This window comes from Scleropages formosus, chromosome 9 (genome assembly GCF_900964775.1).
Source record: "Scleropages formosus chromosome 9, fSclFor1.1, whole genome shotgun sequence".
NCBI classification, from domain to species: Eukaryota; Metazoa; Chordata; class Actinopteri; order Osteoglossiformes; family Osteoglossidae; genus Scleropages; species Scleropages formosus.
In genome coordinates, this window is record NC_041814.1 from 14,086,354 (window position 1) to 14,199,353 (window position 113,000).

At 42.6% G+C, this 113,000-nt stretch overlaps 6 protein-coding genes and 2 pseudogenes across 8 annotated transcripts; all 8 read left to right on the forward strand.

The window, feature by feature from the left end:
- The window catches only part of LOC114911256 (cytochrome P450 2J2-like), an 8,456-nt pseudogene extending 4,694 nt beyond the window's left edge, over window positions 1-3,762 (forward strand).
- Window positions 3,763-11,784: 8,022 nt separating this feature from the next.
- Window positions 11,785-16,959, forward strand: LOC114911279 (cytochrome P450 2J2-like; annotated as a pseudogene).
- Window positions 16,960-19,506: 2,547 nt separating this feature from the next.
- LOC114911252 (cytochrome P450 2J2-like) lies at window positions 19,507-26,330 on the forward strand. Its single transcript, XM_029254653.1, has 9 exons — window positions 19,507-19,781; window positions 21,868-22,027; window positions 22,558-22,707; window positions 22,811-22,971; window positions 23,113-23,289; window positions 23,442-23,583; window positions 23,990-24,177; window positions 24,615-24,756; window positions 25,619-26,330. The coding sequence occupies exons 1-9, from the start codon at window positions 19,587-19,589 to the stop codon at window positions 25,792-25,794; spliced, it is 1,491 nt and encodes a 496-aa protein (XP_029110486.1). The 5' UTR covers window positions 19,507-19,586; the 3' UTR covers window positions 25,795-26,330.
- A 3,410-nt stretch (window positions 26,331-29,740) lies between these two features.
- LOC114911250 (cytochrome P450 2J2-like) lies at window positions 29,741-36,081 on the forward strand. The gene is made up of 9 exons (XM_029254651.1): window positions 29,741-29,998; window positions 31,862-32,021; window positions 32,317-32,466; window positions 32,678-32,838; window positions 32,980-33,156; window positions 33,292-33,433; window positions 33,842-34,029; window positions 34,668-34,809; window positions 35,138-36,081. The coding sequence occupies exons 1-9, from the start codon at window positions 29,804-29,806 to the stop codon at window positions 35,311-35,313; spliced, it is 1,491 nt and encodes a 496-aa protein (XP_029110484.1). The 5' UTR covers window positions 29,741-29,803; the 3' UTR covers window positions 35,314-36,081.
- An 8,135-nt stretch (window positions 36,082-44,216) lies between these two features.
- LOC114911248 (cytochrome P450 2J2-like) lies at window positions 44,217-58,644 on the forward strand. Of its 2 annotated transcripts, none has more exons than XM_029254646.1 (9): window positions 44,217-44,511; window positions 48,240-48,399; window positions 48,932-49,081; window positions 52,558-52,718; window positions 52,860-53,036; window positions 53,202-53,343; window positions 55,908-56,095; window positions 56,299-56,440; window positions 58,404-58,644. In XM_029254646.1, the coding sequence occupies exons 1-9, from the start codon at window positions 44,305-44,307 to the stop codon at window positions 58,577-58,579; spliced, it is 1,503 nt and encodes a 500-aa protein (XP_029110479.1). In that variant the 5' UTR covers window positions 44,217-44,304; the 3' UTR covers window positions 58,580-58,644. The 2 variants fall into 2 exon arrangements, with proteins under 2 accessions (XP_029110479.1, XP_029110480.1); XM_029254647.1 differs by lacking the exon at window positions 58,404-58,644 and adding an exon at window positions 56,806-56,873.
- A 2,047-nt stretch (window positions 58,645-60,691) lies between these two features.
- LOC114909092 (cytochrome P450 2J2-like) lies at window positions 60,692-77,473 on the forward strand. Of its 2 annotated transcripts, none has more exons than XM_029254642.1 (9): window positions 60,692-61,034; window positions 73,344-73,503; window positions 73,797-73,946; window positions 74,154-74,314; window positions 74,456-74,632; window positions 74,766-74,907; window positions 75,328-75,515; window positions 76,169-76,310; window positions 76,639-77,473. In XM_029254642.1, the coding sequence occupies exons 1-9, from the start codon at window positions 60,828-60,830 to the stop codon at window positions 76,812-76,814; spliced, it is 1,503 nt and encodes a 500-aa protein (XP_029110475.1). In that variant the 5' UTR covers window positions 60,692-60,827; the 3' UTR covers window positions 76,815-77,473. The 2 variants fall into 2 exon arrangements, with proteins under 2 accessions (XP_029110475.1, XP_029110476.1); XM_029254643.1 differs by lacking the exon at window positions 60,692-61,034 and adding an exon at window positions 71,190-71,472.
- Window positions 77,474-85,538: 8,065 nt separating this feature from the next.
- LOC108927875 (cytochrome P450 2J2-like) lies at window positions 85,539-100,532 on the forward strand. Its single transcript, XM_029254658.1, has 9 exons — window positions 85,539-85,831; window positions 91,028-91,187; window positions 91,712-91,861; window positions 95,542-95,702; window positions 95,843-96,019; window positions 96,187-96,328; window positions 99,480-99,667; window positions 99,870-100,011; window positions 100,311-100,532. Exons 1-9 carry the CDS (start codon window positions 85,637-85,639, stop codon window positions 100,484-100,486), a joined length of 1,491 nt encoding a protein of 496 aa, XP_029110491.1. The 5' UTR covers window positions 85,539-85,636; the 3' UTR covers window positions 100,487-100,532.
- Window positions 100,533-110,345: 9,813 nt separating this feature from the next.
- On the forward strand, window positions 110,346-112,168 carry LOC108927874 (cytochrome P450 2J2-like). Its single transcript, XM_029254839.1, has 5 exons — window positions 110,346-110,570; window positions 110,705-110,846; window positions 111,195-111,382; window positions 111,523-111,664; window positions 111,993-112,168. Exons 1-5 carry the CDS (start codon window positions 110,346-110,348, stop codon window positions 112,166-112,168), a joined length of 873 nt encoding a protein of 290 aa, XP_029110672.1.
- Window positions 112,169-113,000: the final 832 nt, after the last annotated feature.

Here is a 113,000-nt window from a genome sequence, read left to right on the forward strand (position 1 = left end):
GCTTGTCTTAATACAGAGATTTGATGAGAATTACCAGATTGTGGGTATTTGTCACAAAATTTGCACACTGCCAGCAGAATATTCCTGGCACACCCACTTTCGATCCCTTACAGAAACAGCAAAACCACACTCACAGTCAGGTACCAGGGAACACGTGAACTTTGGTGATTGTAGGATGTTGTCCTGACAGGAGGTTGGAACTTAGAATCATGTACCATTCACACAGAGCTGCCAGTTGTCTACCCTTTTCACTTGTACACTTTTTCACTTGTTCCGATTTTGTATGAACATTACAATATTTCTGTATATGAAGGGGGGGACACGGCGGCGCAGCGGGTTTGGCTAGGGCCTGCGCTCTGGTGGGTCTAGGGTTTGAGTCCTGCTTGGGGTGCCTTGAGGCAGACTGGCGTTCCGTCCTGGGTGTGTCCCCTCCCACTCCAGCCTTATGCCCAGTGTTGCCGGGTTGTGCTCTGGTTCGCCGTGACCCCAGCTTGGAACAAGCGGTTTCAGACTGTGTGTATGTATTCGAAGAAGCCCATATAACTCACTGACATTTTTCAGTGAACATATAGTTCATCAGTAATTACTGTGTTAATTGAGTTTTTGTTTTGCTTTTTCTAGTTTGCCAAGCAATATGGAAATATTTTTAGTATTCGACTGGGACAAAGGATGGTTTTTGTAAATGGTCTAAAGCCTGTGAAGGAAGGCCCTGGTTGAACACGGTGAAAACTTTGTTGACCGTCCCCATTACCAATATTTACTGATATTATCCAGAAAAAGGTAATATTGTTTCTCCTGATGTTGACTCATATGAACAAGCATATCCTTAAGCAATTTAATGTAAAAGCTTGGGATCTTTGTATAAGTAACGCTAACTGCGTCTCTAATTGGTCCATTTTTTCATTCACATTCATTTTTATTCACATTCGTTTTCCATTCAAAGGCTCGAATAATAAGATTAAAAATTTTTAAACCTGTTCCATCCACTAACCGGACTATAAATGGATGCCAGATTTTAACAATGATACTGAAATGCTAACTTGAAACCACGAATTTAATACAAATGTTTTAAAGGTTTGATTGTCTCCAGTGGGTATCAGTGGAAACAACAAAGAAGGTTTGCCCTCCATACTCTGAGAAACTTTGGACTGGGAAGAAAAGTCTTGAGTCGCAGATCCAAGTGGAATGTAGGTTCCTAAATGAAGTCATAGGGAACACTCAAGGTATGACTAAGACCTGGAAACAGGTACTGCTCTTTTAATTTGATTTTTTTAATTGTTGTCGATTATCACTGACTGCTTCTACTTTGATCATAAAAACTGCTGCACTGGTTTTCAGAACCTTGTTTTCAGTGCCATTATAAGCATTTACTTTAATATAAAAACTGAGTAAGGCTTCCAGCTTATGTTGTTTTTCAATTAAAATTCTGTAGGCCAGCCATTTGAACCTCTTTCCGTTGTTAACAATGCTGTTGCCAACATAATCAGTTGTCTGGTGTTTGGCGACCGGTTTGACTACAACGACAGCTACTTCCAAACACTGCTGAATTAATGAATGAAGCAGTTTATTTGGAGGAAGTATCTGGCTAAGGTAACACACCTTACTTTATTTGTGTGTAATTTTTCATTTGATTTTAAAGATTTTACTTGTTGACTCTTAATCCTGTTTCAAGTAATTTATAGAAATAAAAATTTTCTGAGGAATTCATTGTTTTTGTTTTCAGTTGTACAACATGTTTCCATGGCTGATGCGCAGATTACCTGGTCCACACAAAAAAATATTATCCCACTGGGCAACTGTGATCGACTTTATAAAGCTAAAAATTAAGGAGCACAAGGAGGATTGGGACCCTTCAACTCCGAGAGACTACATTGACAGCTTCTTTTCTGAGATGGAAAAGGTAATATTAGAGAAGTACCCAGTTGAATTGCAAATTTTTTTGCATGAAGTGAAATGCAGTTACTTATCTGTTCTGCTGGTATCTGTTCCAATATAGAAACAGAACATAATTTTAGTCTTTTTTTTGTCCCTGGAGTGGAAAGATGATGCTGAAGCAGGTTTCGATGAGGAAAACTTGTGTTACTGCACTCTGGACCTGTTTGCTGCTGGGACAGAAACAACATCAACTACACTGATCTGGGTTTGCTGTATATGATTAAATACCCAGAAATACAAGGTTGGTTTTCATGTTGCAGATAAGTTTACTGAAAGCTTGGCAGTTATAAAGTTCTGTTAAGCATGGTCTACAAGACAAGAATATGCATGTATTAACTTACTTTTTCATATTATATTTAATCAGTGACTAATAGAAATTATAGAGAATTTACAACCATAACTTTTCATATTATTGAATCGTGTTGTTCATTCGAGATAAAACTGGATCAAGGCTGATAAATTTTAAGTTTAATTTACCAAAGACATATACAAGTGGTGTCATGAATGGGTTTTAAAACTCATTAATGTTATGATGTTGTACAAGCAAATGATCAAGATGTCCCAGCTGTGAAGTTTACACTCTCAAGATACAGGTACCTTTTAAGTTTCCTTATTAAAATCCTATTTACTCTGCTACACATTTAGAGAAGGTACAAGCAGAAATAGACCAAGTACTTGGACCCTCACGTCTGGCAACCATGGCAGACAGAGCCAATATGCCCTACACGGATGCTGTTATTCATGAGATACAGAGGATGGGTAACATCGTACCCTGAATGTGGTGCGTCTGACGACAAAAGACACCACACTGAGAGGATACACAATTCAAAGGTAAGGTTTTTTTTTTTTAACATATCAAGATATTTTTCAGACTTTATATCCTGTACATTATAAACAAGTTATAGAACAGTGTTATTTTTTAATTTTAAATCTATTTAGACACTTCCATTTATTTTTTTCCAGGTACTATGATGGCGGCAACATTACACTCTGTGCTTTTTGATGAGACTGAGTGGGAGACTCCTTTCACAGTTAATCCTGGCCATTTCCTGGATGCAGAGGGGAAGTTCAGAAGACGAGATGCCTTCTTGCCTTTCTCAGCTGGTAGCATATTACATGTGCAATGCCTTACTGATGAAATCTGCCTTTCCTTTTCTATATTTTACTGTGAGAAAGTTCGAAATACTGTATACAACTTCAATTCTCAGATGTCCTGCTATGCTTGAAAACGACATCAATGATGATGACTTGGCTTCACAAATACATTAATATTAATATTGTTCAATATACTTGCTCAGTGGGGGGTGCGGTGGCGCAGTGGGTTGTGCTGGGTCCTGCTCTCCAGTGGGTCTAGGTTCGAGTCCCGCTTGGGGTGCCTTGCGACGGACTGGTGTCCCGTCCTGGGTGTGTCCCCTCCCCCTCCAGCCTTACACCCTGAGCTGCCGGGTTAGGCTCCGGTTCCCCGCAACCCATATGGGACAAGCGGGTCAGAAGATGTGTGTGTGTGTGTGTGTGTGTGTGTGTGTGTACTTGCTCCGTAAACACTAAAAATTACGTGACATGGAAATAGAAGTATAGTTCTCAAATGTCATGTTGTCTTTGTTTCCTCAGGCAAGAGGGTGTGTCTTGGGGAGCAGCTGGCACGGATGGAGTTGTTCCTGTTCTTCACCTCCCTTCTCCAGCGGTTCACATTCTCTCCACCCCCTGGTGTGGAGCCCACCCTGGAGTCCAAAGTGGGGAGGTCACCCACAGCCCTAAGCCATATAAGTTGTGTGCTGTACCCCGCTGAACACAGCAATGGCCTAAGGAAGGGTTTTTGCTGGAAATTTGAAAAATGTTCAGATGCCACATTGAACTAATTTCCTGACAGTGTACGATAAAGAATAGAATGGTGTAGGCATATGTATCCCATGGAGGTGCATAAGGTGGAGTTGTAACTTAAGTTACAATGTCATGTTACCCACTTCTATAACGGGTGTTTCGGGCGTTAGCTTTTCTCATTGGGGGAGGGGGTGTGAAAATTTAAGTTGCTATTATCACAAGAACCAAAACTGAACACATTTTAACGAATCATCTAATTTTTCTTGGAGATGTATGATAACAACATATCTCATAAGTGTGAGTTGATAACTTATCATGCAAATTTTTAGGCACAAATTACATTTGCTACTAACACAGAACTCTTGTAAATGGAGCTTCAGTTGTATGAAGGAAACTGTATTCCTCTATTCTAATTTATGGAACTGCTTTGGACTCAAGGCGATACTTTTAAATGGCTGAGTAACCACTTGAATTTTGAAATTACCACACAGGTGGAACAGAATTATAAAATTTGGCAATTTACTGAGTACATTCGTGTCTGAAAACATAATGCAGTCATAGGACATCAAGTTGAGTTGCACACAGGTTATGTTACGATGTTGATTTAAAATTATAATGAAAATAAAAAATTGTTTATGTGGTGGAGTCAGTTGTCTACATCTTGTAGTTTATAAACAGTACTCAGTGTTAGTACTGACATCTCTGAGATGGGTGTGCATGCCTTCAAAGATGTGGAGATGTGTTTGTGTTGAAGCTACAGATTTCTGTAGCATTTTTCTCTAATAAAGTAGCAGAAAAGTAGTTGTGTGAGCGAGATACATGCAGGCAGGCTAACAGAAATGAGTAAAATGACCCATTAATCACCGACATTGTTTAGTCTTTAAAGTTGTTTCAGTATCTAAGAAATCTTAAGTATACAGCATACAGTAGTTATGGCTGAATGTAGAAAATTATTTTTCATGGCACATCTTTTTTCTTTAGTCTTAGCATTAGGCTCTTAGCCTTTCTTCCTTAGTCTGTTATGACCCCACGGTTGTGTAAGGCTGTAACATAGAGGTTTTGTATGAAGTTATGAATTGACAGTAATAGAGTGCACAAACAGGGATGTGTGTTAATTTTTTTGTGAAAGGGCAGTTAATCAAATTACAACATTGAAGAGCTAACAGGCAAACTTCACAACATAGACAGAATGTAAAGGGTAATCAACAAGCAAAGAAATATGCCCAACCCACTACCCTTGTAGACAAAGCCACTTCAAACTCCAACCTGGGAAACAAAAATGGGTCAAAATGCAAAACAAAGTTTTCTGCCACCTTTCTACCTACACTACTTTTACACTGTCTAAAGAAAGAAAAACGAGCAAACAACCAGACAAGTGTACAAGCAGTATAGAGGTGATACAAAAGGAAGGAGCAAGAATATCAAATTGCCGTCATGAAGGAAAACAGAAAGACCAGGAGCACTATGAAAATCACACTAGAAGAGTTGTTAATCCATGAATGAGCTCCCCAATGGCTTTCAGGAAGTGTTTTTTCAATATTTGGGAAGTCCTGCCTTTCTTGGTCCAGCAAATCAGGGCCCACCTCTTCTTGGACAGATACTGCTGGACACTTGTGACTGTAAATCCAAGTCAGAGGAAGGGAAACAAAACAAGGAAACTAAATGGACACCCATTGGACCTAACAACGACTATGAAATCATGCCAGTTTGTTCCCTTCTTTTCTTAATGTACTCCCCATAGATGAAAAAAGTGCTGAGAATGCAAAGCATGAAATAATAACCCAAACCGTATCAGTTATTCTGCACCTGAGATTAATTTATGCTGTGGCAGATTTAAAATGAAAAACATACCATTATAAGATTGTGTACATTAGTAAATATGTAATGTTTATCTTCATATGACACTTGCACTTTGGTGTACTGTATTGAAAAGTTTTTTCCTCAGAATTGAAGAGATGCAGAAAGCTAAAGGCACCTACTGTTTGTTATTGTAAGTTTCACAGCAGGGTTTTAAATCTAACTTTTTAATTCTTTCTTACCCGCCATTCTTTCTTACCTTCCTAGTTATTGTGGTTCAGCTGTTTTATGAGTCATTCTGAACTGCTGTTTCTGTTGCTTATTAATGGGAAACTTTGAACAGTACAAAGTACAGCAGTTCACCAGCACCAGAAGATTCCTATCAACATTATGTCCTTGCACTGAATACTGATGAAAAAATAGGATGAATCCATTTAACTCATGATTGAAAGATTTAGTTTTGAACTTCCTGTGCCTGACGTTCTCTAAGAAGATTTGTTTTAAACTCACTTGACCATTAACTGACCAAGTGGAAATGCTATTTTTTTCCTGACCCGTGGAGCAGTCTGTAAAGCTGTAAATCTCTCCTATGTAATGCTGTGAAGCAGTGAAACTAGGCCTGAACTTGTATTCAGTGTAGATAGTCTCACCACTTCGACTAGATGTATTTAGTTAAAAGAATTAGTCTTTTCAGTGGGGGGGGGGGGGGGGGGGGCGTGGTGCCGCAGCAGATTTGACCGGGTCCCGCTCTCTGGTGGGTCTGAGGTCGAGTGCTGCTTGGGTGCCTTGTGACGGACTGGCGTCCCGCCCTGGGTGTGTCCTTTCCCCCTCCAGCCCTGCACCCTGTGTTGCCGGGTTAGGCTCCGTTCACCGCAACTCTGCTCAGGACAGGATGGTTTCAGACAATGTGTGTGTGTGACTTCAACATAAGTTGTATTATTGATCCCAATCTCAAAATGCAAATGTCTGTAACCTGCACGGTCATCCTGTTGCCAAGAGTGTTCAATGTCTTGTCCAGCAATATTCTCTTTAAATCAGTACAGTTGCTAACCAACCACTCAGATGACTGGGGAAGGACAAATTAATTTTCTGTTACACAGAGTCAACTGCGAGGTAAACATGAAATGCTTATCGCTTGCACTCTCACATAATCAGACAGGTGTGGTTCACGGAAGTGCAATGAACAGGTCACATTACCACACATAGTGAGATTAGATAGTAGTGTTAAAAATGCTTCTAGTAGACAATTTTATTTAAAAAAAATATCAGTCCAATGTATTCTCCAAGAAACCCATACATTTATACACGTACAATACTGTGCAAAAGTTTTAGTCACTTGAGGAAAAAAGCTGTGAAGCGAGAATGCTTCCAAAAATAATTCTCTTAATTAATAAACTTCCTACAAAGTTTAGTAAACCATCCATCGTCAACAACCACTTGTCCCGAGCAGGGTCACGGCGGGGTTGGCCGGGTCCTGCTCTCTGGCAGGTCTAGGGTTCGAGTCCTGCTTGGGGTGCCTTGCGATGGACTGGCGTCCCATCCTGGGTTTGTCCCCTCTCCCTCCAGCCTTGCGCCCTGTGTTACAGGGTTAGGCTCTGGTTTGCCGTGACTCCGTTTGGGATAGGCGGTTTCACACTGTGTGTGTGTGTGTGTGTGTGTGTGTGTATAATTTCTTTCTTTAACGACATACAAAACCTTTACAGTAAAACTGTAACTCTTTGGAAAAGAAATGTTTGGAGGTCTAAATATATGCTCTTTCCCATTGTCACTATGCAGATGACATTCAATAACTGTCTAAACAAATATTTTTGTGAAAACATCTCATGCCTGAGACTTTTGCACAGTTGTCATGGTTGCGCGTAGCAAGGACGGACTCAAGTGCAGAGTTCCCGTACACCGATGTTTAATGAAGTCGAATCAGAATCCAAAAAGCAAAGTCGAGGGGGCAGGCGTGGGTCAGGCGATCAGCAAACATAGTACAGAGGGCTAGGCAAAAGACGTGGTCAGGAATACACAGGCAAAAGGTCGTAGTTGGAGTAGAGTTCTCTGAAACACGGCTCGCAGGGAAACAAGGAGGCAAAACAAGGTTCCGCGTCTGGCCTTCCTCGGCTTCCCTCTTTATTGCCGTTCCCATTAGGAAATGGCAGGTGTCGCCTATGTGCAGGCTGCGAGGGACGTGACAACAGTACTGTACATTATGAGCATACATGTTGTGACAATCTTTCAGCAATTTCCAAATTGCAATGTAATAGAAAAATTTATCTTCTTCCAAATTCATGTGTAAACGTTCCTGAAGTGTATCAAGGAAAATTGAACAACAGTATTGTCATGCTGGGGACAGGCAGGCTGGAGACAGGTAAGTAGTGGATCCAATCGCGGGTTGGTTTAATCTATCAACGAGGTTCGTAGGACTGGACACAATTGCAGTCAGGGACAAGTGAAGGCCTTTCAAGGCGTTAACATTGCAGCACAGGCAATCCAGAGTCAGTAGTTGAGGAGAACGGGCGAGAGTCAAAAACCAGGAACAAGGGAACAAGCAAGACGAAGACGCTGAGACTGCAAAACCATGAAGGTGTCTGCGAGAATCCGTGTCGACGGGTGGACAGGGATCTCCTTTTATTCATGTCCTGTTAATTGAGCGCAGGTTTTGCCACTCCGTTCGTTCCCGGGGGCACAACCAGTACTCCCCCTTCCACGGGAGGCACTTGCCACCCTCCGAGGCCGAGGAGGATGTCCCTTAGGCTGAGGCGCCAGGCAATCTGGGTGGTCCCTGTGGAAGGAGGCAATCGGGTCCAGATCCAGGATATCCTTCACCGACATCCAGCTGCGCTCCTTCGGAACGTATCCTTCGCAGTCAACCAGATACTGCAGTCGGTTGCGATGCCGTCGGGAATCCAGGAGCTCCTGAACCAGGTACGCTGGGGATCCATCCACCTGTACCGGCGAGGGCGGCTCTGAAGCCCGCGGGACCTGGAGGTGCGACACTCGATACGGCTTCGGAAGGGAGACATACAATGACGGATGGACCTGAGAGAGGGGTTCAGATGCAAGCGGTAAGTGACCAGAGTGACATGGCGGATGATCTGGTATGGCCTATAAAGCGGGGGCTGAGTTTTCAGGATGGGAGACACATCTCTGGTGGACAGCCAGACCACTGGCTGGGACGAAAGGAGACGGGCCGCCGGTGACGATCTGCCTGGCACTTGTACTGTTGCACGCTGCGGTGTAGCCAGGCGGTGGCTGTTCTCCAGATCTCCACACTATTCCTGTACCAGATGTCGACAGACACCAAGAAGTCTATGGACACGTGCGACCAGGGCCGAGCTGGGACAGAGAGAGGCTCTAACAGACCTGCAGGCTTTTGAGTTGGGGTCCAGGCCTGGGCACATGTCTCACAGGCCTCTATGTACTCTTGCACATCTTCCCTCATGGATGGCCACTAATAACGGTGTTTGGAAAAGGGACAGGGTCCGTCAGTGGCCCGAGGGTCCATCCGTCGGGGAGTCGTGAGCCCACTGCAGGAGGGAAGGTCGGAGTCTGACTGGCACGTATTCCTTACCTTCTGGGCAGTCTAGACAGCCAGGATCCTCTTCCTTGGCTGCCTGGAGCTCCTGCTGGAAGCGCCACCTGATCGGAGCCACGACCCATTGTTCCAGCAAGATGAGGGCGGGCTCCGCCGGGCCCGGTTCCCTGCCACACATCTTCGACAGGGCGTCGGCCTTGGTGTTCTTTGACCTTGGCTGGTAGGTCACCGTGAATCTGAACCTGGTGAAAAACAAGGCCCAGCATAGCCTGCCGAGGGTTCAGACGCCACGCTTTCTGCAGATTTTCTAGATTTCGATGGTCAGTTAGAACCAGGAACAGGTCCGCAGCTCCCTCCAGCCAATGTCACCATTCCTCTAAAGCTAGTTTTGATTGCCAGAAGTGCTCGCTTCCCAATATCGTAATTCCGCTCAGCAGGTGTTAGGTTTCGTGAAAGAACATGCAAGGGTGGAGCTTTGGGGGAGTGCCCTGTCTCTGGGACGGGACTGCACTGACCCTGACCTCCAAGGCATCCACCTCTACAATGAAAGGTAACAAGTGGTCGGGGGTGTTTGTGGTGAATCTGTCCTTAAGGGTCTGAAAACGCTGTCTGGGCCTTCTCGGTCCACTCCAACTTCTTCCCCTCACCCTGCAAGAGGGCTGTAAGGGGAGCCTCCACCGAGCTGAAACCTCTTATGAATCTCTGGTAAAAGTTTGCAAAACCCAGAAACCTCTGCAGGGCCTTGACTGACGTGGGCCGGGGCCAGTCTAACACTGCCTGCACCTTCTTCGGGTCCATAGCCACCCCATCAGCGCTCAGGATAAAGCCAAGGAAGGAGATCTGTGTCTGGTGGAATAAACATTTCTCATCCGTGACATACAGTCGGTTCTCTCGCAGGCCCCCCAAAAAATTGCCGTACCAGGCTGACAGCTTGCGAATAGATCAAGATATTGTTGAGGTAAACGATGACTCCCTTGGTCACCAGATCTCTGAGACATGGTTTACAAAGGCCTGAAACACGCACGGAGCATTTACCAGGCCGAATGGCATGACTACGTATTCATAATGGCCCAATGAGGTGCTAAACGCGGTCTTCCACTCATTCCCCTCCCGGATCCGAATGAGATTGTGTGCGCTGCGCAGGCCCAGTTTAGTAAACATGAGAAACCCCATGGACCTGCTCCAGCACCAAGGTGATGAGTGGCAAGGGATGGGGGTATTTACTGTGACTGTATTTAGCCCTAGCTAGTCGATACATGGTCAGAGTTCCCCGTCTTTCTTCGCTATGAAGAAGAACCCGGCGGATGCCGGTGAGGTGGACGGCCAAATGATCCCGGAGGCTAAGGCCTCTTTGATGTACTCCTGAAGCGCCTGTTGTTCGGGTCGAGACAAGGGATATATCTGACCCCGAGATGGAGATGCACCCAGCACTAAATCTACGGCGCAAACCCAGGGTCTGTGGTGGAAGCAGGTCCGCTGCCCTGCTCTTACTGAACACACTCTCTGCTAGGCCCTGATGCTCTCTGGGGATGATGAAGGCCTCAGGCACGTCCGGGCTCTCTACCGAGGTGGCTCGACAGGGTAAGGCCAAACATGTGGTGGTACACTGTGCCCCCCCCCCCCCCATGCCACTAATTCCACTTTGCTCCATGAAAACACCGGGTTTATGCTTAGTCAGCCATGTGAACCCCAATATCGCCGACATCTCCAGGGAGCGGATGATATAAAATGCAAGGTCCTCTGTGTGGCACACCCCGACCTGGACCCGCAATAGCACTGTGTTTTTCTCTATTAACCCCCGTGGCCAGCGGCTGCCAGTCTAGGACCTTAATCCGGCGGATGACCGCGCACTTCGCGTATCGAGACGTCGTGTTGCTGCGCGATGAACATGTCCATAAAACAGCTTGCAGCCCGCAAATCGAGCAGTGTGCGAGTCTGTATCCGGGAGGACCCCAGCACACCTCCAGTGGTATCATCAGCTGTGATTCGGTGCAGAGGGCGGGACTCACCTCGTTTCCCGTATTGGGTCTTGCTGAGTGCTTTCACTGGGCAGTCAGTTCGGTAATGCCCCAGCCCTACACAGTACAAGCATAGCTGGCCCCGAAGTCGGCGATGTCGCTCCTCGGTTCCTGGGCCTCCGACGGTGTCGCTGTCTCCAGCGGGGGTGGCCAGGAATGGGGTAGATGCTTCCGAGCGAGGTTATCCATGACAATGCCGCTTTATACGAAGCGGTCCAGGGTCAAGTTCTCCCTGCGATACGCCAACTTGGTCTGAATACGAGGGTGCAGCCCGTGGTGGAAGGAGGCCAAGAGAGCAGCCTGGTTCCAGCCACTCGGCCAGGGTCTGGAGCTCGAGGGAGTAGGCGGCTACGGTCCGGTTCCCTTGCTGGATAACCATCAAGCAGTTGCTGGCTGCGGGCGCCAACAGCGGGTGGTTGAACACAGCTCGAAACTGCTCGAGGAAGCACGCATATGTGGTGCTATCCCTCTTATATCACAATGCCGTAGCCCAGTCTAGCGCGGGTCCTATCAGCAGGGAAATCGTATAAGTGATCGGCTCATTTCAGACCGATGTATCTGAGGTTGGCTCGCGAACACTAGCTCGCACTGCAACATAAATCCCCGGCATTTTTCGGGCAGCCCATCATACCTTTCAGGCGTGGCCAGTCGGGGGGGGTCTGTCGCAGGCGGGAGCGGGGCGACTGTAAAATGACAGGCGGTGTGGCGGAAGTGACCACTGGCATTCTCCTGGTGGCCGGTTCCAGCGTCACTGCGGGTACAGAGACCGGCGGCCTTCATACCACCTTTCGGAGGTCCTCTAGTATCTGCTGCAGGAACAGCTCGTGCGTGTTTAACACGGCTTCTTGTGCGGAGATCGCTTCCTGCAGGGACTCCAACTTCGCTGGGTCCACGGTAAAGGGAGATTTTTCTGTCATGCTGGGGACTGGCAGGCTGGAAACAGGTAAGTAGCGGACCCAGTTGCAGGTTGGTTTTAATCTTTCAACAAGGTTCGTAGGACTGGACACAATCGAAGTCAGGGACAGGCGAAGGTCTTTCAAGGCATGAACGTTGCAGCACAGGCAATCTAGAGTCAGTAGTCAAGGAGAATGGGCGAGAATCAAAAACCAGGAACAAGGGAACAAGCAAGACGCAGCCGCTGAAACTGCAAAACCTCAAAGGTGTTTGTGAGAATCTGCATCGACGAATGGTCTACAGCTTGTGAAAGAGGCTCTGCTTGAACATGGTGAAAATTTTGCTGTTCGTCCAGCAGTACCACTATCTGAAGATATTATGTTGAACAAGGGTAATTTGTGTTTGTCCTGGCATTGACTCATATGGAAGACCATATCCTTATTAATTTCAGTGCAGAAAACGAGGAGAATGTAGTATGCATGAATACTACATGTCTTATTGATCCATGTTTTATGTTTCCTGATGACTGCTTAATAGAACTGTAGCATGAAGCTAGGATTAATAGTTAATTCTGGCTTGTCCACATGAATTTAAAAAACTTAAAATTCATGTGGACAAGCCAAAATACATCAGTTTGGAAATTCATAATTAGGTTTTTGTTTTTGCAGTTTCAAGTAATGTAAATGAGCAGTCTGGGTTAATTCACAGTGGCTGAGAAGACTATTTCCTTATATGTATACTTTATAAAGTCTGTAATGCCACAAGGATTTTCTGATCCTTTTTGGACAAGTAAAATTACATGTATCAGTTGCTGAACCCAGAATGTTGAATGGATTAGTAAAATAACAAAAATGCATACCAAATGGTAATAATATTACTAACGACCCTGCAAGAAATACTTTTACACATTGCTTTTCAAAGGTTTGTTTGTCTCCAACGGATATCAATGGAAGCAACAAAGAAGGTTTGCTCTCTCTACTCTGAGAAACTTTGGACTGGGGAAGAGAAGTCTTGAGTCACAGATCCAAGTGGAGTGTAGGTTCCTAAATGACATCATAGACAAGAGTCAAGGTGTGACTCAAAGAAACTTCTACCCTGATTTAGATTTTTCTTACAGTCTCTGATTTCTTCTACTTTGACCCTTAAGCATCAGTTTTTGCCAGAATGTTTGCACATATCCATGTCTTCATATCTTAATTATAAGCCTTTACTTTAATATAAAAACTGAGTCAGGCTTCCAGTTCACGTTCTTTTTTCAATTAAAATCCCGTAGGCCAGCCATTTGAACCTATTTCCGTTGTTAACAATGCTGTTGCCAACATTATCAGTTTTGTGGTGTTTGGTGACCAGTTTGACTACAGCGACAGCTACTTCCAAACACTGCTAAAAATAATCAATGAAGCAGTTTATTTGGAGGGAAGCATTTGGGCTCAGGTAAAGCACCTCATTTTACTTGTGTGTAATTCTTCATTGATTTTAGGGATTTTACTTGTGTTGACACTTAATCCTGTCTCATTTATAAGTAATTATAGAAATAAGAGTTTTCTGAGGAATTTACTGTTCTTGCTCTTCAGTTGTACAACATGTTCCCATGGCTGATGCGCAGATTACCTGGTCCACACAAAAAAATATTATTTCACTGGGCAATTGTAATCGACTTTGAAAAACTAAAAATTAAGGAGCACAAGGAGGATTGGGATCCTTCAACTCCGAGAGATTACATTGACAGCTTCCTTTCTGAGATGGAAAAGGTAATATTAGAGAAGTAATCAAAAGGTTGAATTTGAGAAAATGTTCCTAAGTGTCGTATAGTCATTTATTTATTCAGCTATATGGAAGATGATACCCAATTATAGCCACAGTGGGTGTGAAAAGGAATCGCTGGTGTCTGTTTCAACACTTGCTATTGTTTTCAGAGGAAAGATGATGCTGAAGCAGGTTTCAATGAAGACAACTTGTGTTCTTGCACTCTGGACCTGTTTTTAGCTGGGACTGAAACAACTTCAGCTACTCTGAACTGGGCTTTACTGTATATGATTAAATACCCAGAAATACAAGGTTGGTTTTCATTTTGCACATATAAATCTTTTTTAAAGCTAGGCACACTTATGACATTCCCAGTCTTAGTTCTTGCAGCCCCTTGATATTTTTCTTCCAATCAAAGTAACAGTTTTAAGTGTTTCTTTAATGCAGGTGGCACAATGGTGCTGCGGGTAGTGCCATCCAGCTCTTTGGTTATGGATTTAGTTGTGGGGTGAAAACTCATTCAGTTTGTGAGAGTTTCCTGTATGTGAGTGTGTGTATGAGATGGCCCCACAATAAGCTGGCACCCTCTCCAAGGTGTAACCTGCCTTATCTCAGGTTTCCCTGGGAAAGGCTCTGGCTTACCAGGACCCTGCGACAGATCAAGTTCAAGTTTAGTTTATTGTCATAGGTACAAGAACCACGTACAACTATCATGAAATTCTTCCTGAATGCTTCTTCACAGGCTATGGATAACGACAGAGACAATAGAAATACTGCACAAACAAAACAATGACAATGACAGTGAGTAGTGCAACAGCAATAGCAATAAATAATGCTAACAGTAATAACCATAATACCAGTTGACAGCCAGAGAACTCAGAACAAGAGAATGAGAATGCTTGAAGTGGCTATGTAATTTACCAATGTGCTTGAGAGGAGCAGTCTAATTCTAGTAACTAAAGGTGGCACATTGGTTAGTGTTGTATACTCTTACAGCAGTGGGGTAAAAGCTGTTCCTGTACCTAGCAGTGCGGGTTCGGATAGACCTGAACCGCTTTGCAGATGGCAGAGAAGAGAAAAGTGCCTGTGCGGGGTGACTGTGATCTTTTATGATGCGCATCGTCTTTCTGAGGCAGCATGTGGTGTAGGTGTCCTCAGCTGCTGGTAGCTGTGTGCCGATGATTTCCTGAGCTGTTTTGACCACCCTCTGTAGGGCTTTCTTGTCCTGTATGGAGCAGCTGCCACCCCAGAATGTAAAACACCCTGTGAGGACAGACTCCGCAGCACACCTGTAGAAAGTGGTGAGGACTGTAGTAGACATCCGGGCTAAGGAGATATTTATGATGAATGAATCTTTTAGTAAGTCACACAATTCAGATTGTGTTCAACTTAACAGAAAACTCACTCATTTCTGAATTATGTTTAATTTTTTGCAGTTGAATTAATGTCCATTTTATATTTCTTTGTTTATCAGAAGCTCCTCCAAAGGAATATACAACTCAGAGAAACACACACTGTGCTAAAACTGTCAGTAAATAGCTATTCATAGATTTTTTTGCTGTATCGTAATAAAGCAGAGAGGGGCGCGGTGGCTCAGTGGATTGGCACAGGTCCTGCTCTCCGCTGGGTCTGGGGTTCGAGTCCTGCTTGGGGTGCCTTGCGGTGGAGTGGTGTCCCGTCCAGGGTGTGTCCCCTCCCTCTTCAGCTCTGCACCCTGTGGTGCTGGGCTAGGCTCTGGTTTGCCACGACCCTGCTCGGGTCAAGCAGTTGGAGACATTGTCTGTGTGCAAAAAAAGTGAGTGTTTTGGTTGTGCAGGAGAAGAGTGGAAGAATTAATGAAAGGTAATATTTGAATTCAGCATGAAACTATAATTATTTACTCTATTTGAAATGGAAATGTGTGATATTAGTGAGAAAAATATAACAAGGTCTTCCTATATTCATACTTTTCAATTGTCTATGTATCCCTGAGGCCACTGGAATTGAATCATGTTGTATGCCAAGGACCACCTATTGTCCATCCCATCAGCTTTTGGGGGGTAATTTTTTTTACTTATTTATTTTCCAGACCCTGACTTGTGACTAAAGTGAGCATTCAGGTTGTGTAGGTATCGGGTTCAAGATCTGTCAATGGTCTTGTAGGTCATAGCCAGAGTCTTGATCTTGATACAGGCAGAGGAGAGATGCATGTTGAAAGCTTTGTGAATTCCCATCTGTCCTGCTCTTCCCCTAGAGAAGGTACAAGCGGAAATAGACAAAGTACTTGGACCCTCACATCCAGCCACCATGGCAGACAGAGCCAATATGCCCTACACCGACGCTGTTATTCATGAAATACAGAGGATGGGCAACATTATACCACTGAATGTGCCACGTATGGCTGTAAAGGACACTACAATTGGAGGATACACAATTCCAAAGGTGAGGCTTTTCATGCTAAGATATTTGTCATAATTAGATATTTTTGTCAAGATATTAGATTTTTTAAGGTACAAGTGTGTCCCAGCTTTGATTTCTTTTTATTTGACTTGACACATGAAGGGAACCTACCCGTTATTCCATAGTAACAGCTGTCTTGCTCTGTAGATGATGTCAGGATTGAGGCCTCGGATATCTGTTGCAGGGTACTATGGTGATGGGAACTTTACAGTCTGTTTGTTTGATGAGTCTGAGTGGGAGGCTCCTTTCACATTTAATCCTGGCCATTTCCTGGATGAGGAGGGCAAGTTCAAAAGAAGAGATGCCTTCTTGCCTTTCTCAGCTGGTATGTGTGCGGGTATAATGCTATGTCAATTAAATCTATAGTTCTATGCAAAAGTTTGGGCACCGCTGCTGAAATTATGTTTTCTTGTTTTTTTCTAAGAGAAAAGAAGTTAAAACATCCTGTTCAGGCAACAAACTTTAACATGGTTTGCATGCACCTCTGTAATAAGTTTTTAATGAAATTTGGAAACAAAATTCATAGTTTATTCAGTTAACATTAATAAAATAACAAGGAATTTGAATGTGATTGTAGCTTTCAAACTTCCATGTGTCTTTGTTTCCTCAGGGAGCAGGATGGGTCTTGGGGAACCACTGGCTCGAATGGAGTTGTTTCTATTCTTCACCTCCCTTCTCCAGCAGTTCACATTCTCTTCACCCCCAGGTGTGGAGCCCACCCTGGAATTCAAAATTGGATTCACTCTTCAACCAAAGGGATACAAGTTATGTGCTGTACCCCGCTGAGCATAGTAATGTAACGATTAACTTCTGGAGATTTTCAACTGGAAGTCAGCACATGTTCAGCTCTGAACTGCAAAAATAAACCTATTTTTCGGAAGTGTCTGCTGAAAAAAAAATCAGTATTCTGCGAAAAAGCTTAAGTTTAAGATGTAAGCTACAACATTACATATTTGTAAGTCAGTAATAGTGAAAACAAATTTTTGGAATGTTCTCTAGACTACAGCTACTTTTACTGTAGTTTATTGAGCTATATTTATTTTACATTTGCAAACACCCATTCCTCACACATACATTCCATACATACAATACATTCCATGAACTCACCCTGTAAGGTGGGTTCCCATTGTAAGGGAATCAACTGACAATTACACACACACAGACACACACACACACACAGACACACACACACACTGTCTGAAGCTGTTTGTCCCACACGGGGTCGCAGCGAACTGGAGCCTAACCTGGCAACACAGGGCGTGGGGAGGGGACACACCCAAGGTGGGACGCCAGTCCGTCACAAGGCACCCCCAGCGGGACTCAAAACTCAGACCCACCGGAGAGCAGGACCCAGTCAAACTGACTGCACCACCTGACAATTAAAAAATAAATAAATCACATCCTGGATGAAAAAAAATTACATTTTCAACTTTTATTTTTTCTAGTCAGTTTTTGTTTCTCTTCTTTTATAAGTGCTTTTTACTCTTTCTCAATCTTTTCAGGAGACATTTTGATAACTTGAGATAGGGATGCTCCTAAGAATTAAAGTTCAGTGCATTACAACCTACATCTGTCACTCAACAAAACATTTGGGTAATGCCATTAGAAGCACTGTGTAATGGGGCTGTAGAGCGTTTTACTCTAGATTATAAGTATCAACTGTCTGAACCTCTTGTCCCATTTGGGGTTGCAGGGAGCCAGAGCCTAACCCAGCAGCACAGGGCGTAGGGCTGGAGGGGACACACCTAGGGCGGGACACCAGTCTGAGACCCAAGCAGGACTCGAACCCTAGGCCCACCGGAAAGCAGGACCTGGTCCAACCCACTGCGCCACCGCACCCCCCACTATTATTTAAAATCACACACACACACACACACACACACACACACACTTTCTGAACCGCTTGTCCCATACGGGGTTGCGGGGAGCCAGAGCCCACCTGACAACACAGGGCATAAGGCCAGAGGGGGAGGGGACACACCCAGGACGGGACACCAGTCTGCCGCAAGGCACCCCAAGCGGGACTCGAACCCCCGACCCACTGGAGAGCAGGATCCGGTCCAACCCACTGCACCACCGCGCCCCCCGATTTACGCAACCTTTATGAAAAAATAAACAGTTCTTTCCTCCACAATGAGCTTGCAGAAAAAAAAATCTGGACAATTTTGACAGTTGCCATCATTCTTCATGTTACAACCCCAGGTGTCTAGGGGTAGCAAGAGTGGAACATCAACTGAATGGTAACCAGTAGTAACAAGGGCCCAGCAAAATGACACATATAAGAACCAAGTGCTCAGTGTAGTTTCCTTTACAGTAGAAACTGAGGCAGATGTTCAAGTGACTTTGTACAATATTTACAAAAGACCCTTTCCAGAGGGAAAAGGAACTACAACAGTTACAAAGCAAAGAACGTAGAAAAACTATTTTTTATCTAGTAATACTACCCAAGCTATGGAAAGAAAAACAAAGGGCTCTTGAGCATCTGTGACACCCTAACTAAGGTATTGTATCCAACAACAGCCAAAAGTACAAGGGGTGGCACCTAACTCTTCCCAACCAGACAGTGGCACAACCTGTGTGTTGGACATGCAAGGCACGTAACATTCTTACCAGTTCTTTTTGCCAACAACACCACCAAGATAAACTAATCACAGTCAACCAGGGTACAATAACTGAACAGAAGCCATGAGTAACACTTCCATTGAAAACAAGGCGAAGTTATGCCCTGAAACATAAATCTGAGCATCAGTGGGCAAATAGGAGGGTTTTAAAGTGGCGGGACCTGGAGGTGATTGGTGCAGATGGAGGAAGTGGCAGCAGGACTGACGATGATCGACAGGGAATACAACCAATGGTAGAGAAAAGAACCTGTACGAGGCAAAAAAAAACCTCATAAACAGAGAAAGGAAAAACACAAGCTTGTACAGGGAGGCAATGCTCTGGTCTTATGAAAAGGGCGTTCTATATTTCAGTTTCTGTGATATAAGCAGATCAAGAACGAAGTCAGTATCATAATGATTATAACCATCGGCATCGGCTAAAGTCCAAGCCGAAAGAGACCGCGGTTCAAATTCGCTGCCCTAGTATCCGCAATCAAAGTAATCACCCTAAATTGCTCCCGTAAAAATATTCACCTAATTAAACCGGAAAGTAATTACGAGTAGGTTAATAAACAAACCCGAGAATGAACGTAAATAAGCGCAACTGACATAAACCACAGTTTTTCTCGCCGTGGAGTTGACCTGCCAGTGGGCGGGACTCAGACTCTGATTGGTCACTCAAGTGTCCATCAAAGGTGTCCTCGAGCTCCAGTCTTGCGGAACATTTCTCAAAGTTAAATTACAGTGCGGTTCTGGAGGCAGAGAGGGAGCAGAACTGGTTTGACCTGTAAATACGCAGCAATAACAGCAACCATGTCCGTCCTCTCCTTGTCAGGATGGTTAGACCTCAGCAGTGTTTTAATCTTTCTCTTTGTGCTTTTGATACTTGTGGACCTAATTAAAAACAAGGCTCCGAAAAACTTTCCTCCTGGACCACCGTGGTCCCTGCCTTTTGTGGGAGATCTTTTCCGTATCGATTCAAATAGAATTCATCTCCAGGTAGCAGAGGTACGTGCGTTTTGTCTCTAAATGAATTAATGCAGCCGTTAAAACCAACAGATTCACAAGGCAGGAGGAGGAGGTGAATTGAGCGGATCGTCGTTTTGCTGTGAGATTCTGTTGCGGCTCCTTTCGCTTCTAGTTCTGAGGACAGAACGAACACGGCGTGTTGCTGTTTTTCCTTCGATTTCTGCTGTTGCGCTATTTCTATTTTTCAAACTTCGTAAAAAGAATAATAAAGTCCGACTAGTACGAGGAACGGCTCAAGGTTAGAGCTGCTGCCTAAGTTAGACCCACAGGTTTGAGGTTCGAATCCCACCTGGCCTGTACATTCGAAGTACTTACTTGTCATTAGTGTTTTTGTAAAATTACCTAGATGTATAAATGAGTAAATAAATCAATTATTAATACTTACAATTAGGGGGTGCGGTGGCGCAGTTGGTTGGACCACAGTCCTGCTCCCCGGTGGGTCTGGGGTTCGAGTCCCGCTTGGGGTGCCTTGCGACGCACTGGCGTCCCGTCCTGGGTGTGTCCCCTCCCCCTCCAGCCTTACGCCCTGTGTTACCGAGTAGGCTCCGGTTCCCCGCGGCCCCATAATATGGGACAAGCGGTTCTGAAAGTCTGTGTGTGTGTACTTGCAATTATTAATTGTAACTTACTGGGAGAAAAGTACAAGTTTAATTAATAATTGTGGCTATTGGAAAGTATCCTACCCATGTTTTTATTTATCAGTAAAATATATTCATTTTGCTGTGTGTCACTCATTCCCTCCTCGATGTAAAAAGGCATTATAAATGTTAATGTCTTTATTATTACAAAGATATCAGTGGAATAAAACAGGTACAATATATGTTGATCGCAAACAGCTGTTGCCTTCATTGTTTCTCCTTATTATTCTTTAATTTTTAACAGCTATATGCTGGATGTGATTAATTTTTTACTTTAAAATAGAGGTATAAAACATAGGACTGTATAAAAATCAGTGAAACAATGTATAATACTGGACACATTAAGTCAAAATGAGTTGAACTTTGAAGTAACTAAATAAATAATATCACAGACCATTAGATTTAAAGATGAGTACCATTACGTTTTATTGTGAAAGGGGTTTGTGCTCGACTTGTTAAAAGAGGGAACAAATAGCAGATACTGTAATATACTGAATGTAAAATGATTTTTATTACATGTAAGGGACAGCTGGTAATGAAGTGGGTGGAGCTGTTGCCTTTGAACCCAAAGGTTGCAGGTTTGAATCCCACCCCCAGCTGTAGTACCCTTGAGCAATGCACTTACCCTAAATTGCTGTAGTATAATTACCCCGCTGAATAAATAGATGTGACTGTCAGTTGCTTTCAAAAAAGTCTTGGTTGAATGTGATGTCATATCAAGGGAAGCATCTCATACATTTTTTCTTTGAAAAAATTGGAGATGACTCATGTAGCACACTAGCAAAGGATTTTGTGCCTGCCTTCTGCTTGTCTTAATACAGAGATTTGATGAGAATTACCAGATTGTGGGTATTTGTCACAAAATTTACACACCGCCAGCAGAATATTCCTGGCACACCCACTTTCGATCCCTTACAGAAACAGCAAAACCACACTCACAGTCAGGTACCAGGGAACACGTGAACTTTGGTGATTGTAGGATGTTGTCCTGACAGGAGGTTGGAACTTAGAATCATGTACCATTCACACAGAGCTGCCAATTGTCTACCCTTTTCACTTGTACACTTTTTCACTTGTTCCGATTTTGTATGAACATTACAATATTTCTGTATATGAAGGGGGGGACACGGCAGCGCAGCGGGTTTGGCTAGGGCCTGCGCTCTGGTGGGTCTAGGGTTTGAGTCCTGCTTGGGGTGCCTTGCGCCAGACTGGCGTTCCGTCCTGGGTGTGTCCCCTCCCACTCCAGCCTTATGCCCAGTGTTGCCGGGTTGTGCTCTGGTTCGCCGTGACCCCCGCTTGGAACAAGTGGTTTCAGACTGTGTGTATGTATTCGAAGAAGCCCACATAACTCACTGACATAATTTTTCAGTAAACATATATAGTTCATCAGTAATTACTGTGTTGAGTTTTTGTTTTGCTTTTTCTAGTTTGCCAAGCAATATGGAAATATTTTTAGTATTCGACTGGGACAAAGGATGGTTTTCGTAAATGGTCTGAAGCCTGTGAAGGAAGCCCTGGTTGAACACGGTGAAAACTTTGTTGATCGTCCATCATTACCAATATTTACTGATATTATCCAGAACAAAGGTAATATTGTTTCTCCTGATGTTGACTCATATGAACAAGCATATAGTTAAGCAATTCTTATGTAAAGCTTGGGAAACTTAGTATATGTAATGCTGACTGCGTCTCTTATTGAGCCATTTGTCATTCACATTCATTTTCATTCAAAAGGCTAGAACACACACACACACACACACACACACACACACACACACACACACTTTCTGAACCGCTTGTCCCATTCGGGGTCGCGGGGAACCAGAGCCTACCCGGCAACACAGCGCGTAAGGCCGGAGGGGGAGGGGACACACCCAGGACGGGACGCCAGTCTGCCGCAAGGCACCCCAAGCGGGACTTGAACCCCAGACCCACTGGAGAGCAGGACCCGGTCCAACCCACTGCGCCACCGCGCCCCCCACTAAGGCTAGAACAGTAATATTAAAAATCTCTGAACCTGTTCCATCCACTAACGGACTATAAATGGATGCCAGATTTTAACAATGATACTGAAATGCTAACTTGAAAAACACTAAATTAATACAAATGTTTTAAAGGTTTGGCTGCCACCAATGGGTATCAGTGGAAACAGCAAAGAAGGTTTGCTCTCCATACTCTGAGAAACTTTGGACTGGGGAAGAAAAGTCTTGAGTCACAGATCCAAGTGGAATGTAGGTTCCTAAATGAAGTCATAGGGAACACTCAAGGTATGACTAAGACCTGGAAACAGGTACTGCTCTTTTAATTTAGATTTTTTTAATTTGTTGTTATCACTGACTGCTTATACTTTGATCATAAAAACTCCCATAGGTCAGCCATTTGAACCTCTTTCCGTTGTTAACAATGCTGTTGCCAACATCATCAGCTGTGTGGTGTTTGGCGATCGGTTTGACTACAGCGACAGCTACTTCCAAACACTGCTGAAATTAATCAATGAAGTAGTTTATCTGGAGGGAAGCATTTGGGCTCAGGTAAAGTACCTCATTTTACTTGTGTGTAGTTTTTCATTGATTTTAGGAATTTTATTTGTGTTGACACTTAATCCTGTCTCATTTATAAGTAATTTATAGAAATAAAAGTTTTCTGAGGAATTTACTGTTTTTGTTCTTTAGTTGTACAACATGTTTCCATGGCTGATGCGAAGAGTACCTGGTCCACACAAAAAAATATTTTCCCACTTGAGAATTTTGACTGACTTTGTAAAGCTAAAAATTAAGGAGCACAAGGAGGACTGGGACCCTTCAACTCCGAGAGACTACATTGACAGCTTCTTTTCTGAGATGGAAAAGGTAATATTAGAGAAGTAACCAGTTGAATTGCAGAATTTTTTTGCATGAAGTGAAATACAGTTACTTATCTGTTCTGCTGGTATCTGTTCTAATACAGAACAGAACAGAACATAATTTGTCTTTTTTTTTTTTTTTTTTTTTTGTCCCTGAAGTGGAAAGATGATGCTGAAGCAGGTTTCAATGAGGACAACTTGTGTTACTGCACTCTGGACCTGTTTGCTGCTGGGACAGAAACAACATCAACTACACTGAACTGGGCTTTGCTGTATATGATTAAATACCCAGAAATACAAGGTTGGTTTTCATGTTGCAGATAAGTCTACTGAAAGCTTGGCACAGTTATAAAGTTCTGTTAAGCATGGTCTACAAGATGAGAAATATCCATGTATTAACCTACTTTTTCATATTATATTTAATCAGTGACTAATAGAAATTATAGAGAATTTACGACGATAACTTTTCATATTATTTGAATGGTGTTGTTCATTCGAGATAAAACTGGATCAAGGCTGATAATTTTAAGTTTAATTTACCAGACATATACAAGTGGTGTCAAAGAATGGGTTTTAAAACTCATTAATGTTATGCTGTAATACGAACAAATGATCAAGATGTCCCAGCTGTGAAGTTTATACTCTCAAGATACAGGTACCTTTTCAGTTTCCTTATTAAAATTCTATTTACTCTGCTACACATTTAGAGAAGGTACAAGCAGAAATAGACCAAGTACTTGGACCCTCACGTCTGGCAACCATGGCAGACAGAGCCAATATGCCCTACACTGATGCTGTTATTCATGAGATACAGAGGATGGGTAACATTTTACCACTGAATGTGGTGCGTTTGACGACAAAAGACACCACACTGAGAGGATACACAATTCCAAAGGTAAGGTTTTTTTTTTTTTTTTGTTTCTTACATGTCAAGATCTTTTTCAGACTTTATATCCTGTACATTATAAACAATGTTAGAACAGTGTTAATTTTTTTTTAAATTTTAAATCTAAATTGATACTTTAATGGGTTTGGGGCAGCTGCTAAAGTAGTGGTTATCACTACTGCTTTTCACCTAATGAATGGTTGCTGGTTCAAATCCTATCTTTCGTTGTAGTACCTTTGAGCAAGGTTTTACCCTAAATTGGTCCGGTAAAATTACCCAGCTGCAGAAATGGGTGATAACTGTAATTACCTTAACACTATAAGTTCCTTTGGTGAACCGCGTCAGCTAAATGGATAAATGTAGAGCAGCAGTAGTAAATGTGTGAGGTTTCTTGCACTCTATATAATGTCATAATTGAGGCTTGAGAGACCTTTTATTTTTTCCAGGGTACTATGGTGGCGGCAACATTACACTCTGTGCTTTTTGATGAGACTGAGTGGGAGACTCCTTTCACATTTAATCCTGGCCATTTCCTGGATTCAGAGGGGAAGTTCAGAAGACGAGATGCCTTCTTGCCTTTCTCAGCTGGTAGTATATTACATGTGCAATGCCTTACTGATGAAATCTGCCTTTCCTGTTCTATATTTTACTGTGAGAAAGTTTGAAATACAGACATGGGCCGCTTATCGACGGGGATAAGTTCTGAGAAATGCGTTGTTAGGAGATTTCGTCATTGTGCGATCATCATAGAGTGTACTTACACGAGCCTAGGTAGTATAGCCTCGATCATAGAGTTTACTTATAGAAGCCTCAATGGCATATCCTCGATGCAGTCAAGAGAGGCGGTAAACACAAGATTTGTGACGCTGCTTCCAGCGTAACACAGCATAGTGTTTTACAGGAAACTTTTTCTAAGTAGGAAGAGTACACTGTTAAATAACGAAGAAGTACAGTATAGTAAATACATAAACCAGTAACATAGATGTTTATTATCATTATCACTGTACATAATTGTATGTGCTATACTTTTATACAACTGGCAGCGCAGCAGATTTGTTTGCACCAGCAGCACCACGAACACGTGAGTAACACATTGCGCTACGACGTCGCTAGTCAACAATTTTCAGTTCCATTATAATCTATTGGGACCACTGTCGTAAATGCGGTCAGCCATTCAGTGAAACGTCGTTTAGTGGCGCATGACTTTATACAACTCACTTCTCAGATGTCCTACTGTGCTTGAAAACAACATCAGTGATGATGACTTGGCTTCACAAATGGAAAGTACATTCAGAAGAATCTATGTCCCTGTGACAGCACAATTTAATAAAATTTTAAAACTCAGTTTTTATAGTATTGTTCAATATACTTGCTCAGTAAACAGTAAAAATTACGTGGCATGGAAATAGGAGTATAGTTCTCAAATGTCATGTTGTCTTTGTTTCCTTAGGCAAGAGGGTGTGTCTTGGGGAGCAGCTGGCACGAATGGAGTTGTTCCTGTTCTTCACCTCCCTTCTTCAGCGGTTCACATTCTCTCCACCCCCTGGTGTGGAGCCCACCCTGGAGTCCAAAGTGGGAGTCACCCACAGCCCTATACCATACAAGTTGTGTGCTGTACCCCGTTGAACACAGCAATGGCCTAAGGAAGGGTTTTTGCTGGAAATTTGAAAATGTTCCGATGCCACATTGAACTAATTTCCCGAAAGTGTACGATAAAAAAAGGAATAGAGTGGTGTAGGCATATGTATCCCATGGAAGTGCATAAGGTGGAGTTGTAACTTAAGTTACAATGTCATGTTACCTACTTCAGTAACAGGTGTTTTGGGTGTTTGCTTTTCTCATTGGGGGCAGGGGTGTGAAAATTAAGTTGCTATTATCACAAGGACCAAAACTGAATACATTTTAACAAATGTTCTAATTTTTCTAGGAGATGTATGATAACATATCTCATCAGTGTGAGTTGATAACTTATGCAAATTTTCAGGCACAAATTACATTTGCTACTAACTCAGAACTCTTGTAAATGGAGCTTCAGTTATACAAACCCCATTTCCAGGAAAGTTGGGACACTTTCTAAAACTGCAACAGAAACTCAAAAACTGTGATTTGTTCGATCACTTGAGTTTTTATGTAACTGATAAAAGTATAGAGAAGACATTTTCAGTGTTTTCACTTACAACACTAATTATATTTTGTAAATATAAAAAAAAACAAAAAAATGTTATGCCTGCAACACTCAAAAAAGTTGGGACAGAGCCAAAATAAGACTGAAAAGGTTACAGGTAACACTGTTCTGGAAGGTTCCACAATTAGCAGTTTAACCAGTAACAGGTGAGGTTATCAAGATTGACTATAAAAGAATGCGTGTGACCATCGAGCAGTCAGGTGGTATTGTTTGAGAAACAGTCATGCTACCGTGATGGACACAGCCCTATGGGCTCGGGAGTACTTTGAAAAATCATTGTCACTCATCACAGTCTGCTGCTGCATCAAGAAATGCAACTTGAAATTGTATTATGCAAAGAGGAAGCCATTTAGTAATTTTGCGCACAAACGCCGCCGAGTTCTCTGGGCCCGAAGTCATCCGAGATGGACCGAAAGACTGTGGAAACGTGTTATGTGGTCAGATGAGTCTCCGTTTCAGCTTGTTTTTGGGAAGAACAGATATCAGATTCTACGTGCCAAAGATGGAAAAAGACCATCCAGACTGTTACCAACAAAAAGTGCAAAAACCAGCCTCTGTGATGGCATGGGTGATCTGCCTATACGTGAAGATAACATTGATTTGGAGGCTTATATTGGAGTTTTGGAGAGACGTATGCTGCGGTCAAGATGACGTCATTTCCCAGGAACTCCATGTCTATTGCAGGAGGACAATGCTAGGCCTCACTCTGCATGAGTTACAACAGCGTGGCTTTGGAGGCATAGAGTGCGTGTGCTTGACTGGCCTGCCTGCAGTCCAGATCTGTCTCCTATTGAAAATGTGTGGCACACCACTAACTGTTGAGCAGCTCAAGTCTTGCATACAGCAAGAATGGGCAAAATTCCACCTGAAAAATGCAACAATTGATTTCTTCAGTTCCCAAACGATTACAAAGCGTAATTAAAAGAAAAGGTGATGTGACCCAGTGGTAAACATGCCTCTGTCCCAACTTTTGAGTGTGTTGCAGGCATCAATTTCTACATTTGTTTATATTTAACAAACTGAATTAAGTTCATCAGTGAAAACACTGAAAATATTTTCTTTGTCCTTTTGTCTGTTAAACAAAGGTTCAAGTGAATGAACAGATTACAGTTTTTGTTGCATTTTTAGAAAGTGTCCCAACTTTTCTGGAAATGGGGTTTGTAAAATGTGAAAACACAGACTGCTATAATATTTATGTGGAATTGTTTTACTATACAATTCAAAACATTTATCGGAGATAAAATGAACAGCCTGTGTCCTTACTGACAGCAATTCCTGCTAATTCTTAATTCACATTTCTAGCTTTTAAATTCAAATTAATGACTACATATAAAATGTATGTTTAGCCAGGTAGATTCTTCTTGCGAACATTTGTTGTTGGGAAATATACAACCCATGATGTTTAAGTCTGTAGAAGAATATAAGATAAAAATCCTCAAATAGGGTTTATGTAACATTTATGAAAACTATACAGTTCTTTCCTCCACAATGATCTCACAGAAAAAAATGTGGATAATTTTGACAGTCACCATAATATGGTGTTTCATCTGTAATATGAATACATGGAACAAAACACAGACTTCTAGAATATTTATTGTACATTTGATTTTCCACTGGCTGCATTAATCTTTGTATAAAATGACAAAAGTGAAAAGAGTATGATTATGTCACAAATAAACATGTATGAACAATACACTTCCAGTGGAATGTTTAAAAGAAATAACCTAGCAGCAACTCTCAGTAATATGCCATTTTGTAGTCTGGACATTGAACTCGACATTTGACAAAGATTAACCTAACCTGGTGGCTGTGACAACCCAGAGTACCTGATCTAATATGGTGTTTCATCAGTAATATGAATACATGGAACAAAACACAGACTGCTATAATATTTATGTGGAATTGTTTTACTATACAATTCAAAACATTTATGAGAGATAAAATGAACAGCCTATGTCCTTACTGACAGCAATTCCTGCTAATTCTTAATTGAGATTTATAGCTTTTAAATTCAGATTAATGACTACATATAAAATTATGTTTAGCCAGGTAGATTCTTCTTGGGAATGTTTTTTTTGGGGGAAATACACAACCCATGGGGTTTTAGTCTGTAGAAGAATACAAGATAAAAATACTCAAATAGGGTTTATGTAACATTTATGAAAAATACACAGTTCCGTCATCCACAATGATCTCACAGAAAAAATGTGGATAATTTTGACAGTCACCATCATCCTCCATGTTACAACACCAGGTGTCTAGGGGTAGCAAGAGTGGAACATCAACTGAATGGTAACCAGTAGTAACAAGGGCCCAGCAAAATGACACATATAAGAACCAAGTGCTCAGTGTAGTTTCCTTTACAGTAGAAACTGAGGCAGATGTTCAAGTGACTTTGTACAATATTTACAAAGACACTTTCCAGAGGGAAACGGAATTACAACAGTTAGAAAGCAACGAACGTAGAAAAACTATTTATCTAGTAATACTACCCAAGCTATGGAAAGAAAAACAAAGGGCTCTTGAGCATCTGTGACACCCTAACTAAGGTATTGTATTTTTGGCTGTTGTTGGATACAACGGGTGGCACCTAACTCTTCCCAACCAGACAGTAGCACAACCTGTGTTGGACATGCAAGGCACGTGACAGATTCTCACAAGTTCTTCTTCCCCAAGGCAACAACACCAAGATAAAGTAATTGAAGTCAAGCAGGGTCTGGGGTACAATAAGTGAACAGAAGCCATAAGCAACACTGCCACTGAAAACAAGGCAAAGTCACGCTCTGAGACATAAATCTGAGCATCAGTGGGCAAATAGGAGGGTTTTAAAGTGGCGGGACCTGGAGGTGATTGGTGCAGATGGAGGAAGTGGCAGCAGGACTGACGATGATCGACAGGGAATACAACCAATGGTAGAGAAAAGAACCTGTACGAGGCAAAAAAACCTCATAAACAGAGAAAGGAAAAACACAAGCTTGTACAGGGAGGCAATGCTCTGGTTTTATGGAAAAAGGGCGTTCTATATTTCAGTTTCTGTGATATAAGCAGATCAAGAACGAAGTCAGTATCATAATGATTATAACCATCGGCATCGGCTAAAGTCCAAGCCGAAAGAGACCGCGGTTCAAAACCGCTGCCCTAGTATCCGCAATCAAAGTAATCACCCTAAATTGCTCCCGTAAAAAATATTCACCTAATTAAACCGGAAAGTAATTACGAGTAGGTTAATAAACAAACCCGAGCTTGAACGTAGACAAGCGCAACTGACATAAACCACTTTTGCCAGTGGGCGGGACTCAGACTCTGATTGGTCACTCAAGTGTCCATCAAACGTGTCCTCGAGCTCCAGTCTTGCGGAACATTTCTCAAAGTTCAATTACAGTACGGTTCTGGAGGCAGAGAGGGAGCAGAACTGGTTTGACCTGTAAATACGCAGCAATAACAGCAACCATGTCCGTCCTCTCCTTGTCAGGATGGTTAGACCTCAGCAGTGTTTTAATCTTTCTCTTTGTGCTTTTGATACTTGTGGACCTAATTAAAAACAAGGCTCCGAAAAACTTTCCTCCTGGACCACCGTGGTCCCTGCCTTTTGTGGGAGATCTTTTCCGTATCGATTCAAATAGAATTCATCTCCAGGTAGCAGAGGTACGTGCGTTTTGTCTCTAAATGAATTAATGCAGCCGTTAAAACCAACAGATTCACAAGGCAGGAGGAGGAGGTGAATTGAGCGGATCGTCGTTTTGCTGTGAGATTCTCATTCTGTTGCGGCTCCTTTCGCTTCTAGTTCTGAGGACAGAACGAACACGAACGGCGTGTTGTTGCTGTTTTTCCTTCGATTTATACTTTTAATGCGCTATTTCGTTGTCAAACTTCGTAAAAAGAATAATAAAGTACGACTAGTACGAAGAACGGCTCAAGGTTAGAGCTGCTGCCTAAGTTAGACCCACAGGTTTGAGGTTCGAATCCCACCTCCTGGCCTGCACAACACTTGAATGTCTTTATTATTACAGTGTGTCAAAGATATCAGTGGAATAAAACAGGTACAATATGTTGATTGCAAACAGCTGTTGCCTTCATTGTTTCTTCTTATTATTCTTTAATTTTTAACAGCTATATGCTGGATGTGATTAATTTTTTACTTTAAATACAGGCATAAAACATAGGACTGTATAAAAATCAGTGAAACAATGTATAATACTAGACACATTAAGTCAAAATGAGTTGAACTTTGAAGTAACTAAATAAATAGTATCATAGACCTTAAAGATGAGTACCATTACGTTTTATTGTGAAAGGGGTTTGTGCTTGACTTGGTAAAAGAGTGAACAAATAGCAGATACTGTAATATATACACACACATTTTCTGAACTACTTATCCCATACGGGGTCGCGGGGAACTGGAGCCTAACCCGGCAACACAGGACGTAAGGCCAGAATTGGAGGGGACACACCCAGGACGGGACGCCAGTCCGTCGCAAGGCACCGCAACCGGGACTCGAACCCCAGACCCACCGGAGAGCAGGACCCGGTCCAACCCACTGCGCCACCGCACCCCCCGTTACTGTAATATACTGAATGTAAAATGATTTTTATTACATGTAAGGGACAGCTGATGACGAAGTGGGTAGAGCTGCTGCCTTTGAACCCAAAGGTTGCAGGTTTGAATCCCACCCCCAGCTGTAGTACCCTTGAGCAATGCACTTACCCTAAATTGCTGTAGTAAAATTACCCCGCTGAATAAATAGATGTGACTGTCAGTTGCTTTCAAAAAAGTCTTGGTTGAATGTGATGTCATATCAAGGGAAGCATCTCATACATTTTTTTCTTTGAAAAAAATTGGAGATGACTCATGTAGCACACTAGCAGAGGATTTTGTGCCTGCCTTCTGCTTCTCTTAATACAGAGATTCAATGAGAATTCTTGGATTGTGGGTATTTGTCACAAAATTTACACACCGCCAGCAGAATATTCCTGCCACACCCACTTTCGATCCCTTACAGAAACAGCAAAACCACACTCACAGTCAGGTACCAGGGAACATGTGAACTTTGGTGATTGTAGGATGTTGTCCTGACAGGAGGTTGGAACTTAGAATCATGTACCATTCACACAAAGCTGCCAATTGTCTACCCTTTTCACTTGTACACTTTTTCACTGGTTCCGATTTTGTATGAACATTACAATATTTTTGTATATGAAGGGGGGGACACGGCGGCGCAGCGGGTTTGGCTAGGGCCTGCGCTCTGGTGGGTCTAGGGTTTGAGTCCTGCTTGGGGTGCCTTGCGCCAGACTGGCGTTCCGTCCTGGGTGTGTCCCCTCCCACTCCAGCCTTATGCCGGGTTAGGCTCCGGTTCGCCGTGACCCCTGCTTGGGACAAGCCGTTTCAGACTGATTGTGTGTATTCGAAGAAGCCCACATAACTCACTGACATAATTTTTCAGCGAACGTAACGTATATAGTTCATCAGTAATTACTGTGTTAATTGAGTTTTTGTTTTGCCTTTTCTAGTTTGCCAAGCAATATGGAAATATTTTTAGTATTCGACTGGGACAAAGGATGGTTTTTGTAAATGGTCTGAAGCCTGTGAAGGAAGCCCTGGTTGAACACGGTGAAAACTTTGTTGATCGTCCATCATTACCACTATTTACTGATATTTTTCAGAACAAAGGTAATATTGTTTCTCCTGATGTTGACTCATATGAACAAGCATATCCTTAAGCAATTTTAATGCAAAAGCTTGGGAATCCTAGTATAAGTAACTCTAACTGTGTCTCTAATTGGTCCATTTTTCATTCACATTCATTTTTATTCACATTCATCTTCATTCAAAAGGCTCGAATAATAAGATTAAAAATTTTTTAACCTGTTCCATCCACTAACAGACTATAAATGGATGCCAGATTTTAACAATGATACTGAAATGCTAACTTGAAAACCACTAATTTAATACAAATGTTTTAAAGGTTTGGCTGTCTCCAATGGGTATCAGTGGAAACAGCAAAGAAGGTTTGCTCTCCATACTCTGAGAAACTTTGGACTGGGGAAGAAAAGTCTTGAGTCGCAGATCCAAGTGGAATGTAGGTTCCTAAGTGAAGTTATAGGGAACACTCAAGGTATGACTAAGACCTGGAAACAGGTACTGCTCTTTTAATTTAGATTTTTTTAATTTGTTGTTGATTATCACTGACTGCTTCTACTTTGATCATAAAAACTGCTGCACTGGTTTTCAGAACCTTGTTTTCAGTGCCATTATAAGCATTTACTTTAATATAAAAACTGAGTAAGGCTTCCAGCTTATGTTGTTTTTCAATTAAAATCCCGTAGGCCAGCCATTTGAACCTATTTTTGTTATCAACAATGCTGCTGCCAACATCATCAGTTGTCTGGTGTTTGGCGACCGGTTTGACTACAGCGACAGCTACTTCCAAACGCTGCTAAAAATAATCAATGAAACAGTTTATTTGGAGGGGAGCATTTGGGCTCAGGTAAAGTACCTCATTTTACTTGCGTGTAATTTTTCATTGATTTTAGGGATTTTATTTGTGTTGACACTTAATCCTGTCTCATTTATAAGTAATTTATAGAAATAAAAGTTTTCTGAGGAATTTACTGTTTTTGTTCTTCAGTTGTACAACATGTTCCCATGGCTGATGCGCAGATTACCTGGTCCACACAAAAAAATATTTTCCCACTTGAGAATTTTGGCTGACTTTGTAAAGCTGAAAATTAAGGAGCACAAGGAGGACTGGGACCCTTCAACTCCGAGAGACTACATTGACAGCTTCCTTTCTGAGATGGAAAAGGTAATATTAGAGAAGTAACCAGCTGAATTGCAGAATTTTTTTGCATGACGTAAAATGCAGTTACTTATCTGTTCTGCTGGTATCTGTTCCAATATAGAACAGAACATAATTTTAGTCTTTTTTTTGTCCCTGAAGTGGAAAGATGATGCTGAAGCAGGTTTCGATGAGGAAAACTTGTGTTACTGCACTCTGGACCTGTTTGCTGCTGGGACAGAAACAACATCAACTACACTGATCTGGGCTTTGCTGTATATGATTAAATACCCAGAAATACAAGGTTGGTTTTCATGTTGCAGATAAGTTTACTGAAAGCTTGGCACAGTTATAAAGTTCTCAGTTGAGCATGGTCTACAAGACAAGAAATATCCATGTATCAACTTAATTTTTCATATTATATTTAATCAGTGACTAATAGAAATTATAGAGAATTTACGACCTTAACTTTTCATATTATTTGAATGGTGTTGTTCATTCGAGATAAAACTGGATCAAGGCTGATAATTTTAAGTTTAATTTACCAGACATATACAAGTGGTGTCAAAGAATGGGTTTTAAAACTCATTAATGTTATGCTGTAATACGAACAAATGATCAAGATGTCCCAGCTGTAAAGTTTATACTCTCAAGATATAGGTACCTTTTCAGTTTCCTTATTAAAATCCTATTTACTCTGCTACACATTTAGAGAAGGTACAAGCAGAAATAGACCAAGTACTTGGACCCTCACGTCTGGCAACCATGGCAGACAGAGCCAATATGCCCTACACTGATGCTGTTATTCATGAGATACAGAGGATGGGTAACATTGTACCACTGAATGGGATGCGTTTGACGACAAAAGAAACCACACTGAGAGGATACACAATTCCAAAGGTAAGTTTTTTTTTTTTTTTTTTTTTTTTTTCCCCTCCCACATGTCAAGATATTTTTCGGACTTTATATCCTGCACATCATAAACAATGTTAGAGCAGTGTTAATTTTTTTTTATTTTAAATCTAAATGGACACTTTAATTTCAATGGGTTTGGGGCAGCTGCTAAAGTAGTGGTTACCACTACTGCTTTTCACTTACATTTACATTTATATTTACATTTATTCACTTTCCAGACCCTTTTCTCCAAAGCGACTTATAATGGATTCTACGTAGTGTTACTTGCCCACACACCTTATTCACTAAGGTGATTTACACTGTTAGATACACTACTTAGAATGGGTCACTCATTGATATGTCAGTGAAACACTTAATGAATGGTTGCAGGTTCAAATCCCACCTTTAGTTGTAGTACCTTTAAGCAATGTCTTACCCTAAATTGCTCCTGTGTAAATTACCCAGCTGCTGAAATGGGTGATAATTGTAATTAGCTTAACACTGTAAGTTGCTTTGGAGAACAGCGTCAGCTAAATGGATAAGTGTAGAAGATTTAACGTATTCAGCAGTAGTAAGTCTGCGAGGTTTCTTGCTCTCTAGATGATGTCATAATTGAGGCTTCAGAGACCTTTTATTTTTTCCAGGGTACTATGGTGATGGCAACATTACACTCTGTGCTTTTTGATGAGACTGAGTGGGAGACTCCTTTCACATTTAATCCTGGCCATTTCCTGGATGCAGAGGGGAAGTTCAGAAGACGAGATGCCTTCTTGCCTTTCTCAGCTGGTAGCATATTACATGTGCAATGCCTTACTGATGAAATCTGTCTTTCCTGTTCTATATTTTACTGTGAGAAAGTTAGAAATACTGTATACAACTCAATTCTCAGATGGCCTGCTATGCTTGAAAACGACATCAATGATGATGACTTGGCTTCACAAATGGAAAGTACATTCAGAAGGATCTATGTCCTTGTGACAGCACAATTTAATAAAATTTTGAAACTCAGTTTTTATAATATTGTTCAATATACTTGCTCAGTAAACAGTAAAAATTACTTGACATGGAAATAGAAGTATAGTTCTCAAATGTCATGTTGTCTTTGTTCCCTCAGGCAAGAGGGTGTGTCTTGGGGAGCAGCTGGCACGAATGGAGTTGTTCCTGTTCTTTACCTCCCTTCTCCAGCGGTTCACATTCTCTCCACCCCCTGGTGTGGAGCCCACCCTGGAGTCCAAAGTGGGAGCTACCCACAGCCCTAAGCCATATAAGTTGTGTGCTGTACCCCGCTGAACACAGCAATGTCATAAGGAAGATTTTTTTGCTGGAAATTTGAAAATGTTCAGATGCCACAGTGAACTAATTTCCCGAAAGTGTACGATAAAAAAGGAATAGAGTGGTGTAGGCATATGTATCCCATGGAAGTGCATAAGGTGGAGTTGTAACTTAAGTTACAATGTCATGTTACCCACTTCAATTATGGGTGTTTTGGACGTTTGCTTTTCTCTCTGGAGGTGAGAGTGCAAAAATAAAGTTGCTATTATCACAAAGACAAAAACTGAACACATTTTAACAAATCTTCTCATTGGTCTGGGAGATACCTCATCAGTGTGAGTTGACAGCTTGTTATGCAAATTTTTAGGCACAAATTACATTTGCTACTAACCCAGAATTCTTGTAAATGGAGCTTCAGTCGTATGAGGGAAACTGTATTCCTCTATTCTAATTTATGAAACTGCTTTGGATTTAAGGCGATACTGTTAAATGCCCGAGTAACCACCTGAGTTTTGAAATTACCACACAGGTGGAACAGAATTATAAAATCTGGCAGTTTGCTGAGTACATTCGTGTCTGAAAACATAATGCACTCATAGGACATAAAGTTGAGTTGCACATAGGTTATGTTACGATGTTGATTTAAAATTACAATGAAAATAAAAAATTGTTTATGTGGTGGAGTCAGTTGTCTACATCTTGTTGTTTATAAACAGTCTTCAGTATTACTACTGAAATCTCTGAGATGGGTGTACATGCCTTCAAAGCTGCTTCAGTAACGGGTTGAAATGAACTGGAGTCTAACTCAGCAACACAGGGCATAAGGCTGGAGGGGGAGGGAACACACCCAGGATGGGACACCACTCCATTGCAAGGCACCCTAAGCAGAACTCGAACCCCAGACCTGCCACAGAGCAGGACCCAGCCAAACCCGCTGCACCACCACAACCCCATGAGATGTGTTTGTGTTGAAGCTGCAGATTTTTGTAGCATTTTTCTCTAATAAAGTAGCAGGAAAAGTATTTGTGTGAGTGAGATACATGCAGGCAGGCTAACAGAAATGAGTAAAATGACCCATTAATCACTGACATTGTTTAGTCTTTAAGTTGTTTCAGTGTCTAAGAAATCTTAAGTATACAGCATACAATAGTTAAGGCTGAATGTAGAAAATGATTTTTCATGCCTCATCTTTCTTCTTTAGTTTTAGCATTAGCCTCTTAGCCTTTCTTCCTTAGTCTGTTATGACCCCACGGTTGTGTAAGGCTGTAACATAGAGGTTTTGTATGAAGTTATGAACTGACAATAAATAGAGTGCACAAACAGGGATGTGTGTTTAATTTTTTTGTGAAAGGGCAGTTAATCAAATTACAACATTGAAGAGCTAACAGGCAAACTTCATAAACATAGACAGAATGTAAAGGGTAATCAACAAGCAAAGAAATATGCCCAACCCACTACCCTTGTAGACAAGCCACTTTCAAACTCCAACCTGGAAACAAAAAGGGGTCAACAAAATGCAAAACAAAGTTTTCTGCCACCTTTCTAACTACACTACTTTTACACTGTCTAAAGAAAGAAAACGAGCAAACAACCAGACAAGTGTACAAGCAGTATAGAGGTGATACAAAGAAAGAAGCAGAAATATCAAAATGCCGTCATGAAGGAAAACAGAAAGACCAGGAGCACTATGAAAATCACACTAGAAGAGTTTGTTAATCCATGAATGAGCTCCCCAATGGCTTTCAGGAAGTGTTTTTTCAATATTTGGGAAGTCCTGCCTTTCTTGGTCCAGCGAATCAGGCCCACCTCTCCTTGACAGATACTGCTGGACACTTGTGACTGTAATCCAAGTCAGAGGAAGGGAAAGCAAAACAAGAACACTAAATGGACACCCATTGGACCTAACAACGACTATGAAATCATGCCATTTGTTCCTTCTTTTCTTTAACGTACTTCCCATAGATGAAAAAAGTGCTGAGATGCAAAGCATGAAATAAATAACCCAAACCGTATCAGTTATTCTGCACTTGAGATTAATTTATGCTGTGGCAGATTTAAAATGAAAAACATACCATTATAAGATTGTGTACATTAGTAAATATGTAATGTTTATCTTTATCTGACACTTGCATTTTGGTGTATTGAAAAGTTTTTTCCCTCAGAATTGAAGAGATGCAGAAAGCTAAAGGCACCTACCGTTTGTAATTGTAATTTTCACGGCAGGGTTTTAAATCTAACTGTTTAATTCTTTCTTACCTTCCTAGTTATTGTGGTTCAGCTGTTTTATGAGTCATTCTGAACTGCTGTTTCTGTTGCTTATTAATGGGAAACTTTGAACAGTGGAAAGTACAGCAGACAGGGGGGCACAGTGGTGTGGTAGTGGAGTGGGTTGGACCGGATCCTGCTCTCCAGTAGTCCTGGGGTTCAAGTCCTGCTTGAGGTGCCATGTGATGGACTGGCGTCCCTTCCTGGGTGTGTCCCCTCCCCCTCTGGCCTTATACCCTGTGTTGCCGGGCCAGGCTCTGGCTCCCTGCGACCCTGTAGGGGATGAGCGGTGCACACAATGTGTGTGAAAATACAGCAGTTCACAGCACCAGAAGATTCCTATCAATATTATGTCCTTGCACTGAATACTGATGAAAAAATAGGATGAATCCATTTAACTCATGATTGAAAGATTTAGTTTTGAACTTCCTGTGCCTGATGTTCTCTATGAAGATTTTGTTTTAAACTTACTTGACCATTAACTGACTAAGTGGAAATGCTATTTTTTCCTGACCGGTGGAACAGTCTATGAAGCTGTAAATCTCCAGTATGTAATGATGTGAAGCAGTGAAACTAGGCCCGAACTTGTATTCGGTGTAGATATTCTCATCACTTAGGCTAGATGTATTTAGTTAAAAGACTTTAGTTTTTTCAGTGGGGGAGCGTTATGGAGCAGCGGATTTGACCGGGTCCCGCTCTCTGGTGGGTCTGAGGTCCAAGTCCTGCTTGGGGTGCCTTGCGACAGACTGGCGTCCCGCCCTGGGTGTGTCCTTTCCCCCTCCAGCCCTGCACCCTGTGTTGCTGGGTTAGGCTCCGGTTTGCCGCGACTCCACTCAGGACAGGTGGTTTCAGACAATGTGTGTGTGTGAGTGTGTGTGAGTGTGTGTGTGTGTGTGTGTGTGTGTAACTTTAACATACAGTTGTATTATTGATCCCAATCTCAAAATGCAAAGTTCCAAAACTGCACAGTCATACTGTTGCCCAGTGTGTTTGATGTCTTGTCAGCGATATTCTCTTTAAATCGGTACAGCTGCAAACCAACCACTCACGATAACTGGGGAGGGACAAAGTAATTTTCTGTTACACAGAGTCAACTGGCTGGAACGATTATAGGTAAACGTGAAATGCTTATCGCTTGCACTCTCACATAGTCAGACAGGTGCGGTTCATGGAAGCGCAATGAACAGGTCACATTTACCACAAATAGTGAGATTAGATACTGTTAAAAATGCTTCTAGTAGACAATTTTATTTAAAAAAAAATCAAGTCCAATGTATTCTCCAAGAAACCCATACATTTTATACACATACAATACTGTACAAAAGTTTTAGTCACTTGAGGAAAAAAGCTCTAAAGTAAGAATGCTTCCATAAATAATGCTCTTAATAAACTTCCTACAAAGCTTCGTACCCATCCATCACCAACAATCGCTTCTCTTGAGTGGGGTCACGGCGGGCTTGGTCGGGTCCTGGTCTGGATTTTGAGTCTAAGACTTTTGCACAGTACTGTACCTTATGAGCATACATGTTATGACAATCTTTCAGCAATTTCCAAATTGCAATGTAATAGAAAAATTAATCTTCTTTCTAATTCATGTGTAAACATTCCTGAAGTGTATCAAGGAAAACTGAACAGCAGTATTGTCATGTTGGGGACAGATAGGCTGGAAACAGGTAAGTAATGGACCCAATTGCAGGTTGGTTTCAATCTTTCAAAGAGGTTCATAGGACTGGACACAATCAAAGTCAGGGACAGGCAAAGGTCTTTCAAGGCATGAACATCACAGCACAGCACAGGCAATCCAGAGTCAGTAGTCAAGCAGAACAGTCAAGAGTCAGAACCCAGAAACAAGCAAGCCACTGAGACTGAGACTGCAAAACCATGAAGGTGTTTGTAAGAATCCACACCAACAGATGGACATGGATCTCCTTTTATTCGTGTCTTGTATACTGAGCGCAGGTGTTGCCGCAAGCTCATTCCCAGGGGCGTGACAAGTATATAGGTTTTAATGTATTCCATCAGCAGTTAAAGCTAATTCAAAGAATTTTTTTAAAAATTACAAGTATTATCTCAGTCATGTGCAATTAGCTTTGTTAAATGTACTCTTTGTCAGCATTAAATGGCTTTAGAAAACAACACCCACAGATACAAAAATAACTTGTATGATTCCAAACCCATGAGAATATGAACAAGATATGCCCAATTATGCTCTGGGTCACAGAGTAGATCTATCGTTTGCATAAAGGTGTCTGAATCAATTTGAACTTTGACTCACTAACACAGTACTGAGAAAAAAGTAACACTCGTTTCAATAAATGCTGTGCAGTTACGTTCATTAATCTACATATCTGTCACGCCCGCTGGTCCATCAGCGCCACCTGTGGCTCATAAAGGGATCACAGGATAAAACGGTGCCCCAAAAGCCCTTCCATGTGGAACCTCTTCCAGAGCATCTGTTGTCCTCTGTGGCACTTTGTGGACTGTTTGTTTTTCTGGTTTCTTGCTCTCTTGCCTGGCTTTCCTGACTAGGGTTTTGATTACTCCTATTGATTATGTTTGTCCCTTGCCTGCCCACTGGTTACTCTTTTGTCCAATACTTTTGAGTACTGTTCTTAAGTCTGTTGCTCTTCCTTATCCAACAACATCAAATATTCATGTTACCAGGGTGGTTAAATCAGACTGCACTACTAAATAAGGGTACAAATGCACATCTGGTCAAGAAACACATGGGGGGAAAAAAGACCAGCAAGAAACATCTGTCATGCCTTCATCCACTGGCCGATTGACAACACGTGCAGCAAAGCGATGGGACATGGCATGAAAGGTTGTCAGTGCAGAATCTCTGAAGAGAAACTGCAGCGCTTGTCTCTTCATTGCTTCCTTGCCCCAGTGTTGTAGATTTCCCGGTTTGGTCTCTGTGTTATCAGTCTGACCATAATTCTTGTGTTTCTCTCCTGGATAACACTTGCTGAGTGATTGACCCTCGCCTGAAGTGTAACCCCTCTTTTGGCTTGCCCTTCTGAAATAAAAAGACAAGCCCACATCTGAGGGTGTCGCTCATTCCCGACCACCAGCATGACAGCATCATTCAACAATCACTTTCTGAGCTCAGTTTGTGAAAGTGTCTATATACTAGAAATTTTTGTTTTTTTGTGATAATAAAAAAGAAAATAAATCAAAATAACTAAAATAAAAACATGGGGTTACTGAAATGATACTCACTGTTGTGACAAAGACGTTCTGCAGCCTCCATGTGTCCAGTTTTGAAAAACGTCAGTGACAGAAATTGAACTTCAGAATTGTACAGGTATTGTTTCTTGCAATTGTGTATCAGTGTGCCTATAGAATTGGGCTGTGAGTGAGTGTTATGTGTTTAAAGTAATTAAAATAAGCCTTCATAAAACTACATTTTATGAATTACAATGTATAAGGCTGAAAGTAGATCAGTTGTTGTTGATCAAAACAAGTAGGATAAAAAAATGGAAGCATGTTAGGACCTGCCATTTATTGACAGATTTCAACTGTATTGGCTAATTCTCCACAATATTCGACTACTGACAAAATTGAATTATACAGAAGTCATTATTTGTTAAATGCGAGATACAGCACAGATTTTAAATGGCTTTGGGCCACAAGTGATGCAAACTTGGATCCTCTCCTTCAGATACACGGAAGGTAAACCTCTGTAACAGGGAGGTGAAAAAGAGGAACAATTCCACGAGAGCCAGTTTTTCACCTGGGCACATCTGTTTCCCTGCAACAGAAAAAGAAACACCTTCCATGTAATACTGAGTACCAGTTCTGTACGAAGCATGTCTAATCTGGTTTGATCAATTCTCTTTGAGCCAATAGTAAGTTTCTTCTTCTCCTCAACTTACGATGGTTCGACTTAGATTTTTCCAATTTATGATGGTGCGCTAGTGATAGATATTCAATAGACATTCAACTGCACTTTGAATTTTGAATTTTGATTTTTTTCCTGGACAAGAGATATGCGGTACGATACTATCTCGTCATGCTGAGCAGCAGCAGCGATCTGCATCTCCCAGTCTGCCACACAGTCTCTAGTTTATACAACCGATTCTCTACATTGGTCTGTGTTGCTAGCATTTTTTTTTGATACCCCTCGTATCTGCATTCTGTTTTGTGCATCCATCATGTCTGTGAAACGCCCACCTGTGTCTCCTGCTACTGGCGACAAGAAGAAGAGGAAGGCAGTTACTCTTGAGGAGAAACTCAAGATAATTGCCCAGCATGAAGGTGGCAAGCCCGTAATGGCCATTGGACGTGAACTTGAACTTTCGCGTTCAACAATGTCGACCATCGAAAAAGATAAGAGGCGATAATGTTTGGTATAGGTTAGGTGTATTAAATACATTTTCGACTTACGATATTTTTGGCTTACGATGGGTTTATCCGAACGTAACACCATAGTAAGTCGGGGACCGTCTGTATGTCTATTGGATGAAATTAGACGTATTCCGACAACATCACTACATCAGCAAAGTGCATTTTCATCACCAGTATCTTCAGAAGCAATTGTCCTTGTTATGCAGCAGGAAAGGTCAAATGTAACTCTACAGTGTACATGAAAGTCAGGCTATCAATGTTAAAGCATAAGTGTGCACAGAATATTAATTTCAGGGTTTTGCTAGATATTAATCATCAGGATTTAATAAAATTCATGAAAATACAACCAGAGTTCAGTAGCAGCGTAATAATTTACAAGTTCTATGAATGAGACATCTGCCACAAGAGATACTTACCCAGACCTTTGCAAAGTCTTTGACTCAGCGGGTAGGAGGGACGTTCTACAAATGCTTCAGCCTGCTCCATGAAAAGCTCTTTAAAATTTTTGATTCCAGACAGAACTACACATCGGACTGGTCTCATGTCAGTGCTGGACACACTGCCATACCTATCTATAAGCTGAAAGACATGATTAAAGCCTTAGCCATAGCTGCAGTCATGTGACTCAAGTAAACCTAGTTTGTTGCCTACCACTTGCTGCACCGAGGTTCATCGTTCAAGTAGGTGCATAAAATACAGGATAGACAAATCCTGATACCCTCTTACCAATTTTTTTTTTAAATATAATATTATAAGATAGGGGGGCGCGGTGGCGCAGTGGGTTGGACCGTAGTCCTGCTCTCCGGTGGGTCTGCGGTTCGAGTCCCGCTTGGGGTGCCTTGCGGCGGACTGGCGTCCCGTCCTGGGTGTGTCCCCTCCCCCTCCAGCCTTACGCCCTGAGTTGCCGGGTTAGGCTCCGGTTCCCCGTGACCCCGTATGGGACAAGCGGTTCTGAAAATGTGTGTGTGTGTGTATTATAAGATACACAAGCAAACAAAAACAATGCAGGAGTAATGACTGAATAAAGGCTTTATCTGGTGATGCTCATGAAGTTACGGTGCATGAACATTTACACCGTACATGAGCTGGAGAGATCTTGGGCGAAATGTGTCCAGAAAAGGTGAGTTTTCAGACCCTTCTTGAATGTAGACAGAGTTTCTGCAGTTCTGAGCGAGAGGGGAAGGTCGTTCCGCCACAATGGAGCCAGAACCGAGAACCTCCGTGCTTTACCTTTCGTGCGTGGGACCAGCAAGAGAGCAGAAATAGACGAGCGAAAGGATCTAGTTGGGGTGGAGTGATTGATCAAGACCTGTAAATAGCTGGGAGCAGTTCTGTTGATGTATCTGTAGACAATAACCAGAGTCTTGAATTTGACTCTGGTAGCTATAGGAATCCAGTGCAGAGAAATGAGAAGAGGAGATATGTGGGAACGTTTTGGCAATTCAAACACAACTTGTGCAGCAGCATTTTGTAGAAGCTGCAGAAGTTTGATGGCAGTAGCAGGAAGGCCACACAGGAGAGAGTTGCAGTAGTCCAGACGGGAAGTCACCATGGCCTGGGCAGAGTCAATTGTGAGGTAGGGACAGATCCTACGAATATTATTACCGGGTTGTGGCTTCGATGTACTGAGAGAAAGACAGAATCGCGTCAATCGTTACTCCAGGACTCTTAGCCAAGGAGGTAGGCAAGATGAGTGAATTGTCCAGTTTTGTTAAGGATGACTGCTTCAAGGTCAACCTGACTTTCAGAATGCACAACGTTTACCCCTGGGTGTACTGAGATCTATATTACATGAGTTATCCATTACATCAACATGATGTAACACTGCTTATGAAAGCCAGGAATTGAATTCTTTTAAAACAATATATCAAAGCAATTCTCTGAACAGGCTACAGGTAGAGAATGTCAACAGGATTTGAATCTGTACCTCAGTAGCTAAGGCACTGTGAGGCAACAGCCCCACAGTGTTTTGCCCTAAAGACACACCACAGATCAGATGTAATAACACATTTACAATTACAATAATAGGATTCATTTTCTAATTTTATTATAAATGATAGCACATTAACATGCATTTGTGGTCTTCATGTTGGAAAGTCACTGTTTTATAAGAAGTGAATTTAAATGTAAAAATGAAGATGTTGTCTCGTCCAGTCATTTCCTGTCGTTATTGTGCCTAATGAGCGTAAACAAGCGCGACTGACATGAACCACCGTCTTATTCGCTGTGGAGTTGAGCTGCCAGTGGGCGGGACTCAGACTCTGATTGGTCACTCAAGTGTCCATCAAAGGTGTCCTCGAGCTCCAGTCTTGCGGAACATTTCTCAAAGTTCAATACGGTACATTTCTGGAGGCAGAGAGGGAGCAGAACTGGTTTCACCTGTAATACGCAGCAATGACAGCAACCATGTCCGTCCTCTTCTTCTCAGGATGGTTAGACCTCAGCAGTGTTTTAATCTTTCTCTTTGTGTTTTTGATACTTGTGGACCTAATTAAAAACAAGGCTCCGAAAAACTTTCCTCCTGGACCACCGTGGTCCCTGCCTTTTGTGGGAGATCTTTTCCGTATCGATTCAAATAGAATTCATCTCCAGATGGCAGAGGTACGTGCGTTTTCTCTCTCTATGTATTCATGCGTTAACACCAGATTTCATATTCACACAGAACTGAGAGTCATTCATGCCCCGCTCGTAGCGTACAATCATTGTACGTCAGAAACCCGTCAGTTATTGAATGTCATAAAGGGAACGGTGTGGAAGTTTAAGAAGAAGGAGCTGTGAGACGCTGCATGTCACTGACACCGATCGATCCATCGATCGATCACTGATCACACTGACTGAGATCTAAGTTTTAATATTTCCTGCAAGTATAAGACTGAATTCTTTCCTCTGCTACTGCAATGTGAGACGCTCTGAAATCCAATGAAATTTTATTCCTAATCTAAATAAATCTGTCCTTCAGTGTTTTTAACCAGATGAGTTATATATTAGGTTGCTTTTCTTTTTCCCATAATTTTGTGGCAACTGACCTGGTGTGAACCTTGATTTGTTTTGTTCAAATGATACTACTGAAGCCCCTGTTTAAACCTACATTGCTCTTCATAGGTGCTGCCTTTTACACTGGTTGCTGTGTCATCTTCTGATTTATTTGGTTTGCTTCTATTTGTTTTTTGTATTTGTCTTTTTTTTTTTATTGGACTTAGCTCTGCACCACTAGGCTTGGTGATTTTGTATTTTGCATTTTATCTTGTAGTGTATTGCTGTATCTTTACCTGGATTGGAGAGGATGTGGACTGAACTTGCAGATTTTAATTTTGTTTTGATCGCCTGCTAAGCCTAAGGTGCCGGATTTGGTTGGCTGTACTTGCAGGGCGATGCAGAGACTTTATTTGTAGCGCTTTATTCCGGATAGATCAGCTTAGGGTCCCTTTTGAAGACACTGAAAGCTCCCCGGGAAGGCAAGAGGATGGCCACCATAGCAAGCATAGTAGCTTGGTGTTCCTCAGGGTCTGCATTCCCCATGTGCTTTTGGTGAAGTAGCTGGGAGGATATGGGTGGATATCCTGAACAGGTCCCCTTTACTCGAGAGATCATCACTGCACTCCTTGGACTACCACTTGAGAGCATCATCTGTGTCCAACGGAACAGGCCGTCATCCTTCTTTGACGTCACTCTGCTGACCGAAGAGTGTTACTGGAGGGGTCTGCAGGCATGTGTGCTCTCCCGCTTTGTAGAAGCTTTGCAGAGGACCAAGAGGATGGCCACCATAGCAAGCATAGTAGCTTAGTGTTCCTCATGGTCTGCATTCCCCATGTGCTTTTGGTGAAGTAGTTGGGTGGATATTGGTGGATATCCTGAACACTTGAGAGATCATCACTGCACCCCTTGGACTACCACTTGAGAACATCATTTGTATCCAACGGAATGGGCCCTCATCCTTCTTTGACGTCACTCTGCTGATCGAAGAGTGTTAAATTTAGCATTTATTGATTGTGACATAGGGGGTGCGGTGGCGCAGTGGGTTGGACCGCAGTCCTGCTCTCCGGTGGGTCTGGGGTTCGAGTCCCGCTTGGGGTGCCTTGCGACGGACTGGCGTCCCGTCCTGGGTGTGTCCCCTGCCCCTCCAGCCTTACGCCCTGTGTTACCGGGTAGGCTCCGGTTCCCCCGTGACCCCGTATGGGATGAGCGGTTCTGAGACTGTGTGTGTGTGTGTGATTGTGACATTTACATTTATTCATTCAGCAGATGCTTTTCTCCAAAGCAACTTAGAGTGTTAAGCTACTTAGAGTTATTTACCCATCTTTACAGCTGGGTAATTTTACTGGAGCAATTTAGGGTAAGTACCTTGATCAAGGGTACTGCAGACAGAGGTGAGAACTAAACCTACAACCTTTTCCAGTAGTTCTAACCACTACGCTGCTTGCTGTCTGGTTGGATTTATTTACAAACAAATGGTCCGAATTGGGTTGATGAGCTGAAGCTGAGTATACTCCATTGGTTTAAATCAAATCATTAAACAAAGATTGATTTAAATTGCTTTCAGATTTTTTTTTTTCTGATATATTTGTTTTTCATCATGTTTTAGATGGTTTATTTAGTAATGTAGCTAAGTGTTTCCAAGTGCTTCCAGATATCAGCACAAAGTACTTAAGTAAGATGAAATACTTAAATGAATAACAAGGACTCTGAGATAATTAAACCAGTGTTTAATACACCAGCCAGCTTTAAGTGGCATACAATAACACATCAAAAATTAAGTTACACTGCAACTTTTGAAAATGTTGATATTATAGCCCTTCTGAGGGGGTGCGGTGGTGCAGTGGGTTGGACCACAGTCCTGCTCTCCGGTGGGTCTGGGGTTCGAGTCCTGCTTGGGGTGCCTTGCGATGGATTGGCGTCCCGTCCTGGGTGTGTCCCCTCCCCCTCCAGCCTTGCACCCTGTGTTACTGGGTAGGCTCCGTGACCCCGTATGGGACAAACGGTTCTGAAAATGTGTGTGTGTATAGCCCTTCTTTCAAAGGTACCAACATTTTTACAAGAAGTATTTGTTACTTATGGCTCACCCAGTTCAATGTTCTTGTTTAGGGTCTTGGACAGAAACAAATATTGCTGCATTTTCTGTGCGAAGCCTGTTCCTAAATTGACTGGACAAGTCCATATGTACTTCAGACATGCTCTACACCTGCAGAGGATGCAGTGAGAGATGGCTGACAGGCACCATGGATTTTGCATCAATGACATCACTGTTGGAGGGCCACCATTCACATGGAGTCATCCTTTCAACAAACTCTTGCTGAAATTTGAAGCTCTGAAAAGGTTTTGATTTTGCCTGAATTTCAATTAGAGAATTCAAGAATTGCCACTGCTGATGTGCAACTACATGGCTGCATTTTTTTCTTCTTTGCTCAAGTTTTTCACATGTAAACTGGGATGAAGAAGGTTGGCTAGGAAATGTGCTGGGGTCGTGACCTGGTCATACCTCACTTGGAACAACTTCCTGACTTGCTGGGAACTCTACTGAAGCTTCTTTCTAACTACTTTCCACATTTCCACAGTTTTGGTGAAAATAAAAATATTTAAAGAAAAAATCAGATTTAAATGGAAAAAAAATCTTTTTTCCCCCAATTTTCCTTTAAAAATAAAAGAAATCACCAACCCTTTATACCGTATTTGCACTCTTTATGCTTCCTGGATGGACTCTGGGTCTCTGCAGTCCTCCATTATACACGTGGTTATTAAAAATGAAATGAAATTAAGAAAAACAATAGTAGAAGAGACACTAATATTTGTTTGTTATAAATTTTGCAAAATATGTTGGTATTATAATTGTTATGCATTAAAAAACTGGTCTTATTATAAATAATAGTAATTCAACTCCGGAAGAATTTGTGTATTGGAGTGATATCTCAAAACAAATGAAGCTTGTTATGGGAGGAACAGGTGTGCCGGGTGTTTGCAGTGAATCTGAAGTAACTTACTGCCCTCTTCATTGGCAACAGTTAAGGGTCTAGACTGCACCAAATAATTAGCATAGTTTGTTAGCAATTGGGGGGGTGCGGTGGCGCAGTGGGTTAGACTAGGTCCTGCTCTCCAGTGGGTCTGGGGTTCGAGTCCTGCTTGGGGTGCCTTACGATGGACTGGCGTCCTGTCCTGGGTGTGTCCTCTCCCCCTCCGGCCTTACGCCCTGTGTTGCCGGGTTAGGCTCCGGTTCCCCGCGGCCCCATATGGGACAAGCGGTTCTGAAAATGTGTGTTGTGTGTGTGTGTGTGTGTGTGTGTGTGTGTTAGCAATTATCTGTGCTAATAATGGACTTTTCATTTTGCTTTTTCTAGTTTGCCAAACAATATGGAAATATTTTCAGTATTCGAATTGGGCAAAGGATAGTTGTCCTGAATGGTCTACAGCTTGTAAAAGAGGCTCTGGTTGAACATGGTGAAAACTTTGCTGTTCGTCCAACAGTACCACTCTCTGAAGATATTACGTTGGACAAAGGTAATTTGTGTTTCTCCTGGCATTAACTCATATGAAAGACCATATCCTTATTAATTTCAGTGTAGAAAACTAGGAGAACGTAGTATGCATGAATACTACATGTCTTATTGAGCCATTTTTTTAGGTTTACTGATGACTGCATAATCGAACCGTATCATGATGCTAGGATTAAAAATAGTTAATTCTGGCTTGTCCACATGAATTTGAAATTTTTTAAATTCATGTGGACAAGCCAAAAACAACAGTTTGGAAATTCATAATTAGGTTTTTGTTATTGCAGTTTCAAGTAATGTAAGTGAGCAGTTTCAGTTAATTCACAGTTGCTGAGAAGGCTGTTTTCTTATAAGTGTGCTTTAAAAAGTGTCTAATGCCACAAGGATTTTCTGGTACTTTTTGGATAAGTAACAGTACATGTATCAGTTGTTGAACCCAGAATGTAGAATGGATTAGTAAAATAGCAGAAATATATACCAAATGGTAGTCACTTACTATAGATTATGTAAGAAATACTTTTATACGTTGTTTTTCAAAGGTTTGGTTGCCTCCGGTGGATATCAATGGAAGCAACAAAGAAGGTTTGCTCTCTCTACTCTGAGAAACTTTGGACTGGGGAAGAAAAGTCTTGAGTCACAGATCCAAGTGGAGTGTAGGTTCTTAAATGATGTTATAGACAAGAGTCAAGGTATGACTGAAACAAATGCTTCTACTCTCCATACATCCATCCATCCATCCATCCATCTTCTTTCCTGCTTTTCCTAGCAGGGTCGTGGTGGCAACAGGGAGAGGAGAGAGGCCCAGCCCTCCCTGTCTCCCGCAACTTCCTCCAGCTTAGCCTGGGGGATCCCCAATCATTCCCAGGCCAACTGTGAGATATAATTCCTCCAGCGGGTCCTGGGCCGACCTCAGGGCCTCGTCCCAGTTGGCCATGCCTGGTATACCTCCAAAGGGAGGCGCCCAGGGGGCATCTTTATCAGATGCCCGAACCACCTCAGCTGGCTCCTCTCAATGAGAAGGAGTAGCAGCTCTACTTTGAGTTCCTTCCGGATGTCCAAATTCCTCACCCTGTCACGGAGAGTGAGTCTCAACACCCTGCGGAGAAAACTAATTTCAGCCGCTTATATCCGCGATTTTATTCTTTCGGTCATTACCCAAAGTTCATGACCATAGGTGAGGGTAGGGACGTAGATCAACCGGTAAATGGAGAACTTTGCCTTATGGCTCAGATCCCCCTTCACCATTACAGTCTGATAAAGTGACCGCATTATTGCTGCCGGTGCTCCCAGTCTACATCCGATCTCACGCTCCCTTCTCCCCTCACTCGTGAACAAGACCCCAAGATGCTTAAACTCCTCCTCCTGGGGCAAATTCTCTCCCCTTTCCTGGAGGGGGCATGCCATCCTTTTCTGTGAGAGAACCATGGACTCAGACTTTGAGGTGCTGATCCTCATCCCAACCGCCTCACACTCGGCTGCAAACTGTTCCAGTACGTGTTGGAGGCAACTATGTGACAGTGCCAAAAGGATAACATCATCCACAAAAAGCAGAGGCGTTACCTTCCGACTCCCACACAAAATGCCCGCCTGACCTCGACTGCACCTTGATATCCTGTCCATGAAGACCACAAACAGGAGTGGAGACAAGGCACAACCTTAGAGGAGTCCAACACCCATACTGAACGGGCTTGACTTAATGCCGAGTATGCCGACACAGCTTTTGCTCTGTGTGTGCAGAAACTGAATGGCCCGCAGTAGTGGCCCCGGTACCCCATACTCCCTAAGCACCTCCCACAGAATTTCCCGAGGAACACGGTCATAGGCCCTCTCCAAGTCCACAAAACACATGTCGACTAGATTAGCAAACTCCCATGCCCCTTCAGTTATTTGTGAGAGGGTAAAAAGCTGTCCACTGTTCCACAGCCAGGACGGAATCCCCATTGTTCCTCTTCAATCCGAGGTTCAGCTGTCAGCTGGAGCCTCCTTTCCAGCACCCCAGCATAGACTTTCCCAGGGAGGCTGAAAAGTGTGATACCCTGATAGTTGGCACATACTCTCCGGTCCCCTTTCTTAAAGACAGGGACCACCACCCCAGTTTGCCAATCCAAATGCACTGTCCTTGAGGTCTATGCAACATTGCAGAGGCATGTCAGCCATAACAGCCATACAACATCCAGGGCTTTAAGCAGTTCCAGGAAAATCGCATCCACCCCTGGTGTTTTGCCACTGTGGAGCTTACCAACTACCTCACTGACTTCCACCAGGGAAATGGACTCTGACAACCCAGAAGCCTTTGACCCTGACTCCTGTAAGGGAGGTTGTAAGAGACGAGGCAGGAGACAACAGGTGCAGTGCCTGTCTGTGAGGGGTTTTATTTGCTCTCGGTGCAGAGAGAAGGAAGGGGATGGAAAAGGGGGGCCAGGGAACAGGTAGGACGGGACTTCGTGCGGGTCAGAGTCGCTGGGAGCCTCGGGTTGGTCCGGACGCCGGCGTCGTCTCCGGGTTTGTGTTCGTCTCTTGGGATTCGCTTGCCTCCCCCATCTTTCTCCCCTACTGCCAAGTGCTGGGGAAGAAATAGGGAAGGTAATTAGCCCCAGCCGTGGCTGCTTTGCCCCCGTCTCCACCCCTGTTTCCGCCCCCTTCCCGGGCCACCTTGGCGTGCTACAGAGGCGTATCTCTCGGGTTTAAGAGTTCCTCAAAGTGCTCATTCCATCTCCCGACAATGTCCACAGAAGTCAGAGTTTCTCCACCCTTGCTGAGCACAGCCTGAGTGAAGCTCCTCTGACCCCTCTTGAGCCACCAGATGGTTCTCCAGAACCTCTTTGAAGCCGACCGATAGTCATTTTCCATAGCCTCTCCAAACTCCTCCTATGCCCTGGATTTTGTTTCTGCAACTGTAGCCGCTGCTACCTTTTTTGCCTGCTGCCAGTACCTGTCTGCTGAGTCAGGAGTCTCCAGAGCCAATTAGGCCCTAAAGGCCTCCTTCTTCAGCTTGACGGCTTCCCTCACCACCCGTGTCCACCAGCGGGTTCTCGGGTTGCCGCCATGACTGGCATCAACAAACTTTTGGTCACAGCTGTGCCTGGCTGCATCCACAATGGAGGTTCTGAACAGGGTCCATTCAGACTCCATGTCCCCTACCTCCTCTAGGACGTGGGAGAAACTCTCCCGGAGGTAAGTTAAAATCATTCCAGACAGGGTCCTCCAACAGTCGTTCCCAGCACACCCACACTATATGCTTGGGCCTACCGGGTCTGTCCATCAGTTTTCCCTGCCATCTGATCCAACTCACCACCAGATGGTGATCGGTTGACAGCTCAGCACCTCTCTTCACCCGAGTGTCCAGAACATGTGGCTTCAAGTCAGATGAAACGACTACAAAGTCGATCATTGACCTTTGGCCCAAGGAGCTCTGGTATCAAGTACACTTATGAGCATCCTTGTGTTCGAACATGGTGTTTGTTACGGACAAACCATGACTAGCACAGAAGTCCAATAACATTTCACCACTTGGGTTCAGATTTGGCAAGCCGTTCTTCCCAGTCACTCCCCGCCAGATTTCCCAGAGGAAGGGCTTGCGTGATCTAGGGATCTCCAGAGCTATGTTGCCTGGAGCAGTATACTCCTGGTAGGGTCTCCCAAGGTGAACAGGTCTGGAGTGAAGATTCAGACTAACATAATCCAAAAACCTCCATGGAAAAAGTAAGCAGGAGAATGTTTACCCTGCCTGGAATAGGGTCACCGGGACCTACCCCTGGAGCCAGGCCCGGGGGTAGTGTTCCTAGGCGAACGCCTGGTGGCCGGGCAGCCCACGTAACCCGGCCGAGCTCAGCCGGAAGAGGCGACGTGGGGGGGCCATGTGGGCCCACCACCCGCAAGGTCCAACAGGTGGTTGGGTGCAATGTATACCAGGCATTAGGAGCAGGCAGGGTGGCGCGTGGCATCGCGGCCCCTTGCAACAGAAACTGGCTCTTGGCACGATTCTACCCTGATTTAGATTTTTCTGAAAGCCCCTGATTTCTTCTACTTTGACCCTTAAACATCAGTTTCTGCTGGAGTGTTTGCATATATCCATGTCTTCATATCTTAATTATAATCTTTTACTTTAATATAACAACTGAGTAAGGCTTTCAGCTCACGTTGTTTTTCAATTAAAATCCCGTAGGCCAGCCATTTGAACCTATTTCCGTTGTTAACAATGCTGTTGCCAACATCATCAGTTGTCTGGTGTTTGGCGATCGGTTTGACTACAGCAACAGCTACTTCCAAAGACTGCTGAAATTAATGAATGAAGCAATTTATTTGGAGGGAAGCATTTGGGCTCAGGTAAAGCACCTCATTTTACTTGTGTGTAATTCTTCATTGATTTTAGGGATTTTACTTGTGTTGACACTTAATCCTGTCTCTTTTATAAGTAATTTATAGAAATAAAAGTTTTCTGAGGAATTTACTGTTTTTGTTTTTCAGTTGTACAACATGTTTCCGTGGCTGATGCGCAGATTACCTGGTCCACACAAAAAAATATTTTCCCACTGGGCAATTGTGATCGACTTTGTAAAACTAAAAATTAAGGAGCACAAGGAGGACTGGGACCCTTCAACTCCGAGAGACTACATTGACAGCTTCCTTTCTGAGATGGAAAAGGTAATATTAGAGAAGTAATCAAAAGGTGGAATATGAGAAAATGTTCCTAACTGTCGTATAGTCATTTATTTATTCAGCTATATAAAAGATTATACACAATTATAACCCACAGTGGGTGTGAAAAGGAATCGCTGGTGTCTGTTTCAACACTTGTTATTTTTTTAGAGGAAAGATGATGCTGAAGCAGGTTTCAATGAAGACAACTTGTGTTCTTGCACTTTGGACCTGTTTGCAGCTGGGACTGAAACAACATCAGCTACTCTGAACTGGGCTTTACTGTATATGATTAAATACCCAGAAATACAAGGTTGGTTTTCATTTTGCACATATGATTCTTTTTAAAGTTTGGCACACTTATGATGTCCCCAGTCTTAGTTCTTGCAGCCCCTTGATATTTTTCTTCCAGTCAAAGTAATAGTTTTAAGTGTTCCTTTAATGCAGGTGGCACAATGGTGCTGCGGGTAGAGCCATCCAGCTCTTTGGTTATGGATTTAGTTGTGGGGTGAAAACTCATTCAGTTTGTGAGAGTTTCCTGTATGTGAGTGTGTGTATGAGATGGCCGCACAACAAGCTGGCACCCTCTCCAAGGTGTAACCTGCCTTATCTCAGATTGCCCTGGGAAAGGTTCTGGCTTACCAGGACCCTGCAATAGATAAGGAGATATTTATGATGAATGAATCTTTTAGTAAATCACACAATTCAAATAGTGTTCAACTTAACAGAAAACTCACTCATTTCTGAATTATGTTTAATTTTTTGCAGTGGAATAAATGTCCATTTTATATTTATTCATTTATCAGAGATTGGTCACATACACAGTTATACACACATAAAACCTGCAGTGAAATGTTAATCTAGTCAGCTCTGTAGACTGCAAACAAGACAATATGTTAAAGGAGAAAAAATATTTTAAAAATAGGAGAGAATACCCACACACACACACACACACACACTTTCAGAACCGCTTGTCCCATACAGGGTCACAGGGAACCGGAGCCAACCCAGTAACACAGGGCGTAAGGCCGGAGGGGGAGGGGACACACCCAGGACAGGACGCCAGTCCGTCGCAAGGCACCCCACGCAGGACTCAAACCCCAAACCCACCGGAGAGGAGGACCCGGTCCAACCCACTGCGCCACTGCACCCCCGAAAGAGAATACCCACACACACACACACTTTCAGAACCGCTTGTCCCATACAGGGTCACGGGGAACCGGAGCCTACCCGGTAACACAGGGCATAAGGCCAGAGGGGGAGGGGACACACCCAGGACGGGACGCCAGTCTGTCGCAAGGCACCCCACGCGGGACTCGAACCCCAGACCCACCAGAGAGCAGGACTGTGGTCCAACCCACTGCACCACCGCACCCCCAAAAGAGAATACAATTAAAGTTAAATTTAGAAAATATACAGGGAACTGAATTAAAGCTAAAATGTAAAAAAACTAAAATTGAGATTTAGGAAACAAAAAAATGTGCGGATATTGAATATGCGATATGCAACATGCAATATGCAATGGTAAAGTGCAAAGGACACACAGTCATATGTGTAGAGAGAGTAAAGCAGAGGACTCAAAACACAACCCTGTGGCACTCCTGTACTCACAGTGATGACATTGGACGTGGCCTGGCCCACTCTCACGACCTGGGGCCTGCCCGAGAGGAAGTCCAGGACCCAGTCACAGAAGCTCCTCCAAAGGAATGTACAACTCAGAGAAACACACGCTGTGCTAAAACTGTCAGTAAATAGTTGTTCCTAGATTTTTTTGATCTATTGTAATAAAGTGGGATTGTTTAAAAGGCTTACTCAACATTCAGTGTATCAAACAGAATTTCTGAGTGGTGCATGGGTTGGTTGAGGAATGAGATATAGGTTCAAGGAAGGATGCCGAAAATGGAAAACTTCTTGGATTCGGGAGTAAGTGTCTGAGGAATTCAACCCATTTCCTGATAGAAATACTTCTCGATTGATGATACTAGTGACTTACGACCACCCAGACTTATCTTTGAGTCCCGATATTTTGTCGTGACACTCAATGATGACCACTGCATCTGCTATATGATAACTGTGGTTGGCCTGGCTACTGCAAGGTACTTCTTGTAATTGTTTGGGACTGAGGGTGTTTTGGTGTCTTGCAGCAATTGCATTTTATTTACAAATCTTTTTGTCTGTGATTCCCTTGTTGCATTTTGTTTTATAATGCTAGTAAACCAAAAAAATGGGGGGGAGAGTGGTGCTGTGGCGAAGCAGGTTTTGGCCGGAGCTTAGTCTGTGTTGAGTCTGGGGTTTGAGTTCTGCTTGGGGTGCCTTGCGGTGGACTGGCATCCTGTCCAGGGTGTGTCCCCTCCCTCTCCAGCTCTGCACCCTGTGCTGCCGGGCTAGGCTCTGGTTTGCCACGACCCTGCTCGGGTCAAGCAGTTGGAGACATTGTGTGTGTGTCTGTGTGCAAAAACAGTGAGTATTCTGGTCGCGCAGGAGAAAACTGGAAGAATTTGAATGCAGCATGAAACTATAATGATTTACTGTATTTGAAATGGAAATGTGTGATATTATTGAAACAAATATAACAAGGTTTTCATATAATCATACTTTTCAATTGTCTATGTATCCCTGAGGCCACTGGAATGGAACCATGTTGTATGCCAAGGACCACCTATTGTCCATCCCACCAGCTTTTGGAGGGTTATTTATTTATTTATTTTCCAGACCCTGACTTGTGACCATAATGAGCATTCAGGTTGTGTAGGTATCGGGCTGCAGATCTGTCGATGGTCTTGTAGGTCATAGCCAGAGTCTTGATCTTGATACAGGCAGAGGAGAGATGCATGTTGAAAGCTTTGTGAATTCCCATCTGTCCTACTCTTCCCCTAGAGAAGGTACAAGCGGAAATAGACAAAGTACTTGGACCCTCACATCCGGCCACCATGGCAGACAGAGCCAATATGCCCTACACCGACGCTGTTATTCATGAAATACAGAGGATGGGCAACATTATACCACTGAATGTGCCACGTATGGCTGTAAAGGACACTACAATTGGAGGATACACAATTCCAAAGGTGAGGATTTTCATGCTAAGATATTCGTCATAATTAGATATTTTTATCAAGATATTAGGTTTTTTAAGGTACAAGTGTGTCCCAGCTTTGATTTCTTTTTTATATGACTTGACACATGAAGGGAATTTACCTGGTATTCCATAGTAACAGCTGTCTTGCTCTGTAGATGATGTCAGGATTGAGGCCTCGGATATCTGTTGCAGGGTACTATGGTGATGGGAACTTTACAGTCTGTTTTGTTTGATGAGTCTGAGTGGGAGGCTCCTTTCACATTTAATCCTGGCCATTTCCTGGATGAGGAGGGCAAGTTCAAAAGAAGAGATGCCTTCTTGCCTTTTTCAGCTGGTATGTGTGCGGGTATAATGCTATGTCAATTAAATCTAAAATTCTGTGCAGAAGTTTGGGCACCCCTGCTGAAATTATGTTTTCTTATTTTTTCTAAGAGAAAAGAAGTTAAAACATCCTGTTCAGGCAACAAACTTTAACATGGTTTCTACAAATTTTAATTTGCAAATTTTTTTTGCTGAATTTTTTAAATTAGAAAAAAAATAAATATGAATGTAGCATCCCCAAAAGTTTAGGCACCTTTCCAGTTGATTCATTAGTGTTGTTTTTTTAAGGTCTTGGAAATTAATTGACACGTTAGGCATTATTCCAAGTCAAGTGAAGGGAATTGAAGAGCTTATGCTCTGACTCTTCAAACCTCTCAGGGTGCTGTGCTCAACAGCCATGGGCCTCTGCAAGCTGACTGAGATTCTGAAAATGGAGAAAACTGACTCTTAAAAAGTAGAGGAGGGCTATAAAAAGAGATCTAAATGCCTCCTACTTGCAAATGTCACTATGCAAAATGTCCTAAAGGAATGGAAGTTAAGAGGAACTACTGAACTCAAGTCAAGACAAGACATGGAAGACCAAGAAAAACCTCTGATATAACTGCATGTAGACCAGTCAGGTATGCAACTCAAAACTCCCTGTCAGTGCAAATGACCTGCAGGAAACCATAGATGGTACAGCAGTAGTGGTGCACTGGTCCACTGTACAGCATTGCTTGCATAAACTTTGCCTGCAATGTTATCACAAAGTCTGTGTCTGAAATATGCTACAAAACCCTTAGATATCCCAGAAGCATTGTGGGCCCAAGTTCTGCTGTGTGATGAAACACACACACATTTTCAGAACCGCTTGTCCCATACGGGGTCGCGGGGAACCGGAGCCCACCCGGCAACACAGGGTGGAAGGCCAGAGAGGAAGGGGACACACCCAGGACGGGACGCCAGTCCGCCGCAAGGCACCCCACGTGGGACTCGAACCCCAGACCCACTGGAGAGCAGGACCCAGTCCAACCCACTGCGCCACCATGCCCCCCGCTGTGACGAAACAAAAACTGAAAATAACTCTTTGGCTACAGTCATCAAAGGTACATTTGGGAAAAAACACCTTGTCATCTTTAAGCATGAGTGTAGATCTATTGTTTTGGGTAATGTTGCAACTGGTGGTATAGTAAATATTTAGCAGTTAGAGGAAAGAATTGATTCTGCTAACTATCAAAAAAATCCTGAAGGTTAATGTCTTGAATATTGTGAAGAATTTGAAAAGAGACTGGATCATACAGTAAGACAATGATTAAAAATATATCTCAAAATCAATCATCAACTACTTAAAGAAGTGAAATCTTCAGGTTTTGGAATGGTTTTCACGGTCCCCCGACTTGAATTGAAGTATTAAAATGATTGAAAAATCTGTGGACAGACCTCAGACATGCATTGCATGCAAAATGGCCTGAGCACTGCATTTCTGAAATAGAAGCATTCATCAAGGAAGCAGGGAGAAATTCCTAAAGCAAGAATAGGAAGACTGCTAGCTGGTTACAAGAAACATTTGGGGGGTGTTACTAAGTACTGACTCACAGGGTGTTCAAGCTTTTGCATATTTATGTTTAAGTTCCCTGCAGAAGTTGTTACCTTCTATTCAAGTAGAAATATCAACAGAATGTCATTTCACCAGGGTTGTCCAAACATTGAAAATATATGTATCGTACCTGTCACGTGTTGCCAACAACAAAATTTGTCAATTGTTGAAATTTAAAGCATGAAACGAACAGCCCACTTTTCAGTTGTCCCACTGTGCCGAAATTCAACTTATTTGATGTTGCTTCACAAATTAATATTCAGAAGCTGCACCTCTATAATAAGTTTTTAATGAAATTTGGAAACAAAATTCATAGTTTATTCAGTTAACATTAATAAAATAACAAGGAATTTGAATGTGATTGTAGCTTTCAAACTTCCATGTGTCTTTGTTTCCTCAGGGAGCAGGATGTGTCTTGGGGAACCACTGGCTCGAATGGAGTTGTTTCTATTCTTCACCTCCCTTCTCCAGCAGTTCACATTCTTTTCACCCCCAGGTGTGGAGCCCACCCTGGAATTCAAAATTGGATTCACTCTTCAACCAAAGGGATACAAGTTATGTGCTGTACCCCGCTGAGCATAGTAATGTAACGATTAACTTCTGGAGATTTTCAACTGGAAGTCAGCACATGTTCAGCTTTGAACTGCAAAAATAAACCTATTTTTCAGAAGTGTCTGCTGAGAAAAAAAAAAAAAAAATTCAGTATTCTGCGGAAAAGCTTAAGTTTAAGATGTAAACTACAACATTACATATTTGTAAGTCAGTAATAGTGAAAACAAATTTTTGGAATGTTCTCTAGACTACAGCTACTTTTACTGTAGTTTATTGAGCTATATTTATTTTACATTTGCAAACACCCATTCCTCACACAACAAGGTTAATACATTCCATGAACTCACCCTGTAAGGTGGGTTCCCATTGTAAGGGAATCAACTGACAATTACACACACACACACACACACACACACACACACACACACACACACACACACACACACACACACACACACACACACACTGTCTGAAGCTGTTTGTCCCACACGGGGTCGCAGCGAACTGGAGCCTAACCTGGCAACACAGGGCGTGGGGAGGGGACACACCCAAGGTGGGACGCCAGTCCGTCACAAGGCACCCCCAGCGGGACTCAAAACTCAGACCCACTGGAGAGCAGGATCCGGTCCAACCCACTGCACCACCGCGCCCCCCGATTTATGCAACCTTTATGAATAAATAAACAGTTCTTTCCTCCACAATGAGCTTGCAGAAAAAAAAATCTGGACAATTTTGACAGTTGCCATCATTCTTCATGTTACAACCCCAGGTGTCTAGGGGTAGCAAGAGTGGAACATCAACTGAATGGTAACCAGTAGTAACAAGGGCCCAGAAAAATGACACATATAAGAACCAAGTGCTCAGTGTAGTTTCCTTTACAGTGGAAACTGAGGCAGATGTTCAGGTGACTTTGTACAATATTTACAAAGACACTTTCCAGAGGGGAAAGGAACAACAACAGTTACAAAGCAAAGAACGTAGAAGAACTATTTTTTATCTAGTAATACTACCCAAGCTATGGAAAGAAAAACAAAGGGCTCTTGAGCATCTGTGACACCCTAACTAAGGTATTGTATCCAACAACAGCCAAAAGTACAAGGGGTGGCACCTAACTCTTCCCAACCAGACAGTGGCACAACCTGTGTGTTGGACATGCAAGGCACGTAACATTCTTACCAGTTCTTTTTGCCAACAACACCACCAAGATAAACTAATCACAGTCAACCAGGGTACAATAACTGAACAGAAGCCATGAGTAACACTTCCATTGAAAACAAGGCGAAGTTATGCCCTGAAACATAAATCTGAGCATCAGTGGGCAAATAGGAGGGTTTTAAAGTGGCGGGACCTGGGGGTGATTGGTGCAGATGGAGGAAGTGGCAGCAGGACTGACGATGATCGACAGGGAATACAACCAATGGTAGAGAAAAGAACCTGTACGAGGCAAAAAAAACCTCATAAACAGAGAAAGGAAAAACACAAGCTTGTACAGGGAGGCAATGCTCTGGTTTTATGAAAAGGGCGTTCTATATTTCAGTTTCTGTGATATAAGCAGATCAAGAACGAAGTCAGTATCATAATGATTATAACCATCGGCATCGGCTAAGTCCAAGCCAGAGAGACCGCGGTTCAAAACCGCTGCCCTCTTTAGTATCCGCAATCAAAGTAATCACCCTAAATTGCTCCCGTAAAAAATATTCACCTAAATTAAACCAGAAAGTAATTACAAGTAGGTTAATAAACAAACCCGAGAATGAACGTAAACAAGCGCAACTGACATAAACCACAGTTTTTCTCGCCGTGGAGTTGACCTGCCAGTGGGCGGGACTCAGACTCTGATTGGTCACTCAAGTGTCCATCAAAAGTGTTGTAATGATGACGTATCATGATGGAGACTAAGGGGTTGCTCCTCCACCTTGGTCCTCGCTCCCGCGCGCGCAGGTTGATATACTTGGCCGTGTACACATTTTGTGCCTCGCACGTTTTGGAGATTACTTTAATGTTGTTTATTTTATTGTAAGGACAGCTGTGTGAAATATGTCATCCATAGTTGTCTACAAGATATTAAAAAGAAGAGCTTCCTTTTGTCCGTGTCCGTCTGGATTTATATAATTATACGCTTTTCTCTGGAATCCACGTGAGGATCTGGGCTAACTCATTAGCCGGATCGTTACTCGAGCTCCAGTCTTGCGGAACATTTCTCAAAGTTCAATACGGTACATTTCTGGAGGCAGAGAGGGAGCAGAACTGGTTTCACCTGTAATACGCAGCAATGACAGCAACCATGTCCGTCCTCTTCTTCTCAGGATGGTTAGACCTCAGCAGTGTTTTAATCTTTCTCTTTGTGTTTTTGATACTTGTGGACCTAATTAAAAACAAGGCTCCGAAAAACTTTCCTCCTGGACCACCGTGGTCCCTGCCTTTTGTGGGAGATCTTTTCCGTATCGATTCAGATAGAATTCATCTCCAGGTAGCAGAGGTACGTGCGTTTTGTCTCTAAATGAATTTAATGCAGCCGTTAAAACCAACAGATTCACAAGGCAGGAGGAGGAGGTGAATTGAGCGGATTGTCGTTTTGCTGTGAGATTCTGTTCGCCTTCTAGTTCTGAGGACAGAACGAAAACGGCGTGTTGCTGTTTTTCCTTCGATTTCTGCTGTTGCGCTATTTCTATTTTTCAAACTTCGTAAAAAAGAATAATAAAGTCCGACTAGTACGAGGAACGGCTCAAGGTTAGAGCTGCTGCCTAAGTTAGACCCACAGGTTTGAGGTTCGAATCCCACCTGGCCTGTACATTCGAAGTACTTACTTGTCATTAGTGTTTTTGTAAAATTACCTAGATGTATAAATGAGTAAATAATTCAATTATTAATACTTACAATTAGGGGGTGCGGTAGCGCAGTTGGTTGGACCACAGTCCTGCTCCCCGGTGGGTCTGGGGTTCGAGTCCCGCTTGGGGTGCCTTGCGACGGACTGGCGTCCCGTCCTGGGTGTGTCCCCTCCCCCTCCAGCCTTACGCCCTGTGTTACCGAGTAGGCTCCGGTTCCCCGCGGCCCCATAATATGGGACAAGCGGTTCTGAAAGTGTGTGTGTGTGTACTTGCAATTATTAATTGTAACTTACTGGGAGAAAAGTACAAGTTAAATTAATAATTGTGGATATATATATATTTGGAAGTATTCCTACCCATGTTTTTATTTATCAGTAAAATATATTCATTTTGCTGTGTGTCATTCCCTCCTCGATGTAAAACATTATAAATGTTAATGTCTTTATTATTACAGTGTGAAAGATATCAGTGGAATAAAACAGGTACAATATGAATATGTTGATCGCAAACAGCTGTTGCCTTCATTGTTTCTCCTTATTATTCTTTAATTCTTAACAGCTATATGCTGGATGTGATTAATTTTTTACTTTAAAATAGAGGCATAAAACACTCCTATAAAAATCAGTGAAACAATGTATAATACTAGACGCATTAAGTCAAAATGAGTTGAACTTTGAAGTAACTAAATAAATAGTATCACAGACCATTAGACTTAAAGATCAGTACCATTACGTTTTATTGTGAAAGGGGTTTGTGTTTGACTTGGTAAAAGAGTGAACAAATAGCAGATACTGTAATATACTGAATGTAAAATGATTTTTATTACATGTAAGGGACAGCTGGTAATGAAGTGGGTGGAGCTGTTGCCTTTGAACCCAAAGGTTGCAGGTTTGAATCCCACCCCCAGCTGTAGTACCCTTGAGCAATGCACTTACCCTAAATTGCTGTAGTAAAATTACCCTGCTGAATAAATAGATGTGACTGTCAGTTGCTTTTAAAAAAAGTCTTGGTTGAATGTGATGTCGTATCAAGGGAAGCATCTCATACATTTTTTTCTTTGAAAAAAATTGGAGATGACTCATGTAGCACACTAGCAAAGGATTTTGTGCCTGCCTTCTGCTTCTCTTAATACAGAGATTTGATGAGAATTCTTGGATTGTGGGTATTTGTCACAAAATTTACACACCGCCAGCAGAATATTCCTGGCACACCCACTTTAGATCCCTTACAGAAACAGCAAAATCACAGTCAGGTACCAGGGAACACGTGAACTTTGGTGATTGTAGGATGTTGTCCTGACAGGAGGTTGGAACTTAGAATCATGTACCATTCACACAGAGCTGCCAGTTGTCTACCCTTTTCACTTGTACACTTTTTCACTGGTTCCGATTTTGTATGAACATTACAATATTTTTGTATATGAAGGGGGGGACACGGCGGCGCAGCGGGTTTGGCTAGGGCCTGCGCTCTGGTGGGTCTAGGGTTTGAGTCCTGCTTGGGGTGCCTTGCGCCAGACTGGCGTTCCGTCCTGGGTGTGTCCCCTCCCACTCCAGCCTTATGCCGGGTTAGGCTCCGGTTCGCCGTGACCCCTGCTTGGGACAAGCCGTTTCAGACTGATTGTGTGTATTCGAAGAAGCCCACATAACTCACTGACATAATTTTTCAGCGAACATATATAGTTCATCAGTAATTACTGTGTTAATTGAGTTTTTGTTTTGCTTTTTCTAGTTTGCCAAGCAATATGGAAATATTTTTAGTATTCGACTGGGACAAAGGATGGTTTTCGTAAATGGTCTAAAGCCTGTGAAGGAAGCCCTGGTTGAACACGGTGAAAACTTTGTTGATCGTCCATCATTACCAATATTTACTGATATTATCCAGAACAAAGGTAATATTGTTTCTCCTGATGTTGACTCATATGAACAAGCATATAGTTAAGCAATTCTTATGTAAAGCTTGGGAAACTTAGTATATGTAATGCTGACTGCGTCTCTTATTGAGCCATTTGTCATTCACATTCATTTTCATTCAAAAGGCTAGAACACACACACACACACACACACACACTTTCTGAACCGCTTGTCCCATTCGGGGTCGCGGGGAACCGGAGCCTACCCGGCAACACAGGGCGTAAGGCCGGAGGGGGAGGGGACACACCCAGGACGGGACGCCAGTCTGCCGCAAGGCACCCCAAGCGGGACTTGAACCCCAGACCCACTGGAGAGCAGGACCCGGTCCAACCCACTGCGCCACCGCGCCCCCCACTAAGGCTAGAACAGTAATATTAAAAATCTCTGAACCTGTTCCATCCACTAACGGACTATAAATGGATGCCAGATTTTAACAATGATACTGAAATGCTAACTTGAAAAACACTAAATTAATACAAATGTTTTAAAGGTTTGGCTGCCACCAATGGGTATCAGTGGAAACAGCAAAGAAGGTTTGCCCTCCATACTCTGAGAAACTTTGGACTGGGGAAGAAAAGTCTTGAGTCACAGATCCAAGTGGAATGTAGGTTCCTAAATGAAGTCATAGGGAACACTCAAGGTATGACTAAGACCTGGAAACAGGTACTGCTCTTTTAATTTTGATTTTTTAATTTGTTGATCATCACTGACTGCTTCTACTTTGGTCATAAAAACTCCCATAGGTCAGCCATTTGAACCTCTTTCCGTTGTTAACAATGCTGTTGCCAACATCATCAGCTGTGTGGTGTTTGGCGATCGGTTTGACTACAGCGACAGCTACTTCCAAACACTGCTGAAATTAATCAATGAAGTAGTTTATCTGGAGGGAAGCATTTGGGCTCAGGTAAAGTACCTCATTTTACTTGTGTGTAGTTTTTCATTGATTTTAGGAATTTTATTTGTGTTGACACTTAATCCTGTCTCATTTATAAGTAATTTATAGAAATAAAAGTTTTCTGAGGAATTTACTGTTTTTGTTCTTTAGTTGTACAACATGTTTCCATGGCTGATGCGAAGAGTACCTGGTCCACACAAAAAAATATTTTCCCACTTGAGAATTTTGATTGACTTTGTAAAGCTGAAAATTAAGGAGCACAAGGAGGATTGGGACCCTTCAACTCCGAGAGACTACATTGACAGCTTCTTTTCTGAGATGGAAAAGGTAATATTAGAGAAGTAACCAGTTGAATTGCAGAATTTTTTTGCATGAAGTGAAATACAGTTAATTATCTGTTCTGCTGGTATCTGTTCCAATACAGAACAGAACATAATTTGTCTTTTTTTTTTTTTTTTTTTGTCCCTGGAGTGGAAAGATGATGCTGAAGCAGGTTTCAATGAGGACAACTTGTGTTACTGCACTCTGGACCTGTTTGCTGCTGGGACAGAAACATCATCAACTACACTGAACTGGGTTTTGCTGTATATGATTAAATACCCAGAAATACAAGGTTGGTTTTCATGTTGCAGATAAGTTTACTGAAAGCTTGGCACAGTTATGAAGTCCTGTTAAGCATGGTCTACAAGATGAGAAATATCCATGTATCAACTTAATTTTTCATATTATATTTAATCAGTGACTAATAGAAATTATAGAGAATTTACGACGATAACTTTTCATATTATTTGAATGGTGTTGTTCATTCGAGATAAAACTGGAGCAAGGCTGATAATTTTAAGTTGAATTTACCAGACATATACAAGTGGTGTCAAAGAATGGGTTTTAAAACTCATTAATGTTATGCTGTAATACGAACAAATGATCAAGATGTCCCAGCTGTAAAGTTTATACTCTCAAGATATAGGTACCTTTTCAGTTTCCTTATTAAAATCCTATTTACTCTGCTACACATTTAGAGAAGGTACAAGCAGAAATAGACCAAGTACTTGGACCCTCACGTCTGGCAACCATGGCAGACAGAGCCAATATGCCCTACACTGATGCTGTTATTCATGAGATACAGAGGATGGGTAACATCGTACCACTGAATTTGGTGCGTCTGACGACAAAAGATACCACACTGAGAGGATACACAATTCAAACAACATGCACAAAAGGTAAGGTGTTTTTTTTTTTTTGTTTCTTACATGTCAAGATCTTTTTCAGACTTTATATCCTGTACATTATAAACAATGTTAGAACAGTGTTAATTTTTTTTTTAAATTTTAAATCTAAATTGATACTTTAATGGGTTTGGGGCAGCTGCTAAAGTAGTGGTTATCACTACTGCTTTTCACCTAATGAATGGTTGCTGGTTCAAATCCCATCTTTCGTTGTAGTACCTTTGAGCAAGGTTTTACCCTAAATTGGTCCAGTAAAATTACCCAGCTGCAGAAATGGGTGATAACTGTAATTACCTTAACACTATAAGTTCCTTTGGTGAACCGCGTCAGCTAAATGGATAAATGTAGAGCAGCAGTAGTAAATCTGTGAGGTTTCTTGCACTCTATATAATGTCATAATTGAGGCTTCAGAGACCTTTTATTTTTTCCAGGGTACTATGGTGATGGCAACATTACACTCTGTGCTTTTTGATGAGACTGAGTGGGAGACTCCTTTCACATTTAATCCTGGCCATTTCCTGGATTCAGAGGGGAAATTCAGAAGACGAGATGCCTTCTTGCCTTTCTCAGCTGGTAGCATATTACATGTGCAATGCCTTACTGATGAAATCTGTCTTTCCTGTTCTATATTTTACTGTGAGAAAGTTTGAAATACAGACATGGGCCGCTTATCGACGGGGATAAGTTCTGAGAAATGCGTTGTTAGGAGATTTCGTCATTGTGCGATCATCATAGAGTGTACTTACACGAGCCTAGGTAGTATAGCCTCGATCATAGAGTTTACTTATAGAAGCCTCAATGGCATATCCTCGATGCAGTCAAGAGAGGCGGTAAACACAAGATTTGTGACGCTGCTTCCAGCGTAACACAGCATAGTGTTTTACAGGAAACTTTTTCTAAGTAGGAAGAGTACACTGTTAAATAACGAAGAAGTACAGTATAGTAAATACATAAACCAGTAACATAGATGTTTATTATCATTATCACTGTACATAATTGTATGTGCTATACTTTTATACAACTGGCAGCGCAGCAGATTTGTTTGCACCAGCAGCACCACGAACACGTGAGTAACACATTGCGCTACGACGTCGCTAGTCAACAATTTTCAGTTCCATTATAATCTATTGGGACCACTGTCGTAAATGCGGTCAGCCATTCAGTGAAACGTCGTTTAGTGGCACATGACTTTATACAACTCACTTCTCAGATGTCCTATTGTGCTTGAAAACAACATCAGTGATGATGACTTGGCTTCACAAATGGAAAGTACATTCAGAAGAATCTATGTCCCTGTGACAGCACAATTTAATAAAATTTTGAAACTCAGTTTTTATAATATTGTTCAATATACTTGCTCAGTAAACAGTAAAAATTACGTGGCATGGAAATAGGAGTATAGTTCTCAAATGTCATGTTGTCTTTGTTTCCTTAGGCAAGAGGGTGTGTCTTGGGGAGCAGCTGGCACGAATGGAGTTGTTCCTGTTCTTCACCTCCCTTCTCCAGCGGTTCACATTCTCTCCACCCCCTGGTGTGGAGCCCACCCTGGAGTCCAAAGTGGGAGTCACCCACAGCCCTAAGCCATATAAGTTGTGTGCTGTACCCCGCTGAACACAACAATATCCTAAGGGAGGTTTTTTGCTGGAAATTTGAAAATGTTCCGATGCCACATTGAACTAATTTCCCGAAAGTGTACGATAAAAAAAGGAATAGAGTGGTGTAGGCATATGTATCCTATGGAAGTGCATAAGGTGGAGTTGTAACTTAAGTTACAATGTCATGTTACCTACTTCAGTAACAGGTGTTTTGGGTGTTTGCTTTTCTCATTGGGGGCAGGGGTGTGAAAATTAAGTTGCTATTATCACAAGGACCAAAACTGAATACATTTTAACAAATGTTCTAATTTTTCTAGGAGATGTATGATAACATATCTCATCAGTGTGAGTTGATAACTTATGCAAATTTTCAGGCACAAATTACATTTGCTACTAACTCAGAACTCTTGTAAATGGAGCTTCAGTTATACAAACCCCATTTCCAGGAAAGTTGGGACACTTTCTAAAACTGCAACAGAAACTCAAAAACTGTGATTTGTTCGATCACTTGAGTTTTTATGTAACTGATAAAAGTATAGAGAAGACATTTTCAGTGTTTTCACTTACAACACTAATTATATTTTGTAAATATAAAAAAAAAACAAAAAAATGTTATGCCTGCAACACTCAAAAAAGTTGGGACAGAGCCAAAATAAGACTGAAAAGGTTACAGGTAACACTGTTCTGGAAGGTTCCACAATTAGCAGTTTAACCAGTAACAGGTGAGGTTATCAAGATTGGCTATAAAAGAATGCGTGTGACCATCGAGCAGTCAGGTGGTATTGTTTGAGAAACAGTCATGCTACCGTGATGGACACAGCCCCATGGGCTCGGGAGTACTTTGAAAAATCATTGTCACTCATCACAGTCTGCTGCTGCATCAAGAAATGCAACTTGAAATTGTATTATGCAAAGAGGAAGCCATTTAGTAATTTTGCGCACAAACGCCGCCGAGTTCTCTGGGCCCGAAGTCATCCGAGATGGACCGAAAGACTGTGGAAACGTGTTATGTGGTCAGATGAGTCTCCGTTTCAGCTTGTTTTTGGGAAGAACAGATATCAGATTCTACGTGCCAAAGATGGAAAAAGACCATCCAGACTGTTACCAACAAAAAGTGCAAAAACCAGCCTCTGTGATGGCATGGGTGATCTGCCTATACGTGAAGATAACATTGATTTGGAGGCTTATATTGGAGTTTTGGAGAGACGTATGCTGCGGTCAAGATGACGTCATTTCCCAGGAACTCCATGTCTATTTCAGGAGGACAATGCTAGGCCTCATTCTGCATGAGTTACAACAGCGTGGCTTTGGAGGCATAGAGTGCGTGTGCTTGACTGGCCTGCCTGCAGTCCAGATCTGTCTCCTATTGAAAATGTATGGCGCACCACTGACTGTTGAGCAGCTCAAGTCTTGCATACAGCAAGAATGGGCAGAAATTCCACCTTAAAAACTGCAACAATTGATTTCTTCAGTTCCCAAACGATTACAAAGCGTAATTAAAAGAAAAGGTGATGTGACCCAGTGGTAAACATGCCTCTGTCCCAACTTTTGAGTGTGTTGCAGGCATCAATTTCTACATTTGTTTATATTCAACAAACTGAATTAAGTTCATCAGTGAAAACACTGAAAGTATTTTCTTTGTCCTTTTGTCTGTTAAATAAAGGTTCAAGTGAATGAACAGATTACAGTTTTTGTTGCATTTTTAGAAAGTGTCCCAACTTTTCTGGAAATGGGGTTTGTAAAATGTGAAAACACTGACTACTATAATATTTATATGGAATTGTTTTACTGTACAATTCAAAACATTTATCGGAGATAAAATGAACAGCCTGTGTCCTTACTGACAGCAATTCCTGCTAATTCTTAATTCACATTTCTAGCTTTTAAATTCAAATTAATGACTACATATAAAATGTATGTTTACCCAGGTAGATTCTTCTTGGAAATGTTTGTTGTTGGGAAATATACAACCCATGATGTTTTAGTCTGTAGAAGAATATAAGATAAAAATCCTCAAATAGGGTTTATGTAACATTTATGAAAACTATACAGTTCTTTCCTCCACAATGATCTCACAGAAAAAAATGTGGATAATTTTGACAGTCGCCATGTTATGGTGTTTCATCTGTAATATGAATACACGGAACAAAACAGACTTCTATAATATTTATTGTACATTTGACTTTCCACTGGCTGCATTAATCTTTGTATAAAATGACAAAAGTGAAAAGAGTATGATTATGTCACAAATAAACATGTATGAACAATACACTTCCAGTGGAATGTTTAAAAGAAATAACCTAGCAGCAACTCTCAGTAATATGCCATTTTGTAATCTGGACATTGAACTCGACATTTGACAAAGATTAACCTAACCTGGTGGCTGTGACAACCCCGAGTACCTGATCTAATATGGTGTTTCATCAGTAATATGAATACATGGAACAAAACACAGACTGCTATAATATTTATGTGGAATTGTTTTACTATACAATTCAAAAACATTTATCAGAGATAAAATGAACAGCCTATGTCCTTACTGACAGCAATTCCTGCTAATTCTTAATTCACATTCATAGCTTTTAAATTCAAATTAATGACTACATATAAAATGTATGTTTACCCAGGTAGATTCTTCTTGCGAACATTTGTTGTTGGGAAATATAAAACCCATGATGTTTAAGTCTGTAGAAGAATACGAGATAAAAATACTCTGTTTTTAATATTTATGAAAAATACACAGTTCTTTCCTCCACAATGATCTCACAGAAAAAATGTGGATAATTTTGACAGTCACCATCATCCTCCATGTTCCAACCCAAGGTGTCTAGGAGTAGAAAGAGTGGAACATCAACTGAATGGTAACCAGTAGTAATAAGGGCCCAGCAAAGTGACACATATAAGAACCAAGTGCTCAGTGTAGTTTCCTTTATAGTGGAAACTGAGGCAGATGTTCAAGTGACTTTGTTTGTACAATATTTACAAAGACACTTTCCAGGGGGAAAAGGAACTACAACAGTTACAAAGCAAAGAACATAGAAAAACTATTTATCTAGTAATACTACCCAAGCTATGGAAAGAAAAACAAAGGGCTCTTGAGCATCTGTGACACCCTAACTAAGGTATTGTATCCAACAACAGCCAAAAGTACAAGGGGTGGCACCTAACTCTTCCCAACCAGACAGTGGCAAAACCTGTGTGTTGTTCATGCAAGGCACGTAACATTCTCATCAGTTCTTTTTCCCCAAGGCAACACCACCAAGATAAACTAATCACAGTCAACCAGGGCCTGGGTACAAAATAAGTGAACAGAAGCCATAAGCAACACTGCCACTGAAAACAAGGCAAAGTCATGCTCTGAGACATAAATCTGAGCATCAGTGGGCAAATAGGAGGGTTTTAAAATAGCGGGACCTGGAGGTGATTGGTGCAGATGGAGGAAGTGGCAGCAGGACTGACGATGATCGACAGGGAATACAACCAATGGTAGAGAAAAGTACCTGTACGGGGCAGAAACCCTCATAAACAGAGAAAGGAAAAACACAAGCTTGTACAGGGAGGCTGTTGGCGCAGCCATCTCTGCGTTTGAGAAGTGGTAAATAGATTATACTTAACGGAGGTAACAAAGTACACGTTCACACCATCGGTTTGCTTAAACCGGAAGGGAAGAACATTTATTTACATACGTGCTTCATCAGAACACATCACGCACAACAAACAAAGGTCATGTGATCGATACTTCACCAACATGAGAGCACACTGAATAGAATCTCCAACAGAGGCAATGCTCTGGTTTTATGAAAAGGGCGTTCTATATTTCAGTTTCTGTGATATAAGCAGATCAAGAACGAAGTCAGTATCATAATGATTATAACCATCGGCATCGGCTAAAGTCCAAGCCAGAGAGACCGCGGTTCAAAACCGCTGCCCTCTTTAGTATCCGCAATCAAAGTAATCACCCTAAATTGCTCCCCTAAAAAATATTCACCTCATTAAACCGGAAAGTAATTACAAGTAGGTTAATAAACAAACCCGAGAATGAACGTAAACAAGCGCAACTGACATAAACCACAGTTTTTCTCGCCGTGGAGTTGACCTGCCAGTGGGCGGGACTCAGACTCTGATTGGTCACTCAAGTGTCTATCAAAAGTGTTGTAATGATGACGTATCATGATGGAGACTAAGGGGTTGCTCCTCCACCTTGGTCCTCGCTCTTATAGAGGGAGCAGAACTGGTGTTACCTGTAATACGCAGCAATAACAGCAACCATGTCCGTCCTCTTCTTGTCAGGATGGTTAGACCTCTGCAGTGTTTTAATCTTTCTCTTTGTGCTTTTGATACTTGTGGACCTAATTAAAAACAAGGCTCCGAAAAACTTTCCTCCTGGACCACCGTGGTCCCTGCCTTTTGTGGGAGATCTTTTCCGTATCGATTCAAATAGAATTCATCTCCAGGTAGTAGAGGTACGTGCGTTTTCTCTCTAAATGAATTTAATGCAGCCGTTAAAACCAACAGATTCACAAGGCAGGAGGAGGAGGTGAATTGAGCGGATCGTCGTTTTGCTGTGAGATTCTGTTGCGGCTCCTTTCGCTTCTAGTTCTAGTTCTGAGGACAGAACGAAAACGGCGTGTTGCTGTTTTTCCTTCGATTTCTGCTGTTGCGCTATTTCTCTTTGTCAAACTTTGTAAAAAAAAAAAAAAGAATAATCAAGTACGACTACGAGGAACAGCTCAAGCCAAGGTTAGAGCTGCTGCTTAACTTTAAGTTAGACCCACAGGTTTGAGGTTCGAATCCCACCTGCTGGCCTGTACAACACTTGAAGTACTTGTCATTAGTTAGTATTTTGGTAAAATTACCCCGATGTATAAATGAGTAAATAATTGTAAGTTGCTGGGAGAAAAGTACAAGTTAAATTAATTAATAATTATTGTGGCTATTGGAAAGTATTCCTACCCCATGTTTTTATTTATCAGTAAAATATATTCATTTTGCTGTGTGTCACTCATTCCCTCCTCGATGTAAAAAGGCATTATAAATGTTAATGTCTTTATTATTACAGTGTGAAAGATATCAGTGGAATAAAACAGGTACAATATGTTGATTGCAAACAGCTGTTGCCTTCATTGTTTCTCATTATTCTTTAATTCTTAACAGCTATATGCTGGATGTGATTAATTTTTTACTTTAAAATAGAGGCATAAAACACTACTATAAAAATCAGTGAAACAATGTATAATACTAGACACATTAAGTCAAAATGAGTTGAACTTTGAAGTAACTAAATAAATAGTATCACAGACCATTAGACTTAAAGATCAGTACCATTACGTTTTACTGTGAAAGGGGTTTGTGCTCGACTTGTTAAAAGAGGGAACAAATAGCAGATACTGTAATATACTGAATGTAAAATGATTTTTACTACATGTAAGGGACAGCTGGTAATGAAGTGGGTGGAGCTGTTGCCTTTGAACCCAAAGGTTGCAGGTTTGAATCCCACCCCCAGCTGTAGTACCCTTGAGCAATGCACTTACCCTAAATTGCTGTAGTAAAATTACCCTGCTGAATAAATAGATGTGACTGTCAGTTGCTTTTAAAAAAAGTCTTGGTTGAATGTGATGTCATATCATGGGAAGCATCTCATTCATCTTTTTCTTTGAAAAAATTGGAGATGACTCATGTAGCACACTAGCAAAGGATTTTGTGCCTGCCTTCTGCTTGTCTTAATACAGAGATTCAATGAGAATTCTTGGATTGTGGGCATTTGTCATAAAATTTACACACCGCCAGCAGAATATTCCTGGCACACCCACTTTAGATCCCTTACAGAAACAGCAAAACCACACTCACAGTCAGGTACCAGGGAACACGTGAACTTTGGTGATTGTAGGATGTTGTCCTGACAGGAGGTTGGAACTTAGAATCATGTACCATTCACACAGAGCTGCCAATTGTCTACCCTTTTCACTTGTACACTTTTTTACTTGTTCTGATTTTGTATGAACATTACAATATTTCTGTATATGAAGGGGGGGACACAGCAGCGCAGCGGGTTTGGCTAGGGCCTGCGCTCTGGTGGGTCTAGGGTTTGAGTCCTGCTTGGGGTGCCTTGCGCCAGACTGGCGTTCCGTCCTGGGTGTGTCCCCTCCCACTCCAGCCTTATGCCGGGTTAGGCTCCGGTTCGCCGTGACCCCTGCTTGGGACAAGCCGTTTCAGACTGATTGTGTGTATTCGAAGAAGCCCACATAACTCACTGACATAATTTTTCAGCTAACGTAACATATATAGTTCATCAGTAATTACTGTGTTAATTGAGTTTTTGTTTTGCTTTTTCTAGTTTGCCAAGCAATATGGCAATATTTTTAGTATTCGACTGGGACAAAGGATGGTTTTCGTAAATGGTCTAAAGCCTGTGAAGGAAGCCCTGGTTGAACACGGTGAAAACTTTGTTGATCGTCCATCATTACCAATATTTACTGATTTTATCCAGAACAAAGGTAATATTGTTTCTCCTGATGTTGACTCATATGAACAAGCATATAGTTAAGCAATTCTTATGTAAAGCTTGGGAATCTTTGTATAAGTAACGTTAACTGCGTCTCTAATTGGTCCATTTTTCATTCACATTCATTTTATTCACATTCATCTTCATTCAAAAGGCTCGGAGAATAAGATTAAAGATTTTTGAACCTGTTCCATCCACTAACAGACTATAAATGGATGCCAGATTTTAACAATGATACTGAAATGCTAACTTGAAAACCACTAATTTAATACAAATGTTTTAAAGGTTTGGCTGTCTCCAATGGGTATCAGTGGAAACAGCAAAGAAGGTTTGCTCTCCATACTCTGAGAAACTTTGGACTGGGGAAGAAAAGTCTTGAGTCGCAGATCCAAGTGGAATGTAGGTTCCTAAATGAAGTCATAGGGAACACTCAAGGTATGACTAAGACCTGGAAACAGGTACTGCTCTTTTAATTTAGATTTTTTTAATTTGTTGTTATCACTGACTGCTTCTACTTTGATCATAAAAACTGCTGCACTGGTTTTCAGAACCTTGTTTTCAGTGCCATTATAAGCATTTACTTTAATATAAAAACTGAGTAAGGCTTCCAGCTCATGTTGTTTTTCAATTAAAATCCCGTAGGCCAGCCATTTGAACCTATTTTTGTTATCAACAATGCTGCTGCCAACATCATCAGTTGTCTGGTGTTTGGCGACCGGTTTGACTACAGCGACAGCTACTTCCAAACGCTGCTAAAAATAATCAATGAAACAGTTTATTTGGAGGGAAGCATTTGGGCTCAGGTAAAGTACCTCATTTTACTTGTGTGTAGTTTTTCATTGATTTTAGGGATTTTATTTGTGTTGACACTTAATCCTGTCTCATTTATAAGTAATTTATAGAAATAAAAGTTTTCTGAGGAATTTACTGTTTTTGTTCTTCAGTTGTACAACATGTTCCCATGGCTGATGCGCAGATTACCTGGTCCACACAAAAAAATATTTTCCCACTTGAGAATTTTGGCTGACTTTGTAAAGCTGAAAATTAAGGAGCACAAGGAGGACTGGGACCCTTCAACTCCGAGAGACTACATTGACAGCTTCTTTTCTGAGATGGAAAAGGTAATATTAGAGAAGCACCCAGTTGAATTGCAAATTTGTTTGCATGAAGTGAAATGCAGTTACTTATCTGTTCTGCTGGTATCTGTTCCAATATAGAACAGAACATAATTTTAGTCTTTTTTTGTCCCTGGAGTGGAAAGATGATGCTGAAGCAGGTTTCGATGAGGAAAACTTGTGTCACTGCACTCTGGATCTGTTTGCTGCTGGGACAGAAACAACATCAACTACACTGATCTGGGCTTTGCTGTATATGATTAAATATCCAGAAATACAAGGTTGGTTTTCATGTTGCAGATAAGTTTACTGAAAGCTTGGCACAGTTATAAAGTTCTGTTTAGCATGGTCTACAAGACAAGAAATATGCATGTATCAACTTAATTTTTCATATTATATTTAATCAGTGACTAATAGAAATTATAGAGAATTTACGACGATAACTTTTCATATTATTTGAATGGTGTTGTTCATTAGAGGACAGAAATGGATCAAAGCTAATCAATTTTAAGTTTAGTTTATCAAAGACATTTACAGGTGGTGGCAAGGAATGGGTTTTAAAAGGATTTAAAACTCATTGATGTTATGCTGTTGTACAAATAAATGATCAAGATGTCCCAGCTGTAAAGTTTATACTCTCAAGATATAGGTACCTATTCAGTTTCCTTATTAAAATCCTATTTACTCTGCTACACATTTAGAGAAGGTACAAGCAGAAATAGACCAAGTACTTGGACCCTCACGTCTGGCAACCATGGCAGACAGAGCCAATATGCCCTACACTGATGCTGTTACTCATGAGATACAGAGGATGGGTAACATTGTACCACTGAATGGGATGCGTTTGACGACAAAAGAAACCACACTGAGAGGATACACAATTCCAAAGGTAAGTTTTTTTTTTTTTTTTTTTTTTTTTTTTTTTTTTTTTTTTCCCCCCTCCCACATGTCAAGATATTTTTCGGACTTTATATCCTGCACATCATAAACAATGTTAGAGCAGTGTTAATTTTTTTTTATTTTAAATCTAAATGGACACTTTAATTTCAATGGGTTTGGGGCAGCTGCTAAAGTAGTGGTTACCACTACTGCTTTTCACTTACATTTACATTTATATTTACATTTATTCACTTTCCAGGCCCTTTTCTCCAAAGCGACTTATAATGGATTCTACGTAGTGTTACTTGCCCACACACCTTATTCACTAAGGTGATTTACACTGTTAGATACACTACTTAGAATGGGTCACTCATTGATATGTCAGTGAAACACTTAATGAATGGTTGCAGGTTCAAATCCCACCTTTAGTTGTAGTACCTTTAAGCAATGTCTTACCCTAAATTGCTCCTGTAAAATTACCCAGCTGCTGAAATGGGTGATAATTGTAATTAGCTTAACACTGTAAGTTGCTTTGGAGAACAGCGTCAGCTAAATGGATAAGTGTAGAAGATTTAACGTATTCAGCAGTAGTAAGTCTGCGAGGTTTCTTGCTCTCTAGATGATGTCATAATTGAGGCTTCAGAGACCTTTTATTTTTTCCAGGGTACTATGGTGATGGCAACATTACACTCTGTGCTTTTTGATGAGACTGAGTGGGAGACTCCTTTCACATTTAATCCTGGCCATTTCCTGGATGCAGAGGGGAAGTTCAGAAGACGAGATGCCTTCTTGCCTTTCTCAGCTGGTAGCATATTACATGTGCAATGCCTTACTGATGAAATCTGTCTTTCCTGTTCTATATTTTACTGTGAGAAAGTTAGAAATACTGTATACAACTCAATTCTCAGATGGCCTGCTATGCTTGAAAACGACATCAATGATGATGACTTTGCTTCACAAATGGAAAGTACATTCAGAAGGATCTATGTCCTTGTGACAGCACAATTTAATAAAATTTTGAAACTCAGTTTTTATAATATTGTTCAATATACTTGCTCAGTAAACAGTAAAAATTACTTGACATGGAAATAGAAGTATAGTTCTCAGATGTCATGTTGTCTTTGTTTCCTCAGGCAAGAGGGTGTGTCTTGGGGAGCAGCTGGCACGAATGGAGTTGTTCCTGTTCTTCACGTCCCTTCTCCAGCGGTTCACATTCTCTCCACCCCCTGGTGTGGAGCCCACCCTGGAGTCCAAAGTGGGAGCTACCCACAGCCCTAAGCCATATAAGTTGTGTGCTGTACCCCGCTGAACACAGCAATGTCATAAGGAAGATTTTTTGCTGGAAATTTGAAAATGTTCAGATGCCACATTGAACTAATTTCCCGAAAGTGTACGATAAAAAAGGAATAGAGTGGTGTAGGCATATGTATCCCATGGAAGTGCATAAGGTGGAGTTGTAACTTAAGTTACAATGTCATGTTACCCACTTCAATTATGGGTGTTTTGGACGTTTGCTTTTCTCTCTGGAGGTGAGAGTGCAAAAATAAAGTTGCTATTATCACAAAGACAAAAACTGAACACATTTTAACAAATCTTCTCATTGGTCTGGGAGATACCTCATCAGTGTGAGTTGACAGCTTGTTATGCAAATTTTTAGGCACAAATTACATTTGCTACTAACTCAGAATTCTTGTAAATGGAGCTTCAGTCGTATGAGGGAAACTGTATTCCTCTATTCTAATTTATGAAACTGCTTTGGATTTAAGGCGATACTGTTAAATGCCCGAGTAACCACCTGAGTTTTGAAATTACCACACAGGTGGAACAGAATTATAAAATCTGGCAGTTTGCTGAGTACATTCATGTCTGAAAACATAATGCACTCATAGGACATCAAGTTGAGTTGCACATAGGTTATGTTACGATGTTGATTTAAAATTACAATGAAAATAAAAAATTGTTTATGTGGTGGAGTCAGTTGTCTACATCTTGTTGTTTATAAACAGTCTTCAGTATTACTACTGAAATCTCTGAGATGGGTGTACATGCCTTCAAAGCTGCTTCAGTAACGGGTTGAAATGAACTGGAGTCTAACTCAGCAACACAGGGCATAAGGCTGGAGGGGGAGGGAACACACCCAGGATGGGACACCACTCCATTGCAAGGCACCCTAAGCAGAACTCGAACCCCAGACCTGCCACAGAGCAGGACCCAGCCAAACCCGCTGCACCACCACAACCCCATGAGATGTGTTTGTGTTGAAGCTGCAGATTTTTGTAGCATTTTTCTCTAATAAAGTAGCAGGAAAAGTATTTGTGTGAGCGAGATACATGCAGGCAGGCTAACAGAAATGAGTAAAATGACCCATTAATCACTGACACTTTAGTCGTTAGAGTTGTTTCAGTGTCTAAGAAATCTTAAGTATACAGCATACAATAGTTAAGGCTGAATGTAGAAAATGATTTTTCATGCCTCATCTTTCTTCTTTAGTTTTAGCATTAGCCTCTTAGCCTTTCTTCCTTAGTCTGTTATGACCCCACGGTTGTGTAAGGCTGTAACATAGAGGTTTTGTATGAAGTTATGAACTGACAATAAATAGAGTGCACAAACAGGGATGTGTGTTTAATTTTTTTGTGAAAGGGCAGTTAATCACATTACAACATTGAAGAGCTAACAGGCAAACTTCACAAACATGGACAGAATGTAAAGGGTAATCAACAAGCAAAGAAATATGCCCAACCCACTACCCTTGTAGACAAGCCACTTTCAAACTCCAACCTGAAAACAAAAAGGGGTCAAAATGCAAAACAAAGTTTTCTGCCACCTTTCTAACTACACTACTTTTACACTGTTTAAAGAAAGAAAACGAGCAAACAACCAGACAAGTGTACAAGCAGTATACAGGTGATACAAAGAAAGAAGCAAAAATATCAAAATGCTGTCATGAAGGAAAACAGAAAGACCAGGAGCACTATGAAAATCACACTAGAAGAGTTTGTTAATCCATGAATGAGCTCCCCAATGGCCTCCAGGAAGTGTTCTTTCAATATTTGGGAAGTCCTGCCTTTCTCGGTCCAGCAAATCAGGCCCACCTCTTCTTGACAGATACTGCTGGACACTTGTGACTGTAATCCAAGTCAGAGGAAGGGAAAACAAAACAAGAACACTAAATGGACACCCATTGGACCTAACAACGACTATGAAATCATGCCAGTTTGTTCCTTCTTTTCTTTAACGTACTCCCCATAGATGAAAAAAGTGCTGAGATGCAAAGCATGAAATAAATAACCCAAACCGTATCAGTTATGCTGCACCTGAGATTAATTTATGCTGTGGCAGATTTAAAACGGAAAACATACCATTATAAGATTGTGTACATTAGTAAATATGTAATGTTTATCTTTATCTGACACTTGCATTTTGGTGTATTGAAAAGTTTTTTCCCTCAGAATTGAAGAGATGCAGAAAGCTAAAGGCACCTACCGTTTGTAATTGTAATTTTCACGGCAGGGTTTTAAATCTAACTGTTTAATTCTTTCTTACCTTCCTAGTTATTGTGGTTCAGCTGTTTTATGAGTCATTCTGAACTGCTGTTTCTGTTGCTTATTAATGGGAAACTTTGAACAGTGGGAAGTACAGCAGACAGGGGGGCACAGTGGTGTGGTAGTGGAGTGGGTTGGACCGGGTCCTGCTCTCCAGTAGTCCTGGGGTTCAAGTCCTGCTTGAGGTGCCATGTGATGGACTGGCGTCCCTTCCTGGGTGTGTCCCCTCCCCCTCTGGCCTTATACCTTGTGTTGCCGGGCCAGGCTCTGGCTCCCTGCGACCCTGTAGGGGATGAGCGGTGCACACAATGTGTGTGAAAATACAGCAGTTTACAGCACCAGAAGATTCCTATCAATATTATGTCCTTGCACTGAATACTGATGAAAAAATAGGATGAATCCATTTAACTCATGATTGAAAGATTTAGTTTTGAACTTCCTGTGCCTGACGTTCTCTAAGAAGATTTTGTTTTAAACTCACTTGACCATTAACTGACCAAGTGGAAATGCTGTTTTTTCCTGACCGGTGGAACAGTCTATGAAGCTGTAAATCTCCAGTATGTAATGATGTGAAGCAGTGAAACTAGGCCTGAACTTGTATTCGGTGTAGATATTCTCATCACTTAGGCTAGATGTATTTAGTTAAAAGACTTTAGTTTTTTCAGTGGGGGAGCGTTATGGAGCAGCGGATTTGACCGGGTCCCGCTCTCTGGTGGGTCTGAGGTCCAAGTCCTGCTTGGGGTGCCTTGCGACAGACTGGCGTCCCGCCCTGGGTGTGTCCTTTCCCCCTCCAGCCCTGCACCCTGTGTTGCTGGGTTAGGCTCCGGTTTGCCGCGACTCCACTCAGGACAGGTGGTTTCAGACTGTGTGTGTGTGTGTGTGTGAGTGTGTGTGTGTGTGTGTGTGTGTGTGTGTGTGTGTAACTTTAACATACAGTTGTATTATTGATCCCAATCTCAAAATGCAAAGTTCCAAAACTGCACAGTCATACTGTTGCCCAGTGTGTTTGATGTCTTGTCAGCGATATTCTCTTTAAATCTGTACAGCTGCAAACCAATCACTCAGATGACTGGGGAGGGACAAAGTAATTTTCTGTTACACAGAGTCAACTGGCTGGAACGATTATAGGTAAACGTGAAATGCTTATCGCTTGCACTCTCACATAGTCAGACAGGTGCGGTTCATGGAAGCGCAATGAACAGGTCACATTTACCACAAATAGTGAGATTAGATACTGTTAAAAATGCTTCTAGTAGACAATTTTATTTAAAAAAAAATCAAGTCCAATGTATTCTCCAAGAAACCCATACATTTTATACACGTACAATACTGTGCAAAAGTTTTAGTCACTTGAGGAAAAAAGCTCTAAAGTAAGAATGCTTCCATAAATAATGCTCTTAATAAACTTCCTACAAAGCTTCGTACCCATCCATCACCAACAACCGCTTCTCTTGAGTGGGGTCACGGCGGGCTTGGTCGGGTCCTGGTCTGGATTTTGAGTCTAAGACTTTTGCACAGTACTGTACTTTATGAGCATACATGTTATGACAATCTTTCAGCAATTTCCAAATTGCAATGTAATAGAAAAATTAATCTTCTTTCTAATCATGTGTAAACATTCCTGAAGTGTATCAAGGAAAACTGAACAGCAGTATTGTCATGTTGGGGACAGATAGGCTGGAAACAGGTAAGTAATGGACCCAATTGCAGGTTGGTTTCAATCTTTCAAAGAGGTTCATAGGACTGGACACAATCAAAGTCAGGGACAGGCAAAGGTCTTTCAAGGCATGAGCATCACAGCACAGCACAGCACAGGCAATCCAGAGTCAGTAGTCAAGCAGAACAGTCAAGAGTCAGAACCCAGAAACAAGCAAGCCACTGAGACTGAGACTGAGACTGAGACTGAGACTGAGACTGCAAAACCATGAAGGTGTTTGTAAGAATCCACACCAACAGATGGACATGGATCTCCTTTTATTCGTGTCTTGTATACTGAGCGCAGGTGTTGCCGCAAGCTCATTCCCAGGGGCGTGACAAGTATATAGGTTTTAATGTATTCCATCAGCAGTTAAAGCTAATTCAAAGAATTTTTTTAAAAATTACAAGTATTATCTCAGTCATGTGCAATTAGCTTTGTTAAATGTACTCTTTGTCAGCATTAAATGGCTTTAGAAAACAACACCCACAGATACAAAAATAACTTGTATGATTCCAAACCCATGAGAATATGAACAAGATATGCCCAATTATGCTCTGGGTCACAGAGTAGATCTATCGTTTGCATAAAGGTGTCTGAATCAATTTGAACTTTGACTCACTAACACAGTACTGAGAAAAAAGTAACACTCGTTTCAATAAATGCTGTGCAGTTACGTTCATTAATCTATATATCTGTCACGCCCGCTGGTCCATCAGCGCCACCTGTGGCTCATCAAGGGATCACAGGATAAAAGAGTGCCCCAAAAGCCCTTCCATGTGGAACCTCTTCCAGAGCATCTGCTGTCCTCTGTGGCACTTTGTGGGCTGTTTGTGTTTTTCTGGTTTCTTGCTCTCTTGCCTGGCTTTCCTGACTAGGGTTTTGATTACTCCTATTGATTATGTTTGTCCCTTGCCTGCCCACTGGTTACTCTTTTGTCCAATACTTTTGAGTACTGTTCTTAAGTCTGTTGCTCTTCCTTATCCAACAACATCAAATATTCATGTTACCAGGGTGGTTAAATCAGACTGCACTACTAAATAAGGGTACAAATGCACATCTGGTCAAGAAACACATGGGGGGAAAAAAGACCAGCAAGAAACATCTGTCATGCCTTCATCCACTGGCCGATTGACAACACGTGCAGCAAAGCGATGGGACATGGCATGAAAGGTTGTCCCGGAGGCTCCTCAGTTCAGAATCTCTGAAGAGAAACTGCAGCGCTTGTCTCTTCATTGCTTCCTTGCCCCAGTGTTGTAGATTTCCCGGTTTGGTCTCTGTGTTATCAGTCTGACCATAATTCTTGTGTTTCTCTCCTGGATAACACTTGCTGAGTGATTGACCCTCGCCTGAAGTGTAACCCCTCTTTTGGCTTGCCCTTCTGAAATAAAAAGACAAGCCCACATCTGAGGGTGTCGCTCATTCCCGACCACCAGCATGACAGCATCATTCAACAATCACTTTCTGAGCTCAGTTTGTGAAAGTGTCTATATACTAGAAATTTTTGTTTTTTTGTGATAATAAAAAAGAAAATAAATCAAAATAACTAAAATAAAAACATGGGGTTACTGAAATGATACTCACTGTTGTGACAAAGACGTTCTGCAGCCTCCATGTGTCCAGTTTTGAAAAACGTCAGTGACAGAAATTGAACTTCAGAATTGTACAGGTATTGTTTCTTGCAATTGTGTATCAGTGTGCCTATAGAATTGGGCTGTGAGTGAGTGTTATGTGTTTAAAGTAATTAAAATAAGCCTTCATAAAACTACATTTTATGAATTACAATGTATAAGACTGAAAGTAGATCAGTTGTTGTTGATCAAAACAAGTAGGATAAAAAAATGGAAGCATGTTAGGACCTGCCATTTATTGACAGATTTCAACTGTATTGGCTAATTCTCCACAATATTCGACTACTGACAAAATTGAATTATACAGAAGTCATTATTTGTTAAATGCGAGATACAGCACAGATTTTAAATGGCTTTGGGCCACAAGTGATGCAAACTTGGATCCTCTCCTTCAGATACACGGAAGGTAAACCTCTGTAACAGGGAGGTGAAAAAGAGGAACAATTCCACGAGAGCCAGTTTTTCACCTGGGCACATCTGTTTCCCTGCAACAGAAAAAGAAACACCTTCCATGTAATACTGAGTACCAGTTCTGTACGAAGCATGTCTAATCTGTTTTGATCAATTCTCTTTGAGCCAATAGTAAGTTTCTTCTTCTCCTCAACTTACGATGGTTCGACTTAGATTTTTCGAATTTATGATGGTGCGCTAGTGATAGATATTCAGTAGACATTCAACCGCACTTTGAATTTTGAATTTTGATTTTTTTCCTGGACAAGAGATATGCGGTACGATACTATCTCGTCATGCTGAGCAGCAGCAGCGATCTGCATCTCCCAGTCTGCCACACAGTCTCTAGTTTATACAACCGATTCTCTACATTGGTCTGTGTTGCTAGCATTTTTTTTTGATACCCCTCGTATCTGCATTCTGTTTTGTGCATCCATCATGTCTGTGAAACGCCCACCTGTGTCTCCTGCTACTGGCGACAAGAAGAAGAGGAAGGCAGTTACTCTTGAGGAGAAACTCAAGATAATTGCCCAGCATGAAGGTGGCAAGCCCGTAATGGCCATTGGACGTGAACTTGAACTTTCGCGTTCAACAATGTCGACCATCGAAAAAGATAAGAGGCGATAATGTTTGGTATAGGTTAGGTGTATTAAATACATTTTCGACTTACGATATTTTTGGCTTACGATGGGTTTATCCGAACGTAACACCATAGTAAGTCGGGGACCGTCTGTATGTCTATTGGATGAAATTAGACGTATTCCGACAACATCACTACATAAGCAAAGTGCATTTTCATCACCAGTATCTTCAGAAGCAATTGTCCTTGTTATGCAGCAGGAAAGGTCAAATGTAACTCTACAGTGTACATGAAAGTCAGGCTATCAATGTTAAAGCATAAGTGTGCACAGAATATTAATTTCAGGGTTTTGCTAGATATTAATCATCAGGATTTAATAAAATTCATGAAAATACAACCAGAGTTCAGTAGCAGCGTAATAATTTACAAGTTCTATGAATGAGACATCTGCCACAAGAGATACTTACCCAGACCTTTGCAAAGTCTTTGACTCAGCGGGTAGGAGGGACGTTCTACAAATGCTTCAGCCTGCTCCATGAAAAGCTCTTTAAAATTTTTGATTCCAGACAGAACTACACATCGGACTGGTCTCATGTCAGTGCTGGACACACTGCCATACCTATCTATAAGCTGAAAGACATGATTAAAGCCTTAGCCATAGCTGCAGTCATGTGACTCAAGTAAACCTAGTTTGTTGCCTACCACTTGCTGCACCGAGGTTCATCGTTCAAGTAGGTGCATAAAATACAGGATAGACAAATCCTGATACCCTCTTACCAATTTTTTTTTTAAATATAATATTATAAGATACACAAGCAAACAAAAACAATGCAGGAGTAATGACTGAATAAAGGCTTTATCTGGTGATGCTCATGAAGTTACGGTGCATGAACATTTACACCGTACATGAGCTGGAGAGATCTTGGGCGAAATGTGTCCAGAAAAGGTGAGTTTTCAGACCCTTCTTGAATGTAGACAGAGTTTCTGCAGTTCTGAGCGAGAGGGGAAGGTCGTTCCGCCACAATGGAGCCAGAACCGAGAACCTCCGTGCTTTACCTTTCGTGCGTGGGACCAGCAAGAGAGCAGAAATAGACGAGCGAAAGGATCTAGTTGGGGTGGAGTGATTGATCAAGACCTGTAAATAGCTGGGAGCAGTTCTGTTGATGTATCTGTAGACAATAACCAGAGTCTTGAATTTGACTCTGGTAGCTATAGGAATCCAGTGCAGAGAAATGAGAAGAGGAGATATGTGGGAACGTTTTGGCAATTCAAACACAACTTGTGCAGCAGCATTTTGTAGAAGCTGCAGAAGTTTGATGGCAGTAGCAGGAAGGCCACACAGGAGAGAGTTGCAGTAGTCCAGACGGGAAGTCACCATGGCCTGGGCAGAGTCAATTGTGAGGTAGGGACAGATCCTACGAATATTATTACCGGGTTGTGGCTTCGATGTGCTGAGAGAAAGACAGAATCGCGTCAATCGTTACTCCAGGACTCTTAGCCAAGGAGGTAGGCAAGATGAGTGAATTGTCCAGTTTTGTTAAGGATGACTGCTTCAAGGTAAACCTGACTTTCAGAATGCACAACGTTTACCCCTGGGTGTACTGAGATCTTTATTACATGAGTTATCCATTACATCAACATGATGTAACACTGCTTATGAAAGCCAGGAATTGAATTCTTTTAAAACAATATATCAAAGCAATTCTCTGAACAGGCTACAGGTAGAGAATGTCAACAGGATTTGAATCCGTACCTCAGTAGCTAAGGCACTGTGAGGCAACAGCCCCACAGTGTTTTGCCCTAAAGACACACCACAGATCAGATGTAATAACACATTTACAATTACAATAATAGGATTCATTTTCTAATTTGATTATTAATGATAACACATTAACATGCATTTGTGGTCTTCATGTTGGAAAGTCACTGTTTCATAAAAAGTGAATTTAAATGTAAAAATGAAGATGTTGTCTCGTCCAGTCATTTCCTGTCGTTATTGTGCCTAATGAGCGTAAACAGGCGCGACTGACATGAACCACCGTCTTATTCGCTGTGGAGTTGAGCTGCCAGTGGGCGGGACTCAGACTCTGATTGGTCACTCAAGTGTCCATCAAAGGTGTCCTCGAGCTCCAGTCTTGCGGAACATTTCTCAAAGTTCAATTACAGTACGGTTCTGGAGGCAGAGAGGGAGCAGAACTGGATTCACCTGTAAACGCAGCAATAACAGCAACCATGTCCGTCCTCTTCTTCTCAGGATGGTTAGACCTCAGCAGTGTTTTAATCTTTCTCTTTGTGTTTTTGATACTTGTGGACCTAATTAAAAACAAGGCTCCGAAAAACTTTCCTCCTGGACCACCGTGGTCCCTGCCTTTTGTGGGAGATCTTTTCCGTATCGATTTAGATAGAATTCATCTCCAGATGGCAGAGGTACGTGCGTATTCTCTATGTATTCATGCGTTAACACCAACAGATTTCATATTCACACAGAACTGAGAGTCATTCATGCCCCGCTCGTAGCGTACAATCATTGTACGTCAGAAACCCGTCAGTTATTGAATGTCATAAAGGGAACGGTGTGGAAGTTTAAGAAGAAGGAGCTGTGAGACGCTGCATGTCACTGACACCGATCGATCCATCGATCGATCACTGATCACACTGACTGAGATCTAAGTTATAATATTGCCTGCAAGTATAAGACTGAATTCTTTCCTCTGCTACTGCAATGTGAGACGCTCTGAAATCCAATGAAATTTTACTCCTAAATCTAAATAAATCTGTCCTTAAGTGTTTTTAACCAGATGAGTTATATTAGGTTGCTTTTCTTTTTCCTATAATTTGTGGCAACTGACCTGGTGTGAACATTGATTTGTTTTGTTCAAATGATACTGAAGCCCCTGTTTAAACCTACATTGCTCTTCATAGGTGCTGCCTATTACACTGGTTGCTGTGTCATCTTCTGATTTATTTGGTTTGCTTCTATTTGTTTTTTGTATTTGTCTTTTTTTTTTTTATTGGACTTAGCTCTGCACCACTAGGCTTGGTGATTTTGTATTTTGCATTTTATCTTGTAGTGTATTACTGTATCTTTACCTGGATTGGAGAGGATGTGGACTGAACTTGCAGATTTTAATTTTGTTTTGATCGCCTGCTAAGCCTAAGGTGCCGGATTTGGTTGGCTGTACTTGCAGGGCGATGCAGAGACTTTATTTGTAGCGCTTTATTCCGGATAGATCAGCTAAGGGTCCCTTTTGAAGACACTGAAAGCTCCCCGGGAAGGGAAGAGGATGGCCACCATAGCAAGCATAGTAGCTTGGTGTTCCTCAGGGTCTGCATTCCCCATGTGCTTTTGGTGAATTAGCTGGGAGGATATGGGTGGATATCCTAAACAGGTCCCCTTCACTCGAGAGATCATCACTGCACCCCTTGGACTACCACTTGAGAACATCATCTGTGTCCAACGGAACAGGCCGTCATCCTTCTTTGACGTCACTCTGCTGACCGAAGAGTGTTACTGGAGGGGTCTGCAGGCATGTGTGCTCTGCTGCTTTGTAGAAGTGTTGTAGAGGACTAAGAGGAGAGCCACAACTGTGCATGTCTTAAACCCCTTAATGTCAACAGAAATCATGGGAGCCTTCCTGGGAAACTTGTCAATGTGTTTCCAGGACATGAGGACCAGAGGGATAAGCTGGGCAGTTGGAATGGGTGCAGGTGTTTTCAAGTGCGTCTGCATCCTGACCCTGTGGGGTCAGATGATTTTTGCCACCCACAGCATACTTCATGTTAGATGAGGCAGGGAAACCACATGAGTGATCACTATGATTCAGCTTTGACTTGATGGCAGGTCCATCATCAAGCAGTAAATAATTTGAGCGACATCTGTTGCTGTGCTTTTATTAAGTGTACAAATAATAAAGCAAACAAAGTGGGGAGATCCTCACAGATCCAGTTAAAAGATAAGTAACCCTGGAAAAAGATATGAGCCAAATTAAATAATACTTGCCAAAGTTTTGTGGCTCACTATCATCTGGTCCGCCTGTCAGGTGTACTCTGCCTCATGCTCTGTGTTTATAGGATAGCCTCTGGAACACAGTAACTCAGTTAAACACAAGTGATTGATGAAAATGAGATAGTCAGTCATTTAATGGCTTCCCTGGAGCCCATCCCAGAAAACCAGGGTGCATGGCCATACAGGTTATTCTACCATGATTGAACACCAGATGGGGCTACATGCACACATTCATTCACCAGCTATGGTGGATTTGAAGTCACCGTGGCAAGAAAGCCAACTAAAAATGTTTCAAGTTTATTGTCATAGGTACAAGTACCATGTACAAGTATCATGAAATTCTTCTTGAATACTTCTCCACAGGGGGTGCGGTGGTGCAGTGGGTTGGACCACAGTCCTGCTCTCCGGTGGGTCTGGGGTTCGAGTCCCGCTTGGGGTGCCTTGCGACGGACTGGCGTCCCGTCCTGGGTGTGTCCCCTGCCCCTCTGGCCTTACGCCCTGTGTTACCGGGTAGGCTCCGGTTCCCCCGTGACCCCGTATAGGATGAGCGGTTCTGAAAATGTGTGTGTGTGTGTGTGTGTGTGTGTGTGTGTGTGCGCTTCTCCACAGACTATGGACAAAGACAACAGAAATACTGCACAAACAAAACAATGACAATGAGAGTGAGTAATGCTGATAGCAATGACAATAAATAACAGTAACAATAATAACAATAATACCAGTTGACAGCCAGAGAACTCAGAATGTGAGAGTGAGAATGCAGATGCTTAACGTGACAGTGTAATCTACCAATGTGCTTGGAAGGAGCAGTCCAACTGTAGTTACTAAAGGTGCCACATTGATGATTGTTGTGTCCTCTTACAGCACTGTGCTAAAAGCTGTTCCCGTACCTAGCAGTGCGGGTTCAAATAGACCTGAGCGGCTTTGCATGCGGCAGAGAACAGAAAAGTGCCCGTGCGGGGTGACTATGATCTTTCGTGATGCGCATCGTCTTTCTGAGGCAGCGTGTGGTGCAAGTGTCCCGGACTGTTGAGCTGTTTTGACTATCCTCTGTAGGGCTTTCTTGTCCTGTATGGAGCAGCTGCCACCCCAGGATGTAAAACACTCTGTGAGGACGGACTCCACAGCACACCTGTAGAAAGTGGTGAGGACTGTAGTGGGCATCCTGGCTTTCTTCAGACGCCTGAGGAAGTGGAGATGCTGATGGGCCTTTTTGATGGTCGATGCTGTGTGCTCGGACCATGTGGGTTTGGCAGCGAGGGTGACCCCTAGGAATCCGAAGCTGTTGACCCTCTCTACAATGTCCCGTCCTGTGTAAATGGATGCATGAACCGTATCCTGTTTCCTGAAGTCAATCACCAACTCCTTAGTTTTACTGACATTTAGAGACAGATTGTCGTCCTGGCACCACTCTGCCAGGAGCCTCACCTCCTCTCTGTAGGCCGTCTCATCGTTGTTGGTGATCAGACCCACAGTGGTGATATCGTTAGCAAACTTTATGATGGTGTTGGAGCTGTGCCTGGCCACACAGTCATGTGTGAACAAGGAATACAGCACTGGGCTCAAGACACTTCCCTGTGGAGTGCCAGTGTTGAGGGTCAGTGGGGAGGAGGACATACAAACTTCATACACAATGAGACACAGCTGAACCTATGTCTAAACAGCCCAAGTGTTGTGAGGTAACGGTGCTACCCACAGCATCACCAAAAAAAAGGATTAAATTTAGCATTTATTGATTGTGACATTTACATTTAATTTAGGAGATGCTTTTCTCCAAAGCAACTTACAGTGTTGAGCTACTTACAATTATTTACCCATTTATACAGCTGGGTAATTTTACTGGAGCAATTTAGGGTAAGTACCTTGCTCAAGGGTACTGCAGGCAGAGGTGAGAATTGAACCTGCAACCTTTGCCAGTACTTCTAACGCTGCTTGCTGTCCCATTGTGGTTGGATTTATTTATAAACAAATGGTCCCAGTTGGGTTGGTGAACTGAAGCTGAGTATACTCCATTGGTTTAAATTAAGTGATTAACAGAAAAGACTGATTTAAATCACTTTCACATTTTTTTCTGATATATTTATTTTTCATCATATCTTAGAAGGTTTATTTAGTAACTTATCTAGAAGCCCTTGAAAACAGGAAGCTATCAGCACTTAAGTGAATAAGATGAAAGATAAATGAATAAGAATGATTCTGGGATAATTAAAGCAGTTTTTAACACACTAGCCAGCTTTAAGCAGCACATAATAACACATTGAAAAAGATATCAAAAATAAATTCCACCACAACTTTTGAAAATGATGATATTATAGCCTTTCATTCAAAGACACCAACAGTTTTACAAGAAGTATTGGTTACTTATTACTCACCCAGTTCAGTATTCTTGTTTAGGGCCTTGAAGAGAAACAAATATTGCTGCATTTTCTTTGCCAAGCCTGTTCCTAAATTGGCTGGACAAGTCTGTATGTACTACAGACAGGTTTTATACCTGCAGAGGATGCAGTGAGAGATGGTTGACAGGAGCCATGGATTTTACATCAATGACATCACTGTTGAAGAGCCACCATTCACATGGAGTTATCCTTTCAACAAACCATTATTCAAATCTGAAGCTCTGAAAAAGTTTTGAGTTTGCCTGAAATTCAATTATTAGAGAAATCAAGAATTTCCACTTGTGATGTGTAAACTACATACATGGCTGCATTTTTTTCTTCTTTGCTCAACTTTTTCCACTTGTAAGCTGGGATGAAGAAGGGTGGCTAGGAAATGTACTGGGGTAGTAGTGTCATACAGTGATCTGTGATGGGCATGATGGTAGCAAAGATTCAGCAAGATGCTGCCAAAAATACCATCCGTAAAATACTAATTACTGCTGCTGCTGCTGCGGGGGGCACAGTGAGTTGGACTGGGTCCTGCTCTCCGGTGGGTCTGGGGTTCAAGTCCCGCTTGGGGTGCCTTGCGACAGACTGGCGTCCCGTCCTGGGTGTGTCCCCTCCCCCTCCAGCCTTACGCCCTGAGTTGTTGGGTTAGGCTCCCGCTCCCTACGACCCTGTATGGGACAAGTGGTTCAGACTGGGTGTGTGTGGGTTAGCTTGTATTGCAAAACCAGGAGTGAACCACTTGGTGTATTTCTAGGTGGGAGTCCTTGGGCACAACCAACTTGACGAGAGTGTTTTACTATGTAATGGGATGAATGTTTTTATATAGTGTAAAATAGGGATATTTATAAGAGACAAACATTTTGTATGTTTTTGTATTTATGTTGTTGGGTGTTGTTATTTAAGAAAATCAATATTTGAAGAGAAACTAATATTTATTTGTTTCAGATGTTATAGAATATGTGGGTATTATAATTGTTATGCATTTAAAAACTTGTCTGATTATAAATAATAGTAATTTGACTCCACAAGAATTTGTGTATTGGAGTGATATCGCAAAACAAATGAAACTTGTTATGGGAGAAACAGGTGTGCAAGATGTTTACTCTGAATCTGAAGTAACTTACTGCCCTCTTCATTGGCAACAGTTAAGGGACTAGACTGCACCAAATAATTAGCATAGTTTGTTAGCAATTATCTGTGCTAATAACGGACTTTTCATTTTGCTTTTTCTAGTTTGCCAAGCAATATGGAAAGATTTTCAGTGTTCGAGTTGGGCAAAGGATAGTTATCCTGAATGGTCTACAGCTTCTGAAAGAGGCTCTGGTTGAACATGGTGAAAACTTTGCTGGTCGTCCAACAGTACCACTATTTGAAGACATTATGTTGAACAAGGGTAATTTGTGTTTGTCCTGGCATTGACTCATATGAAAGACCATATCCTTATTAATTTCAGTGTAGAAAACTAGGAGAATGTAGTATGCATGAATGCTACATGTCTTATTGAGCCATTTTTTTAGTTTTACTGATGACTGCATAATCGAACCGTATCATGATGCTAGGATTAAAAATAGTTAATTCTGGCTTGTCCACATGAATTTGAAGGTTTTTAAATTCATGTGGACAAGCCAAAAACAACAGTTTGGAAATTCATAATTAGGTTTTTGTTTTTGCAGTTTCAAGTAATGTAAGTTTCAGTTAATTCACAGTGGCTGAGAAGACTGTTTTCTTATAAGTGTGCTTTAAAAAGTGTCTAATGCCACAAGATTTTCTGGCCCTTTTTGGATAAGTAAAAGTACATGTATCAGTTGTTGAAATTAGAATGTAGAATGGATTAGTAAAATAGCAGAAATGTATACCAAATGGTAGTCACTTACTATAGATTATGTAAGAAATACTTTTATACGTTGTTTTTCAAAGGTTTGGCTGCCTCCAACGGATATCAATGGAAGCAACAAAGAAGGTTTGCTCTCTCTACTCTGAGAAACTTTGGACTGGGGAAGAAAAGCCTTGAGTCACAGATCCAAGTGGAGTGTAGGTTCCTAAATGACGTCATAGACAAGAGTCAAGGTATGACTGAAACAAATGGTTCTACGCTCCATCCATCCATCCATCTTCTTTCCCGCTTGTCCTAGTAGGGTCGTGGTTGCAACAGGGAGAGGAGAGAGGCCCAGCCTTCCCTGTCTCCCGCAACTTCCTCCAGCTTAGCCTGGGGGATCCCCAATCATTCTCAGACCAACTGTGAGGTATAATTCCTCCAGTGGGTCCTGGGCCAACCTCAGGGCCTCGTCCCAGTTGGCCGTGCCTGGTATACCTCCAAAGGGAGGTGCCCAGGGGGCATCTTTATCAGATGCCTGAACCACCTCAGCTGGCTCCTCTCAATGTGGAGGAGTAGCGGCTCTACTCTGAGTTCCTCCCGGATGTCCAAACTCCTCACCCTGTCACGGAGAGTGAGTCTCAACACCCTGCGGAGAAAACTAATTTCAGCTGCTTATATCCGCGATTTTATTCTTTCGGTCATTACCCAAAGTTCATGACCATAGGTGAGGGTAGGGACGTAGATCAACCGGTAAATGGAGAACTTTGCCTTATGGCTCAGATCCCCCTTCACCATTACAGTCTGATAAAGTGACCGCATTATTGCTGCCGCTGCTCCCAGTCTGCATCCGATCTCATGCTCCCTTCTACCCTCACTCGTAAACAAGACCCCAAGATGCTTAAACTCCTCCTCCTGGGGCAAATTCTCTCCCCTTTCCTGGAGGGGGCATGCCATCCTTTTCTGTGAGAGAACCATGGACTCAGACTTTGAGGTGCTGATCCTCATCCCAACCGCCTCACACTCGGCTGCAAACTGTTCCAGTACGTGTTGGAGGCAACTATGTGACAGTGCCAAAAGGATAACATCATCCACAAAAAGCAGAGGCGTTACCTTCCGACTCCCACACAAAATGCCCGCCTGACCTCGACTGCACCTTGATATCCTGTCCATGAAGACCACAAACAGGAGTGGAGACAAGGCACAACCTTAGAGGAGTCCAACACCCATACTGAACGGGCTTGACTTAATGCCGAGTATGCCGACACAGCTTTTGCTCTGTGTGTGCAGAAACTGAATGGCCCGCAGTAGTGGCCCCGGTACCCCATACTCCCTAAGCACCTCCCACAGAATTTCCCGAGGAACACGGTCATAGGCCCTCTCCAAGTCCACAAAACACATGTCGACTAGATTAGCAAACTCCCATGCCCCTTCAGTTATTTGTGAGAGGGTAAAAAGCTGTCCACTGTTCCACAGCCAGGACGGAATCCCCATTGTTCCTCTTCAATCCGAGGTTCAGCTGTCAGCTGGAGCCTCCTTTCCAGCACCCCAGCATAGACATTCCCAGGGAGGCTGAAAAATGTGATACCCTGATAGTTTGCACATACTCTCCGGTCCCCTTTCTTAAAGACAGGGACCACCACCCCAGTTTGCCAATCCAAATGCACTGTCCTTGAGGTCTATGCAACATTGCAGAGGCGTGTCAGCCATAACAGCCATACAACATCCAGGGCTTTAAGCAGTTCCGGGAAAATCGCATCCACCCCTGGTGTTTTGCCGCTGTGGAGCTTACCACCTACCTCACTGACTTCCACCAGGGAAATGGACTCTGACAACCCAGAAGCCTTTGACCCTGACTCCTGTAAGGGAGGTTGTAAGAGACAAGGCAGGAGACAACAGGTGCAGTGCCTGTCTGTGAGGGGTTTTATTTGCTCTCGGTGCAGAGAGAAGGAAAGGGATGGAAAAGGGGGGCCAGGGAACAGGTAGGACGGGACTTCGTGTGGGTCAGGGGGCTGGGAGCCTCGGGTTGGTCCGGACGCCGGCATCGTCTCCGGGTTCGGGTTCGTCTCTTGGGATTCGCTTGCCTCCTCCATCTCTCTCCCCTACTGCTGAGTGCTGGGGAAGAAATAGGGAAGGTAATTAGCCCCAGCCGTGGCTGCTTTGCCCCCGTCTCCACCCCTGTCTCCGCCCCCTTCCCGGGCCACCTTGGCGTGCTACAGAGGCGTATCTCTCGGGTTTAAGAGTTCCTCAAAGTGCTCCTTCCATCTCCCGACAATGTCCTCAGAAGTCAGAGTTTCTCTACCCTTGCTGAGCACAGCCTGAGTGAAGCTCCTCCGACCCCTCCTGAGCCACCAGATGGTTCTCCAGAACCTCTTTGAAGCCGACCGATAGTCATTTTCCATAGCCTCTCCAGACTCCTCCTATGCCCTGGATTTTGCTTCTGCAACTGTAGCCGCTGCTGCCTTTTTTGCCTGCCAGTACCTGTCTGCTGAGTCAGGAGTCTCCAGAGCCAATTAGGCCCTAAAGGCCTCCTTCTTCAGCTTGACGGCTTCCCTCACCACCCGTGTCCACCAGCGGATTCTCGGGTTGCCGCCATGACTGGCATCAACAAGCTTTTGGCCACAGCTGTGCCTGGCTGCATCCACAATGGAGGTTCTGAACATTGTCCATTCAGACTCCATGTCCCCTACCTCCTCTAGGACGTGGGAGAAACTCTCCCGGAGGTAAGTTAAAATCATTCCAGACAGGGTCCTCCAACAGACGTTCCCAGCACACCCACACTATATGCTTGGGCCTACTGGGTCTGTCCATCAGTTTTCCCTGCCATCTGATCCAACTCACCACCAGATGATGATCGGTTGACAGCTCAGCACCTCTCTTCACCCGAGTGTCTAGAACATGTGGCTTCAAGTCAGATGAAACGACTACAAAGTCGATCATTGACCTTTGGCCCAAGGAGCTCTGGTATCAAGTACACTTATGAACATCCTTGTGTTCGAACATGGTGTTTGTTACGGACAAACCATGACTAGCACAGAAGTCCAATAACATTTCACCACTTGGGTTCAGATTTGGCAAGCCGTTCTTCCCAGTCACTCCCCGCCAGATTTCCCAGAGGAAGGGCTTGCGTGATCTAGGGATCTCCAGAGCTATGTTGCCTGGAGCAGTATACTCCTGGTAGGGTCTCCCAAGGTGAACAGGTCTGGAGTGAAGATTCAGACTAACATAATCCAAAAACCTCCATGGAAAAAGTAAGCAGGAGAATGTTTACCCTGCCTGGAATAGGGTCACCGGGACCTACCCCTGGAGCCAGGCCCGGGGGTAGTGTTCCTAGGCGAACGCCTGGTGGCCGGGCAGCCCACGTAACCCGGCCGAGCTCAGCCGGAAGAGGCGACGTGGGGGGGCCATGTGGGCCCACCACCCGCAAGGTCCAACAGGTGGTTGGGTGCAATGTATACCAGGCATTAGGAGCAGGCAGGGTGGCGCGTGGCATCGCGGCCCCTTGCAACAGAAATTGGCTCTTGGCACGATTCTACCCTGATTTAGATTTTTCTGAAAGCCCCTGATTTCTTCTACTTTGACCCTTAAACATCAGTTTCTGCCGGAGTGTTTGCACATATCCATGTCTTCATATCTTAATTATAATCTTTTACTTTAATATAGGGGGGTGCAGTGGTGCAGTGGGTTGGACCACAGTCCTGCTCTCCAGTGGGTCTGGGGTTCGAGTCCCACTTGGGGTGCCTTGCGACAGACTGGCGTCCTGTCCTGGGTGTGTCCCCTCCCCCTCCGGCCTTATGCCCTGTGTTACCGGGTAGGCTCTGGTTCCCCGCGACCCTGTATGGGACAAGTGGTTCTGAAAGTGTGTGTGTGTACTTTAATATAACAACTGAGTAAGGCTTTCAGCTCACATTGTTTTTCAATTAAAATCCCGTAGGCCAGCCATTTGAACATATTTCCGTTGTTAACAATGCTGTTGCCAACATCATCAGTTGTCTGGTGTTTGGCGACCGGTTTGACTACAGCAACAGCTACTTCCAAAGACTGCTGAAATTAATGAATGAAGCAGTTTATTTGGAGGGAAGCATTTGGGCTCAGGTAAAGTACCTCATTTTACTTGTGTGTAATTCTTCATTGATTTTAGGGATTTTGCTTGTGTTGACACTTCATCCTGTCTCATTTATAAGTAATTTACAGAAATAAAATTTTCTGAGGAATTTACTGTTTTTGTTCTTCAGTTGTACAACATGTTTCCATGGCTGATGCGCAGATTACCTGGTCCACACAAAAAAATATTATCCCACTGGGCAATTGTGATCGACTTTGTAAAACTAAAAATTAAGGAGCACAAGGAGGACTGGGACCCTTCAACTCCGAGAGACTACATTGACAGCTTCCTTTCTGAGATGGAAAAGGTAATATTAGAGAAGTAATCAAAAGGTGGAATATGAGAAAATGTTCCTAACTGTCGTATAGTCATTTATTTATTCAGCTATATAAAAGATTATACACAATTATAACCCACAGTGGGTGTGAAAAGGAATCGCTGGTGTCTGTTTCAACACTTGTTATTTTTTTTCAGAGGAAAGATGATGCTGAAGCAGGTTTCAGTGAAGACAACTTGTGTTTTTGCACTCTGGACCTGTTTTTAGCTGGGACTGAAACAACATCAACTGCTCTGAACTGGGCTTTACTGTATATGATTAAATACCCAGAAATACAAGGTTGGTTTTCATTTTGCACATACAGTATAAATCTTTTTAAAGCTAGGCACACTTATGACGTTTCCAGTCTTAGTTCTTGCAGCCCCTTGATATTTTTCTTCCAATCAAAGTAACAGTTTTAAGTGTTTCTTTAATGCAGGTGGCACAATGGTGCTGCGGGTAGTGCCATCCAGCTCTTTGGTTATGGATTTAGTTGTGGGGTGAAAACTGGTTCAGTTTGTGAGAGTTTCCTGTATGTGAGTGTGTGTATGAGATGGCACCTCAATAAGCCGGCACCCTTTCCAAGGTGTAACCTGCCTTATCTCAGGTTTCCCTGGGAAAGGCTCTGGCTTACCAGGACCCTGCAATAGATAAGGAGATATTTATGATGAATGAATCTTTTAGTAAATCACACAATTCAAATAGTGTTCAACTTAACAGAAAACTCACTCATTTCTGAATTATGTTTAATTTTTTGCAGTGGAATAAATGTCCATTTTGTATTTATTCATTTATCAGAGATTTCAAGATTTCACGATTTTACTTGTCACGTACACAGTTATACACACATAAAACCTGCAGTGAAATGTTAATCTAGTCAGCTCTGTAGACTGTGCAAACAAGACAATATATTAAAGGAGAAAAAAATATTTTAAAAAGAAAAGAGAATATAATTAAAGTTAGATTAAGAAAATATACAGGGAATTGAATTAAAGCTAAAATGTAAAAAACTAAAATTGAGTTTTAGGGAACAAGAAAATGTGCAGGTATTGAATATGCGATATGCAATATGCAATATGCAATGGTAAAGTGCAATGTGCAGCACTGATGAATGAAAAACATTATGCTACCGGAGTCCTTAAAGTACGGGATGTGTCCATGTTGAGGAGTCTGATGGCCTGAGGGAAGAAGCTCCTCTTGAGGCTCTCAGTTATGGCCATCAGACTACGATAGCGTCTGCCAGATTGCAGCAGGCAGAAAAGTGAATTAGCAGGGTGGTTGGGGTCATTAAGAATCTTATCAGCCCTCGCTCTGCATCTCCTGGTGTAGATCTCATGCAGCGGGGGAAGAGCAGTCCCGGAGATGCGCTCAGCTAAGCGCACGACTCTCCGCAAGGCTTTGCGGTCTTGGGATGAGCAGTTCCCGTACCACACCGAGATGCACTGAGTCAATATACTCTCTATAGCCCTGATATAGAAAGCTTTCAGGATTGCTGGGGAGATCCTGAATTTCCTTAGCTGTCTCAGGTGGTACAGCCGTTGCCTGGCTTTTTTCACCTGTGCTTGAGTGTGATGAGTCCAGGTCAGATCTTCGGATATGCGCACTCCGAGGTATTTGAAACTGTTTACTCTCGCTACTGGTGTTCCGCTGATCTTGAGTGGGGTGTAGGTCCGCTGCTGCCTCCTCCTGAAGTCGACAATCAGCTCCTTAGTTTTGCTGATATTCAGGGAGAGACAGTTCAACTGGCACCATGATGTCAGTTTCTCCACTTCCTCAAGGTAGGCTGCCTCATTGTTGTTGGAGATGAGCCCCAACACCACTGTATCATCAGCAAACTTGATTTTAGAAGTGGTGCTATGGGAGGACACACAGTCATATGTGTAGAGAGAGTAAAGCAGAGGACTCAAAACACAACCCTGTGGCACTCCTGTACTCACAGTGATGACATTGGACGTGGCCTGGCCCACTCTCACGACCTGGGGCCTGCCCGAGAGGAAGTCCAGGACCCAGTCACAGAAGCTCCTCCAAAGGAATGTACAACTCAGAGAAACACACGCTGTGCTAAAACTGTCAGTAAATAGTTGTTCCTAGATTTTTTTGATCTATTGTAATAAAGTGGGATTGTTTAAAAGGCTTACTCAACATTCAGTGTATCAAACAGAATTTCTGAGTGGTGCATGGGTTGGTTGAGGAATGAGATATAGGTTCAAGGAAGGATGCCGAAAATGGAAAACTTCTTGGATTCGGGAGTAAGTGTCTGAGGAATTCAACCCATTTCCTGATAGAAATACTTCTCGATTGATGATACTAGTGACTTACGACCACCCAGACTTATCTTTGAGTCCCGATGTTTTGTCGTGACACTCAATGATGACCACTGCATCTGCTATATGATAACTGTGGTTGGCCTGGCTACTGCAAGGTACTTCTTGTAATTGTTTGGGACTGAGGGTGTTTTGGTGTCTTGCAGCAATTGCATTTTATTTACAAATCTTTTTGTCTGTGATTCCCTTGTTGCATTTTGTTTTATAATGCTAGTAAACCAAAAAACTGGGGGGGGGGGGCGGAGTGGTACTGTGGCGAAGCAGGTTTTGGCCGGAGCTTAGTCTGTGTTGAGTCTGGGGTTTGAGTTCTGCTTGGGATGCCTTGTGGTGGACTGGCGTCCCATCCAGGGTGTGTCCCCTCCCTCTCCAGCTCTGCACCCTGTACTGCCGGGCTAGGCTCTGGTTTGCCACGACCCTGCTCGGGTCAAGCAGTTGGAGACATTGTGTGTGTGTCTGTGTGCAAAAAAAGTGAGTGTTCTGGTTGTGCAGGAGAAAAGTGGAAGAATTAATGACAGGGAATATTTGATTGCAGTATGAAACTATAATGATTTACTGTATTTGAAACTGAAATGTGTGATATTATTGAAACAGATATAACAAGGTTTTCATATAATCTCACACACACACACACATTTTCAGAACCGCTCGTCCCATATGGGGTCACGGGGCACCGGAGCCTACCCGGCAACTCAGGGCATAAGGCTAGAGGGGGAGGGGACACACCCAGGACGGGACACCAGTCCATCACAAGGCACCCCAAGCGGGACTCGAACCCCAGACCCACCGGAGAGCAGGACTGTGGTCCAACCCACTGCGCCACCGCACCCCCCGGTTTTCATATAATCATACTTTTCAATTGTCTATGTATCCCTGAGGCCACTGGAATGGAACCATGTTGTATGCCAAGGACCACCTATTGTCCATCCCACCAGCTTTTGGGGGGTTATTTATTTATTTTCTAGACCCAGATTTGTGACCAAAGTGAGCATTCAGGTTGTGTAGGTATCCGGTTGCAGATCTGTCAATGGTCTTGTAGGTCATAGCCAGAGTCTTGATCTTGATACAGGCAGAGGAGAGATGCATGTTGAAAGCTTTGTGAATTCCCATCTGTCCTACTCTTCCCCTAGAGAAGGTACAAGCGGAAATAGACAAAGTACTTGGACCCTCACATCCGGCCACCATGGCAGACAGAGCCAATATGCCCTACACCGATGCTGTTATTCATGAAATACAGAGGATGGGCAACATTATACCACTGAATGTGCCACGTATGGCTGTAAAGGACACTACAATTGGAGGATACACAATTCCAAAGGTGAGACTTTTCATGCTAAGATATTTGTCATAATTAGATATTTTTGTCAAGATATTAGGTTTTTTAAGGTACAAGTGTGTCCCAGCTTTGATTTCTTTTTATTTGGCTTGACACATGAAGGGAATCTACCTGGTATTCCATAGTAACAGTTGTCTTGCTCTGTAGATGATGTCAGGATTGAGGCCTTGGATATCTGTTGCAGGGTACTATGGTGATGGGAACTTTACAGTCTGTTTTGTTTGATGAGTCTGAGTGGGAGGCTCCTTTCACATTTAATCCTGGCCATTTCCTGGATGAGGAGGGCAAGTTCAAAAGAAGAGATGCCTTCTTGCCTTTTTCAGCTGGTATGTGTGCGAGTATAATAGTGTGTCAGTGTCATTTGTTTTCAACAAAAAACTTTTTGAATTGTTGAGATTTAAAGCATGAACCGAACAGCCCACTTTTCGGTTGCCCTGCTGTGCCTAAATTCAGCATATTTGATGTTGCTTCACAAATTAATATTCGGAAGCTGCACTTCTGTGATAAGTTTTTAATGACATTTGGAAAGAAAATTCAGAAATTTTTTCAGTTAACATTAATAAAATAACATTGAATTTGAATGTGAGTGTAGTTTTGAAAGTGCCATGTGTCTTTCTTTCCTCAGGGAACAGGATGTGTCTTGGGGAATCACTGGCTCGAATGGAGTTGTTTCTGTTCTTCACCTCCCTTCTCCAGCAGTTCACATTCTCTCCACCCCCAGGTGTGGAGCCCACCCTGGAATTTGAAATGGGATTCATTCTTCGCCCAAAGCCATACAAGTTATGTGCTGTACCCCGCTGAGCACAGTAATGTAACGTATAACTTCTGGAAGTTTTGAACTGGAAGTCAGCACATGTTCAGCTTTAAACTGCAAAAATAAACCTATTTTTAGAAAGTGTCTACAGAAAAAAAATTATTCTGTAGAAATGCTTAAGTTTTAGGTGTAAGTTACAACATTACATATATATGTCAATAATAGTGAAAACACAAATTTTTGGAATTTTCTCTGGACTACAGATACTCTTATTGCACTACATCTATTTCACATTTGCAAACACCCATTCCTTACACAGCAATGTTAATACATTCCATGAACTTACCCTGTAAGGTGGGTTCCCATTGTGAGGTGATCAAGTGACATTTTAAAAAAATTAAAATCACAACCTCGATTAAAAAAGAAAAAACTACACTAACCTTTTTTTCTGGTCAGTTTTTGTTTCTCTGCTTTTATAAGTGCTTTTTACTCTTTCTCAACGTTTTCAGGAGAAATTTTGATAACTTGGGATGGGGATACTCCTAAGAATTAACGTTCAATGCGTCACAACCTATGTCTGTCACTCAACACAACATTTGGGCAATGCCATTAGAAGCACTGTGTAATGCGGCTGTAGAGTGTTTTACTCTAGATTATAAATTTAATATTGACCACTATTATTTAAATGATATATTAAAGCTTCATTTACAGTTATGATTTTCAGGATAAATCATAGGTTAATTCACTGTTCAGCCAGACTAACACAAAGGAACACAACTGTGTATTTCTGTCTGAAAACATTTAACAAAAGCAGCAGTGAAATGTAGATTTAAAGTGAATGCATTACAGATCAAAAATGAAATTATCCTGAATATTATCTGTTTTTTGGAAATAAAAGGTTATGTTTTTAAACACTGTTGTACAAGTTTCTTTTCTGTTGGATGGCATCCTGCTACATAAAAGCAAGATGTATTTTTCTAAAGCACACAATACATTTTTATTAAATGGTGTAAATAAAGTAAAAGGTGAAAGCACAGTGTTATAATATTGATATGCGATTATTTTACTATACACGGGGGGGCGCAGTGGCGCAGTGGGTTGGACCGGGTCCTGCTTTCCAGTCTGGGGTTCGAGTCCCGCGTGGGGTGCCTTGCGATGGACTGGCGTCCCATCCTGGGTGTGTCCCCTCCCCGTCCGGCCTTACGCCCTGTGTTGCCGGGTAGGCTCCGGTTCCCTGTGACCCTGTATGGGACAAGCGGTTCAGAAGGTGTGTGTGTGTGTGTGTGTGTGTGTGTGTGTATTTTACTATACAATTCAAAACATTTATTGGCGATGAAACGAACAGCCTACGTCCTAACTGACAGCAATTCCTGCTAATTCTTAATTCAGACTTTCAGCTTTTAAATTCAGATTGACTACATAAAAAATGTACGTTTACTCAGGTATGTTCTTCATAGGAATGCTTGTTGTTGGGAAATATACAACCCATGATGTTTTAGTCTGTTGAGGACTACGAGATAAAAATACTCAAATATGGTTTATGTAACATTTATGAAAAATACACAGTTCCTTCCTCCACAATGATCTCACAGGAAAAATGTGGATAATTTTGACAGTCACCATCATCCTCCATGTTCCAACCCCAGGTGTCTAGGGGTAGCAAGAGTGGAACATCAACTGAATGGTAACCATTAGTAATAAGGGCCCAGCAAAATGACACATATAAGAACCAAGTGCTCAGTGTAGTTTCCTTTATAGTGGAAACTGAGGCAGATGTTCAAGTGACTTTGTTTGTACAATATTTACAAAGACACTTTCCAGAGGGAAAAGGAACTACAACAGTTACAAACCAAAGAACTTAGAAAAACTATTTTTTATCTAGTAATACTACCCAAGCTATGGAAAGAAAAACAAAGGGCTCTTGAGCATCTGTGGCACCCTAACTAAGGTATTGTATCCAACAACAGCCAAAAGTACAAGGGGTGGCACCTAACTTTTCCCAACCAGACAGTACCACAACCTTTGTGTTGGACATGCAAGGCATGTGACATTCTTTACCAGTTCTTTTCCCCCCAAGGCAACACCACCAAGATAAACTAATTGCAGTCAACCAGGGTACAATAGCTGAACAGAAGCCATAAGTAACACACACACACATTTTCAAAACCACTTGTCCCAGACGGGGTCACGGGGAACCGGAGCCTACCCGGCAACACAGGGCGTAAGGCCGGAGGGGGAAGGGGACACACCCAGGACGGGACGCCAGTCCGCCGCAAGGCACCCCAAGCGGGACTCGAACCCCAGACCCACTGGAGAGGAGGACTGTGGTCCAACCCACTGCGCCACTGCGCCACCGCGCCACCACCCTCCATAAGTAACACTGCCACTGAAAACAAGTGAAAGTTGCGCTCTGAGACACAAATCTGAGATTCAGTGGGCAAATTTTTTTTAAACTTCGGATCAGAATGGATCACTAACCCACCCAAGGGTGTCTGGCTCCACACACTGTCTTACTCGACACGAATAAATTTCTTCATTCATCATTTCCAATAATTAAAATCTTTATTCAAAAAATAAATTAATCCTAAACAAAATTTTATAGAAATACTAAAATCAGTAAGACCAACTAATATAAGAACCGCATGGCAGAACCTTTAAAACACTAAAGGACATACCCCAAGGCTTAAAATCATACTTAATAAATAACTAAAGGAAAATTTACCCGGTAACACTTACCGCTCTAGATGGGCGGTCCCCTGGCCTGTTCCCAGGGTGTTACCATATACCCTACCTACCGTTTTTGGGCGATTCCCTTCTCGCAACATGTCTACCCTATTGTCGTTTTAGTAGAGTAGGTGAATGATAAAGTACATATACAAAGTAAAAACACGACATGCACCACACAACGAAACGAAATCTACACTAAAGTCAATTAATAGATAAATAACAATAAATGAATAAGAAAATACAAACACAACCCACAAGTAATCATTTATAGGTGACTACTTAGAAGTGAGGGAGGCGCGGTGGCGCAGTGGGTTGGACCGAGTCCTGCTCTTCTGTGGGTCTGCGGTTCGAGTCCCGCTTGGGGTGCCTTGCGACGGACTGGCGTCCCGTCCTGGGTGTGTCCCCTCTCCCTCTGGCCTTACGCCCTGTGTTACCGGGTAGGCTCCGGTTCCCCGTGACCCCGTATGGGACAAGCGGTTCTGAAGATGTGTGTGTGTGTGTGTACTTAGAAGTGCGATCAGTGCTAGAAATTTTTAAAGTAGTGCAAAATAAATAAAGTGTGCCATAAAAATTAGAAACCCTACATCTAACATAAAACATATAACACACCACAAAATGCAACACTTACAGTCACCAAAAATAGGGGTTACGGTGTTTTGTAAGTGCGAAAGGATGTGTGTTACTTTCCCCAGGATGGAGGATCTGTCACAAACCTGTGGGGTCGCAGCCAAAAGAAGCTTTTCCACCTATCTTTGGCTTCTGAGTAACCCCACCGAGTGACGTCTTTCTCCATCCTAAACGTTAGGTCAGCCTGGATTTTATGATACATGCCCTGGACGCCCAAGTCTACCCCTGTCTGGACCAGCTGGGTTCTTGCGTTCCAAAACATTTGCTTGGCCACGCTGATCACCAGCCACGTCCAGGTGGCTGCTGCCTTCTGAACGCCAGGGTCCCATCCCCTCAAGACTTTGTCATACATCAGTACCATCTGCGGATCGATCTTCCTGCACAGGCAAGTCACCAAATGCCAGACCTCCCGCACCTGCCTGCAGTCCCAGAAGGCATGTGTGAGAGTTTCACTCTTGCCACACTGGAGTCGCGGGCAGAGTGGGTAGCTGGTCAATTTGTGCCTGTGCACGACTACTTTGACCAGCAACTTACTGTGTACACAACGCCAATTCAAATCTTGCAGATGGTGGTCAAGCCCCTTTGACTAAATCCTGGTCCAGGTACCCTCCTCGAGCCCCAAAAGAGCTTGAGTTCCTCTCCTCTCGACCAAGGCCTTATACAAGGCCCTGTGCTTAGGGAGGGTCTCTGCCTTGACTCCGACCACCATGGTATTACTCCACTTTACAGCGTGGCTATAATGGGGGGGCCGTGTCTCAGCATTAGGCCCGGTGTTGGACCAAGACTTCACCAACTGGCCCATTGGAAGGGCCAAACAAAGACACACGAAGTACTGGTGGGGATGCTCAATTGGAGCTGCCAGTCGGTTGCATAACTGGGAGAGGAAGAGACAATCCAGTTTAAGAGGAATATCAGGCACATCCCTCCCTCCCTCCCTCCTCCATTGGAAGGTACATGACCTCCCTCCTCACGTACTCATACCTGCCCCGCCAGACGAGATTGAAAACGTCCTTCGTGAGGCCTCTCCGCATTGTGCGGGGCAAGGGGTACACCTGCGCAAGGTAGAGCAAAGTGGGGAGGATGTCCACCTTCAGCGCCAATGTTTTCCCTATTAAGGAAAGGGACCTTGTCCTCCACAAACCCATTTTCCATCTGGCTTTGGTCAGACATTCTTCCCAATTAACCCTGTTAGAAAGTTGACCCCCAACACCTTAAGAGGACCCTCGCATTGGGAAAAACCACTGATGCAATCTTCTCTATGCTTCCAGCTGCCGAGGAACTTGACAAGAGACTTTGAGGTTCAGCGCTGAGCCTGAGGCACGCCCGAACACCTGAACCAGGCCGAGCACCTGACCGAGCGACTGGTCCAAGCACAGGAACAACGTAGTGTCATCCGCGTACTGGGCCAGCTTCACCACTTCACCACCACCCCCCAGCAGAATCAGACCATCAATCCCCGGGTGGGCGCGTATGGCGGCCGCCAGCAGCTCAATATAAAGAACATAAAGGAGCGGGGGGAGCGGGCAACCCCGCTCCGCTCTGCTCTGCTGGGGCACCCACCCCCCGAGGGAGCCGTTGATGGTGACTCGGCTACCTACCTTGGCCAAATAGGAGGTTTTTAAAGTGGTGGGACCTGGAGGTGATTGGTGCTGATGAAGGAAGTGGCAGCAGGACTGACCATGATCGACAGGGGAGGAGAACTAATGGTAGAAAAACTATGTGTGGAGGAGAAAACAGGTAAACACAGAAAAGAAAAACAAACCAGAAAAAAGCCTGTACAGGAAGGCAACGCTCTAGTTTTCAGAAATAGGCGTACTACATCTCAGTTTTAATATTTCTGTCAGTGGGCGGGACCCGGACTCTGATTGGTCACTCAAGTGTTCATCAAATGGGTCTTCAAGCTCCAGTCTTTCGGAACATTTCTCAAAGTTCAATACGGTACAGTGCGGTTCTGGAGGAGCAGAACTGGTGTCACCTGTAAATACGCAGCAATGACAGCAATTTCTGTCCTCTCCTTGTCAGGATGGTTAGACCTCAGCAGTGTTTTAATCTTTCTCTTTGTGTTTTTGATACTTGTGGACCTAATTAAAAACAACAAGGCTCCGAAAAACTTTCCTCCTGGACCACCGTGGTCCCTGCCTTTTGTGGGAGATCTTTTCCGTATCGATTCGGATAGAATTCATCTCCAGATGGCAGAGGTACATGCGTTTTCTCTAAATGAATTAATGCAGCCGTTAAAACCAACAGATTCACAAGGCAGGAGGTGGAGCAGATCATCGTTTTGCTGAGAGACTCTGTTCCGGCTCATTACCTTCTGAGGATAGAAGGAACATGAACAGCGTGTTGCTGATTTTCCTTCGATTTCTGCTGTTGCACTATTTGTTGTCAAACTCCGTAAAAGAATAGACTACACACTAGTCCGAGGAATGGCTCAAGATTAGAGCTGCTGCTGGGTTTAGACCCACAGGTTAGAGGTTTGAATCCCACCTCTCTCTGTACAACAGTTGTTGAGTAGTACTTGTCAGTGCTCTGGTAAAATTACCCGATGTATAAATGAGAAAATAATTGTAAGTTGCTGGGAGAAAAGCACAAGTTAAATTAATAATTGTGAATATATTGGAAAGTATTCCTACTCTGGTTTTTATTTATCAGTAAAATATATTCTCACACACACACTTTCTGAACCACTTGTCCCAAACGGGGTCACGGGGAGCCAGAGTGTAGCCCGGCAACTCTGGGCGTAGAGCTGGAGGGGGAGGGGACACACCCCGGACAGGACGCCAGTCCGTTGCAAGGCACCCCAAGCGGGACTTGAACCCCAGAGCCACCGGAGAGCAAGACCCAGTCCAACCCACAGCACCACAGTGCCACCGCACACCCCCCGTAAAATATATTAATGTTGCTGTTATTCCGCCAAAGAAAGCATTATAAATGTTAATGTCCGTATTACAGTGTCGAAGATATCAGTGGAACAAAACAGGTATAATTTGATCGCAAACAACTGTTGCCTTCATTGTTTCTCCTTGTTATACCAGATACTGTATGTGCTGGATATGATTAATATTTTACTTTAAATAGTCTTGTTGAATGTGATGTCGTATCAAGGGAAGTATCTCATACTAACATTTTTTCTTCGAAAAAATTGGAGATTTCTTTCATGTAGCACACTATCAAAAGCATTTTGTGCCTGCCTTCTGCTTCTCTTAATACAGAGATTTGATGAGAATTACCGGACTGTGGGCATTTGTCACAAAATTTACACACCGCCAGCAGAATATTCCTGGCACACCCACTTTAGATCCCTTACAGAAACGGCAGAGCCACGCTCACAGTCAGGTACCAGAGAAAACATGAACTTGTATGCCTGTAGGATGTTGTCCTCACAGAAGGTCGGAACTTGGACATTCAAGATAGACAGGAAAAGATGTTATACTCTGTGCATATTTTTCAACAGCTGTACACAAGGACCCAATTCAACCACCAACCTAAAGCCACAGAGAACTACACCCAGCATAGCAAACATACATCTTCAATGCCCTGAGACAAAGATGCTTAACTGACCTAAGCCACCCACCCACCAAACCAAAACCCGCCAACAAAAACCAAACCAACAAACCAGATCTAACCCACCAAGAAATAACCAAACCGAGCCTAACTCACCAATACAAAACTGTATACTAGTATAGTGTCAAATGTTGAAGCATGTCAACAAGGCTGAAGGACTAAGCAAAACTTAAAACATATTCTATAAAAGCAAAAACTAACAAACTAATTTTTCTCAAACACTTCACATTTTTAAACACCGATTTAACATAGTGGCAGGTTATCATGACATACAACTGGGTTGCTCTCAAAGTCCAAGCATCGCAGGAAATGGAAAATCTCTCTGCAGAAGAGAGGGAAGGCAGAACGTCTCGTTTAACTTCATCATACAACCAGGGAATTGCCATTTCTGTTAAAAACTGACGGGTTGGTATTGTGTAGTGTGGTTCACACTCGCGAAGCAATTGTCCGAAGCCGTTATTCTTGACAGCACTGTATGACCATAAATCCTGACATATGAAGCGCATTAATGCATTTGTTATCTTTTGAGAGCACTGAGACGTGGATGGGCGTTTCGAGATAAAAGCATCGGGCAACGTTGGCTGCTTCTGAGATGACAGGTGTGTGCTGCTACCTGCTGCGACCAGGGCTGGCTGGTCTGGATGATGTCTTGTCATATGCAGAGAGAGGTTTGTCGTGTTGCCGCAGTACTTAACTTTTGCTTTGCCATTCTTGCATATTGCATGACTCATGTATAATGTCTGACTCTCCGGTTTAGTGTAAAACCCATAATTGTCCCATATTTTTGATTTTACTTTTGTCAGCGGTGGCAAAATCCTCTTATCCATTTTGAATAGTGCGCTGCTGCTCATGTTGCTAAAATGGCAGCTACTTGACATCACGTGATAATTCAAAAAGAGCAGCAGAATTGATACGGCAGCAGCTGTATCGATATGCTCATCGTCAGGAGTTCATGACGATGTATCGCTGTATCGATATTGTGAGCACAGCCTTAATAACCAACCACCAAACCACACCCACCAAAGCCCAACCTACTGACCAAGCCTCCTCCCACCAACACAAAAACTAACCATCAAACCAAACGGGCCAAGTCTAACACATCAACCCATACCACCAGAAAAACCAAGCCAATCACCCAACCATCCAACCACCAAACCCAAACCAAGTCTAACCCACCAACATAAGAAACCATCAAACCACAATCACCAACAAAACCAAACCAACAAACCACATCTGAGCCACCACCAGAAAAACCAAACCAAGGCTAACCATCAATCAAACCCAACAAAGCCAAATCAACAGACCAAGCCTACCTCATCAACCAAACCAACAAACCACACCAGCAGGGTTCCAACATGAGTATTTCATTGAGGTTATTAATTGAGCACCTCCCTTTGTTGGTGTTTTGTTGAATTAGGCCCACGACACCTCCAGTAGGCTCAACAGCGCAATCCGGCAAACCAGACACATCCCCCTCCACACACGTTTGAGACCCTTCACTCTCAACAAATACCGCAACCCCACTAACTCAACCAGTTAAACTACAACTCTATACATACCTTCTAACCTTACCTCCAGACCCGCCATCACACCAACTGCTAATGCGCCACTGCACAAATTTAAACTATCCTACTTAACACAGCCACATATCCTTAATTATCACCAGCTCCTTCCCACTACTCACCACCTACCACTAATTTTCCACCATTACACACCTCCCTCCAGCCTGTAACCCCAACTACCCTGCTCTCTTTTTAACCACAACCACTGACTTCCCTTCTTAGCTGCCTCAGACAGCTCCTTCATTGCCGCCTTTAACATCGAACTCCCTCAACAATGCTGTAGCTGATTTAGCCACAAACCCTCTAACACCTACCTCTCCCGGCCTCACGTGAGCCCGCCATCCATGGTCCCTTGCCTCTGCTACCAGATCAGCATATTTTAACAGTTTCCACTCGTATGCCTCCCCAATAGCATCCTCGAACGGCACTGTTAACTCTACAAAGTACACAGTACGCTCACCCTCCGAATATAACACCATGTCTGGACACAGCGAACTAACAGCAATGACCTGCGGAACCTGGAGCTGCTTGCCCACATCAGCCAACAGCTTCCAGTTCCGTGCATTACCCCACCTACCATGGCACGTCTGCTCTTGCATAGTGCTACTCTCTCCCGCCTGCACAAAACCAATTGTTCTAGCTAAACTGCCAACAGGCAAAGAATTCACAAGTAGCTACTTACTCTCAGACACACCTGCTAAACATCTAAGAACTTGATTATGGCACCAAGTATAGCGCCCCTGCCCCAAACTGACCTTACACCCTGACAAAATGCGCCTCAGAGTCGCCACACCACTACACAACTTACAAGAACCATCACCACCTGCCCGTTGCGTAACGTTCTGTGGCGTTGGTAGCACATCATAAGTCGCTCCAACAATAAACTTTAGGCGACTCGCCTCCATCGCCCACAGATCTCGCCAGCATTCCTGCCCTCGGACCTGCTCAACAACCAATCGCCGTCTGTCTGCCTCTGGGGCAGCACTCCACAACCGCCGCAAATGGCCGGGGCCAAACCCTTCCTTCCCTCTCTTCACGTGCCCAACCACGTCCAACAACATCAGCACCCCTTTTGCTCTCTGAGCTGCGTCTCTGGGGTTTCACCTCCGAACTGTCCTCACTGATGGCACCACCTTTCTCACAAACTCATCTTTTGACTCCGTTAGAGTCAGCTCCAAACCTGCCTTTGCACAGTTGTACTCCTCCACCAAACCTGATACTAACAGCTCCAACATACCCTTACCATATAGCGCTACACTACTCAAACAGCGTGGCACTCCCAGCCATCTCCTTATCGTCGCACTAATAATCTGCTCGAGCTTCTCCACCTCCTGGACAGAAAACTCATACACCGTAAGTGGCCACCTAACACGTGGCAAGAGCCCGAACTGCAGACACCACAACTTTAACTTCCCAGGGAGGAGGGATGCATCAATACAAAAATTCTGAGGAATTCATTGTTTTTGTTTTTCAGTTGTACAACACGTTCCCATGGCTGATGCGCAGATTACCTGGTCCACACAAAAAAATATTATCCCACTGGGCAATTGTGATTGACTTTATAAAGCTAAAAATTAAGGAGCACAAGGAGGACTGGGACCCTTCGACTCCGAGAGACTACATTGACAGCTTCTTTTCTGAGATGGAAAAGGTAATATTAGAGAAGTAACCAGTTGAATTGCAGAATTTTTTTGCATGATGTAAAATGCAGTTACTTATCTGTTCTGCTAGTATCTGTTCCAGTACAGAACAGAACATAATTTTTGTCGTTTTTTGTCCCTGAAGTGGAAAGATGATGCTGAAGCAGGTTTCAATGAGGACAACCTGTGTTTCTGCACTCTGGACCTGTTTGCTGCTGGGACAGAAACAACATCAACTACACTGATCTGGGCTTTGCTGTATATGATTAAATACCCAGAAATACAAGGTTGGTTTTCATGTTGCAGATAAGTTTACTGAAAGCTTGGCAGAGTTATAAAGTTCTCAGTTGAGCATGGTCTACAAGATGAGAAATATTTACGACCATTACTTTTCATATTATTTGAATGGTGTTGTTCATTCGAGATAAAACTGGACCAAGGCTGATAAATTTTAAGTTTAATTTGCCAGAGACATATACAAGTGGTGTCAAAGAATGTGTTTTAAATGTGTTTTATGCTGTAGTACAAACAAATGACCAAGATGTCCCAGCTGTGAAGTTTGTACTCTCAAGATACAGGTACTGTACCTATTCAGTTTCCTTATTAAAATCTTACTTACTCTGCTACACATTTAGAGAAGGTACAAGCAGAAATAGACCAAGTACTTGGACCCTCACGTCTGGCAACCATGGCAGACAGAGCCAATATGCCCTACACTGATGCTGTTATTCATGAGATACAAAGGATGGGTAACATCGTACCACTGAATTTGGTGCGTCTGACGACAAAAGACACCACACTGAGAGGATACACATTGCCCAAGGTAAGGTGATTTATTTATTTTTTTTGACATATCAAGATATTCTCCAGACTTTATATCCTGTACATTATAAACAATGTTAGAACAGTGTTTTTTTTTTTTTATTTGAAATCTATATAGATACTTTCATGTATTTTTTCCAGGGTACTATGGTGATGGTAACATTACACTCTGTGCTTTATGATGAAACTGAGTGGGAGACTCCTTTCACATTTAATCCTGGCCATTTCCTGGATGCAGAGGGGAAGTTCAGAAGACGAGATGCCTTCTTGCCTTTCTCAGCTGGTAGCATATTACATGTGCAATGCCTTACTGATGAAATCTGTCTTTCCTGTTCTATATTTTACTGTGAGAAAGTTAGAAATACTGTATACAACTCAATTCTCAGATGGCCTGCTATGCTTGAAAACAACATCAATGATGATGACTTAGCTTCACAAATGGAAAGTACATTCAGAAGAATCTATGTCCTTGTGACAGCACAGTTTAATAAAATTTTGAAACTCAGTTTTTATAATATTGTTCAATATACTTGCTCAGTAAACAGTAAAAATTATGTGGCATGGAAATAGGAGTATAGTTCTCAATTATTATGTTGTCTTTGTTTCTTCAGGCAAGAGGGTGTGTCTTGGGGAGCAGCTGGCACGGATGGAGTTGTTCCTGTTCTTCACCTCCCTTCTCCAGCGGTTCACATTCTCTCCACCCCCTGGTGTGGAGCCCACCCTGGAGTCCAAAGTGGGAGTCACCCACAGCCCTAAGCCATACAAGTTGTGTGTTGTACCCTGCTGAACACAGCAATGTCCTAAGGGAGGTGTTTTGCTGGAAATCTGAAAATGTTCTGATGCCACATTGAACTAATTACCCGAAAGTGTAGGGTACAAAAGGAATAGAGTGGTGTAGGCATATGTATCCCATGGAAGTGCATGAGGTGGAGTTGTAACTTAAGTTACAATGTCATGTTACCTACTTCAGTAATGGGTGTTTTGGGCCTTTGCTTTTCATACTGGGGGCGAGGGTGTGAGAATTAAGTTGCTATTATCACCAAGACAAAAACTGAACACACACACACACACACACATTTTCAGAACCGCTTGTCCCATACGGGGTCACGGGGAACCGGAGCCTAACCCGGCAACTCAGGGCGTAAGGCTGGAGGGGGAGGGGACACACCCAGGACGGGACGCCAGTCCGTCGCAAGGCACCCCAAGCGGGACTCGAACCCCAGACCCACTAGACAGCAGGACTGCGGTCCAACCCACTGCGCCACCGCACCCCACTAATGTGAGGCATTGATGGCAAATTTACATGTATTAAATACATCTGTAACTGGTAAAACTCACGATTTTGGAAAGGCCTATGTTTACACAGTATGCATGGTAGGGCAGCAGGCATTTTTAAAAAGTTTTGACATAAACTTTACCACAGTAGCTCCAAAATTCCCTGGGTTTCAGTGTAGATCAACAGTGAGATTAGCAAGCATGACACCTAGTTAGAGACGAATGAGTTCACCTCCCGACAACACATTTTCAGGTCCTGAGATTGTGGAGTCCTTCTCAGTGACCGAGGCTTCATCACAATATCCGAACATATCCCTACAAGAAAATAAATAACTATAGTGATA

Bases quoted from the DNA above. Each gene is read 5' to 3' on its own strand.
- LOC114911252 (XM_029254653.1), top strand. From the start codon at position 19,587: ATGTCCGTCCTCTCCTTGTCAGGATGGTTAGACCTCAGCAGTGTTTTA. The intron at 22,708-22,810 runs GTATGACTAAGA...AAACTCCCATAG, and splicing joins AGTCATAGGGAACACTCAAG to GTCAGCCATTTGAACCTCTT. The intron at 23,290-23,441 runs GTAATATTAGAG...TTGTCCCTGAAG, and splicing joins TCTTTTCTGAGATGGAAAAG to TGGAAAGATGATGCTGAAGC.
- LOC114911250 (XM_029254651.1), top strand. From the start codon at position 29,804: ATGTCCGTCCTCTCCTTGTCAGGATGGTTAGACCTCAGCAGTGTTTTA. The intron at 32,839-32,979 runs GTAAAGTACCTC...TTTGTTCTTCAG, and splicing joins AGGGGAGCATTTGGGCTCAG to TTGTACAACATGTTCCCATG. The intron at 33,434-33,841 runs GTTGGTTTTCAT...CTACACATTTAG, and splicing joins TAAATACCCAGAAATACAAG to AGAAGGTACAAGCAGAAATA.
- LOC114911248 (XM_029254646.1), top strand. From the start codon at position 44,305: ATGACAGCAACCATGTCCGTCCTCTTCTTCTCAGGATGGTTAGACCTC. The intron at 48,400-48,931 runs GTAATTTGTGTT...TGTTTTTCAAAG, and splicing joins AGATATTACGTTGGACAAAG to GTTTGGTTGCCTCCGGTGGA. The intron at 52,719-52,859 runs GTAAAGCACCTC...TTTGTTTTTCAG, and splicing joins AGGGAAGCATTTGGGCTCAG to TTGTACAACATGTTTCCGTG.
- LOC114909092 (XM_029254642.1), top strand. From the start codon at position 60,828: ATGACAGCAACCATGTCCGTCCTCTTCTTCTCAGGATGGTTAGACCTC. The intron at 73,504-73,796 runs GTAATATTGTTT...AATGTTTTAAAG, and splicing joins TGATTTTATCCAGAACAAAG to GTTTGGCTGTCTCCAATGGG. The intron at 73,947-74,153 runs GTATGACTAAGA...AAAATCCCGTAG, and splicing joins AGTCATAGGGAACACTCAAG to GCCAGCCATTTGAACCTATT.
- LOC108927875 (XM_029254658.1), top strand. From the start codon at position 85,637: ATGTCCGTCCTCTTCTTCTCAGGATGGTTAGACCTCAGCAGTGTTTTA. The intron at 85,832-91,027 runs GTACGTGCGTAT...TGCTTTTTCTAG, and splicing joins TTCATCTCCAGATGGCAGAG to TTTGCCAAGCAATATGGAAA. The intron at 96,020-96,186 runs GTAATATTAGAG...ATTTTTTTTCAG, and splicing joins TCCTTTCTGAGATGGAAAAG to AGGAAAGATGATGCTGAAGC.
- LOC108927874 (XM_029254839.1), top strand. From the start codon at position 110,346: ATGCATCAATACAAAAATTCTGAGGAATTCATTGTTTTTGTTTTTCAG. The intron at 110,847-111,194 runs GTTGGTTTTCAT...CTACACATTTAG, and splicing joins TAAATACCCAGAAATACAAG to AGAAGGTACAAGCAGAAATA. The intron at 111,383-111,522 runs GTAAGGTGATTT...TATTTTTTCCAG, and splicing joins GAGGATACACATTGCCCAAG to GGTACTATGGTGATGGTAAC.